This window comes from Neovison vison, chromosome 11 (assembly GCF_020171115.1).
Source record: "Neovison vison isolate M4711 chromosome 11, ASM_NN_V1, whole genome shotgun sequence".
NCBI lineage: Eukaryota > Metazoa > Chordata > Mammalia > Carnivora > Mustelidae > Neogale > Neogale vison.
The window spans coordinates 72,500,385-72,632,384 of record NC_058101.1 but is presented as its reverse complement, the minus strand read 5'-3'; the positions used below and the strand labels follow the sequence as shown (position 1 = coordinate 72,632,384).

General features: G+C 37.9%; 3 protein-coding genes across 4 annotated transcripts in view; 1 reads left to right on the top strand and 2 right to left on the bottom strand.

Annotated features, from left to right (window-relative positions):
• Window positions 1-3,441, bottom strand: part of LOC122890091 (mitochondria localized glutamic acid rich protein) — an 11,284-nt gene extending 7,843 nt beyond the window's left edge. The window contains exon 1 of the mRNA XM_044225788.1: window positions 3,321-3,441. Coding sequence (XP_044081723.1) covers window positions 3,321-3,402 — 82 coding nt within the window. The 5' untranslated portion in view covers window positions 3,403-3,441. The remainder of the gene's footprint in view (window positions 1-3,320) is intronic.
• Window positions 3,442-11,455: 8,014 nt separating this feature from the next.
• On the bottom strand, window positions 11,456-17,001 carry NDUFC1 (NADH:ubiquinone oxidoreductase subunit C1). Its single transcript, XM_044268062.1, has 4 exons — window positions 16,882-17,001; window positions 16,250-16,353; window positions 13,270-13,349; window positions 11,456-11,615 (listed from the first exon to the last, which is right to left on the bottom strand). Exons 1-3 carry the CDS (start codon window positions 16,946-16,948, stop codon window positions 13,290-13,292), a joined length of 231 nt encoding a protein of 76 aa, XP_044123997.1. The 5' UTR covers window positions 16,949-17,001; the 3' UTR covers window positions 11,456-11,615; window positions 13,270-13,289.
• Window positions 17,002-22,622: 5,621 nt separating this feature from the next.
• NAA15 (N-alpha-acetyltransferase 15, NatA auxiliary subunit) lies at window positions 22,623-107,818 on the top strand. Of its 2 annotated transcripts, none has more exons than XM_044268061.1 (20): window positions 22,623-22,970; window positions 57,291-57,375; window positions 59,473-59,577; window positions 63,261-63,418; window positions 64,239-64,373; window positions 65,597-65,750; window positions 69,898-70,017; window positions 71,372-71,467; window positions 71,615-71,721; window positions 73,939-74,011; window positions 76,658-76,827; window positions 78,016-78,168; window positions 78,887-79,015; window positions 80,137-80,350; window positions 89,182-89,375; window positions 94,071-94,179; window positions 96,294-96,392; window positions 102,270-102,413; window positions 103,346-103,443; window positions 105,385-107,818. In XM_044268061.1, the coding sequence occupies exons 1-20, from the start codon at window positions 22,917-22,919 to the stop codon at window positions 105,583-105,585; spliced, it is 2,598 nt and encodes an 865-aa protein (XP_044123996.1). In that variant the 5' UTR covers window positions 22,623-22,916; the 3' UTR covers window positions 105,586-107,818. The 2 variants fall into 2 exon arrangements, with proteins under 2 accessions (XP_044123996.1, XP_044123995.1); XM_044268060.1 differs by having other exon boundaries at window positions 102,267-102,413.
• Window positions 107,819-132,000: the final 24,182 nt, after the last annotated feature.

The window sequence follows — 132,000 nt, the reverse complement described above, 5'->3', positions numbered from 1 at the left end:
TCTTTATTTTCAAGATACAAAAAAAGTAGAAACATTAATTTATTCACTCAACAAAAAAGGGTTGAGCGCCACTATGTGTTTCATCTTGTCAGAATCATTAAGGATAGAACTTTGAACAAGACATACAAGGTCCTGAGCCTCATGTAGCTCACATAGTTGAAGGAGGGAAGAAATGCACAAATAACTGAAATGCAGTGTGACAAATGCTGGAGCAGAAGCAAGCAGAAGTTGCAACAACAGCATGAAAATTCAGTGAAAAACCTCAGCTAGCTGGTTTAAGGAACCTGTCATAATTAAAGAGACATCACCTGGGTTTTGAAGGAAAGTAGAGGAGACTGTCAGATGAATAAGGGAGAGAAAATTGCACCAGAGGCAGAAGGCACAGCACATGCAAGGTCAGGAGAGCTAAAAAAGTGCAAAGTAATTGGATGTGGCCTGACACACAGGGTGTGAATGAGGACTGGGGAGAAGTTTTGATTTGCAGTTGCCCTAATTACAAATCTCTGTATCAGCAATACTGGAAAGACTTCCTGTATGTGTTTTCAGTTTGTATATAAACGATCATCTCTTGGAAAAAATATTTTTTCCGCACCAATGTAGCCAAAGAGGTTATCTTAAGAGGGTATGGCTTTGACCTGTAGTGGGGCTTTTGTTGGTTTAAAAATACATCTGTTACTAAACAGGGAATATGTAGCTTCTGTAGTTGTCAACCAGACATAAATATCAAAAAGATTATTTTAAATAGGAAGCAATAAAGAAAATCATCTGAGATGTAAGTAAAGACTTAAACACAAATACAATTATGACAATTAAAAGAGCAGTGAGGGGCGCCTGGGTGGCTCAGTGGGTTAAAGCCTTTGCCTCCGGCTCAGGTCATGATCCCAGGGTCCTGGGATGGAGCCCCACATCCCGCTCTCTGCTCAGCGGGAAGCCTGCTTCTTCCTTCTCTCTCTGCCTGCCTCTCTGCCTACTTGTGATCTCTGTCAAATTAAAAAAAAAAATCTTAAATAAAAATAAAAGCAATGAAATGGAAATAAATATTTAATAAAGATTAATTAGTTAAATTTGAGCATATCAATGTAATGTGAAATAGATATTAGAAGTTTTGCAGAATATTTGCTTACCTGAGAAAATATTTACAATATAGCAAATGCAAATTTATAGCAAAATAATCTATACAGAGCTATCTCAGTTTGTGAAAGCAATGTGCACAAGAATAAAATGCAAGAGGAAGAAAGTTCTGGAACATTATATATACTAAAATGTAAATGGTGGTATTCTCTGCGTGGCAGGATTACAGGTGACCTCTCTTTTGCCTTTCTGCGTTCCTTCCAATGATCTATTACAAACCCCAATTATTTACTCATCAAAAGTTACATTTTTAAAAAGCAAAAGCCTGAGAACACAATTTGGTGAGGCTCAGCTAAAATTTTACTCTTCAGTTCATCAAAACAGAAAGTACCCACAAAAAGGTCAATTAATCTCCATGACTGAAGCCAGATTCCTGGTCAATAATAGTTCTTAAAATACCTAAACAAATCAATGCTACGAAAAAAAGTAATTAGATGAAAATGAGAGAAAGATCAGGGCTGCTACAGCCAGTATTGCTAACTACCAATTTAAAATGTCTAACCTGCTTTTCTTTTATCCCAAGTTGGGGAAGAAATTATCTGAAACGCGTCGCTACAAAAGAGGTGTGTGTGTTTGACCGTGTTTGTGCCTGAAGTCGGTGGTGCATGCGCAAGATAACGCCAAAGGCCACGGTCAGGGGGCTCATCTTTCTCCCCTCCCCACCCCCAACCACAACGGCCTTGTTATCTTCTGAAGTTTAAAATTAATGGGTTCTACTTCGTCAGTGAAAAAATGCTCTATCTTACTCAGTATAAAGATCAAGGAAAACGAAGATGCCTTATTCTGTTATCGGTGAGGCAACGGCTTCCTACCAGTTTTTTAAGAGAAAAATAAAGCTTTCTGGAAAGACCTTCCTTCCCTCCCACCGCCATCACCACCACAGGCCTAATCAAAGTGGAGGCGGGGGCTGGGGAGGAGGGGAAGGGGACAAGGCCCATGGAATCTTCCGCGGCAGGGTTTCTTTCTCTGTCGGCTCCAACGCACGCTCTGGGCAAAACTACCTCAAAGCCTTAGAAAGTGAGGCCAAGTGCGGGGAGAACTAAGAACTTTCCAAAAGGTTGTCTAAGAGCAGCTGGGTTAAGCAGGACGGCAAAGACTCGGGAGGCGGAGGAGGTCTAGGAAGGAGCCGCTGGGGCAGAACTGCACAGGAGCGCGGAGCCGGCCCGCAGCAGGGAGGGAAAACACGCATGCCCACACTTATTAAGCCCCTACAGTGTTCCCGGCACTATAGTAGGCGCTTTTGTATTTTTCAAGGTTTAGTTAAGAGGCTTCCAGTTTGGGCGCCTGGGTGGCTCCGGTGGTTAAGCGACTGCCTTCCGCTCAGGTCACGATCCCACAGTTGCAGGATCGAGTCCCACATCGGGCTCCCAGCTCCATGGGGAGTCTGCTTCTCCCTTTGATCTTCTCCCCTCTCCGTAATAAACAGAATTAAAAAAAAAAAAAAAAAAAAAGAGCTTCCAGCTTGAACTGCAACTTCCCTCTTTAGGAAATTTCCGAATACTATCCCTCTTCCCATGCATCGCCAAATCTGAAGGTGACAGATACCAGGACGGCTGGGCGGAACAGGTGGATAGCTCCCGGTTTCTGCGCAGCCCCAGCCAAAGTGCTTCGAAGGTTCCTCGAGTTCGGCTGCGGAGCCCCGGACAAGCCGTAAGTTTATTTATTCGGGGGCATTTAGCCAACATTTAGTGGGCCAGCACTCCCTCCCGCGCCCTGCCTGGCTCCTTCGTGCCACCCGTTCCTCTGTTTCCTCATGAAGCTGGAGAGCGCACAGGTCCATATACTAATAAAAGGAATAAGCTACGCGGGCGTTAGCCAGCCATTTTTCTAAGCGCTTTTAACGGCATATTAACTCATTAAAACGCACAACCATTATTGTCCCCAATTTTGAAATGAGGGAACAGGTGAAATTCCTTGCCCAATCAAGATTCGAACCCTCGAAGCCTAGTCCGGATTCCAAAGCCGCTCTAGAAAGGTTGCCTACTATCCAAGGTTTGGAGAACTTCGGGGCGTCCTCCCCGCGACTTTCCTCCATTTCTCCCCTAGCCCCAAGCCCAGGCTTCTGCCCTCGGACCGGGTTTGTCGCCCCCCAACCTCCCGGGTGCCGGCGGGCACGGGGACCCCGGGCAATCTGCGCGCGAGACGCTCGTCCTCTTCGGCTTGAACGCCGGGGCCCGCGCGGTACTCACCGTCCTTCCGGAGCGGCGTGGGGCCGGGGGGCGCCCTCAGGGGCAGAGCCAGCGTCTTGGAGACCGCCCTGCGGAGATACATCGCGCCCGCTGCCCGCAGCGCCGCAGACTCTGCTGCCCGCTCGCGCTGCGAGGCGCGGGGAGCCGGGGCGAGCTCCGCCCCGGGGAGGAGCGCGGACCCTTGCCCAGCCCCGCCCGTGTGCCCCCGGGAGGTGGGGACGGGTTGTTCGCCCGCTTCTTCCTCCCCCAACCTAGTCTCCCGACTCTGTTGCTCTCTCCCGGGTCCGAGAAACGAGCTGTACGCGCCTTCTCAGAAAAGGGATCGGGAGCCGAGAAGTCACCATCACCTGCCAAACTCCGGCGAACAGGCTGGAGATGGTTTAGGGACTTGCATCGTGAATAAGATAGACATGGTTTATCATGTCGGATGTAGTCCGAACCCATTTTAAGTCACACTCCCCGTTAGCTTTCCTAGGAGTGGAAAAGGTAGCCGGAAGTTTCCGGGAGGTGGAATGAGGAGAGGAGTAGCGTCAGCCTTCCGTTAGTGCGCTAGGTGATGTTCAGAATGGTAAGAAAATCCCCAGGAATAGCTGACTTTCTAGGCAATTCACTGTTACAAAAACTTTAAATATAAACTCCTAAATACTGTACATTCCTGTATGGGTTGTGAAATTAGTATTTCCACATGAACTAAAAGTGCTGAATTATTGGTTTCTTCCCCCAGATTTCAATTTCTTGCTTCATGGTGGCGACAGGAATTTGTCATGATTCGAATACGGAAACCAATAATTTATATTTATCACATTGTCTAAATGATTAATTTTGGAAGGCACGCTTTCTCCTATAATAATCCCTCATATGTGTTTGGCACATGATAGTTTATAAAGCATTTGCACATATATTATCTCTTTTAATTCTTTCAACTCTCACAAAGATGGTAATTATTACCTTTAGCAAATGGTTTGGTGGTAGAGAGGAATGTCCAGGAACTGATGGTCATGAATTAAAAAATAAAGGACATGATCATAGTTCTAGTTTCAAGTTCTCTTGGCATGTTACAGGCACATTTGCACATTTGCTATGTGAATAGACACTGCTCAAAAGTCCTACTTCTTCTTCTTCTTTTTTTTTTTTTTTTAAGATTTATTTATTTATTTGTCAGAGAGAGAGAGAGCACCGGCAGGTAGAGTACCAGGCAGAGGCAGAGGGTGAAGCAGGCTCCTTGCGGAGCAAGACCCTAGGATCATGACCCCAGCCGAAGGCAGCCGCTCAACTGACTGAGCCACCTAGGTGTCCCTCCCAGAGGTTCTGCTTCTGTGCCCCAAAAATGTATGTTAATATTTCACATACTCTCACTTGAAGAATACAAAGTCAATGGTCAGAACTGGCTTTTTGAGGGGTGCCTAGGTGGCTCAGTCAGATAAATGTCTGTCTTTGGCTCAGGTCATGGTCTCAGGGTCCTGGGGTCAAGCCGTGAATGGAGCCCTCTGCTGGGTGGGGAGTCTGCTTCTCCCACTCACTCTCCCTCTGTGCTCTTTCTGTCAAATAAATAAATAAAACCTTAAAAAAAAAAAAGAGAGAGAGCTAGTTTTTTTTTTTTTTTAATATTCAGAGTAGCTAGCTATCCTTAGTGATTAAACACTTGAATAAAAACAATTAGGTAATCTGTAGCTAATGAGTGATCAAATTTTGATTTCCAAGCACTTTCCTGAAAGTAGCAAAATGCAGGTTAGTGCACTTACTACCTTCACCAACATTGAGTATACCTCCGCTGGCAACTAGAGATTAGCTATCTCCCTGGGGTGTAGGATGTTTAATGGACTGCTAGCAGCTAGGACCAATGGACAAATCTGTCTTCCACTATGGCTCATTTGTTCCCTGGTGTGCTTGGGGATGAATTTTTACTTGGCTGTCAGGGAGGGAATAGTCAAAGGCAGTAAATGCATTTAAATGAATTAATGCGGGCGCCTGGGTGGCTCAGTGGGTTGAGCTGCTGCCTTCGGCTCAGGTCATGATCTCAGGGTCCTGGGATCGAGTCCCGCATCGGGCTCTCTGCTCAGCAGGAAGCCTGCTTCCTCCTCTCTCTCTCTGCCTGCCTCTCTGCCTACTTGTGATCTCTCTCTGTCAAATAAATAAATAAATAAATCTTTAAAAAAACGAATTAATGCATGTATTATACTGTTATTTAATGTGTTAGAAGCTCCCCTAAGAAGGATTCTTTCTGAGTAAATATTTGTAAATGAGGGTGGCTCTTGGGACACTGTTCTAGGCTCCTTTTAAGAATTCAGTTGTGGGGCGCCTGGGTGGCTCAGTGGTTAAGCCGCTGCCTTCGGCTCGGGTCATGATCTCAGGGTCCTGGGATCGAGCCCCGCATCCGGCTCTCTGCTCAGCGGGGAGCCTGCTTCCTCCTCTCTCTCTCTGCCTGCCTCTCTGCCTACTTGTGATCTCTCTCTGTCAAATAAATAAATAAAATCTTAAAAAAAAAAAAAAGAATTCAGTTGTATTCTCTTCCTGTGTATAGTCTGAGGTCTTCCAGATCACCTCTAGGCTGCATAGTAACCACTCAATCTCAGTCAGTTAAACTGTAAGTATCTTTCAAAATGCTTACAAGATGCTAGGGACCATGCAGGATGTTGGAGATTAGCTTATTATTTATTTCACAAATATTTATCGAGTATCTATTATGTTAGGCACTGTTCCAAGGCATTCTACAACGAACAAGAAAAAATTCTGCTATCTCACAAATATTATAGTGAGACATGGAACCAACGTCTTTTCTCATAGGTAGTTACCAAGTGATCACTAAGAAATCTCTGATCAGATATTAATAATAAATGTAATCTAATGCCTTGGGGTTATAACCGAACTAGTTTTAATAATGCAACTGATTGGTTTAAAGGAAGCAAGAATAAAACACATATACAGGCCTTCAAAAGCTTTTCCCAAAGTATTGTCTCATCTATTTTTGTACTATATCCTCTTAATAATCCCAAAGGATATTGGATAATGCTGATTTATCCCTCCATCACATATGAGAAGAACTGAGGTAGTATAGCACAATAGTTAAGATATGAGTTTGGGAGCCAAATACCTGGTCTATTTTACTGGTCTGAGTAAAAGGTGGACAATTCCTTTATTTATAGGGCTGGTGTGAGCTCTAAAGCACATTAGTATGAAATGTGTTCCCCTAGATCCCCAAGATTCTGACTTCCGGCCCAAGCTGGAGCTCAAGGCTCCTTTTACCATATTCTGTTGCCTTTCAATGCACACACGAAAGATCCATCACATTCCACTTTCTTATCATACAGTAAGGTCTAGTGAGGAGCCTATCACGTCCTCCAGGTTGAATGTGGTCATGCCAGCGGGGAGAGGCAAGAAATGTAAGTTAAATAGCGCCAGTCTCCAGTTCCTACTCATCTTAATTAAAAGCCTCATGCTCCAACGACTGAGCCAGCCAGGCGCCCCAAACTCAATGCCTCTTGGATCAAAGGGAATTTTCTACCCACTCTACAGCTCCTGTAGAATATGTGGTTTTCCATTTCGATGACCAACTCTTCACATCTTGATGAAATGCTTCCCATGAGGACATGCGAGGACACACCTGCGGGTTTTCAAATTCACTCTATGGCAAGCTGTTTCTCCCAAACACAAGAAAATTTTAACATAGGTATTTGCCGTAGAAGCTCAGACAATGATTTCCCAGCTGTCGGTCATATTGTTTCTAATACTGCCCTTCAGCACATCCTTGACATTTTTCTTGGTCTGGTTGGGAAAACAAGAATCAAGGGTCAGGGATAATTTGGCTTACCTAAGATGAACTCCACCTAATTGTGATTGCTGACAAAGAAGATATCAGTCTTGAAAACATATTGTAAGGGTCCTCTACTGGCAATATTCATCTACTTACTCAACGCTTAAGTCTATAAATTAAAAGCAATTTTCAAAGACTGGTTTCCTGCGCTCCACCAAAGTTAGAAAAAGCTTTTCTTTTTTCTTTCTTAAGATTTTATTTATTTGAGAGAGAGGAAAAAAAAACACGAGTTGGGGGAGGAGCAGAGGGAGAGGGAGAAGCACACTCCCCGCTGAGCAGGTCCCAGGACTCTGGGATTCTGACTTGAGCTGAAATCGCAGAGTGAGATGCTTAACCGACTGAGCCATCCACATGCCCCGCAGCTTTGTTTTTCTTAACACTAAATTCTCAGAGTATAATCTGTACAAATTTGGACAGTTTAGGACAACAGAAATAGATTCTCACAGTTTGGGGCACTCAAAGTCTGAAATCAAGATGTCAGCAGGGCCACGCCTGCTCTGAAACTTGTAAGGTAGAATCCTTTCTTGCCTTATCTAGCTTCTGAGTTTGTCGGTAATCCTTGGCTTGTGGATGCATCCCCCCTACCCGTCTCTGCCTCTATCACTACCTGGCAGTCATCTCCCTGTGTGTCTGTGCCTCTTCTCATTGATATACCAATCATATTGGATTAAGGATCCACTCTAGGCCTATATGAGCTCATCTCAACTAATTACATCTGCAACTACCCTATTTCCAAATAAGGTCACATTCTGAGATACTGAGGGTTAGGACTACAACATATCTTTTGTGGGAACACAAACCTATTACTTCCTATACTTGCAACTGAATTTATATAGCCTGTTTTTTCCATGGAAACTTAATAATTTAGGGGCACCTAGTGGACTCAGTCAGAAGAGCAAGCAACTCTTGATCTCAGGTTTACAAGTTTGAGCCCCACACTAGTTGTAGAGCTTACTTAAAAATGAATGAATGAATGAATAACTAAATGACTACCTCATAGTTACTAAATCTGAAAAAAAGGTCTACCTTATTTTTTAAAAAAGATTTTACTTATTTATTTGACAGAGATCACAAGTAGGCAGAGAGGCAGGCAGAGAGAGAGGAGGAAGCAGAGAGCCATCTCTCTGAGCAGAGAGCCCGATGCAGGGCTTGATCCCAGCACCTTAAGATCAGGACCTGAGCTGAAGGCAGAGGCTTAACCCGCTGAGCCACCCAGGCACCCCAGGTCTACCTTATTTTTTTTAAAAAGATTTTACTTGAAAGGGAGAGAAAGTGAAAGAGAGAGCATGAGCAGGGGGAGGGGAGGGGCAGAGGGAGAAGTGGACTCCAGGCTGAGCAGGGCCCAGGGTCATGACCAGTCCTGAAGGCGGACACTTAACCACTGATCTCCCAGGTATCCCTGATTTTGATCTGATGAAAATCTTGATTGTATTTGACAAGGGATTTGTCTGCATCTTCTTTTTTATGTAAACTCTCTCACATTACTAAAGAAACCATAATCTGACCAGAGTTCCTCCAACAGACAGCAGCGCTAAGAGCAAGAGTCTTGGTAACATTTGAGTTCCAGACCCCTTATTACTGGGCCCAGGTGCATTCCTGTTCTCCGTGTCTGTCACTCTGTATCCTTGTAACTTTTTTTTTTTTTTTTTTTTAGCTTCACACATTTTGAATTAGGTTTTAGTATTTATCTTAGAAAGCATTTCTACCAGTGCCACTATATACACAATTCTAGGTTACTCAAAGAATAATCTGTATCTGTGCTATCCAATAAAGCAGCCACCAGTTTCATGTGGATATTCAAATTAATGAAAATGAAATATCCAAAATGCAGTCACATTAATCACAGTCCAGATGCTCAATATCCACATGAGACTAGCGGATAGCAGACAGAACATTTCCATCAATACAGAAAAGCTCTCTTAAGACAGCCCCATCCTCAGGAATGGCTCCCCCTAGAGTCACACGGGCATAGTCAAGATGAAAGTCCACACAGGGTAGCTATGTTTGCAAGGCCTGACATACAGTTGATACTGTTTATAATTTACTTCCTACTGAGGTTATCAGTTTCTGGAATCTCAAGTGTCTGCAAGTTTTCAATTCCCTTTTGGGAGGTGTATTATATTATTATTATTATTAACATATAATGTACTATTTGCCCCAGGGGTACAGGTCTGTGAATCATCAGGCTAACACATTTCACAGCACTCACCATAGCCCATACCCTCCCAATGTCCATAACCCAGGCACCCCATCCTTCCCCACCGCGCCCCCAGCAACCCCGGCAGGTGTATTTTTAAATGTTTCTTTTAGTGGAATGTGCTTTGATTTGGGAGTACCTGACTCCTTGTTTTCTGTTACTGTGTGAAGACATTAGTTCCCTACATTGCTACAACAGTTTTAGAACACGAATTAATTAATTAACTAATTAATTATAAGCACAAAACACAAACTGATTCTCTTTCAGATCTTTTTGGGGGGGTGGGTGAGAAAGCCAACACAGTTCTCACTGGGCTAAAATCAGCACTGTGTTCCTTTCTGGAGACTCCAAGGGAGAATTTAACTTTTCCACTCTTTGGCTCTTGGCTCCCTTCCACCTTCAAAGTTAGCAATGGCCAGCTGGGTCTTTTTCACATCACATCACTGACACACTCTTCTGCCTCTTCCTTCCACTTATAAGGACCCTTGTGATTTTATTGGGCCCAACCAAATAATCCAGGATAATCTCCCCCTTTAAGTGTCAAATTTAGTGATTAGCAAACTTAATTCCATCTGTAATCTTAATTCCCCTTGGCCATTTAATCTAACATATGCACAGATTCCAAAGAGTAGGCAGTAGTCATCCTTGGAAATATCAAGACTCTTGCTCTTAGCGCTGCTGTTTTCTACCACAGGGTTGTTGGGCAAATCACTCTTCAGCTCTGATTTTTGTATTTGTTTAATTAATGAGATTGGTCTGTATAACCCCTCAGATCCTTTCCAGCTCTATCAGCTAGAGCTCCAAACTAACAAAAGTTTATAGTAACTATTATAGCTGGCTTTTCATTGGATTTGCATTAAATAATTACTCTGAAATACTGTTAATTCTGATTTTATGTTCAGAAGTGACTTCCAAAGATATTAGGTCATGAATCTCCCAGAGCAAGTGCTGGCCACAGCCCCCAAGACACAAAACCAATTATAATGCAGTAAGTCTTTCCACTTAACATCAGAATGGAGACATAAATAATGAATTTTCAAATGTGTGGTACACTAAGTGTTTAAATCACAATTGAATAAAGTGGCACATAAATAAATTTTAACTGATGCACAAGAAAGCCCCCCCCATAAGAAAGGCTTTTGATGAAGGATAAATGAAATCTATTTTATTTTGTGTCTATTAATCTCCTCTCCTCTTACCCCTTTTCTTAGGAGTTTGCTAAGTCATATCGCAAAAAGGAACAACAGACTGCTGCCATAACTGGTGAGTACAAAAGTCAACCACATGAGGATTATCCAAATTCAAGGAAATGGAGTCAGAACAAACTCTAGTATGAAAAATAAAGGATTCACCTTTCCTTTCGGACTTACCAGAATGGCTTCTCTAGAAGGAAACAGTATTTGGGTTCTTCAGTATTTTGAGTAATAAAGTAACTCCATAAAAAAAAAAAAAAAAAAAAAAAAGTAGCTATAACACTCTGACAGACTCAAGATTATTTGGAATAGAAATTAAAAGTTGATATAAGGGGGAAAAAGTTGATATAAAGAATCAATCCTTCAGCAGTGATTTTTTAAACTTTTTTTTTTTTTTAAAGATTTTTTGTTTATTTGACAGACAGAGATCACAAGTGGGCAGAGAGGCAGGCAGAGGGAGAGGAGGAAGCAGGCTCCCTGCTGAGCGGGGCTCAGCTGATGTGCTGATGTGCTGATGTGGGGCTCCATCCCAGGACTCTGGGATCATGACCCAAGCCGAAGGCTGAGGCTTTAACCCACTGAGCCACCCAGGCGCCCTCAGCAGTGATTTTTAATCCATATCTTTAACAAGTTTTCTTACCAATGTGTCCTTAATTACCACTGACCCTGTTATCAGATGGTACTTTCTACATCGAAATATTTTTTTTTTTAAGATTTTTATTTATTTATTTGAGAGAGACAAAGAGAGCACAGAGGAAGAAGGAGACTCCTTGCAGAGCAGAGAGCCTGATGTGCAGCTTGATCCCAGGACCCTGGGATCATGACCTGAGCTGAAGGTAGACACTTAACCCACTGAGCCACTCAGGCACCTCTACATCAAAATATTTCTAATAATGCACTTTAGAATTCATTTTCTATTTAGTCACAACATATCTAATCTGAAGAATACAGAAGTATTTTTATTTTTTCATTTAATGATGCAAAACACAAATGCTGATTTGATATACATTCACATACAACTTTTTCTTTCACGTTTACAACTCAAAAGATTGGTGAATCCAAAGGAACTAGTATAATCACTATATGGAACATACCTATAATGAAGAGAAAAAAAAATTAAAACTATAGCATTAACTAGCAGAAATAATATTAAAATTAGACCATTCTGAATAATTCACCTAAAGCATCCAGGAAAGTCTAGAAAACAAATTCACAAAGAGTAACAACCTTTCATTTTATTTAAGTTTTAATAAAAAATATTTTATGTGACCTATAAGAGAGTAGCAAAAACATATCTATTTATGTTTATCTCTTGATTGGCCTGAGTGACAGCAAGGTGATACTAATATGAAAAAAGAAATGAAAAATTTGGATAATCAAACCTTAAAGGGCTGAGTTAGTCAACCTAATCCATGAAAACTGAGATTTGTAAGAGTGATTTTTCATTTTACAAAAGGATTACTATAGAATTTGCTTAAAAGGATTTTTGGAAATTTACTATGTATTTAGATACATATATATTGGCATATAAAATAAATTCATTCCTTTAAATTACAGAGCATGCAGAGTATCGTATCTTGTTCACAACTAGATTTTAGTATGAATTGTCCAATTGGGTGTTAGTTGTAGTGACAATCACAATGAAGTGGTCACACAGTAAAAGATTTACCAATCTATTGCCCTTATACATTCATCCATTCTACAAATATTAAATTATCAGTAGGCCCAAGCACTGGGCAATTTTCTGAGTACAGTATGATCAATAAAACAGACACCTTTTCTGTTCTCATGGAATTTACATTCAGGTGTTGTCTATGACAAACAGATATTAAGAAATACATACACAAATAATGGTAATTTGTCTTTAGTGCTTTGAAGTCACTGTGTAGAGTACCATTAGATTTACAAAAACGGTATGATTCTGGTTTTATTCTTTTTTTTTTAAAAATTTTATTTTTATTTGAGAGAGAGACAGTGAGAGAGAGCATGAAAGGGGAGAAGGTCTGAGGGAGAAGCAGACTCCCCATGGAGCTGCAAGCCCAATGCAGGACTCAGTCCCGGAACTCTGGGATCATGACCTGAGCCAAAGGCAGTTGCTTAGTTAACTGAGCCACCCAGACAACCCCCCCCTTTTTTAAGATTTTATTATTTCTCAGAGAGAAAGAGGAGGGGGGAGAGAAGGATAGTGTGCGCTCACATGCACAAGGAGGGAGAACAACAGGCAGAGGGAGAAGCAGGCTTCACATTCAACAAGGAACCTGATGTTGGAATCGATCCCATGACCTTGGGATCATGACCTGAGCTGAAGGCAGATGCTTAACCAACTGAGCCACCCAGGCATCCCGATTTTGGTTTTATTCTTAAATACAACTTTCTTTGAACAAACTCAAAGCATAATGATTAAAAATGATGCTTAAAAAATGATTATACTGAGAGATGCTTCAACTAAGGTATTAAAATTCATAAATTTGTCAGAGACAGGAGTATCAGTGCTAAAAAAACTCAGTAGGGAAAAAAAAAAAAACAAAAAAAAAAACACCTCAGTAGGGGCGCCTGGCTGGCTCATCTGGAAGAGCATGCAGTGTGATCACTGGTTTTTGGTTTGAGCCTGACGTTGGGTGTAGAGATTACAAAAAAATAAACTTAAAGAAAGTATAAACCCAATAAAAAAACAACAAAAATACATTATTTAAAAAGAGGTCACATTAATTTGCATAATTAATTAATCCTATAAAATTGCATACTTACCATATTAGTATTTCAATAGTTTATTCCAACCCATTTCTTCTTTTATACTCTAAAACATCTTCATTATGTTGTTTGATGAGCTAGAAGTAGGTAACAATTAAAATTAGAAATATAATCTTCCTGGCAACTTAAAGAGGCTAACCAGTGATACTTATATTTGGTATAGAAGAGGTATGTAAGAGGAATAAGCATAGATTAAAAGAACTATGACTATTCTAGGGATGAGGGAGGGCACTCAGCCACTGGGATGTGGATTTGCTTTTTTTTTTTTTTTGTTAAAGACTTTATTTGTCAGAGACAGTGTTAGCAAGCATAAGCAGACAGAACAAGAGGCAGAGGGAGGCAACGGATTCCCTTGCTGAGCAAGGAACCCAATGTGGGGCTCAATCCCAGGACCCTGATATCATGACTTGAACTGAAGGCAGATGCTTAACTGACTGATGGTTAACTGCTTAACCATCCAGATGCCCCTCTTTCCCTTTTTTTTTTTTAAATAAAGAGTATTTTTTTTTTTAAGATTTTATTTGTTTGTCAGAGACAGAGAGAAAAAGAAAGGGGACACAAGAAGGGGGAGCAGCAGGCTGAGGGAGAAGCAGGCTCCCTGCTGAGCAAGGAACCCCATATGGACTCCATCCCAGAACCCTGGAATCATGATTTGAGCTGAAGGCAGATGCTTAACCGACTGAAGCACCCAGGTGCCCTGGATTTGCTTTTCTAAACAATTTTGGAAAAGCAAAAAAAAAAAAAAAAGAATTACTGCTATTCTAGTTAAAAAGAACAGGCGAAGGGATGCAGGTCCAAAAACTATGAATGGTATACACTAATTCATTTCTTTTTTTTAAAATTTTATTTATTTATTTGACAGACAGAGATCACAAGCAGGCAGAGAGGCAGGCACAGAGAGAGGAGGAAGCAGGCTCCCCGTTGAGCAGAGAGCCTGATGCAGGGCTCGATCCCAGGACCCTGAGATCATGACCTGAGCAGAAGGCAGAGGCTTTAACTCACTGAGCCACCCAGGCGCCCCATCTTTTTTTTTTTTTTAAAGATTTTATTTATCGATTTGTCAGAGAGAGAAAGCACAAGCAGAGGGAACAGCAGGCAGAAGGAAAGGCAGGCTCCCCGCTGAGCCAGGAGCCCGATGTGGGACTCCATCCCAGGACCCTGGGATCATGACCTGAGCTGAAGGTAGGCGCCTAACTGACTGGGGCACCCAGGCATCCCTTTACTAGTTCATTTCAGTCTTACATACTAAATTTGAGAAGGCAACCCTTAAAAGTTTGTTTTATTTATGTATATGTGTATGTATTTACTTATAAGATTTTGTTTATTTATTTGACACAGAGAGAGACAGAGGGAACATAAGCAGGGCGAAGGGGGAATAGGAGAGGGAGAAGCAGGCTTCCCACCAAGCAGGGAGCCCAAAGCAGGATGGATCCCAGGACCCTGGGATCATGACCTGTGCCTAAGGCGGATGCTTAACAACTGAGCCACCCAGGTGCCCGTCCCTTAGGAGTTTAAATTCGTGTTCTGCCAAATAAATTATTTCATTCAGTGGTTAATTAATGAAATAGAATAACTTACCATAGAGGAGCTAAATCAGCACCGCCAACCAGAACTGAATTATTAAATGAGGTCTAGACTGGTTGCTGGATGTATTATACTTCTAACCTTGGAAGTTTGATACTGTGAGTGACCAACTCCATCCCCCAACTATATGTGTATTAATTAGATGTCATGGGAGATAGATACCTTCTTATAAAAAGTGTCTGACAGAATATGCAACCAAAACAATGGTTGAGATGGGGTGATATTTGCTGCAATCAAAGATCCAATTTCAGAGTTCTCAACAGCAATCAAGTTTTTTCTAGGAAAATTTTATATTAAAACTTCATCATGACAAATATTATTTCAAAAAGGATTACTGCTGTTGTCATGTTGTAAATGACTTTTAACATCTCTTACTCCTTATCAACATCTCTTACTCTTTATCAACTTTTTTTTCTTGAGATTTTATCTATTTGACAGAGCACAAGCAGGGGGAGCAGCATATCGAGGGAGGAGCAGGCTCCCCGCTGTACAGGAAGCCCAATGTGGGGCTAGATCCCAGGACCCTGGTATGAGAGAAGACAAAGGCAGATGCTTAACGACTAAGCCACCCAGGTGCCCCATTAACAAGTCATTTCAATGAGAAAATCCAAAATAAGAGATATAAGAATTGGAGGTGGGAAGCAGTGGAGAAAACCCCTAACACATTAGGTACAAAACAAAAAATTTTAAATACTAATCGAGCACACAGACTTTAAGTCAACTTCGAGAAAATATATCTACAGAGAGGCAGTATTTCACAATGGTCTATAGTGTAATTCTAAGTCAGGGAGAACTGGGTTTAGCAAAATAATTTCTCCAAGCGTTTTCTTTATCTATAAAAAGTCAACAATAATAGTACCTACTACACAGTGTTTTTGAAAAGATTAAATGAGTTTCTACATGTAAAGCATTTGGCATACTCTAAAGACAAAAAAAAAAAAAAAGGCTGCTACACACTAAGTACAATTTCCAACAATGTATTTACCCAAACACTGATTAAAATCTTATGTTTTTGAAGTCTAGTAGGACTTAATTTGTATAGCTTGTCCAGTGATGATCTGTCCCTATGTCATCTGAAAAAAAAAGTGCCTTCATAAAACCCAACCAGTCAACATCCTCATTACCAAGTAAAGGACAATCAATAGTAAAGTTGCCATTCATCACAAAACCATTCTCATTAACCATGAATGACGTAAGTTTCAGATTCATCATATTTTCTCGATGCTGCTGAAATCTTGAGTATTTCTTTTTAGTCTTTGGGATTTCCCTTATGTAATTAGCAATTACATAAATATCCAATTGAATGGGAGATTTGCTCAGCAACAATCTCACACTGACATTTATGCTCCCCAGTGTGTTGGGGTCACACGACATCAACGGAGTATAAACTCACATAGATCCACAAGAAGACGGAGGTGCCCAAGGTCAGTCCAACTTTCAGCCAGTCAGGTTTGTCATGTGGCGGATCCCGAACGTAGAACTTTGATCGCGCTGAAGCTGAAAGGGGACAGTGTCTGTAAATCAATAACGTATCGGCTGCATTGAAAAACCTAACACTTACGTGTGTATTATTACATTTAATTCTCTCCTCGACCCCCCCCCCCCGCCCCGCGCCAAACAGCTCCCGAAACAGGTTCAGAGAGTCAAGTTAACTCGCCCTGAGCCACCGGCAAGCCAGACCGAGTCGCCCCTGTCCTCCAGGACGCCCTCAAAAGCCAAAACGGGCTTTTGCAGAGACCCAGATGACTCCGAGATGGCGGAAGCGGCACCAAGAGGGTCTGCAGGACCCAACCTGCAGCGGGTTAGGGTGGTGGGAACGACCCAGAGTCCATTCGTAGAGACCAAGAGGGTCGGCGGCGCGTGATGGGGAACCCAGAGTTGGAGCTGGGATTTAGGACGTAGGCCGGCGAAGGTCACACTGCAGGACGGGCCCGGGCCCAGAAGCCCGCTATCCCGCGGGCTGGATTCACCCTGAGAGTGAGCGACGGGAAGGTCGGGTCGGCCTGAAGGAAGAGGGACACTCACAGCCGCTTGGGAGCTTAGCTGGAGCCAGCAGCTTGGAGAACTGGCGCAGCAACGCGGGCAGCGCCATCTTGCTAGGCACGGCTCCGCCTTTCCGCAACCCCGTCTCCCCTGGAGTCGGTGTCCCGCCAAGCGCCCCCTTGCGGAACGAAGCGCGGGATTCGCCAGCTGCGCAGCCGCGCTAAGTAGAGATGTTAACTTGAGAATCCTGGTTATTGCCTGGTACTCTAGCTCTCCTGGTCTCAGCCTTATGTCTGTAAAATGGGGTTTGGGAGGAAATGATCAAAGGGGGAAAGGGGTAGTTAGTTTATTCACTTCGCTGTCCCGTGAGAATTTCAGGCACCTGCCCCAGGGATACTCGGAAGATTTACTAAAATCTTGCTACATGAGACAGAAAACTGAAAATGAGGAGTTGTGTTGAGTAACTGCCAGCACTTTGAATTCTGTTTCAGACACTGTACATTATGCATCCTATGATTTACATGTATCGTCTCATTTCATTTCCAAACGACCGTTTGATATACCTTATTATCCTCAGTTTATAGCTAAAGCTCAAAGAAGGCAACTTACTCATCCAAGGTGACATACCATATATTTGAAGACACTTCCCACAGTTCTCCAAGTCTGTTCACATGCACTATCACAGTAAAACTTCACAATGCTGTGAGGAAAAGAGAATCTTCGTGTTTTGGAAGTGCCCTGACCGGCTCAGGCTCAGGATCCCACAGCTGGAAGAGGTGGGATTCAGACTGAGGTCTATGACCCCAGATCTAGTGATTCTTGCTAGCCCACCCAACAGACTTGGACAATCCCCTGAGGCCATGAGCTGCAGAATAGGATTCAAAGAGTCAAGTTGAAAAAGCTATTCCTGTAAACCATATTTAGCTTTTGACTTTTAGGCAAAGTACTTAATCTCTCTACACCTCAGTTTCACAGCTGTAACATAAAACCTAACCTCTGTGGTCCTTGGGAAGCTTAGAAAGTGTCTGGTAGTTGCAAACAACTTGTTTTTGCCTACCAAAGACATTGTTCTGACAACTGAACTGGATTTGTGCATTCACTTTTCAATTCAATCTGATGTCTAAAGACCATGTAAAAATATGTATTTAAGTAAAAGAAATAGAGAATTTTAATATTTTAATCCTTTAAACTTAAGGCCATTTAGGATCATTTTAAAAGCACAATGAATGTTAGTAAATCATTTTTCCCCCCTCTATATTTTTTCTTTTAAAAAAATTTCTTTTTTAAGTAAGCTCTATGCACAACGTGGGTCTTGAACTCACCACTCCATGATCAAGGGTGGCATGCTGTACTAACTAAGCTAGCCAAGTGTGCACCCCTGTATTTTCCTTAGCAATATTACTGGGGAAAAAAGTTAACCAAAAATTATTGACCAAAGAGTTTCTGGTTCTTTTTTACACGCAACTGATGGCTAACTGGATTGCTAAACTGTGAATCACATTATAGTTTGTAACCTAGTTTGAGCCTTCTGGACTCATGCTCAAGTAAGCAAACCACCCAACTAATATGCTGAATCAGTTGTTGGTTCTCAACTTCTTGTCCACTCAGCAACCTGACAGTTGAATATTCTTTCTATGTCATCCCTTGGAAGCTTGTCCTAACACAGCTTTTGCTAGTATCCAACAAGTTGAAACAGAAGCCATATTTAGTCAGAGCATACAGAACCAGTAAGCAAATTACTAATTTCGGTACTGCTGTGGGAAAAAGGCTGTTTTCTTCTTTTGGTCCCTGTATCCTCTTACTAGTGTATATTTTGGGAAAGTGATGAAATATAAGCACATTCCTTTCAGCATGTTAGAGCTGATGGAACCCTACACTTGGAGTAGGCAGCTGTAGGTGAAACTCCATCTTGAGAAGAATCCTGATGAAGCAATTCCAGCCAGGAGCTAGTAGCTATGGTATTTTGGTAGAAGTTGCTACATGACATTCATTTAAGCATTTCCAGAATTTGAATGCTAAAAATTTCTTTGTGACCCAGGCAAAAGGAGAGAAGATTTGAGTTAGCAGCCAGAAAACCACAGTTCTAGTCCCAGATTTTTCCACTAGGCAACATCTTACTCAACTCACACTTCTCATTCCTAGGGAAGGTTAAGAAGAGCAAAAGTTGAAAACATAAAATATAAGATCACTACATATATGTTTATTGATTTATGATGCATGAAAATATCATACATCAAATCTGGGAGGATCTGGAGAGGGATGCAGTTCCTGATAAAGTTACAAAAATTTTTTAAAAGATTTTATTTATTCATTTGAGAGAGAGAGAATGAGCAGTGGGAAGCGGCAGAAAGAGAGGGAGAAGCAGATTCCCCACTAAGCTGGGAGCCCAACACAGCACTCATGTGGAGCTCGATTCCAGGACTCTGAGATCATGACCCAAGCTGAAGGGAAACGCTTGACTGATTGAGCCACCCAGGCAACCCAAGTATCTGTAATTTTTTTTAAGATTTTATTTATTTATTTGACAGATGGAGATCACGGTAGGCAGAGAGACAGGCAGAGAGAGAGAGGGGGAAGCAGGCTCCTTGCTGAGCAGAGAGTCTGATTCAGGGCTCAATCCCAGGACCCTGGCATCATGACCTGAGCCAAAGGCAGAGATTTTAACCCACTGAGCCACCCAGGTGCCTCAATATCTGTAAATTTTTATTTAAAGAACATTCAGAAGCAATCACAAAATGTTAACATTTGTTAAATCTGGGTGACAAATACATAAACTTCTTTAATGTTTTATTTCTATAAAATTTAAATACTTAATGATTAAGGCATAAAAGTGTCAAGAGAGAACATCTTACATATATGGACATGGAGAATTTTACTCTACATATCCTTCTTATAGAATTAAAGTTCTGAGGTTGTTTATTTATATATTTATTTATGGTTACTTTTTTTGTGAAGAGACATTTTGGCAATAGTGATATGCAAATATTTAGGGTAAGATGAATGAATGAAACATCATCCTCATCATCAATATCATCCTCATGGTCTGTCATCACCCAGCCTTGGATATGTTAACTTCACTCTACATATCCTTCTTATAGAATTAAAGTTCTGAGGTTGTTTATTTATATATTTATTTATGGTTACTTTTTTTGTGAAGAGACATTTTGGCAATAGTGATATGCAAATATTTAGGGTAAGATGAATGAATGAAACATCATCCTCATCATCAATATCATCCTCATGGTCTGTCATCACCCAGCCTTGGATATGTTAACTTCCTACATAGCTGTCATTCACAGCATAGGGGTTAAATAGGATCTGTTTGTCAAACAGTGATCTATGAGAGCAGATATTTTATTATTGAGTTTAGGCTATCAAGGCATGGACTGTATGGTCCACCTGTTATCTATACATGCATTTGAACTAGGAAATGACTCAGATAAATGATGATGCAAAGTAGTAGTCACTGAGTCTTTTTTTTTTTTTAAGATTTTATTTATTTATTTGGCAGATAGAGATCACAAGTAGAGAGAGGCAAGGCAGAGACAGGAAGGGAAGTAGGCTCCCTGGTGAGCAGAGAGCCCAATGCGGGGCTCGATCCCAGGACCCTGGGATCATGACCTGAGCCAAAGGCAGAGGCCTTAACCCACTGAGCCACCCAGGCACTCCAGTATTCACTGAGTCTTAAAAATTTATTTGTTATCAGCCAAAAAGAAGATAACATTTGCCCAACTATATTGGTGGCTTATCTATTCAGGTACTCAGCTTTTGGTGGGCACCACTGTTTGCTTCAAACATCAGAAATTTTCTTCCCTCAAGGGGAAAATAGTATATTATTCAATTGAGAAATTTAGAAAAACTTAGCAAATAATATTTCTGTAGGAACTTTTGGATATGAAGTCAGATACCTGGAAACCAAAGTTAGTAGTGAAGCTAAAATTGTCACTGTAAGTTAGATAACTTTTCTATTTCTTTTTTTAAAACATATTTTATTTATTTATTTGACAGAGATCACAAGTGGGCAGAGAGGCAGGCAGAGAGAGAGGGAGAAGCAGGCTCCCCACTGAGCAGAGAGCCCGATGTGGGGCTCGATCTCGACCCTAGGACCCTAGGATCATGATCTGAGCCCAAAGCATAGGCTTTAATTCACTGAGCCACCCAGGCGCCCCAACTTTTCTACTTCTTAATAACTGAGATGGTTGAAAGAAAGACCTCTTGGGGGCAGTGAAGTTCAAAGACAACCGTTTTTATGAATTCTATGTTTGTTCTTAGTTTTACTTAAAAAAAGTTAACGTTAAAAAACTGGCCATATTTCAAAACTCAAACATGGTTTCCTGTAGATACAACTTTTTTTAGTGAAACTTTTGAACAAAAGTAACAGAATTCGAACAAATTGCAGGATTTGATTCATAAAACCTTACTTATGATCCAGGCAAAACAAGAGAGAGCAGGCATTTGAGATAGCAGCTAGAAAACCCGAGGATTAGTCCCAGAGTTTTACAATGGGAAACATCTCCCTCACCTTACACCTTCTAGGAAGGGTTAAAGAAGAGCAAGAAGAAACAGTAAACTATCTGGGTAAATACATTTAAAAGAGCAAAGTTATTGCACATATAATGCAATGATTCCTGATTCAGAGAATGCTACAGACGGAATCCAGCATCTGGAGAGAGAGCATCAAAAATAATCAGGTGCAAAATGACTCATATGAGGGAAAAATTGTAGATCATCAATGGAATGCCAGCTTTAAAATAGTTGTATTGTCAATTACCAAAAAAAATATCTTTTTTTTAGAAGTAGGCTTCATGCCAACTTGGGGCTTAAATTCACCACCCTGATATCAAGAGTCATATGCTCTACTGACTGAGCCAGCCAGGCGCCCCTTTACTGTCAGTTGTTATTGAAATTACTTATACATATAGGCATATGTGGAAAAGGTCCACTTCGGTATCTAGTTTGATCTTGTCTACTGCAGCGTTCTCTAGTATCCTTCCCTGATACTCTGATGTTCAAGATTTGAGGATTTCTGGTGATGGAGAGTTCAACACTCACAACATTAAGCACTTTAGCCCTCTCCGGGGGAGTCAATGTCCCTGAACTCTACTCCAACATGGCTTAAACAGTCGTGAATCCTTCATTGTATGGACTAAACACTGAAATAAAACACATTTAACTTTCAGATGCTTCTTTGGCAGTGCAAATATGGCACTTAGGATATGGCTCTTTCCCCGCTCATCTTAAGTAATAAACTAAATCACCGATCCTCCAGCCAGCCCATTTAATTGGTCAAACTCTTTCACGGTTTCCAGACTCCACGAACCCTCTCTTTTTCGTACAGGTTTTCAAGTCCCCCCTGGGGTGAAGCCTTCATTTCCCTTTCGCCTCTGCTTTTTAATTCGGTACTTGATCCACGATCAAACGCAGAACTTCTTGAACACCTTCACTTTAGCACTTCAGGCTCAAAGTATGATCATACAGCCTACGAGAATCTACCCAATGAATGAAAGAAAGGCCGCTTTGGCATCAAACAGCAGAAAAGCAATTTGAGAGTGGGAGGCTGCTGGAACAGCAGTTAGGGACCCCCCACCCCACAACTCTTCCCCCAGCGCCTGCAAAACGCTCTGCGACCGAGGGATGGGCGGGGCCTGCCGCGACACTTTTGGCCTCCGCCCACCCTCGGGCCTCCAGGTTTCCCAGCAAGCTCTAGGACAGAGGAGGTGGGGAAAGGAGGTCATCGCGCCTGCGTGCTAGGAGGTGTGACCCGGGTGGGAAAGCCCTCCGCGTCCGCCATTTTGGCTGCCTCTGTCGGTCTGTTCAGTTACCACGTGAACCGCCGACGGAGACCCGTGGGGGGGGGAAGCGGCGGCAGCGTTAAGTGAGAAAGGAAAAAAGACAACGAGGGGAAGGGGGGTGTCGGGGTTGGGTGACGCGGTGACACTCGAGGCCTGGTGGTGGCGGTGGATCGGGGCAATCAAGGCTGAAGCGGCCAGGGGACGACGACGGCGGCGGCGGCGGCGGTCGGACAAACAGACTGACCGAGCCGGGCGGTGGCGGGAGCAGCGGGAGGAGCCGGAACGATGCCGGCCGTGAGCCTCCCGCCCAAGGAGAACGCTCTTTTCAAGCGGATCTTGGTAAGTGTGAGACTCTGGGCAAGAAGTGGGGAGGATTTAGCCGGTACACGGGCCTGTCACCCCTAACCTCGGTCCGGCGGGCACGGGGCCACCTCCGCCAGGAAACCCGCCTTCGTACTCCTAGTCAAGCAGTATGCACCTCCTCGTCCCTTCCCTGTGGTTCCCACTTCGCCCCGCGCGCCCCGAGCCACGGGCTTCCTCCTCGCTTCGGAGGCCGTGGTTCCGGAGTAGGCCCCGTTTTCCTAGCTTCTAGACTGCGGGTTTTCATCCGCCCCGAATGGAGGGAGGACAGGCCCGGCCTTTAGCCGGGAAGTGGGCAGCACGGGCAGGAGTAGCGGCCGGGGTGGTGCAGGAACACTGCCGGTAGGTCGCGGTGGCACCTTGTAAGGAACAGGTGGTGCGGATGCGGCACAGCTCATTCATTGCCCAAGCGCGGCTCTCCCTCCATCGTCCGTCCCTCCCTCTTCCTCTCTTGATATTCACCTGTCCCCGCCCGGGCCCGGGGTCACTGAATGACCTGGACGGAGGGAAGGAAGGGATTTAGTAGAGGAAAAGAAGCTTTCTAAATGACTACCTCCTTGTAATTAGTTTCATACTTGAGTCTGCAGATTATCGGCCTTTTCCCCTCGTTTCTGTATGGAGAAGGGACATTTATTTCTTAGTTTCCGAGCGGGAAACAGCCCCACCCCATACCCTACTCGGGAGGTGGGGCCCACTGCGAGGGGGCGGTCCGGTTGGAAGTGAAAAGTTTATGGAGTTTCTGGTTTAGATGTTCTAGACACGAATTTTCTGAGACTGAAGTGTATTAACACTGATGCAAAAATTTAGCAGCAAAAGGCAACTTAAGAACTTTTGAGATGGATTTTATTGACGCGAGCTCACACTCACTTATTTCTTACATTTCAGATGTGTGCGGTTTGCATTTTTCTTTAATACCATAAAATACAGTGATGTTTGGAGGGACTGTTGACATTGTAAAATATATCTTGTGGCCTTGGCGCTATGATTAATACATCATGGCACATTTTAAGTTTGACATTTAGTTTGTGGGTTGCCCCTTCATGCGAAGATTTCTTTATGAAAGAATTAACTGACAGACTTAAAACTTTTAAAAAACTTGGAGTGTGTGTATGAAAGTGTTAGCTGTTTTCCTTTGCAATTTTAATTTGCTTCAATTATTTATTTGAAAAGTAGACCAATTTTGGGGATCCAGTCTTCTAGAAATAGGAAGGAGTAATCCATGTTGAACTAACTTTGATTTTGCAAAAATATCCATATGCTTTACAGATTTAGTCAATTTATGTTGAAAAACTTAACAGGAAGTCACATCCAATACCAAGTCATTTTTCCTTTGAAATTCTTATTGCCATTTTTTGGTTTTAGGAATAACCAGGGTAGATGGAACTCTCACAGAGTTTTAATAGAAAAATTCATTTGTTTTTCAATCCTTTATTTATTTATTTTAAAAGATTTTACTTACTTAACTGAGGGAGAGAGCGTGAGCATGCCTAAGAGCGGGGGAGTGGGAGACGAAGGTAGAGGGAGAAGCAGGTCACCGCTGAGCAGTCCTAGATCCCAGGACCTGAGCTGAAGGCAGGAGCCCAACCCACTGAGCCACTCAGGCATTCCGACTTTTAAATCTTTTAAAAGACCAACTGGTGTGTCAGTTCGACTGTAACATACTTTCAGGGTAAAAATGTGTCTTAGATTTTACTCCTTAACTTTTTTTGGAAAAAAATTCAAGCAGAAAAGTTGAGAGAAGTGTTCAAGGAGCACTCATGAACTCTTTACCTTAATTTAGTATGTAACATTTTGCCAGATTTGCTTCTTGCTCTTCCAATACACATAAGAGTAAATAGCAGGCATAAGATTTAATCCATATATGCTCCAGGAATAAGGGTATTGTCCTGTCTATCCATAATACTGTTAACAGTCATTCCCTGGTACTGTGGAATATCCAGTTCATATTCAGATTATCCCAATTGTTAGGGTATTAGTTTAAAAAAAAAATCAGACTTTTTATTTTGAGATAACTAGATTCACATGCAGTTTTAAGGAATAATACAGAGATCCCTTGTACCCCCTTTACCTAGTTTCCCAGTGCTAATGCCTTATAAAACTGTAGTTCAATATCAACATTGATATACTCTATCAATCTTATTCAAATTTCTTGAGTTTATTTGTACTAATTTGTGTGTGTATTTAGTTCTGTGCAGTGTTATCGCAATTGTAATTACATAACCTCCACTACATTCGGTATGCAGAATGGTTCCTTAAGCACAGGGATCCTTCTGTTGCCCTTTTAGAACCACACCTTCCTGCCTGCTTTCCATCCCCTTTACCCCCAAACTCGGGCAGTCACTAACTGTTCTGTTTCCTATTTCTATGATTTTGTCATTTCATGAATGTTTACTGAAAAGAATCTTACAGCATATAACTTTTTAGGATAGGCCTTTTTTTTTTTTTTATTTAAGATTTTATTTATTTATTTGACAGACAGAGATCACAAGTAGACAGAGAGGCAGGCAGAGAGAGGGGGAAGCAGGCTTCCTGCTGAGCAGAGAGCCCAATGCAGGGCTTGATCCCAGGACACTGGGATCATGACCTTAGCCAAAGGTAGAGGCTTAACCCACTGAGCCACCCAGGTGCCCCGGATTGGCCTTGTTTTAATGCAATATAAATTTCCTGGGACACATCCCAGTTGTTGGGTGTATTAATACTAGTTTGTTCCTTTTTATTGTTGAGTAGAATTCTGTGATATAGGTGTACCACAGTTTAACCATTCATAGAATAGCATTTTTTCATTAATCATTTTGCTCATTTTTTTTTCTCGTGATAGTGGGGCAGAACTTTTAAGTTTATTGCTAAAATCGAAGTGCTAAAGGATTTATTGTGATACAGTATATGCGGAAGAAATGTGAAAATTACTAAAGAGAAGGGGATAGAGTGTTCTTTTTGTTCAGTTACATTAGGAATGAAGAAAACTTTGCTAACCAAAAGTATAGTTAGTATTTTCTTTTTCAAAATTCCTTCTGATTCCTTAGTTTTTATGGTATGTTAGCCCTTTTGATTTTAAAACCGCCAATTCCGAAAAATTGGGCATACTTTAATGCCTGTAAACCAAGTGTTGCTGGGTTGGTAACTATTAAATCATTCCAGTAGTATTCACTTTTTGAGCTGCTACTTAGTTAGTTGTACCATACTTGTTTGTAGTAAATTCCTTTAGGAAATGAAGTTTGTATTTTTAAAATATTTGAAAACTCAATTTCAAAGTAATAAAATATGTTTTTGCCTTTATTTTTCAAAGGAGACCCAGAAAGTTTCTGTAGTGGATTTTCCTGGCTTGTTCTAGTTTAGTTTTGATATCTAAAATTCAGTTTTGAGGGCGCCTGGGTGGCTCAATCAGTTAAGTGCCTGCCTTTGACTAAGGTCATGATCCCAGAGTCCTGGGATCAAGCCTACCTCAGGCTCCTTGCTTAGCAGGGAGCTTAGTCTCCCTTTCTCTCTGCCTGCTACTCCCCCTACTTGTGCTCTGTCGAATAAATAAAATCTTAAAAAAATTAAAAAATAATAAAATTCAATTTTGTTGCATATTGGGCCCTTTTTTCATATGTTACTTAACTGTTTTCTGACTAAAGAATTGTTATAAATTGGTCAGAATGTCTACAAAATGTGTCTTGTGTGTAATTTGTCTAGAGAAAGGGCAGGGCATGAATTTAATGTAACATATAGGAGTTTAGTTTAAAGAAGAGTTATGTGTGTTTATCAGGAGTGGTTTATTTTTTGTGGGATTTTTGTTGTAATTATACACGATTTTAATGATTTGGAAAATTAAGTCATTAGAAAATTGTGACTTTATCTACTCATGATGCTATTTGTTTATCTAAATAGTTTAAGAACAGTACCAGATCTCCATACCACTTTTTTAGGATCTAGGTTAAGGGTAGGAAAAATGAATTGCTGGAGTGGAATGAAATTCACACCTTTTTAGATTTTAGTCCACTTGGACAAGTTGGGTATACCCTGATGCTTTGCAGTCAAGTGTTGCCAGGTTGGTGACTGTTGCTGCTTCTGCTCTTCTTTTCTCAGGTGTTAATGTGAGTTATAAGGGCAAAAAAACCTATGTTGGGAGCACTTAAAATAGTTTACATCATTAATCTGTTTTGGACTTTTGCCTGAATGATTTATGTTGTTAGTTAAAAGTCTAGAGGACAGAATTTTTCTTTCCTAGAAAAGTGGCAAGAGAAGTTATAGTGTGGCATGGTGATACTTGTGATTTACTGAAAACTTACCATTTGCACTGCGCAATAGAACTTTCTGTGGTGATGGAAATGTCCTGTATCTGCCTTGTCCAATATGGTAGCTGTTAGTCACATGTGACTGTTGTACACCTCAGATAGGGCTAATGTGATTGAGGAATTCAATTATTAAATTTAGTTAAGTTTAAATTCAAATAGCCACATGTGGTGGTGTGTGATTGCCGTTTTGGACAGTGCCCTTTGTGGATCCTTCTTTATTCTTGAAACTTCCCAGGGTGGAGACATTTTTTATTAAGAAAGCAGACTGAGATTAAGGTTAACACTTAGTGTTAGATTCAAGAATCAGGTTTTTTTGGTATTTTTCAGGGCATTTGTACCATACCTGCCTAGTGTTTGTTTGGTGGTGGTGGTGTGGGGTGCTGGGTTTGGTTGTAGGTAGAGGGAGTTAGGTGAAGGTGTTGTAATAATTGTCAGTGACTAGATGTATTGTAGGTACGTACAGATTGTAGGTAAATTATTTCATATGATTTATTGCATTTGGGAGGAAGTGCTCTTTTTACAGTAATACTTAGGTTGGATTTAGTTGCAGATGAAATTAAAATTAGGAATTGTCAAGAAAATTTCCATGTGTACATGGAAGGTCTGTTGATTTAAATTTCTATGTAACAGTTGTAGTTTTGGCAACTGAATGTGGACAGTAACCTTGAAATTGGTTTTAATGTGCTCTGGCCTGCCTTGCATGTGTTCAGAATGTAACAAAGAAAAAAATACAAAAATGGAAACAAAGTTTTACCTACAGTGAAGTCCTTTTTCTTTTTAAAAACTTTTTTTTTTTTTAAAGATTTTATTTATTTATTTGTCAGAGAGAGAGCGAGCCAGAGCGAGCACAGGCAGAGTGGCAGACAGAGCCAGAGGGAGAAGCAGGCTCCCCGCGGAGCAAGGAGCCCGATGTGGGACTCTATCCCAGGACGCTGGGATCATGACCTGAGCCGAAGGCAGCTGCTTAACCAACTGAGCCACTCAGGCGTCCCTAAAAACTTTTTAATTTATTTGAGAGAGAGAAGGTAAAGCAAGTGAAAACATGAGTAGGGGAAGAGGGGCAGAGGGAGAGGGAGAAGCAGGCTGAGCAGGGAGCCGGATGTTGGGCTCAATGCCAGGATTCTGGGATCAGGACCTGAGCTAAGGCAGAAGCTCAACTGACTGAGCCACCCCGGTGCCCCTGAAGTCCTTTTCTTTTGTACACTGTAGGTAATCAAATGTTTAAGCCAGAATAAATTTCTTCCTGGAAGTGTACTAGAAAAGGAAATGCAAATTTGCTATACTGTACTATATTATAAAATACACAAAATGCTCTTTTTAAAAGTCTGTAAAAATCTTAGGAGAAAAAACCTTTCAATAATGTGGTGAATTCATGGTTTTGTTAGTTTGCATTTATACTTATGCCCTAAATCCTTTCTGGAATGGGATGTAGAATGAATGAACAAAGAGATGTTTTTATTTAAATTGACAAAGCATATGTGCTTGTACGTGTGTGTTTTTTGTTTTTGTTTTTAATTTTGGGTGGGGTGGGGTGGGAGAGAATCTTAATTAAGTAGCTCTATGCCTAGCATGGGACATGGGATTGATCTCAAGACCCTGAGATCCTGACCTGAGCTGACATAAGAATCAGTGGCCTGACTCTACCACCTAGGTGCTCCCAAACATATTTTTTAAATGGTTTATTGTGTTAGAAACCTGAAATGTCTCAAATGTCTCTTGGATTGAGAGTAGGTTAAAGTACTTGTTTATGCAGATTATTTGGAGAATACTTGGGCTTAAAAAAAAAGAATTGACCACAGTTTAGTTTTTTTTTTTTTTTTTTTTTAGATTTTATTTATTTGTCAGAGAGAGAGCACATGCAGGGGGAGCTGCAGGCAGAAGGAGAAGCAGGCTCCCACTGAGCAAGGAGCCCATTGTAGGCTTGATCGCAAGACTCTGGGATCATGACCTGAGCTGAATTCAGGCAGACGCTAAACTAACTGAGCCACCCAGGTGCCCCCTGCAGTTTAGTTTTTAATAGTAGGAAATTACACTTTATGTTCAGAAAAGCATACAGAACTTTAACAGGGAATTGAATTTAATGTTTGATTCTGTGGATATTTTAAAGGCTTGCAGTCTTGGGTATTTATTGGGGATTATACAAACTAAGTTATTTGATGATAATAGAATTGCTATCCCAGCTATTACTTTGAAGCACTGGTTAAAAGACTGTTTCCGCAGAGGCAGGCATGGTGCCCTGTATGGTTGGAGGACTGGAGAACTACTGGCCAACCTGCTTTAGCTAAAGGGATTTCTTTGTTTAGTGTGCATTATTTCCTTTAATATTTGTGCCTCTGACAATGCAGTTCTCACAGAGCATTGAATCAAATATATCGTCTTTGTACCTGAAAGTGGTTTTGGAAATAAAAAGCCAGGTTATATAAGGGATCATATGCAAAGGACTATTCAGAATTTTCTCCCCCATCAGATACCTGCGTGGCACATTTCTTCTTTTAGAATTCTGCTCAGATGTTCTCTAAATGTTGTGTAGAGGCCTTCTTTCACCAGAAGTCTTCCTCAGCTCAATCTTATTTTCTTCCTTACTTTATGTCTTTCTATATCATTTTATTACCATATGACATATATGTGTGAGTAATTTACCACATGTTTCTATAATTAAAATGTAGGTTTTATGATGATAGGAACTTTTTTCTGTTAATTACTATACCCCCATTAGTTAGAATAATGTACCATAACAGACACTAAATAAGTACTTGTTGCATAAAATGAGTGTATAAACAGTAACAAGAGAGAAAGCTCTTTGGATTATGTTCTTATATAAAGATTTTTGAGAAAAGGCTGTTACTGGGCCTTGGCATTGAAGAGTACATTGTTACATGAGGTAATGGTAGGATATCAGGCAGAACCTGTATTACCCGGTAAGACCTTAGAAGTTTCATTTACAAATGAATCATAGTATTAAGTTTGTTTACATGGCCTTTCTCCAGTCACAGAAGCATAATAAGAGGAAATTTTATTGTTTCTGTTTTGGTTGTTTTAGCACTGGAGGAAAAAATGGCATCTAGATTAAATGAGGATGTTTGTCGTGAGGAGCCTGTTGAATCAGATAGTAAAGCTCAGTCATCTATAGTTTCAGAAAGCTCTGTAACTGATTCCAACACACATTTGGGGTTGAGAACCAGTGCATGTGATATCATAAAACAGGAAGAGACATCTTTGTAGATTAAAGTTGCTTTGTAAGTGTTTTACAGAAAATGTAAAGATCAAGTTGAATTTTTGGAATTGGAAAGGTATGCTGGGAGGCTGGTGTGGGAGAGCAAGCCGCATAACTAATCATTGAGCCTAGCCAGCCATCAACATTCACGTCTAAATACAACTTTGCTGTCTATTTATAGGCAGTAGCCCTACTGAAGAGAGAAAAACTTAAGATTCTTAGTGAAAAATAGTTTTGAAAAGAATGTCACTTGCCAGTGCTGATGGTGAGAAGCGCATGTGAAGAGGTTTAAAAGAGTGTTGGTTCTTAATATAAATATTGGGGTTTGGTGAGGAGGGAATTTTATGCTGTGATTGTATTCTTGACTTTGGGGAATTTCCCTGGAATATCAGGTGTATACCTACATCTAAGCTGTTTTATAATGCAAACTTGTGTTGAAATTTTAACTTTTGAAAAACTAGCTTAACTTGTTACATATGGTTTTTCCTCCTTAGGTAAGATAGGAATTATATTGTTCCCTGCTAATTTGGAAATAAAATAATTCTTTAAAATTTTAATTTAATAAAGCAGTTTTTTTACTTTTTTTTTTTAAGATTTTATTTATTTATTTGACAGAGAGAGATCACAAGTAGACGGAGAGGCAGGCAGAGAGAGAGAGAGAGAGAGAGAGAGAGAGAGAAGCAGGCTCCCTGCTGAGCAGAGAGACCAATGTGGGACTCGATCCCAGGACCCTGAGATCATGACCTGAGCCGAAGGCAGCAGCCCAACCCACTGAGCCACCCAAGTGCCCCTTTTTTGACTATATAAAAATAAAATAAAAATTGCAGTATAGGGGAGCCTGGGTGGCTCAGTCGTTAAGCGTCTGCCTTTAGCTCAGGTCGTGATCCCAGGGTCCTGGGATTGAGCTCGGCTTTGGGCTCCCTGCTCATCAGGAAGCCTGCTTCTCTTTCTCCCATTCCCTGTGCTTGTGTTCTGTCTCTTGCTTGTCTCTCTCTGTCAAATAAATAAAATCTTTTTTAAAAAATTGCAGTATAGAAATAAATGATGGAAAGATTAATGTTTTTGTTGCCTGATATGCTCTATTCCACTGAAATTTTCTTCAGTTAGTATAATAGGAACACATTTTCAGTTGAGATAATTTGAAAATTTCTGTCAAAGCCTACTGGGGAAATTACAATCTTAGTTCAAGCCAATGATTTTTTTTCTTTTTTTCTTCTTTGAGTAAGCCCTAGGCCCAACATGGGGTTTGTACCACCACTGTAGGATCAGGATTTGCATGCTCTACCCACTGAGCCAGCCAGGCACCTCTAGCCAGTGATATTTTAAAGATTTTATTTATTTATTTGACAGACAGAGATCACAAGTAGGCGGAGAGGCAGGCGGGTTGGGGGGGGCGGGGGAGGAGCAGGCTCCCTGCTGAGCAGAGAGCCTAATGCGGGACTCGTCCCCAGGACCCTGGTATCATTACCTGAGCTGAAGGCAGCGGCTTAACTGACTGAGCCACCCAGGCACCCCTAGCCAGTGATATTTTAAATCTTGAAGATTCCATTATGTAGGAGATTATTTAAATATTCCTGTGTGTTATCTGTTGGAATTATTCTATCTATCTACATGTGTTGGATATAAAAGGAGAAATAAAAGTTTGCTTTTAAAAGTATAGACCTAGAAAAAAACCCTTAAGGTTGGTTGTTTACTTCCACACATGGTTGTTCCAGTGAAAAAAATTTTTTTTCTCTTTACAGTAATGGCTTCCACTTAATATGATACTCTTTATTTTTCAGAGAGATCTCGTTGGAGATTACAAGATCATCTTTGAGTATCAGTGCTTTGAAACTGAATCAGAATCTTTAAGAAGAGGGGAAATGAAGTAAACTGGCATTTATTGAAGACTATTTTGAATCAGATTTTATGTTAGGCTCTTGTTACACATGAGCTGATGTAAATAAATCTTGCATCTCTCCTTTAAGGAAACTGTAATAAGTATAGCTCATACTTACGTTATTGTTAAAAGTAGATTTCTGATTGCTTTATATAGAGTCACTTGTGCTGTATCAGGACAATGGGTTCCTGAAAGTCACTGCACTATGCAAAATCATGCAATAAAAACCACAGGGCTTACGGAAAAAATGGGGTTAGGCACAACACTCAAAAAAATTTTTATTAGTGAGGGGCACCTGGCTCATTTGGTTAAGCGTCTGCCTTTGGCTCAGGTCGTGATCCTGAAGAGTGGGATCGAGCATGGGCTGCCTGTTCAGTAGGGAATTCCCTTCTCCCTCTCAAATAAAAAAATAAAATCTTTTTTTGTTTGTTTGTTTTTTAAGATTTTATTTATTTGACAGAGAGAACCCAAGTAGGCAGAGAGGCAGGCAGAGAAAGACGGGGAAGCAGGCTCCCTGCTGAGCAGGGAGCCCGATGTGGGGGCTTGATCCCAGGACCCTGGGATCACGACCTGAGCTGAAGGCAGAGGCTTAACTCACTGAGCCACCCAGGCGCCCCTAAATAAATAAAATATTAAAATTTTTTTCAGTAGTGAAAAAAGCAAAGGTAAGAACTAAATTAAAATGATAGCACAGTTTTTACTATGTTAAATGGTTAACAAATACATAAATACAATAGAATAAATACTGCATTTTACCATAGAGAGATCCAGAAGTTTGTGGGAGTGTCAGAAGTACTGCAGCTTGTGGATTGTTTTGAAGTCATGGAAGGAAAGTTATGTAAAATCTGAGGGAAAGTTGTAACACTAGATAGGGATGGGTGTGGCTCAGAACACAGCCAGAACTGATGTAGCTAGTAGATGTTTGAGGTGTATGTCTGTACTGTACATGCCTATGTGGTTTGTCTCAGCTGAGAGCAGTTTTCTTTGTTTACCTAGTACTTCTGATGGACAAAATCTCACAGAAACAATCACGAAATTTGAAATTTAGTGTGTTCAGAATATTCCTTACTGTGTCAGTGATGTTGGAACAAACGTGTTTTCCAAACAAGCATTATAGCAGAACGGACTATACATTATCTAACTTTGTGTTATAGTGATCACACAGCCTAGGTTTGGGTAACTCTTCTTCACTCTGGCATGTGATTATTTGGATTACTAAATTAGAACTTCTTGCATTTAAGACCTGATATAGTGTCACATTCTTTGCCATCTTAGTTGCCACTGCCACTGTGAAGACTTAAACTTATTTCAGTGCTTTTCTTGTTAAAGAGAAACTTTGTCCCAGAATATCAAAAGTTTCAGGCCAATTCATCCTAAAGATTTTTTTGTGGGAATATAGTATTTTAAAAACAGGAAACAAACAGTACACATTTCTTACATTTGTGTTTCGAAACAATTTCAGTGTTGAGTAGAGGGAGCCTGGTGTGGAAAGAAAAACATTCTGGAATTGAATCCTAGCTCAGCTTTGTTTTATTCCTTACTATTTTTAAGACTCAGTTTGCCTTATGAGTAAAAACAGATAAAAGAGTACTTTTCTGACACACCTCACAGGTCGTGTAGTGAGATTCATATGAAAGTGCCTGGCAAATAGTTAAGCATGTGAATTAGTACTTGTTTTGTTGTAGCTGTAGTGTATTAAGAACTTTAGTTTTTTTATTGATTTCATTTTTGTTTTATGTTATCCTTTTGTGTCTTATATTCTGTTTGATATTTTTATTTTGTTTTGTATATTTTTTGGTATTTAGGAAGGTTTATATCTACTTAGTTACCTTTATATTTTTACCTTTGAAAAGTTCTCTTAATCCTCCTTTTTTTAATTTAGCTTTTGCTGTTTGATTTGTTAGCTGTAAATTAAATCCACTGATTCTCATTTTCTTACGTATGAGGCAGTGAATGAGCTTATTCTGCTTTACATTTTTTTCCCATGTCTCTTTTCCTTTGACATTTTAAAGTGATTTTTACTTGGTTGAGAGTATGTAATTTTATGTACTGTTCTTTTCACCCTCATCAATACCTTTGTTTTAGATTTAGTTCTATAAGTAAATATAGTTTATATTCACAAGCAGACCGTTAGCTGAAGTTTTCCCAATCATCCCTTGGTTGGATAAAGCTCATTGTACACTAGAGGTTCCTCAGCAGTGCTTATGGAAATCTTTTAAGTTCATACATGGTTAAACTGTTTTTCTGTAGCCTTGATATTTGAAAGACAGTTTGGCTGAATGTAAAACCTTTGATGTATGTCTTAAGTTTTTTTGAGAATATTGCCCTCCTGTTCTCTAGCTTGTATATTGCTGATGCCACTGTGATTTTCTTTGTGGGTGATTTGGTCTTTTTGGAGATCTGAGGAGTTTTCCTTATATCATTTTACTAGGATTATGTCTCTTTGTTAACTGTTCTGGATAAATTTTCTCTGGTATGTGGTTTCAGGTACAATTACAGTTGGTTAGTTCTCTTCTACTTTATTCTCTGATGATCTTTGCCTGTTTGATCTCCTTTTATTTTTTATTTTTCCTTGGATTCTTTTCACATTTGTTTTTCACTTACTTGAGAAGCATTCTTTTTTTCTATCACTTTAGATCATATATCTTGAAGTTTAGTCTTCATTTCTGAGATGCAGTTATGTTTCTCTTGTTTCTTTACTTCAGTCTGTAGTCTGTACCTGTACCTGTTTTATATTTTCCTATTATTATTAAGAAATAACTGACATAGGGGCATCTGGGTGGCTCAGTAGGTTAACTGGTCTGCCTTCAGCTCAGGTCATGATGCAGGGGTCCTGGATCGAGCCTTGCATTGGGCTGCCTGCTCAGTGGAAGCCTGCTTCTCCCTCTCTCACTTCCTCTGCTTGTGTTCCCTGTCTTGCTGTGTTTCTATCAAATAAATAAATAAATAATCTTAAAAAAAAAAAAAGGAAATAATTGACATACCCCGCTGTAAGTCATACAGCATTATTTGATTATTTTAAATTTGTGATGGAGTTGTATTACATACTTCTTTTTTATTGTTAGGCTTTTTGGGTGTGTTTCCATCTGCCACAAGGTTTTTTACTTTTTTTTTATTCCATATAAATAGCTTGGTATAGATGATGGTTTTGTTTTTTGTTTTTTTTTCTTTTTCTGTTCAGGTTGTGATGGATTTTACTAGACTAATGCTTGGACAGTTTTATTTTTTATTTATTTCTAATTTTTTAAAAAAGATTTTATTTATTTGAGAGAGAGAGGAAGAGAAGGATCAGGGGGAGAAGGAGAAGCGGACTCTCCGCTGAGCAGGGAACCCGACTCGGGGCTTGATTCCAGGATCCTGAGACTATGACTGAAGGCAGATGCTTAACCAGCTGAAGCCACTCAGGCGCCCTTGGACAGTTTTATTTTTGGATTGAGGTTTGTGTGGCTTCCTCAGTCTCTTAGTTCAAGAGAGCACCCTCTTTTGTTGCTACAGTGAATCGTTTTTTTAAATAATTATATATCTCCCAATTGTTCTATCATTATTTTAGTAGCGTCTTCATCTTCAGTGGTTTCTTTCTCTATTATGCTTTCAAGTGTCAATTCCTTCTTCTAAGGTGCCTCCTTCTCCCCGAATGCTGTGCCTTGCTAAAACTGTCATCTTTGATCTTTTTTGTTTTTTAAGTTTTTATTTATTTATTTATTTATTTTTAAAAGATTTTATTTATTTATTTGAGAGAGAGACAGTGAGAGAGAGCATGAGCGAGGAGAAGGTCAGAGAGCGAAGCAGACTCCCCATGGAGCTGGGAGCCCGATGTGGGACTCGATCCCGGGACTCCAGGATCACGCCCTGAACCGAAGGCAGTCGTCCAACCAACTGAGCCACCCAGGCGTCCCTAAGTTTTTATTTAAATTCCAGCTAACATACAGTGTAACATTAGTTTCAGGTATACAATATAGCGATTCAACATTTCCATACATCACCTTGCACTCATCACAAGTGTACTCCTTAATCTCCGTCACCTGTTTCACCCATCTTCCACCTACCTTCCCTCTGGTAACCATCAGTTTTCTATAGTTAAGAGTCTGTTTCTTGGTTTGCCTGTGTTTTCCCCCTTTGCTTATTTGTTTTATTTCTTAAATTCCATATGTGATTGAAATCATATGGTATTTGTCTTTCTCTGACTTATTTTACTTAACCTAACATGCTCTACCTCCACCCATGTCATTCCAAGTGGCAAGATTTCATTCTTTTTTATGGCTGAGTAATATCCCATTGTTCCCATTGGTATATATACCACATCTTGTTTATCCATTCATCATTCAGTGGACCTTTGGTCTCTTTCCATAATTTGGTTATTGTTGATAATGCTGCTATAAACATTGGGGTGCATATATCCCTTTGAATTAGTGTTTTTATATTCTTTGGGTGAATGTCTAGTGTGTAACTGCTGGATAACTTTTTAAGATTTTATTTTTAAGGGGCACCAGGGTGGCTCAGTTGGTTAAGCATGAGCCTTCGACTCAGGTCATGATGCAGGGGTCTTGGAATTGAGCCCTGACATTGGGCTCCCTGCTCAGCAGGGAGTCTGCTTCTCCCTCTCCCTCTTTCCTGTCCCCCACCATGCTCTCTTTCTCAAGTGAATATATAAAATCTTTAAAAAAATTATTTTTAAGTCATCTTTTTTTAAAGTAATTTCTCTTTTAGTATATGTGCTGCCGAAGCGAGCACTAAGTAATCTCTCTTTTTAAAGTAATTCCAACACTGGGCGTGAACCCACAACCCTGAGATCAAGAGTTGCAAGCTCTATAACTGAGCCAGTTAGGTGTCCCTATTTTTAATTTTTTTTTTATGGGCTCCCCATGGAGCCAGCATGGGGCTTGAACTCACAACACCGAGATCAAGAGTCAGATGCTTAACCAGTTGAGCCACCCAGGCACCCCTGTTTTTAACCTTGTTTTTTAAAGATTTTATTTATTTGAGAGAAAGAGCACGCATGAGAGAGCACAAGTTAGGTGGGAGTGCATGCAGAGGGAGAAGCAGACTCCCCACTGAGTAGGAAGCCTGATGTGCTCTATCCCAGGACCCTGGCATCATGACCGGAGCTGAAGAAGATGCTCAATCAACCGACTGAGCCATTCAGGTGTTCCTGTTTTTAACTTTTGGTGGAGTCTCCATATTGTTTTCTACAGTAGCTCCCAGTTTACATTCCCACTTTTAAGTGCAAAAGGGTTCCCCTTTCTCCACATCTTCGCCAATACCTGTTGTTTCTCGTGTTCTTGATTTTAGCCATTTGGACAGGTGTGAGGTGGTGATACCTCATTGTAGTTTTAATTTGCTCTTCCCTGATGGTAAGTGATATCTTTTCATGTGTCTGATGGCCATCTGTATGTCTTTGGAGAAGTATCTTTTTGTGTCTTCTGCCCATTTTTAAATTGGATTATTTGTGTTTTGGGTGTTGAGTTTTGCAAATTAATTATGTACTTTGGATACTAACCCTTTATTCATATGTCATTTGCAAATATCTTTTCCCATTCACTAGGTTGCCTTTTTGTTTTGTTGATTGTTTCCATCACTCTGCAGAAGTCTTTTATTTTGATACAGTCTCAATAGTTTATTTTTGCTTTTGTTTCCCCTGCCTCTGGAGACATATCTAGAAGTTGTTAATGCTAATGTCAAAGAAACTACAGCCTGTGTTCTCTTCTAGTATTTTTATGGTTTCATGTCTCACATTTAGGTCTTTCATCCATTTTGAATTTTATGTGTATGGTATAAGAAAGTGTCCAGTTTCAATCCTGTGTATGTTGTTGTCCATTTTTCCCAACATCATTTGTTGAAGAGATGGTCTTCACAGACTTTAAAGCCTTTCTTCTTGATGTCCAGTAGCCATTACTCTTATCCATTGTGTCTCTTAGTACTTTCTTTCAAGATGGGGCCTTCTTCTGAGTGAATCCTAGGTAAGATTACATACATTCAGCCACCACTTTGGCCCTGTATTATTGCTCAGTTCCTATGGGAGCTTCTGATCTTGGGTGGTTATGCATGTATATGCAAGCTGGAATATTTTACTTATCTCATCTTAAGAAGCTGGTTTTGGGTGATTTTGTTTGCTCTCTTTCTTGGCCTGTGGTTTTTGTGAGGATTTGTGGCATGTTTAGAAATTAGTGGGCAGCCTTTATGCTATAAAGAGTTTAGTTTTGGTTTTATGTGCTATGCTTATCAATAATAGTGTCTTTTTTTTTTAATTGCAGTTCAGGTTTTATACATATAAAACTGAGTAATTGATTATACTTCTGTTTCTGTGTTTTCATGGCCACTACATTGTTTCTCTTCAGACTCTCTTGGAAGTATTTAGTATTGAAATAATTACAAGGTTCTATTATATAGTTGACTATCAAATGTGTATGTACCTGTGAGTTTTACTGAATTTTGTCCTATCACTAGCATTAGAGCTCATAGCTAACAGCATTTCTTTAGCAGAGTTCTGTTCATATTACGCAGAATCTGAAATCTTCAACTTTTTTCTCAGGTGATGTAGTTGAACACTGAGAAAAAAAAAAAAAAAGAAGTAAGATAAAACACATTTTACAATGCATTAACAGTGGTGTAGTATCCAGAAAGTAGATGGTGATTGTCACATTGAATTCTGCTGCTAGTAAGACCAAATCAGATTTTAACTTCTGTGTCCAAAATTTAAGAAAGATATAGACCATTGACTCCCTCAGGCTGATATGCCACAAGAATATTGGTGTAAAATTCCTACAGAACTTTCTTTGTTTTATTTTGAGACTGTGTATCTGTTACTTTTAAAATACTGATAAGCCTTTTGTTTTGTGAAATAGTAAATACAATTTAAAAAAATGATTTAGAAAAACAAAATTTACAAACCTCATTTAAATGATTCTTTTTCTTGGGCGCCTGGGTTGCTCAGTGGGTTAAGCCGCTGCGTTCGGCTCAGGTCATGATCTCCGGGTCCTGGGATCGAGTCCCGCATCGGGTTCTCTGCTCAGCAGGGAGCCTGCTTCCCTCTCTCTCCCTCTCTCTGCCTGCCTCTCTGCCTCCTTGTGATCTCTGCCTGTCAAATAAATAAATAAATAAAATCTTTAAATGATTCTTTTTCTTTTTTTAGAAATTTTACTAGTTTTGAAAAATTATAAAAGTATGGAAACAATACTGTATTAACCTCAGAGAGTGGCCCAGGTTGTTAAAGGACTTAAAACTTTCCTAAAAGGAACAGTTAAAGAACAAGGATGGTTAGCCTGAAAGAGAAAACTGAACTCTTTTTTTTTTTTTTTTAAATAAAGATTTTATTTATTTATTTATTTGACGAGAGAGAGAGAGACAGACAGACAGACAGACAGACAACGAGAGAGGAAATACAAGCAAGAGGGAGCAGCAGAGGGAGAGGGAGAAGCAGAAGCAGGCTTCCCACTGAGCAGGGAGCCAGTGCGGGGCTTGATCCCAGGACCTTGGGATCATGACCTGAGCTGAAGGCAGACGCTTAACGACTATGCCACCCAGGTGCCCCAGAAAACTGAACTCGTACAAAGCTAAAATCAGCAAACAGAAGGCAGAGTGAGATTTTGGCTCAGTATATCTGAAAACATTTTAATAGAGTGAGCTGGCAGCACATAGGAGCTATGTGACCACTTGCACCAGGTGATGTTTAGGGTTTCTTTTGACTAGAGACTAGAAAGTAGCCTGGACTTGTTAAGTCTTCTCTCAGTGGATCTTAGTTTTGTTTTTTTATTGTAGAAATAAGAGAAACATTAAAAAAATAGTATAAAACTAGGAGGAAAGTAGTCATCCTTAGGATTTCTTTTCATGGTGCTTGTGGTTTGCCAGAAATTGTATGATATGAGAAGGACAATATATTGTCTGCAAATGGAAGTTGCAACTAAAATAATTTTGGGAAAGAAGATAGAGGTAGAGATCCTATGTTGTTTTTTGTTTTTTAAAGATTTATTTATTTATTTTAGAGAGAGAGAGTGCAGCAGGGAGGGTCAGAAGGGGAAGGAAGGCGAGTCTGAAGCAGACTCTGTGCGGAGCATTGGAGCCCAACTTGGAACTTGATCTCATGAACCCGAGAATACAACCTGAGCCAAAACCAAGAGTTGGATGCCTAACTGACTGTACCATTCGAGTGTCCCTCTGTGTTTTCTTTTTCTCTCTTTTTTTAATTATTTTTTTTAAACAAAAATACTTGATATATAATCCCTCAGGGTGCAAATTGTATAGAAGGGTGAGTTGATTTTTGACCTGATAAGTTCAGTTTAATTACTAGACTTTTAGTGTTGTAAATGGAGATTCTTTTTAGATTTTAGTTATTTATCAGAGAGAGAGAGAGATGCGCACACAAGCAGGCGGAGCAGCAGGCAGAAGGAGAGGCAGGCTCCGTGCTCAGCCACCCAAGTGTCCCTCTGTTTTCTTTTTTTTTTTTTTTAAATTTCAAAAGTCAAAGTATAATTTACAGTAACATGCACGGGTCTTGAGTGTACTATTTTATTAGTTGTCTTGAGGGTACTGTTCTATTCATTTTGACAATTGCATATGTCTGTGTAACCTATATGCCCCTTTCAAGATGTAGAACATTTCCATTATCTCAGACCCTTCTTTCCCCTTGGTTGTATAATTTAATTTAGTTTCTGCTTTCATATTCCTCTGTGCTCAGTCAATCTTGGTTAGGTATAAATATTGTAAGCTGTAACTGATACCTTAGTGCTTTATTTAAACTTAAAATTTTTGTTCGTTTGTTTTTTAAAGTAAACTCTACTCCCAACATGGGGCTGGAACTCAGAGCTTGAGTCATTGCTCCACTGACTGAGCCAGCCACGTGCCCCTATTTAAACACTTTGATTGAGTGCTTATTCAGGTTCTTTTTTTTTTTTTAAATATTTTATTTATTTATTTGACAGACAGAGATCACAAGTAGGCAGAGAGGCAGAGAGAGAGGAGGAAGCAGGCTCCCCGCCGAGCAGAGAGCCCAACGTGGGGCTCGATCCCAGGACCCCGGGATCATGACCTGAGCCGAAGGCAGAGGCTTTAACCCACTGAGCCACCCAGGCACCCCCTTATTCAGGTTCTTTATAAAGTTTGTATTCAGTTCTTACCTAAACCCTGCATGGTAGTTGATCATATAGTTGAGGCTATAGTTGGGCCAGTGATACAAGCTGTATTTTCAGTGGCTGCTAGGATTTGAACTCTAGACCATTGTTGTCCAATAGAATTTTTCATGGTGATGGAAGCGTTCTCCATCTGAATTTCCAGGACATTAGCCACTGTTCACCTGAGATTTGGGTAGTGTGAGAGCTTTACTGAAGAATTTTAATTTTTTTTTTTTTTTTAAAGGGAAAAGGAGGGAGGGGCAGAAGGAGAGAAAGAATCTTAAGCAGTCTCCACACCCAAAGTGAGCTCCACATGGGCTTGATCTCACAACACTGAGATCATGACTTAAGCTGAAATCACAGGTCAGATGTTTAAGTGATTGAACCATCTAGGTGCCCCTTAAGAATCTTAATTTTTATTTAATTATTGATGAACTGAAATGTTAAATGGCTACAGCTCTAATCTCTGACTCCTAAGGCTTTATGTGGTCTTTCACCATATCTTTCTGCTCTGCAGAAGTAGAATCACTAAACTAGCTCCAGTACACTGGCACTAAGTGGCTAGTCAGGCTTCTGGTAAGTGAATAAATGCTTCTTTTTTTAAAAAAAAATTATTTATTTGACAGAGATCACAAGTAGGCAGAGAGAGAGAGAGGAAGAGAAGCAGGCTCCCTGCTGAGCAGAGAGCGGGATGGGTTGTGGGGCTTGATCCAGATGACCTGAGCCGAAAGCAGAGGCTTTAACTTACTGAGCCACCCAGGCACCCCTGAATAAACGCTTCTTGATTTGATTTTGGCATACCTAAGACTTGTTTTCTTTTTAACTTAATTGTGAAAATTTTCAAACATGTGAAAATAAAGAAAATAATATAATGAGCCTATCTCCTAATTTTGATATTTACCAACTGTGGTTCCTTCTTTTTCATCTGTGACCTCTACCCCTTAGACTATTTTGAAGAAATCCCAGGCATCATTTCAACATGGTTGACTTTTAAAGTCAAGTTTGGCTTTTATCATTTAGCTTGATTTGAAGCTATATTCTTTTCAGTTTTAAAGAATGAAATGTTTCTTGGCATTAGCTGAAGGAAAGCAATGGAAGGATATATATAATACTAAAGAAAATCATGTAATCTTAACGCCAAATCTAAATTGTATGTACAGTTTTGGCCTAGTTTCTTTATTTGCCCTGTCATAGTTCCCTCTTCTAGGGAACTGTTTTTTCTGTAACAAGGATTCAGAAAAGGTCGATGAACTTTATTTCTGCAATAGATAACCTTACATAGTTTCAAGATGTAGAACATCTTGTAGATGTAGAACATTTCCATTATCTCAGGCCCTTCTTTCCCCTTGGTTGTATAAAAAAAACCACCTTGGGGCTTTTCATAACTTGTCTAGTTATTCTGTTTTTGTTTTTGTTTTAAATTTTCCCCAAGATTTTATTTATTTATTGAGGCAGTGAGAGAGAGTGAGAGCTCACACAAAGGGAGAGAGAGAGAGACCAGGAGACTCCCTGCCAAGCAGAGAACCCTATTTGGGACTCTATGCCAGGACCCTGAGATCATGACCTGAAGGCATGAGCAGAAGGCAGTGCTGAACTGACTGAGCCACCCAGGCACTCCTTGTCCAACTATTGTATTCTTTTTAACTTATTTACTTCTTAAAGATTTATTTTTGGAGAGTACTTGTGCAAGTGGGGAGAGGGGTAGAGGGAGAGCATCTTCAAGCCGACTTCCCACGGAGCACCATGCCCCATGTGGGGGCTCAGTCCCACAACCCATGAGACCATGATCTGATCCAAAACCAAGCACCAGTCACCCAACTGCCTGAGATACCCAGGCACGGCCAGCTATTCTATTTATATAAACAACCACCTGTTTGGAGATTTCTTAACAGCCTTCATATTCATTTCATTTTATTATATATATATTTGAGAGAGAGCATGCAAGTGGGGAGTGTGCGGAGGGAGGGAGAGAGAAAGAGAGAACTCCTGGCAGGCTCCTCACCCAGCATGGAGCCCGATGCAGGGTTTGATCCCATGACCCTGAGATCACGACCTGAGCCTAAATAGAGAGTCAGACACTTGCCTAAATAGAGAGTCACACACTTAACCAGCTGAGCCACCCATGTGCTCCAGCCTCCTTCATGTTAGTCAAATTAGAGATCATTTTCCTAGGGAAGAATAGTGGAATAATTTTCAGTATTATGACAAAAGTTCTGTTACTTAACATCATGAGTTTGATTTGCGATGACCTCATGGTACCATATAGTGCCTCACCTCAGGCATTGGTGGCTGATGAAATGTGCTGGGCCACCTAGGGGATCCCAGAGGATCCCCTCTTCCAGGATTCCTCTGGCACAAGTGCCTAAGTCTATGTTCATTTTTTTAAAAAGTCTTTTTCTCTGTTCTTCAGATTGGATAAATTTTTCTTATTGATTGACCAGTACACTGATTCTTTCCTGTTATCTCCATTCCAGTATTGAGCCCATATGATGAGTTTTCTTATCTTCCCAAAAAGAGTGTTGGAAAGTGTTCAGTAATTGCTTCTTCTGGTATTTTTATAATAGCTAATTTCAAGTCTTAAATCTCTCTCATCTCCATACTTGCATCCATAAGTTGTCTTTTTTCTTGCAAGTTGAGATTTTTCCTGTGTCTTTGCATGCCATATAATTTTGAATTTTATCCTGGACTTTTTGAATATCAGCTTACCAGAATCTGGGTCTTACTGAGATCCTGTGGAGAATGTTATTTTTGTTTTAGCAAATCTGGTTAGGTTCAGGCTGCAAGTTTCAACTCTTTCTTTTGGCTATGGTTGTAATATCAGTTCACTTTTTAAAATCTTTGTAGTCAGTTTTAAAATCCTGTATGTGCCACCATGTAACTAATATGAGTCTTAGAAAGTGTATCTTTTGGTTCATTTCTCAGTCTTCGGTATCATGAATAGGATCAGGTCCATCCATGTATGTGCCGTTTAGGGTTGAACCGTGGAGTTCATAAATGATTATAGGGTTGCTTTCTCTATTTCCTCCTTTTCTGTGAATTGTTGGTACTTTTCTGTTTCCCTGAGTCTTCTCTTTTCATCCTCTAGCTAGAAAACTGGGGTTCTAGTTAATTCACTGTACTCTGCACTTTTGTGATTATGCCTGTGTCTGGCTAGAGCTTAACAAATTCATTGATCCCAAAGAACTAACTTTTGGTTTCAGTGGTTTCCTCAGTTTTCCTTCTTTTTATTTCATTGATTTTGCTCTTAATCTTTTTTGTTTCCTTTCTGCTTACTTGAAGTTTAATTTGCTCTTATTTTTCTAATTTCTTAAGGTAGAAGCTGAGATAATTGGAGACCTTCTTTTATAATACAGGCTTTTCTTCTGTTACTTTTCAGCAATTGGATTTTGATGTGCCTCTGTTCTCTTCCCATCTTATTTCAGTTTATCTTGCTTGGGGTTTGTTGAGATTCTTGGATCTGCCGATTTAGAGTTTTTATTACACTTGCGTTTTTTTGTTTGTTTGTTTGTTTGTTTTTTAGTATTTATTTATTTGACACAGAGAGAGAGGGAGAGTGAACGTGAACGAGCACACAAGCAGGGGGAGAAAGAGAACCAGGCTCTCCACTGATCAGGAAGCCTGATGAGGGGCTCAGTCCCTGGACCCTGGATCATGACCTGAGCTGAAGGCAGACGCTTAACTGACTCAGCCACCCAGGTGCCCCAAATTTGCAGTTTTTTATATTTATCCCACTTCAGTCTTTATTTTCTTTTGGTGTTCCTGTTACATGTATGTGTTATACTTTTAGACTACTTGTTGTAGTCTATGTAGACTGTGTATGTAGTCTATGTAGACTGTTATTCCACAGGTCATTGAGTGTGTCTGTTTTCTTTCCCTGCTGCCCCCTTCATTTTCCTCTTTCAGCTTCCATTTTGGATCATTTCTGTTGCATGTTTTCACATTCATTGCAGCCACTTTAAGTTCTCTCAGTGGTTTTATGTTCACTGTACTGGCTTCAAAATCTCTGCAGTGTCTAATATTTTGAGCCTATATGATTAACTATTCACTTTTTGGTATTTTTTAGTCTACAATGTCCTTTTTTTTTTTTTTTTAAAGCTTCGATTTTTCTTGTTTTTTAAAAATAAATTTAAAAAATTTTATTTTTAAGTACTCTCTGTACCCAACATGGAGCTTGAACCCACAACCCCAAGATCAAGAGTCACATGTTCCACAGACTGAGCCAGCCAAGAGCCCATCTTTTCTTCTTCTTCTTCTTCTTTTTTTTTTTTTTTAAAGTTAACTATCCTCAATGTTGGGCTTGAACTCCCGACCCTAAGATTGAGTCACATATTCCATTGACTGAGGCCAGCCAGGTGCCTCCCCCCACCACAAAGTTTGCATTTTTCTATTGAGTTTTTCTGTTTTCTGATTGGGTCCATGTTTTTCTTTTAGTCCTTTATTATTACCTAATAGTTCACTGGTTTAAAGTCTCTGCTATTTCCATCATCATTATTTTTGAATTTCTCTTGATTTTTTTTCCCTATAGGTTGTGGGTCACAATTTTTGCTTTTTCACCTTTCTAATAATTTTTTTTCATAATATTAGGTATTAATACACACTAGGACGTTGAACGTCTGGCTTCTGTTGTCTGTCTTAGTAGAATTTTGTTTTGACAGACTGTTAATTTGCTTGTATGTTAGCTTCTCTCCAGGGCTTGTTTTAAGGCTTTAATAAAAGTAGATCTAGATTAGCCTTATTCCTAAAGTGTTGGCTTTCTAGGTCTCTACTGAATCTTGGAGTATTTAATGAAGTCTCTAACTGGTTGTTGGGAACTCAGATGTCTCCTCCCATCCATGTATGAATGAGCACCAGTAGTTACTCTGTTCATGCTAGTTCATAGTTGTTTTTGCCTAGCTTCTGTAGAATCTTTCAGTCAACCCACTTAGCTTAATATTTGACAAAAGATTCATGGGTGCCCGAGTGGCTCAGTCAGTTAGACATCCAGCTCTTGATTTTGTCTTGGGTCGTGATCTCACGGTTGTGAGATTGAGCCCCATGTAGACTCTGCACTCAGTGCAGAGTCACTTGAGAGCCTCTACCTCTGCCCCTTTGTTTGCTGGCTGTCAAATAAATAAAATCTTAAAAAAATATATTTGACTGAAATTTCCTGCACAGATTTCCAAAGCTTCATCTTTGTATAGTTCTCTCCGGTACCCTGCCCCATAAATACTAAGTATTGGAGCTCTTTCTAACTCACATTATCTGCTGAGATCAGTGAGATTGCCATGTTGTTTGCTCCCCACCCCAACCGTATTCTCCCTCCCCTCCCAATTCTACAGTCTGGAAAATGCGTCTAGGCAGAGAAAAGGATTTTCTTGGAGTTTACCTTGATTCCCTTCTGAGATGACAACCTTGTGTTGGCTCTCATACAACATCTGAAAACAATTATTTCATATTTACTTGTTTTATGCTTAGCAGAAGTTTCATCTTTTTTCTTTTTCTTTTTTTTCCAGAAGTAGTATTTGTGCCAGTTTTTCCTATGCATTTGGAAGCAGGAGTCTCAGAGTATATGGTATCATCATTTAGCACATTTTTTTCTTTTATTTTAATCTATTAGGTCCATTTATTCTTTTTTTTTTTTTAAGATTTTATTTACTTATTTGACAGAGAGAGACAGTGAGAGAAGGAACACAAGCAAGGGGACTGGGAGAGGCAGAAGCAGCCAGGAGGGAGCCTGATGTGGGGCTCAGTCCCAGGACACTGGGATCATGACCTGAGCTAATGGCAAACACTTAACAACTGAGCCACCCAGGCGCTGTGACTGTTTACTCTATTTTAATTATATCCTATTTTGCTTTAACTTTTTTTTTTTTTTTAAAGATCTATTTACTTATTTTTAGAGAGAGAGCGAGCACAAGTTGGAGGGGCAGAAGGAGGAGAGAGAATATCAAGCTGACTCCACACTCAGCGTGGAGCCCAGCATGGGGCTCTATCCCACGACCGGGGGACCACCATCTGTGTCAAAACAAGTCAGAGGCTTAATCAACTGTGCCACCCCGTTGCCTTGTGGTTTACCCTTTCTAGAGCATAGTGTTAGTATTAAAGTTTAATTCCTAATGGAAGGTATTAGTCTACAATGTTCTACTGTTTTTGAAACTATTATGTCTAATTTTGAATTACCATATACCTGTGTTATAGGTAAGAGAACAAATAGAGCACTGTGGTATTCATTCCATACCAGGGGAAATCCTTATAGTTCTGGAATTTCAAGAACTCCCAAATACAAGAGTTTTAGAGATAGGGTTGTAGACTACTTCTATTTTTTTTTTTCTTAAAGCAGTCTCCACACTGGGCTTGAACTCACAACACTTGAGATCAAGACCTGAGCTGAGATTAGGAGTCAGATGCTTAACTGACTGAGCCACCTAGGCACCCCTGTAGACTTGTACTTTTACTTAATTAGATGATTCCACTGTGGAGAACTTCTATGTCTGTCTACCATGTTGTTTTTTAAAATCTATTTTAAATGAATTAAATATGAAACTTTTCTTCAAAGTATACTGTATGTGGTATTTTGCGTCTTTCTTTTCCTAAGTAAAAGTTCCTTAGAAACTTACATTCAGCCTGTGGGATTGGTCAAGGCATTAAGAATCTTGTCATGTGGCGCGCCTGGGTGGCTCAGTCGGTTAAGTGGCTGCCTTCGGCTCAGGTCATGATCCCAGCATCCTGGGATCGAGTCCCACATTGGGCTTACTCTGCAGGGAGCCTGCTTCTCCCTCTGCCTCTGCCTGCCTGTCTGCCTGCCTGTACTCTCTCTAGCTCTCTGACAAATAAATAAATAAAATCATTAAAAAACAAAAAAAAATCTTGTCATGATGCCTGCCTTTTATATAGTTTTGTAGAATTAATTTAGTGATAGTGTTACATAGAATTTTGAAAAATAAGCAGATTTTTTTCATTTTGTACATCTCCTCTTTTTGAATGGTTCAATAAAGGACTTTTTATATATTTTATATTTGCTATTGTTTTTTCTATTAAACTAGGAATACTACTTTCATTTGTAAAAAGTGACCTGTTGTAGAAGTAGTGCTTTTAAGAGAAAAAGAGACTGGGATCCATATCTCTTAAATACACACTGATTCTTAAGTATAGAGAGATGAATGCTTAGCAGTTTTTTGGAGGAGTATGCCATTTTGAATTATTTTTACAGGTCACAATCATTGGTTTAATGGCATTGAGTATAATTTTAAAATGGAAGACTGCCAGATTTCATTAATTGAGAACATAATTATTAGGAATTGAAACTTTATTATTGGTTTGAAATGTGATAAAATAAAAAGCTAGCTAGTATAATATTACCACATTTAAAGAAAGTGGAGTTTGTTTTTTATTTTTCATTCGGTAAACTGAATTATTCGGAGGAATTATCCAGTTAATTTATGTGTGTTCATTTTTCGCACCTTACTTTGGCACTTCTGTTGCCCTTTTATTTGGCAATAATAATAAGAAAAGAAAAGAAACAAGGTGAGGGGCTCTTGGGTGGCTTAGTCAGTTAAACCTCTGACTGTTGGTTTCAGCTAAGATCTCAGGGTCCTGAGATCATGTCCTGAGTTGGACTCTCCACTCAAAGGAGATAAGGAGATTCTGCTTGAGATTATCTCTCTTCCTGCATGCGCCTCTCTGTCTAAAATAAATCTTAAAAAAAAAAAAAAGAGGTAATGTTTGGATTTGATTAGAAGGTCTATTAAAAGATTATACGCTTTTTAAAAAATTTTTAAGATTTTATTTATTTGACAGAGAGCACAAGCAGGGGGAGCAGGAGAGGCAGGGGAGAAGCAGACACCTCTGCTAAGCTGGGAGCCTGACTTGGGGTTCTGTCCCAGGACTCTGGGATTATGACCTGAGCCGAAGGCAGACACTTAATGATTAAGCTATCCAGACACCCCAGCTTTTAAAATTTTTTATTTATTTTTTAAGTAGGCTCCATTCCCAATGTGGCACTTGAACTCATGACCCTGAGATTGAGTGAGTCACATGCTCTACTGATAGAGCCAGCAGGCACCTCGAAACTATAGGCTTTTTTTTTTTTTTTTTTTTTTTAAAGAGAGGTAATGCAAGTAGGGGTCAGGGGTCGGGGAGAGAGGAAGAGAGAGAATCTTAAGCAGGCTTCACACCCAGTGTAGAGTCCAATGTGGGGCTAGATCTCAGGACCTTGAGATCATGACCTGAATCAAAATCAAGAGTCAGCCATTTAACCATTTGAGGTACCCAAGTTTCCCCCCCCTCAAAAAAAACGATAGCCTTTAATAACATTTTATGTTAATAAAATTTAATAAAATTTCTACATATGATGGAAAGTGCTTTCATCTGGGCCTCAGAGGGCCTAGGATGTAGTCTAAATTTTGCCACCATCTAGGTAAATTGCTTGTTTTCTAAATCTTACTTATACAATAAGGATTAACCCTTTCATTCCTAGTTTACAGGAGTATCACGAAGAGTAAATGAGAAGTTAGTGTGCAGTCCCCTTGAAAAATGTGGTGCTGTAAACAGTATAAGGTATTTTCAGTAAGACCAAGAAAAAAAAGCAACTGGAATCCCGAGTATTTCAAGTTCAGCTATACAAAACAAAGTCACATTTTGCATATCAAGTAAGAATATAAATATCTAGGGGTACCTGAGTGGCTCAGTGGTTTAGGCCTCTGCCTTTGGCTCAGGTCATGAATTCAGGGTCCTGGGGTTGAGCCCCACATCAGCTCTCTGCCCAGCAGGGAGCCTGCTCCCCCCGCCCCACCTACTTGTGATTTCTCTGTCAAATAAATAAAAATCTTTTTAAAAAGGGAATATAAATGTCTATAATTTTTATATGCTTGTTATCAATTATATTTATACAGGTTCACATTTATACTGTGGGACAGTGGGCTGTTCTATAGTTTTTGAACTAAAACCTTATTAAAAAATCAGAATGTTGGGACGCCTGGGTGGCTCAGTTGGTTAAGCAGCTGCCTTCGGCTCAGGTCATGATCCCAGCGTCCTGGGATTGAGTCCCACATTGGGCTCCTTGCTCGGCGGGGAGCCTGCTTCTCCCTCTGCCTCTGCCTGCCTCTCTGTCTGCCTGTGCTCGCTCTCTCTCCCTCTCTCTCTGACAAATAAATAAATAAAATCTTTAAAAAAAAAATCACAATGTTAATAGCAGTTCTCTCTGTAATGCGATATAGCTAACTAGCTTGCTTGCTTTCTTGCCTGTCTGCTTTCTACATGGCGGTTTGAATTAAGAGGTTTTCTTTAAGAACCTTTTCTCTTTTTTCTTGGGTTTTGTTTGTTTGTTTGTTTGTTTTTTAAAAGATTTTATTCATTTGACAGACAGAGATCACAAGCAGGCAGAGAGAGAGAGGAGGAAGCAGGCTCCCTGCCGAGCAGAGAGCCCGATGCGGGGCTCGATCCCAGGACCCCGGGATCATGATCTGAGCCGAAGGCAGAGGCCTTAACCCACTGAGCCACCCAGGCACCCCTGTTTGTTTGTTTTTGTTTTGGTCTGTGCTACACTACTCAACTGTAGTAGAAAGGCACTTATAATGGCTAGGCGTAATGGCTCTGAATCCAGATTGTCTGGTTTAAATCTTTTTTTTCAATCATTTTGTAGCTGTGTGACCTTGGCCAAATGATATAATCTCCCTGGACCTCAGATGTCTCATCTAAAATGAGGATAACAAGAATACTTACTTCATAACATTGTGAGAGTAAATGAGTTTTCCCTGTAAGGCATTTAGCACAGTACATGGCATTCAGTAAATGTGCAGCAAGTATTAGCTGTTAGTACTGTTTTACATGTTTTTTCCTGGCAAGTTTTCTCCAGGATTTAAGGATTCTTTCTGATACTCAGCAAAGTACTTAAGACTATGTAACTAGTTTATTATCTGAAGTCACTGTTAAAGCCAGAGCTATTTGATTCCATAGGTACCTCTTTACTGTTTGACTAATTCCTTGAAGTAAATTTTTCTATTCATAATGTTACTAGTCTGTAAAAATTACCTACAAATTTAATTCTAGGATTATGACATAGTGGCCACACTTTATATGATTTGTTTACTTTACCAGAGAAGACCTTTAGTACCATATTTATTGTATTGGCTTTGGTAAATTTAAGCCTTAGGCATAAAGACAATTTTTTTTTTTTTAAGATTTTATTTTTTTATTTGACAGAGATCACAAGTAGGCAGAGAGGCAGGCAGAGGGTGGGGGAAAGCAGGCTCCCCGCCAACCAGAGAGCCTGATTCGGGACTCCATTATTTTAAGATTTTATTTATTTATTTGACAACAAAGGTCACAAGTAGGCAGAGAGGGAGGCCTACCCCTGAGCGTACCTCAGGCTACCCGCTGAGCAGAGAGCCGGATGTGGAGCTCCATCCCAGGACCCTGGGATCATGACCTGAGCCAAAGGCAGAGACTTTAACCCACTGAACCACCCAGGCGCCCCACATAAAAGCAATTCTTAATCCAAAGTAAATTTAAAAATACAGTAAGTTTTTGCTGAGTTATTACTATTATACAGGTAGGTTATTAGGTATTTTTTGTTGCTTTCACGTATTTTTTTTTTTTAAGATTTTATTTATTTTTTTTGACAGAGAGACCGCGAAAGAGGGAACAGAAGCAGGGGGAGTGCGAGGGGGAGAAGCAGGCTTCCTCCCTGAGCCGGGAGCCTGATGCAGGGCTTGATCCCAGGACCCTGGGATCATGACCCAAGCTGAAGGCAGACATTTAACCACTGAGCCACCCAGGTGCCCTGCTTTCACGTATTTTTTTTTGTAAACTCAGCTGTTAATAAATGTTCACATTTTCCCTGTCTTTTGGTGAATGCATGTTTTTGTTTATTTTGATGTAATTAAGCACCTCTTATGCGCTTATGGGCTGTTAGTATAACCTCTTTTGGGTGCATTTTTTCAAAACTCTTCCCCGATTTTTTTAATTTTTTAGAAAAGATTTTATTTATTTATTTGTAGAATGAGAGAGAGAGTGCACGGAGGGAGGGGGAGAAGCAGACTCCCTGCTGAGTGGAGAGCCCAGTGCATGGCTTGATCCCAGGACCCTGAGATCATTATCTGAGCAGAAGGCAGACACTTAACTGACTGAGCCACGCGGGCCCTCTTCCTTGACCAATTTTTTATTTTTTATTATTTTTTTAAGATTTTATTTATTTATTTGACAGAGGTCACAAGCAGGCAGAGAGGCAGGCTGGGGTGGGGTGGGAAGCAGGCTCCCCACTGAGCAGGGAGCTAGATGCAGATGGGGGGCTCGATCCCAGGGCCCTGGGATCATGACCTGAGCTGAAGGCAGAGGCTTAACCCACTGAGCCACCCAGTCGCCCCCTTGACCAATTTTTAATGAGCTATCTTTTTGATACTAACTTAAAGGAGTTCTTTATATATTCTAGATACAGGATCTTTGTTGGGCATTGCTTATGTCTTCTCTGGTTTGCCTTTTTTTTTTTTTAAAAAGATTTTATTTATCTATTGTGAGAGAGGGAGAGCATGAGCAGGTGGTGAGACAGATGGAGAGGGAGAGGCAAACTTCCTCCACTGAGCAGGGAGCCCAGTGTGGGGCTTGATTCCAGGACCTGGGATCATGACTCAAGCTGAAGTCAGATGCTTAACTGACTGAGCCACCCAGGTGTCCCTGGCTTGCATTTTATTAATACTATGTTAAATTGCATTTTATTAATACTATGTTAAACATTTAAACTTACCTGTTTAAGGGATAAAGGAGCCTGTCAACCGAACCTATAGTGAAGATATTTTAAAATGGTTTTGAGGCATCTGGGTGGCTCAGTGTGTTAAGCCTCTGCTTTCAGCTTGGGTTGTGATCTCGGGGTCCTGGGATTGAGCCCCACATTGAGCGCTCTGCTCAGCGGGGAGCCTGTTTCCCCCTCTTTCTCTGCCTGCTTCTCTGCCTACTTGAGATCTCTCTCTCTCAAATAAATAAAATCTTAAAAAAATAAAATTTTTTTTATGGAAGCTTTATTGTTACACCTTTTTCATTTAGATTTATGGTGCTTTTAGGATTTTTCTTTTGTAAAGAAGGATTGTTTGGCTTCATGAAGTTTTACCCTACATATTTAAGACTTGGTACTCAACAGTTTTTAGCAACAGATGCATGGGGACTCTGCTCATCTACTTTTTCTATTTTTTTTTTTTTTTTCTATATTTCAGTTTGGGTAGTTTCTATTGCTGTGTCTTCTTTTTCACTCATTTTTTCTTTTACAATGTCAGTACCTCTAATCTGATGACATTTTCATTGTATAATATTATATTTTGCACCTCTAGAAGCACTGTTTGGTTGTTTTTTATATGTTCTGTTTCCCTTTTCTCATGTTTATGTTCTTAAACTCTTGAGCATCTACTTGTCTTGATATTTTTACCTCATTATTTCATCATTTTTCTTATTTCTCCTGGTTATGGATCATGTTTTCTTGCTTCTTAGCTTATCCAATAATATTTTGTTGAATATTGGGTATTTGTGAATTCTGCATTGTTTTCTGTGACTTAACTGTCTTTAAAGAGTGTTGAACTTTGTTAATAGCAGACAGTGAGGATACTTGTATATCAGCCTAGGACTCTGCATAGAGTGGGTCTAGAGCACACTTATTCTAGGGTTAGTTTTTGTCTTCTGCTGAGTAGACATTTTTGCAGTATTTACTGAATTCTGCAGGTCTTCACTGAAGTTGCCATTCTGGCTATTTGGAATTCTCAGTACCAGGTGAACCCTGAAAATTCTTGAACTTACTGCTTTCTGGTCACTCTTTATTTATTTATTTGACAGAGAGAGCACAAGCAGGGGGAGCAGAAGGGGAGTGAGAAGCAGACTCTCTGCTGAGCAGGAAGCCCAACTCGGGACTCGATCCCAGGACCCTAGGATCATGACTGGAGCTGAAGGCAGATGCTTGACCATCTGAGCCACCCAGGTGCCGAAGTGTCCCACTCTTGATCAGCTCTTGATCTAAAGTCCCATGTTGGGCTCCACACCGGCCATGAAGCCTGCTTAGATAAAATTAAAAATATAGGGGCGCCCAGGGGCATCTGGGTGGCTCAGTGGGTTAAGCCTCTGCCTTTAGCTCAGGTCATGATCTGGAGTCTTGGGATCAAGCCCCGCATCGGGCTCTCTGCTCAAGCAGGGAGCCTGCTTCCTCCTCTCTCTCTGCCTGCCTCTCTGCCTACTTGTGATCTCTCTCTGTCAAATGAATAAATAAAAATCTTTAAAAAGAAAAAATATAAGGGCGCCTGGGTGGCTCAGTGGGTTGGAGCCTCTGCCTTTGGCTCAGGTCATGATCCCAGGGTTCTAGGATCTAGCCCCACATCTGGCTCTCTGCTCAGCAGGGAGCCTGCTTCCTCCTCTCCCTCTGCCTGCCCCTCTGCCTACTTGTGATCTCTATCTGTCAAATAAATAAATAAATTCTTTAAAAAATTTCTAAAAAATATATACATTCATATATATATATAAAGAAATAAATTTTCAGAAAGGTAATTGAAGATTTTAAGAACAATGCACTTAAAAGGTCTTTGTACGTATATAGTTCCTGGAAAATACTGACACATCAAGAGTGTCCCTTTTAACTAGTGTTTACATTAATTATTATTATAAATTATAGCTGGTTATAAATAATTACTATAAGAAGAATATGCTTATACTGTAATTGGGCTTTCTACTTAGTAAGTAGGAACACAAAATTTAATTAGTTATGTTTCTTTGACTACATATGGTTGATGATAGCCCTCAGTTACTGCTTCTACTTTCCCTTCTCTCATCCTCAGATAACTCCTGCCAAGTGTATAGTTGATGGTAGGGAGAGGGGGTAGGGAATTAGAAAGCTCTTATAGAGGACTAATGGTACTAGAGGATGGAAGTATGAGTGAAAGAAAGCTAAACAGGGTTTTGGGTTTTTTTTTTCCCCCCCTTCATATCTGGTTGGGTAAGTTAAGGGCAGAGCATCTACTGAGATTAAGAAGACTTGGTGCAGAAGAGATTCTGGGAGGAAAATTCAGTTGTGTTTTGGATATATTAAGTTTGAGGTGAGAAATAGCAAAGTAGAGATGATGAGTACACACTTGTTATGGAACTATTCTGTAGTTAGCCCTAGCATTGAGCTTAAGCAGTTGATTTCTTTCTACACATTTTTTTTTCTTTCTACACATTTTTTTCTGCTTTGATTTTTGTCATCATTTGCATTAAGTCTCCCTCCCAGATTTTGAAGATCCTGTTTTAAAAGTTGTGAGTAAAATTTGCTTAAATTTATGATGGTGAGTTCTGGCATAGATCATTATATCTTTAAGATGCAGGCTTTTCTCTGTAACAAGTAGAATGGTTTGAAAAATAATTATTGGGGCACCTGGATGGCTCATGCAGTTAAGCACCTGACTCTTGTTTTTGGCTCAAGTCTTGGTTTAAGTGCAGTGAGTATAGGTTCTGCACTGGGGTCCACGTTGGGCATGGAGCCTACTTAAAAAAACCACAAACATTAAAAAATAGTAATTATTAGTGAAACCACACATTGATACCTGAAAGTCAAATAGCACTAAAACATTTATGATGAAAAAGTATGTCCCCCTCTTCCATTTTACACTAAGACCATATTTTTCTTTCTTATACAAGCCTTTATTTCTCCTAGAGTTAATACTTGTCTCATTTAGTTGCCTGGTTTTCTGTAGACCTATTGCTCATTTTCCCCAAATAGTGTCTGAATTTCTGTCATTTGCTTATGAATAATGATTTCCATATTATGAAATCTATGAGTTCCATTTTGACCTTACTGGAAATCTGTGTCATGGTGGCCTTTGGCTTCCTTTTTTATTTTGGAGTAGTTGTTCTCTATTCTTTTTTCTGTATTAAATTTATTTACCAAGTGCCATGTTGTCTTTTTTTGTTTGTTTTCTTTTAATAGCTTCATAAAAAAGAATGCATAGAGGTAAAATTTTAACTTTTTGAGAAGCCTGTGTCATTTTCACATACTTGATAATTTGGCTGGCTTTAGAATTCTAGGTCAAAACTTGATTTCACTCTGAATTTTGAAGGTTTTCTAGTTGTTAGCAGAATTGCATTGTGACTTTGGAATAAAAGTTCAGTGACATTCTAATTACAGATCCTTCTTATGTGCCTTTTTTCCCCTCTCTGGAAGTTTTTAAGGACCTTTTCTTTATTTCCAAGGCTTTGAAATTTCACTATGATCTGCCATGGTATAGATCTTTTTCTTTTTCTTTTTTTTTTCTAAGATTTTATTTATTTATTTGACAGAGAGAAATCACAAGTAGAGGGAGAGGCAGGCAGGGAGAGAGAGAGGGAAGCAGGCTCCCTGCTGAGCAGAGAGCCCGATGTGGGGGCTCGATCCCAGGACCCTGAGATCATGACCTGAGCTGAAGGCAGCGGCTTAACCCACTGAGCCACCCAGGCGCCCCTATAGATCTTTTTCTAATTCTGCATTATTTTGCATGTACTTGTTTGTTCCTGTGGTTTGAGAGATTTCTTTCCTTCGGTAAGAAGAAAATAATACTTTATAATACAATTTCCATACATTTTTTTTCTTGCAGATTTCATTTTCTATAACATTTGCTGGACATTTTGGAGTGAGCTAATGATTTCTTATTTTACATACTCTGTATTCTGTCTCTCTGTCTTGCTTTTACTTTCTATATTTGAATCTTCTGTATTTTTATTTTCTTACTGGAATTTTAGTGGGATTTAGGAGAATATGGAAATAACATTTGATCATTCTGTTGTATTTAGCAATCAAAATTTTAGGATCGAATTTAAAATTGTTTGCATTTCTTGCTGAACCCAATTTTTTCTTTTTTGTTTTGACAGAGATGTTATGAACATAAACAGTATCGAAATGGGTTGAAATTCTGTAAACAAATCCTTTCTAATCCCAAATTTGCAGAGCATGGAGGTAAGTATAAATACCATATACTAGTAAGTGTAAGTAAATAAAGCTTTGCTAACATGTCTGGCTTCACTTACTTGGGTAATGAATCCCTAACTATCTCAGCTGCCCTAACTATTTTTCAGACAGAATGGACCTTCTCCAACTCTTTTGTGAAGATGTTTTAATACTGTAGTTTGAATTTAATGTCAAGAAAACTGTGACACATTCTACTTGATTTCTGGTTTATTCCCGTTTTGAAGATTAGTGCTGTAGGAAAGGCAGAGGAAATTAACAGGGACAGATATGTTTAAATTTAATAAATATGCTCATTTAAGATATTAGACAATTTTGGTTTAGAACTTACGTTGAGCTGGAAAAATTTGATGTCTTACATTAAGCTTACTCAGAAAGTGTCCATTTTGTCCTTAGCTTATGAGCTAGCATCTTTTTATTCAGCATTGTATCTTGGGTTTTCAAGACAGTCATGTTTAAGACTTATTTGTGTATAGTAATGTTCTGAAAATTTACATACACCTTTTGCCTAGGTGAAGGGAAGATTGGACAGTGAGATGTTGGTAGGGTAAGAATGTGTAGCTGAACTTGTGAAGACATATAGGAAAGCTAAGCTTTCACAAGTCTGATTTGTACAGTTAAGGAAACATGGCTCTTCAGTAATTAGATAATCTTTTAGTATTAAAGAAGAGGGAGAGAGCAATAGTTCTTATCGGCTCTCTTTACTCCTGTCTGTTTTTGCTGTAATAATAAAATTGGAGGTGGAAAGCAGGGGGAATAAAACCATCTAAATTGGGGCACCTGGGTGGCTCAGTCAGTTAAGCCTTGACCTTCGGCTCAGGTCATGATCCCAGGGTCTGGGATTGAGCCCCATGTTGGGTTCCCTGCTCCACAGGGAGCCTGCTTCTCCCTCTTCCCTGCTTGCCTCTCCCCCATTCATGTGTTCTCTCTTTTTCTGTCAAATAAATAAATAAAATCTTCAAAAAAATTTTTTTCTGTTAGAGTGATGGTATGTTATATGAAGTGCCATAATTTAATTGAAAGTATTTTAATAGTATGTAAAATGATGGTTTGTCTTAGACTCACTAGCAGTACAGGGTTTCATTAAGGCACTTTTAAGATGTTTTGTAAAACTTGTATGAATAGATTTTACATATTTGACAACAAAGACTATTTTATACTGTTCGCTACCTTGCTAGTTTGGCTACTTGCCAAATATATTTTGTTTGCTTCCTTTTCCTTTAAAGTTTTATATGACTTATAATGATTTGTACTTGATTTTCCCCTCTTTTCTATTTCCTTAAGTGTATTTTTCTAATAAATGTTGATTTTTCCTCAGGGTAATACCTTTCTTTTAATCCTTTTTATTCTTAATTAATTCTTCTATAAATTATAAATTTTAGCCCTAAAATTTAAGTAAATCATAACGAGTATTTTTTATTCCTATATGCTTCATAACATGCATGTTATAAAATTAGGAATCTTTTTTTCTTTTTCTTTTTTTGAGAACTTAGTATTTCCCTGAACTCTGTTAATCTTTTGATTGTGAATGACGGGTGCCTGACATTTTCTTTGTTGTGTGTTTGGTGTAGTAATCCCAAAGAATCATTTAAAAATTGATGAAAAGTCAGAACTGTTAGGTAATTTATGTGAATTGTTTAACCATTGAACTGTGAATTTAATTTTAATGTAACTTAGGTTCACAGAAATAAAGTCTGTTTTAAGGTAAAGTTTTCCATACTTTAAGGTAGTGATTAATTACATGAGGTGACCCATGGAATTCCTTTGAAGAACAAGAATAGAGTCATTGTATCTTGTTAGCATAGGAATTACCAGATATCCATGCATTTTTGTATCTTTTTATTTAGAAAAGATTTCTGGGGATGCCTAGACTATAGAAATGTGTTTCTTCTTGGTTTGTCAAATTTTAAAATGTTTTAATTCTGTAGAAGTCTGAAATTTTTCCAAGTAACCCTCTTGAAAGTTTAAATTCTTAGGATAATGTAACATTTGTTTTTCAGATTATGATTACTTTTTTGTTAATTATTGTTAATGTTTAATTACTTTCTTTTTTCTTCATTTTCTTTCTTTTTCTTTTTTTAAAAATAGAAACCCTGGCTATGAAAGGATTAACATTGAACTGTTTGGGGAAAAAGGAAGAAGCATACGAATTGGTTCGTAGAGGTTTGAGAAATGACTTGAAGAGTCATGTGTGTATCCTTTTGGAGATGTTTAAGGATTGGTTTGGGATGTCTTAAGCTAAGACAGCAATTTGGGAGTCAGAAGTCTTAGATTCCTCTTACTGTGTAATTGCAGAGTTTTAAATTGAGTAACAGCTGTCACCGTGGAACATTTTTGTGTACCTCCCCTGTTTTCACATTACTTCTATTCGGATACATTGGACTGACCTTGTAAAATACCATAGTCCCACCTTATCCGCAGTTTCACTTTCTGCAGTTTCAGTTACCCGAGCTCACCTGCCGTTTGGAAGCACATGATCCTTCTGATGCACTGTCAGGTCAGTAGTGGTATTACCACCCGACATCACAATGCCTGCGTCATTCACTTCACTTCATCTCATCATGTAGGCATTTTATCACCTCACATCACAAGGAAAAGGGTGAGTACAGTATAATAAAATATTTAAAAGAGAGGCCACATTCACACAACTTTTATTACAGTGTATTGTTATAGTTCTATTTTGCTATTAGTTATTGTTAATCTCTTACCATGCCTAATTTGTAAATTAAGTTTTATCATAGGTGTGTGTAAAGGAGAAAACATAGCTGTATATAGGTTTCAGTATTATTGATTGTTTCAGGCCGTTTTTGAGAGTCTTGAAACCTATCTCCCACAGATGGAGGTACCATATTTGCAAAAGCTCTTCCCACAATTACAAACAGAGTAACACCCTGGAGATTTCATCATCATTATAAATTTAGAAAAAAAATATACAATAAGAATAATAAAGGGGCAGATAGTATACTGATGAAGAGCACAGGCTTTGGAGTAAGCTTCCCTTAGGTTTGAATTTCACCTCATCATCTTTTTGTGATCTTAAGACTTCATTTCCTAGTGTATGAAATGAGGATAACCCTATGTATCTCATTGTGGTGTTTTGAGGATTTAATGATGAGGTAGATGTTTAACATAGTTTTTGATAATTCCAAGGTATTATACAAGGTAAATTTTAAGAGAAGTGTGAAGTTAGGAGCAAGTACAAATGTCTGAAGGAAGATAGAGAAAAAATTGTGGGTTGCTTTTTTTTTTCCTGCATAAAATTAATATTTTTGTTTTTTTAAAAATTATTTGTATTAAAATTAAGTTACTTTTTTTTTACAAACCATTTTAAACAATTTTTTTTTTTTTTTAAAGATTTTATTTATTTATTTGACGGAGAGAGATCACAGAGAGGCAGGCAGAGAGAGAGAGAGAGAGAGAGGAGGAAGCAGGCTCCCTGCTGAGCAGAGAGCCCGATGTGGGACTCGATCCCAGGACCCTGAGATCATGACCTGAGCCGAAGGCAGCGGCTTAATCCACTGAGCCACCCAGGCGCCCCTAAACAATATTTCTTTACTTATTTTGTGAGCTGGCACAATTTTTAGTGCTGAGACTTTGAATTTCAGGTGTTTACCAGACCTCTGGTAAACTACAAATGAAGAAAAGTTAGGGATTTTGCTGTTGAGGGATTTATAGTCTGGTGAAAGAAGGTACTTAACTGGAAGCATACATAGGAACATGTTTGAGTATTACATAAAACGTTACAGCTTGTTCAAAAATTATAACTAATCCAATAAATCAGAAATGAGTTGGGAGTAAGTGGAAACTCTAAGGTTATCAAAGGACTAATTAGTAAGACTTTTGTAGATACTTTTTCATCCTTTTTAATGATTACATAGTGTTCTGTATGTATTTATTTGTGTTCCTCTTGTTGGACGTATGTTTCTTTAAATTTTTAGCAATGTTAAACTCCTTAAGTATAAATTTATAGGAGTTTAGAAGCAGTTAAAAGATAGTTGCAGTGCTTGAGAGGTGATCAAGTCCTGAAATAAAGGTGATGGGGGCCAGATTATGGAGGGTAGTGCCTTAGGCTTTTAAAAACATGTACTAGCCAAATGAGAAGATTGTGTTAAGCTTTACTTTGTCATTTATATTGTGAAAGAAAAGATTTTTCAAATAAAATTTATGGTATTAAATATGTTTTTCAGTTAAATTGCCATCCTGGGCACTATGTATGTATGTATGTATTTATTTATTTATTTATTTGACAGAGAGAAATCACAAGTAGATGGAGAGGCAGGCAGGCAGAGAGAGAGGGGGAAGCAGGCTCCCTGCTGAGCAGAGAGCCTGATGCGGGACTCGATCCCAGGACCCTGAGATCATGACCTGAGCCGAAGGCAGCGGCTTAACCCACTGAGCCACCCAGGCGCCCGGGCACTATGTATTTAACTGACTCTGTTGAGGATCCCTGGCATAAAAGTTGGTAGATTGAAAGGTTTAAATCTAAGAGAGAAACACTACAAGTTTCTAGAAAGTGAATTATTTTCTTTTGATTTTATGTGTGTTTTCTTTTCTTTTTTTTTTTTTTTTTAAAGAAAGGTTACTCTGGAGAGAATAAAAGTAGAGAGACTGAAGGCAGGAGGATAGGTGACTGCAATAATCAAGATCTGAAGAGAAAAGGACCTATTAGGGGAGTGGAATTAATTTACATATTTTTCCCCCTTTATAGCATTTTTTACAACCAGCTATAGTTTACTTACCTGTGCCCTTACTAGCCTTCAAATTTTTTGAATGCAGGAAATAATCCATTTCGGTCACCTACACCCTGATTATTAAGATTTTTTTTTTTTTTAAGATTTTATTTATTTATTTGACAGATATCACCAGCAGGCAGAGAAGCAGGCGGAGAGAGAGGAGGAAGCAGGCTCCCTGCTGAGCAGAGAGCCCGATGCAGGACTCCATCCCAAGACCCTGGGATCATGACCTGAGCCGAAGGCAGAGGCTTTAACCCACTGAGCCACCGAGGCGCCCCTATTAAGATATTTTAATTATTTGCTAAATGAATTTTTATCTTACATGTGGTTTTTATCTTCTGTGTATTGACTTTCAGGAACTTTGAACTGCACTAAACATTCTATACTAAGGATATTGTTAGCTGAAGAAAATGTACATGATGTAGAGTAATTATATGTCATGTATATACCGATTCCCTCTTTTTTTCTTTTAAAAGTAAGGATGATTCCAGGGGCACCTGGGTGGCTCAGTTGGTTATGCATCTGACTCTTTTTTTCTTTTTTTTTTTGTAAATTAAATTTTATTTTATTTTATATTTCAGTGTTCCAAAATTATTGTTTATGCACCACACCCGGTGTGTCTGACTCTTGATTTTGGCTCAGGTCATGATCTCAGGGTCCTGAGATTCAGACCAGTGGTGTAGAGCCAGCTTGGGATTCTCCCTGTCCCTCTGCGCACCATGCACATCCCATTCCCCCCACCCCCCAAACTTATGTGCGCATGTGCACTCGCTCTCTCTTGCTCTCAATAAATAGATAGATAATTCATAACATTTATTGAGCATTTATTTTGTACCAGTCTTTTTCATTTAATTATGAAACTATGCTGTGTAAACTTTCTGTTTACATTTTATAATTGAGGAAACAAAGCAAGACTAAGTAACTTACCAAGGTCACAGCTAATAAGACAGGTGAGTCCTTTTTTCTCTGGCTCAAAAAGCTGTGTTGTTTTCTAGAGTGTTAAACTTCTATGTTTATATTCTCTCCTTTTTTTTTTTAAAGCTTATAATTTTATAAATAGCTGTAGTTTTCTGAGTTTCTTGAGAAATATTACTGGAAATTATTTCTTGACTTGTAGGTTGTGTCCTTAACTAAATCCTTTAGGTTGGCATGTTTATGGCCTTCTCCAGAGGTCAGACAAGAAATATGATGAAGCCATTAAATGTTATAGGAATGCGTTAAAATGGGATAAAGACAATCTTCAAATCTTAAGGGACCTTTCTTTACTACAGATTCAAATGAGAGATCTTGAGGGTTACAGGGTAAGTAAAATAGCCTTTTTTTTTTTTTTTTAATTCTAAGGGGAAAGTAGTATTAAAATATTTAAAACTTTTGTGAGTACTTACTGAAAACAAAATTTTCTGTTTTTAAACAGAATTGGATTGACTTTCATTCATCTCCTTCTAGTAGTGATTGTGTGTATGTTATGACTAGACTAACCAGATTTTTTAAATAAATTATTTTACTGAGACAGAATTGGATTATTGTGTAGAATGGAGTTAATTCAGTGAAAATTAACAGTGATGTTCCTCAAATAGGCAATGCCTTTGTCTGCTATTAACATGTAAATACAACCTTTAATTCTCACATTTTTCTGAAAAGCATATTTGTTTCTTCTTTTTACCTCCACTGAGACTATTCTGTCTTTGTGCCTATATTTTAACCCTTAAATCAGTCTATTAATTCAAATCTATAAAGTCCATGTAGTACCTGCCAGTTGTTTTCTATAGATCTTAACTCAGTAGTTGGGCCCTGTATTTTTAAAAAACATTTTTCTTATGTACTGTTTTTCATGCTGTCTCTCTCTTTTTTAAAGTAGTTCAGGAATTAATAAAGCCTATTTAGTCCTAAGTTCTAAAACAGCTACAAGATTATCTTGGAAGTTCATTGTACTTCTTACCAAATATTGTTTTGCTCCTATAAAGCAATACAGTATGGGTGTCTGTAGCTATTTTCTGTTACTATTCCCAGTGTTGTGTTGCAAATTACTCAGCATTGTTGGATAAATTAATATAATCTTTGTTAAGAGCATTTGCTTTCACTGTAAACCTAAGAAAAAGTGGTTTTTTTCCCCCCTTAAAGGAAACGAGGTATCAGTTACTTCAGCTTCGCCCTGCACAGAGAGCATCATGGATTGGTTATGCTATTGCTTACCATTTATTAGAAGATTATGAAATGGCAGCAAAGATTTTAGAAGAATTTAGGAAAACACAACAGGTAACAACCAGAAGACAGACCTAGTAAACTGGGTCTAAGTATAATCATAAAAAAGAAGTGCATATAGACTTGCAAATTTTTTATTTTGAAATAGTTTCAAACTTCAAGAAAAGTTGCAAGACCAGTACAAAGAACTCCATATATGAGTTCAGTCACATTAATGATAATACTTGGCACATTTACTTTATAATTTTTATTATTTACTTATCTTTTAAAATTTTTTTCCTGAAACATTTGAGAGTAATGCAGACACCCTGATCTTTACTCCTAAATCTGTTATGTTAGTGTGATATTTTCTGAGAATAATTCTTATTGTTATTAACTCTATACATAGTATAATATAGATTATCAAAAATTAGGAAATTTAACATTGATAGCCTGTTATTATCTAATCCACAGCTCATATTAAAAATATATTAATTGCTCTATTTATATCCTTTCTAAGATTCCCCCCCATTAATGGAATCATACTTTGCATTTAGTTATCATTTCTTTGCAGTCTGATTTAATCTGAAAATTTCGAAGACTTTATCTGTATTTCATGACATTGAAATTTTTAACGAGTACAGCAGGTGCTTGTGGAATGTCCATCAATTTGGATTTCTTTGATGTTTCTTTATTATTAGAGATAGTTAAGAATTTGGGGGAGGAAACTACAGGAGTTATATTTACCCCTTCTCTGTTCATCACATTGAGAAGTGCAGAAGGTTTTTTTGCTCTGTTTAATTACTTGGTTAGGGTGGTGCCTGCCGGGTTTCTATACTAAAAAATTGTTATTTTTTTCCTCTCTGTAATTAGTAAACAGTTTGAGATTTTATGAGTAGCCTGTTCTTCATCAAACTTACCACTGGTTTTAACATTCATCGATTGTGATTCTTGCCTGAATCAACTGTTCTATGATAGTTAAAAAGTGGTGATTCTTTAACTCTCTTACTTTTTCTAGATTTATTATTTGACATTCTACTCTTAAGTAAGAGCTTTCCTTTCTCCCCTGTTTACTTATTTTATGTAAGGACTTAGGGATTCTAACTTTATTCATTTAGTAAGTTAATATTGTCATTTTTTTACTTAGTTGCTCTCTAGACAAATGTTTAAGAATTTTTAGAAAATAAATTTTGTCAGTTATTATCCTTTGATTTCTTAAATGTATTTTGAGTGTTTAAACGGTTTTTTAATATGAAAACAAAATTCTTACTGTTAGTATTCCTTATATCCATATATAGACATCCCCTGATAAAGTGGATTATGAATATAGTGAACTCCTTTTATATCAGAACCAAGTTCTTCGGGAAGCAGGTCTCTATAGAGAAGCCCTGGAACATCTTTGTACCTATGAAAAGCAAATCTGTGATAAACTTGCTGTAGAAGAAACCAAAGGTATTTAAAAATTTTTTTATTTTTATTTACTTATTTATTTTAAAGATTTTATTTATTTGAGAGAGAGAGCCTGTGCGTGCACAAGTGTGGGCGTGGGGGCAGAGGGAGAAGCCAACTTCTGCTGAGCAGGGAGCCTAATGTGGGGTTCTATACCAGGACCTTGGGATCATGACCTGAGCCCAAACCAAGAGTTGAACATTTAACTGACTGAGCCACCCAGGTGCCCCAAAGGTATTTTTCTTTAAAGGATATAATTTATGCTAGTATTTAGTTATGACAATGAGCAAGACTAAAAAACTAGTTGCTGCTGATAACTGAATATAATTCAGCTCTTTGGTGATAGAAAATCTGTTTCTTGCTCATACACGCTGAATAATTTGTAATGTTGGAAAATACACATTTAAACTATCAGTGTTTATGTAGGAAAGAATAATTGCAAAAAATAAGATCATTAAATGAAGGGACTCAAGAATTTCTCTTCAAAATGTTTTTGGCTTGAAATTATTAATAGGGTTTGATCAAAATATATATATATATAGGAGGTAATTGCTTAATTTTATAAGGCAAGAATTAATTTCTTAGGAACAGCTTATTAGCAAAACTATTGCTATATTGACAGTAATATTTGTTGATAATCAGTCTTTACTGAAGTAAATATGGGGCAATAATGAGGTCTTTCTAGTTTATTTGGATGTCTTTCTGGACACAGAATATTAATTGAAACCAGAGATTTGGCTTTATGTGTTTGGATTCTGATAAGAGGGATAGATCCCTCAATAAAGCTCTCTAATGCTGCCATTTATTAGAAGGCTGAAAAAAGGAGTCTCAGTTTTAAAACTTGAGGACCTTATTATGGAAAATGAAAGAAGAATAACCAGTAACTGAAAATAGAAGTACTTTTCTAAGAATTACCATCTGAAATGTCTCTTTGCCTGGGTTAGTCAGGGAACTGATGTTTGCTGGTTTCAGATTCCTTTGGCTCCTGTTGAAGTTGAACACTAAAAAAGTACGGTACTTGGTTAGGTTTGAGGTTGGTGTTGAGGAACATAACTACCATGACTTCCAGTGCTTTGATGAAACCTCTGATGCGAGGCCTTCTGGCCAAGCATCTGTGATTTTATGTTGTTGGAGCCTTTGTTGTGTGTCCCTGGGGGTTGCAGCTTTCTCTAAGTTTGCTGTGGCCAAACCAAGAAAGAAAGCATATGCAGATTTCTACAGAAATTATGGTTCCATGAAAGATTTTGAGATGAAGAAGACTGGTATCTTTCAGAATGCAAAGGGATTTTGCAATGTACAGAATTGCTTTGGGTTGAGTTCAGTTGAAGTCTGTCACTGACCTGTGTTCCTGAACTATGAAGTACAGATATTAGGTTATGGAATTGTTTGTCTTGATAAACAACTAACAAATACTTTGGACAGTTTAAAAAAAAAAGTATGGTACTTGCTTACATTATTTGCCAGATGAGCTTTCAGCAGAGGATACTGCTATTGGCAAGAAAAAAATTGGAAATCTGTACCTCTGCTGGAGCTCATTTGTGAGCTATAGATCCAGAAGAGCCGACTTTTCCTTTGAATTGATCATTCTGTAACAATCTATTAGTTATAAAGGAAGGGTATTTCTGTCTTCATGGAAAGATCACAAGATTGGAAAAAAATTGCTTGGATTTCTTTATTGGCTACTATAACTAGCTGTATGACCAGTCACAAGGCTTGGACCTTTGTTTCTTTATCAAAATACATGCTAGTTTCCAAAATACTCTTAAGTACCTCATTTCATTTGATCACTTTGATAATTATATTAGCAAGAAAGAATGACAGATCAAGTTAGGTGAGGATTCACAATTGGTCAGTGGTTTTTAGGAATTTGGAAGTCATTGGTGACCTTAACAAAAGCATTTTCTGAACATTTGGAAGGAGGGTGGAAAAAGTTAAGTCAAGTAGAATTAAATGACATTGGAAGTCAAGAAATTAAAGATAGCATGCGTGGATGACTCCTAAAAGTTTTGTTATCTAGGGAAACAGATAAGTGGGATTGTGCTAGATGAAATGGAATACAGAATCAAAAGGTTTTTTTACAGTATCTGTTTATGTTCACTGGATAATGATCCAGTAGAGACAGAATATTTGATAGAATAATGTGATCCAGTGGATAACTTGAAAGATTAGCTTTAGATAACAACATGAATAGTTCACAGTAGCAAGAGAGGGTAGAATATATAGGCAAGCAGATATATAGATGTAGTGGGTATTTGGGAGTTCTCTTCTCATTGCTCCCATGTTTTCAGTGAAATAGGAAACAGCCATCATTTCATTTCAAAAAGTATATATTGATAATTACAGTGAGTCAAGTGACAGGAGGTATATAAAGAGAATAGAAAGGAACCGAGAGTAGTAGAACATTAATCTTTGGAAATTCCAGTAATAAAGGCATTGTTAGTGGTCTGAATAATTTGCAAACTTCTGGAGTGGGTGAGAGGGCATAATTAGCAGAAAGTTTCATTGTGGATTCTTAAACTCCCCTGTTCCTTCTACAAAGAAGAGGTGGGAGAAAATTAAGGAAATGTTGGGTGGGTATAGTATAGGGGAGAAAAGTTACAGGATTTTTTTTGTTCTCGGTGAGGTTGGCTTTTGATTAGTAGAAAGCAGGTTTGTCAACCTTGGCACTGTTTTGGGACTGAGATGTTGGGGTGGAAGTTTCCTATATGTTGTAGAACGTTTAACAACATCCCTAGCTTCTACTTACCAGAATACCAGCAGCACGACCCTGTCCCTTACTGTGATAACCAAAAAATATCTCCAGATACTGACAAAAGTGCCCTTGGCTGAGAGCCACTGATGTTAAGAATATGGGCTTTTTAAGCCAATTTACTTGGATTCAAATCCTGATTCCAACAATTAACTATCTGAAAGTCCCTCAGCAAGTCTGCTTATGTTCTCTCTGCTTTAAAATGATGAAAAATAATGTGTTTGTTTTAAAGGTTTTATTTATTTATTTGACAGAGATCACAAGTAGGCAGAGAGAGAAAGAGGAAGAAGTAGGCTCCCAGCTGAGCAGAGAGCCAATGTGGGGCTTGATCCCAGGACCCTGGGATCATGACCCGAGCTGAAGGCAGAGGCCTTAACCCACTGAGCCACCCAGGCGCCCTGAAAATAATAGTGTTTTCAGAATTGAATTACTTAATGCATGTGAAACCATTGAAAGTTACTGGCACACAGTGTATACACTGTGTTTGTCTTTATTGTCTGATGAGAGCAGAGCATGCAAGGGTGAAGTTGTGGTTTGAAAATAATGCCTTTGGTGGATGGAAACCCATTAAAGATAAGGAAGTGTGTACCTGAGCAGTGTTTGAAGCTCATTTGACTTTGGAACTCATAGATTTCTAGTGAAACTGGTGTCTCTGTCCAGTCTTCTAATGACGTTTTGTGAGAAGGTGTGTAGCAAGCAAACATTTGGGATGATCCAGGCCTTGAAATTGGTAAATAAGGGAGCCTTGTGTTTTGAGACTGATTTTGATATTTGGGTCTCTTAATGTCATTTGGGGATGAGGTTTGTTGTGCAGCTCAGAGAAAACCAGCAATGAATCTGTGACTTACTGAAGGGTCTGAAGGAAAGGGAATGGTTTTTCTCTAAGATTGAAGGCTAGGATTAATGAGACAAGAATAAGCTAGACAAGACAGTGAAGCTTAAAGCAAGATAGGTGCCTTATTTGGTAGTTGGAAGAGCTAGAAAAAGCAGGTTTTGAATGTGGCCATGGCTGTGGGCTGCTATAGCTGAATCCTTTTATAATTTACTTGGAGATCATAAGGTTAGAGTGTTGGATTTGGTCAATAATTCAGATATGAAATTGTGTTATGTCAGGTGTAATTAAGTAGTAGGTGGGTGGCTTGGTAACTGTGTTTAGTGAATTTGGGAATAGCCTATAGTTAGACAAATACCTTAATCAATTGAGGATGTGGAAAGGATGACATTTCTACATAAGAACTTCAAAAAGAGACAATAATATGGTAGTCTTGTTGAAGGGTATTGGGAATTTAGGATGATACTGAATCCAATTCCCAACATTGGAGAGGCTTTAAGAGAAAGTTTAAGGAAAAGTTAAAGTTATAATCAGAAGATATCTAGTTAATTTAATTTGTTTTTCATCAGGGGAACTTCTGTTGCAGTTAGGTCGTTTGGAAGATGCAGCCGATGTTTATAGAGGATTACAAGAGAGAAATCCTGAAAATTGGGCCTATTACAAAGGTCTGGAAAAGGCACTCAAACCAGGTAGTATTAAAACTTTATAAAGTTTTAATTGAACCTTTTGTTGATAAATATTTTATTAACTCATTGGAAAGCCATAACTTAGAAAAATAGTCGTTAAGAATTGGTTTCAGGAAGAAAAAAAGAATTGGTTTCAGAATCTGAGTACAAAAGTACAGTAGCAAACTTCCATTTAATATGGGAGAGTGAGCATTTTCTGAAACCTCCCTTCCACACATTTATAGAAATAGTTGAGAAAAGAATTCAGAAACAACTTGCAGAAATTCACAAATGGCATGGCAGCTACAAAAATTGAAAGGGAAATTCCTACAGATAGAAATGTTGCCTTACAGAGATATCTCTGTGAAGGAAAGAAACAAGCATAACTTCTGTGGCCACAGCAGCATGGCCTCCCAAGGGCATATGAATGTAACCAAGCTGAAAGAGCAGTACTGTTTCCTATGTGGGAAGAGGGACTGAATTTACATCACTCAAAAGAACTTGGGTCCAGAGAGTCTCCCCACAACTTCCCTTCACCCTCTCCCATAAACGGGACCTACTTGGGAGGACAGACCCAGAAACATGTCATCTACAAATAGGGTCCTTAGCCACGATGATCTGATTTGAGGCTGTCTCCTTCAAGACTGGAAGTGAGCCATTACTGATACATTGATAAATACAAGAGAAACCTTATAACAAAGAATATTTTACTACTCTGGAACACTATCATGGGAATGGTTATCATTAGTACAGCAAAAGGGAGTAAATGGAGGAATCTAAGATGAAAAAAGGGAATTGCAGCCATGAAGTATGAAGTTTTGAGAAAGTACTAATTAGGAATTTAAGAAATGAGAAGCCTACTTCTTGACATAAAAATCTTAACAGATTGAATGGAAGAGAGTCCACAAGTGAGGAGAAATTAGTGAACTGGAAGACTGAACCAAGGAGAGCTCTCAGCTAAGAGTTAAAGAAAATATAAAAGAAATAAGGAAAAATGAAAGATGAGGGGATAGATCCAAAAGTTCTGTAATAAAGGATAGGCTGAAGAGAGTAGTAGAGAAGCTATGGAAACATAATAACCAAGCCTTTCTTAGAATTAAAGTAAACTCTGAGTCCTTAGATTCTGAAAGGTACCTAAAGCAGAATGGATTTAAAAAATTACGTATTTTAGGTGATTATAGGTATTTAAAATATGAAAATATTAGGAAAAAATACTCTGAAATGATTGGTGTATTTGGGTGGTTATTTGAAATTTTCTTTTCACCTTCAACTTTCCTGCTTAATAAGAATTTATATATACTTGGAGAAATTTATAATTTGTTAGAAAAAACATACAAGTTATAATTATATATAAAAATAATTTTTTCTTTGTTTGCAGCTAATATGTTAGAACGACTAAAAATTTATGAGGAAGCCTGGACTAAATATCCCAGGGGACTGGTGCCAAGAAGACTACCGTTGAACTTTTTATCTGGTGAGAGTAATTGCAAAGGAATGAAAATCATGTTAGGATTTAGTTTGTTTTCTTGTTTTTAGATACATGAATATGCATATTAATATTAAAGTATGCATTTTAGAGTTGTCTGGGTAAATGCAAATCAACAGAATTTTTTTTTCCAAGGTGAGAAGTTTAAAGAATGTTTGGATAAGTTTCTAAGGATGAATTTCAGCAAAGGTTGTCCACCAGTCTTCAATACTTTGAGGTCATTATACAAAGATAAAGAAAAGGTAAAGCAAAATACAGTTTTTCCCCCCACTATCATTTCTTTGCTCAGTCTTTGGAATTGTTGATCCCTGATTATCTGTGTACATACTACACATTTGGTGAATCTGGTATCTGTTTTCCTATCTTGCAGTTTAAATGCTTCTGTACCTCTTTATGTTCCTATTTTCTCTTTTATTTCTGCTATTTACTTTGAGTCTGTGTAGGTATGGAAAGTTCGTAAGGTAGTGATTTATTCAGTACTTTTCTCTAATCCTTGTTCCTGGTGAAAGTCAGATGTGATTTTTAAACTAAGGTTTTAGTTTTGTTTAGTAATCATTCTCCTTTTTTATTTGGTGGAAAGAAAATTCTGTCAGCAGTTGGTTTGCTGTCCCAGTAAGTTAACTTACTCTTTGAGCGATGTATAAAAATGCTCAAATTGCTTATTCAGAGGCCATTTTAATTTTAATTTAGATTATTTTGCTTGCAAGTACAGTGACATCAGACATGTTGGTTGACTAAATAGAAATCAGTTACAGTGAAGAATCAGAAAGGTGGGACAAATTGAACATGCTGAACACTTTAACCTAAAGCACAGAAGGTGTGCTTATTTTCCAGTCTTTTGTTAAGAGGCCCAAGGTATGGGCTTTATGATGGCTTTCACTCTTTTTTAAATTGCATAAATCACATTCATAAAATGTGATCTCTTGTTTCCAGTACCAATATTATGGGAACTGGATGCTTACAAAGCAGTCTTGATTATAGAAGCCTCTTTATTAATGATTTTCCGCTTTGTGGTTGTATCATTGAAACCTTAATTTGTTAGAAGTATCTAATTTATCCTTGAGTCTTCCCATGGTATTCAACGTAAAACAGTTTTTTCTTTCATTCTCATTTACTCAGTTTGCATAATATTGAATTCTGTAATGATGATAATAAATGGAACTGATTCAAACAGGTTTGGGAAAACAAAACTCTTAGTAAGCAGGTAGCTCACCTTGTGGGAGCAGAAGAACATGGGCACACCAGAATAACCTAGCTGTGACCATTCAGTCCTCACAATTTTTTGAGGTAATGGAGAGTGCTGGTGTTAATCTGTTGAGTTGGTTAAGGTGAGGTCATTTAGGAGAGCTTCTATAGTAACAAATCCATTATAGATGGATTAAGTGAGGAAGGGAATTAATAAATTAAAAGTGCTCACAGATCTCTTACAAAGCCAGGAGCAAGTGGTATAGTCATGACTCAGAAGAAACAAGAACCTGGACATCCACTCACTATCCTGGATTTCAGAAACCCACCTGCTGTTCTGTTTTTACTAATGCTTTTCCTTGGATTTTAAAATCAAGAGTTGATGGTATTTTGTACTTTCGGAATTCTCTTTTTACATAGTTTTTAATTCTTGATTCTTGGAGGGCAGATGTTAACTGTGGGTGTTATTTATGTGAATTGAGATAAAAATGAACCGAGATAAGAGTCATCTGTAGTGTTACCTATAGTATTATTTCTTTTTAGCCAACCTTTTCCTGATTTTTAGCTTGATGCAAATTCCCTCCTTCCTAGCAGGGAAAGAAGTTGCCAGTAAGTTTCTAGAAAGTTACATCTTTTTTTTTTTTTTTTGGAAGACTTTATTTATTTATTTGAGAGAGGGGGAGAGGGCATGAGCAGGGGGAGGGGCAGAGGGAGAAGGATAAGCAGACTTGCCAATGAGTGCAGAGTCTGATGTGGGGCTCAGTCCCAGAACCCTGAGATCATAACCTGAACCAAAATCAGGAGTTGGGCACTTAACTGACTGATCCACCCAGGCACCCTGAAAGTTACATCTTAATACCTTTAAAAATGTATGGCTTACTTGCCTTTTTATTTTTTTTTTTAAGATTTTTATTTATTTATTTATTTGACAGACAGAAATCACAAGTAGGGAGAGAGGCAGGCTCCCTGCTGAGCAGAGAGCCCGAAGCGGGGCTCGATCCCAGGACCCTGGGATCATGACCTGAGCCAAAGGCAGAGGCTTTAACCCACGGAGCCACCCAGGCGCCCCTGCTTTTAAGTTTTTATCCTTAGGTTAATAGGTTTATAAAAGGGTGTGTACATGAGTGTGTGTGTGTATGTGCGCGCGCACACACACACACCAGTTTTTGGAATGTTGATGTAGCTCTTTAAAATAATAAATACCATTTTGTACAAGAATGGTAGCTGCATGTATATATATTTTATTAAAGTGTGCTTGTTTGTTTGTACTCTAGGTGGCAATCATAGAAGAATTAGTAGTAGGTTATGAAACCTCTTTAAAAAGCTGCCGGTTATTTAACCCTAATGGTAAGTGCTCAAGTTTTATGTTTTAAAACATCTTGAAATTTTTAATATATTATGAAATTCTTAATCAGAAGGTTAGTATATTCATTATTTAGACAGTAAGCTTAGTATATTTAAACTTTTTTTCTTTTTAAGATGGAGATGCATTAATTTGCACACTGTGAAAATATTGGGCTAAGAAGAGAATCCTATTTTACTGGAAAAAAATATAAAATTTAGAACATCTATAAAACTAGACTTAATCATACAATGATCTTCCATCATTTACTCATCATCCAGTTTTAATAATTTTTAACTCATGGGAAAACGTATTTCATGTATATTTTTACCTGCTTCCCTCTTTTCCCATGGTATTCTGAAGTAAATCTCAAACCCAGTCACATCATTTTATCCATGACTATTTCACTAGTCTAAGATTATAACCATAATATTATCATTACACTGAATGTTAATACTTTGTTACGATCAAAGAAAAAAGTCCATGCTTAACGTTTCCAGTTGTCTTAGAAATGTCATCACCCCCCACACCCCTTGTCTTTAAAGTTTGTTTGAATGAGGATCCATATGAAATCTCTGCTTTGAGTTTAATATGTCTCAACTCTTATAAAAAATCCATAGGTTTTCTATTTGCTCTTTTCCCTGCAATTTGTTTGTTTAAAAAATTAGGATTTTTTTTCTAAAGTTTTTCCATAGTCCATATTTTCTTGAATGGATTCTTACGGTGTTGCTTAACACGTTATTCCTCTGTCCTCTGAATTTGTTATAAATTGGTAGTTGGACGTAGAGCTGTGCTGTTTAGTATAATAACTATCAGGCTCTTGTGACTATTAAAATTTTTAAAATTAAATAAAATAGAAACTTTCCTTAGTTGCAGTAGCCACATTTCAGGTGCTGCTCAGTAACTGTGTAAAGCCATTTCCTACTACCATATTGGCCAGGGCAAACACAGAACATTTCCAAACTTGTTTAAGCTTCTCATAGACAGGTCTGAGTAGAGGATTAATAAGATCTACTTTTTTTTTTGTTTTCCCCTTTTAAATATAGGGGGGTGAACAAGGTTATTTCTTGGCGGCGGGGGTGATAGTATATTCTTCCATCAGGAGGCATTTAGTGTTTTGTATGTTAGCAACTGTCAGGAATTACAAACTGGTGATAGTCTATCATTCATCTTCTATTATCTTACAAGAGAAATTTCCCTTCATCTGTTACCTGTTTATCCAGTATTTTGGTTTGTATAGGAAAAGCAAGGTAAATGCTGCTTCTTTCCCCTTTATCTCCTCCTACTTTATGTTTTCTTTACTAGTTTTCAGAATAATGAATTCATTTAGTAGCATCCTTCAAAGATGCCAGTACACATTTTAAAGGTATTATGAATTCATGGGTTTAAACATACTTGATGTTTTAAATCATTGCAGTTTCGAATGGTTCCAGCCTTCACATACCATGGTGTAGTAGTTGATAGCTTTTTTGCAGTTTGGTATGACAAGATATTCCAGTTTATCTGGTCCACTGCCCATAGCAGACCTGGAATCCATTGTTATTCCAAAGGAGCCCTGGTTCTTACAGTGGGAAAGCCCAGTATGGGACCTGGAATGCTCATTGCTATTGGGTTGATCATTGTTTCTAGGTCTCAGATTAATTTTAATAATACTTTTTAGAAGGCGTTACCATGGTTTCATTGGTTAATCATCATGATGTTCCTTTGATTATCAGCATTTTCCTACATATTTTACAAATGTGGAAGAGGTTCAATGACATGCCCAAGAATATGCAGCACTTTAGTTGCAGATCTATCAGATCGGGAGTTGGTGAGTTCCACTCCTATTGTTTGTCCACTGAGCCATCCTGCTTTTACTAGGATAAAAATAAGCAATCTATTGCTTTCTTTGAAAGCAAATTAACAGTTCTTAGATTTTAGATATTGGTATTTAAAAAAGTATTTTATAGTGTGTGGGTTGTATATTTAACTTACACATTTTCTTGTGAGTGTATAAAATTATGAAATAAAATGTAGAGTAAGCATTTTTACTTAACTCAATTTTGGGGTATAGTTTTTATTCAACCTAAATTATGCATCATTGCATATCAGCATAATAATAGAATATATTAGTGTAATCACCCAAAACTCAACCACATCACAAGTATATTTATGTACAGTTTAGTACATTAGCTAGATACCCAATTAAGCAGTCAGGCGTTTTTGTTTTTTTTTTTTTAACCTCACATTAATGGAAAATCAAAGTTTCTTCTGATACTTATTTCACCCCTCATAAATAACATCCTGATCTTTATAGTTTCATAGTACTAGCACAGTTTGTCTCTCCCCCTCCCATTCCTTTCAGTTTCTTTTTTAGGTAGTTTTTTTATATCTTTGATCTCATTTATCTGCCATATTTATTATATAAAGTCTTTACTAAATTCAAAGTTTTGTGTTAGGGGCTATAATGATACAGAACAGACAACATGGTCCCTTCCAAAGATCTTATAAATTTAAGGATGGTTTTATAGCTAGATACATAAATAAATGGTTCAAACTACTTTTCCGTTTTAATAAAGATAAAGCCATTTGGAGGTGGGTACTCTCTTAATATATGTAATGACTAATCTTGGTTTATTTCCTCTCCCACCCACCTCCCCCACTTTTTAAAGATGATGGAAAAGAGGAACCACCAACCACATTACTTTGGGTCCAGTACTACTTGGCACAACATTATGACAAAATTGGTCAGCCATCGATTGCTCTGGAATACATAAATACTGCTATTGAAAGTACACCTACATTGATAGAACTCTTTCTTGTGAAAGCTAAAATCTATAAGGTAAAAATCCCCCCCCTTTTTATAAGGTAATGAGTCTTATAAAAACTTCTTTCTATAATTTGTAGATTCTGAAAGCGATAATTAAAATGATACATTTGATGGCTCGTAAAACCTGGAATAAGTATAGAACATTTCTCAGTCGGATTACTTTTAGATTTGTCATGGTCATAATTTACTCATTTTTATCTGTATACACGCAGATGTACATACATGCATGTGGTTATTCAGATATGTGGTTATTCATATTACATATTCTTATATACACACACATCTGGTTATTTTCTTGGGTGTAAGTAGTAATAGTATAGTTACTTGAAAGTAATTTGCTGCGACATGTTTGTTTCTGTTAACATTGGAGTATGATCATGATCAGTATCTGGTAATATCAGTGAAATGAAACTGAAGATTTTACTATTTTACTTATCTTCTTAACTTCTTGGTCTTACTTGACAATCTCCAGTCATATGTTTTAGCATCATCATAATGTTGGCTCTTCTTTTTTTTAATACAAATACAAAGTAGTAATAATAGGTCTTAGGGAAGAGATTGTAAACTTAAAATTTATTTACCAAAAACTAATGAAATTAAGAATTATTTTGAAAGCACTTTTCAAAGCCAGGTTATGCTCATTAGTTTTTTGGCTTTGACAGGTGGACTAGTAATGTAAATTAAAGCACGTTGTGGAATGTCCGGTAATAGGCAGTAATGTTTCCATGATTGCTTTAGGGTGGAAATTTGGCCAGATCTTTGCCTTTTTTTTTTTTTTTTTAACTTTTCAATATTGATCAGTAGTTTTTAAAAAAATAAGCATTGTTGTATGTTAATAGCATTTCCCTGATACTTAACCATGAACCCTTTTATGAACTATATGCTGTTCCGACTTAAAGATTTTAATTATTATTTATTCTTAAATTCAACCATAACTTTTGAGTATTCGTTATGTGCCAGACACTGATACAGGCAGTGAGATATAACCGTAAACAAAAACAAGTCTTTACTGTCAGAGAGCCTGTATTCTGTATGGCCAGAAAAGTATCAAAATGTATGCATCTACATTGATTAGGGTCTTAAGATCAGTCAGAAGAATACCTTTTTTTCTCATTTGTGTTTTAGTTATTTATCAGTAGGTAACTAATTACTGCATGGTAAAATTAGCATACTGACTGGTTTATTTTGCTTTTCTATAAGCATGCTGGAAATATTAGAGAAGCTGCGAGGTGGATGGATGAGGCCCAGGCCTTGGACACAGCAGACAGATTTATCAATTCCAAGTGTGCAAAGTACATGCTAAAAGCCAATCTGATAAAAGAGGCTGAAGAAATGTGCTCAAAGTTTACAAGGGTTTGTACATCTAATGTTCTCATGAATAGTTTATACTTGTATATTTTTCAAAATTTGTTTTTAGTATTTTTAGTATGAAAATAGGATTTTAACTGAATTGCCATAGGAGAAGGAAATTGAAGTCAATATTAGTATAAAACATAAATAAAATTTTCTTTTTAGTTGGTTGTGGGTTTTTAAACTCTGATTTATATTGATGTATATTCAGATGAATTTTTTTTAGGGATGAAAGGAACTAATGTTAAGACTGCTTGCTGTGTGCTAGTGTTCTCTTATGTTACTCTCCAACTCCAGTTATGTAGATCTTTTGATTATTTACAAAGATATATTTTTTTCAGTGATTAGAAATATAATTCCAGGGCGCCTGGGTGGCTCAGTGGATTAAGCCGCTGCCTTCGGCTCAGGTCATGATCTCAGGGTCCTGGGATCGAGTCCCACATCGGGCTCTGCTCAGCGGGGAGCCTGCTTCCCTCTCTCTCTCTCTGCCTGCCTCTCTGCCTACTTGTGATCTCTGTCTGTCAAATAAATAAATAAAATCTTAAAAAAAATATATATAATTCCACTTCCTTACACATAACTGTTCCCTCTAATTCTGAAAATGGTTAGAAAGATAGAAAGTGATTTTGAAAGAATTTGTTTATCAGTTGACCATATTTTCCTTCTTAAATTCTATGAAGTGCTGTATTTGGTAAGAAATGTTCTTACAATTTTTATATAGGAAGGAACATCAGCAGTAGAGAATTTGAATGAAATGCAGTGCATGTGGTTCCAGACAGAATGTGCCCAGGCTTATAAGGCAATGAATAAATTTGGTGAAGCACTTAAGAAGTGTCATGAGATTGAGAGAGTAAGTACTATATATATATATGAGTTCCTTATTTTTTTGTTATATTTTGAAGGTTTTGAGAAAGAAAAACTATAGTTTTCCTTCTTTATAATTCATAACAAGTGATTTCTAAATATCAGTGCCCACATTTCTACGGTTTTTTAACAGAAATGTGAAATGTTTTGACTACATTTTCAGCAGACTTGCCCATTATCTACTATTCTGGCAAGAATTCATGTGAAAAACTTGATAGAAAGTTTGTAGCTTGGCTGTTTTTACTGATTTTTTAATATTTCACATTGGTGCTCCATCTTCAGTAATACTAAGCTCATTAAGTTATCCTAGAAAGCTTTTGTTTCAGGGGTTGATTGGTGATGCAATATATCTTTGATAGTCATAAAGTATAAGCTTTGAATCCTTTTTACAGTATTTCTGTAGCCTGTATAATTCCTTATTTTCTGATACATGCATTGTTTTCTTAGTCCTCTTCTGATTTATTTCTATCATGAATGGTTTGTTTTCTTTTTTTCTGTTTTTCACAGATAAAAATAATTTATATAATTTCATGCTGTTCTCTTACTAAGCCCAGAACCCCAGAGCTAGTTGAATGTGTTAGGTTCTGGTTACTCGACTTAAATGCTAATTGATTTCTCTCCCACATACCAGCACAACATTATGTAGGATTCAAATTTGTATTATTAGAAAAATTGCCAAATACTGCACATAGTCTTTGCAGGTTATTCTAAATATAAAAACTGAATGTTTAATGTGCAAATGTACTACATCATTATGTATATAATTATTTAAATTAGTTGATTAATTATGTTAATTGATTGATTTGTAATGCTAGCTTTACGTATGATTAAGGAAGGAATAAATACATATATTTCAAATCATGTGTTTACTTTTCATTCAACAAATAATTCAGTGCTTGGTGTATGCCATATGTTGTGCTAGGGGATGGCCAGTTGTATTTGCTTATTTGATATGCAAAGTATTTATATTGGATGATTATAATTTTTAATATATTTTTATTTTACTAATTTTTTCATGTGTAGGAAACAAGTAATTTGGAGTTTGATTTCTATAGTTTTCTTTGACATTGTTTTATTTCAGTATAATAAAAAAGATAATTTTGTTAGCATTTTATAGAAATCACTGACGACCAGTTTGACTTTCATACATACTGTATGAGGAAGATTACCCTTAGATCATACGTGGACTTACTAAAACTAGAAGATGTACTTCGACAGCATCCATTTTACTTTAAAGCAGCAAGAATTGCTATAGAGATTTATTTGAAGCTTCATGACAACCCCCTTACAGATGAGAATAAAGAACATGAAGCTGATACAGGTATAATACTCAAAGATATCTTATTATTTGCTGTGGTATGTATATGCGTCTTTGTTTTTGTTTTTTGGGGTTTTTTTTTAAGATTTTATTTATTTATTTGTCATAGAGAGAGAACCAAGAGCAAGCACAGGCAGACAGAGTGGCAGGCAGAGGCAGAGGGAGAAGCAGGCTCCCCGCCAAGCAAGGAGCCCGATGTGGGACTCGATCCCAGGACACTGGGATCATGACCTGAGCCGAACGCAGCCGCATAACCAACTGAGCCACCCAGGCGTCCTGCGTCTTTGTATTTTTGTGTAGCATAAATTTTTCTTGAGATTTTTAGTAGGCACCTTGTGGGAAGATGTTACACATGCTTAGAAAATGATCAACATTTTGTGGATTTCCCTAAGCAATAAAAGAAAAATACTGTTTATACTTTAAAAAGTTAAGCAAGAGGGTGCCTGGGTGGCTCAGTGGGTTAAGCCGCTGCCTTCGGCTCAGGTCATGATCTCGGGGTCCCGGGATCGAGTCCCACATCGGGCTCTCTGTTCAGCAGGGAGCCTGCTTCCTCCTCTCTCTCTCTCTGCCTACTTGTGATCTCTGTCTGTCAAATAAATAAATAAAATCTTTAAAAAAAAAAAAAGTTAAGCAAGAATTTAATTTGTAACTGATTATTAGCTCTTAAGAAGTTGAATTTTATGAGTTTAACATTTAAAATCTAGTTTATCCTGTACTATAAATTGCTAAATATCATTAGTGTCAGCACTCTACATTAGTGTGGCTGTCAGTATATCTAGTTAGTCTTCTTTGTAATATTTATAATTAACCTACTGAAAGTTGAATATTGCTTAAACATTAAAAGCCAGCTTGGAATCAAACTAGTGAAATTGCCTAATGATTTATCATTTGGCCAATTTTTAAAGTGCTGTTTTTATGCTATGATGCCAGAATATATCGTCTTCCTTAGATAATTATTTGGGAAGGGATCTCAGAATAAAAATGATACAGGCATGTAGAAGGTAAATGTGTGTCAGATTTTATTATTCATTCTTGAGCTTATTTTTCTTCTGAAGTTACTGTTGGTTGTTTTCTGTTTCCTTCTTCCTGTTAAAGACCTTTGGATTCCTTTTGTTAATTTTTATTAAAATTTAAAATCATAAATTGAAACCCTTGTATAGATTTCACTTGACCCTCTACCTGTTGTTGTTTCTTTAACTAGAAAGCAAATGCCAGTAAGAATCTACAGAACAATTTACAGTTGAAGCTGAGAGCTGTGATCCTGTGGCTTCTTTTGTTACCTCTCTGTTCGCTCCTCTTGCCTTTCTCCTCTTCTTCAAATTATACAAATGATAACCCAATTAATTCTAGTTAGACAAAGTTAAAACAGTTCAGAAATACAACTAGCAAGTGTGAAAATCCCCTTTTACTGTTCTTCGTACCCATAGATAATCTTTCAAAAGTTATCCCTATAAAAGGTTCAGTTGCTTTTGTACAAATTTACATATTTGTTTTATGTGTATGTAAACTCCAAACACATATTTCAGGGCAGTTCTTTGAGTTTTGGGTTTTCATTGTTTTTTTTATTTTAATCCCATAAATGAGTGATGTTCTCTCCAGTATTTTACAACTTAGACTTGTTTTTTCATAGTGTTGCTCCATATCTGCACATAACCTATTACAGTCATCAGTCATTTTATTTATTTTTTTAAAAATCTTTTTTTTTTTTTTTAATTTTTATGATTATTTGACAGAGAGCACAGGTAGGCAGAGAGACAGGCAGAGAGGGTGGGGGAAGCAAGCTCCCTGCCGAAGCAGAGAGCCCGATGCATGACTCGATCCTAGGATCCTGGGATAACGACCTGAGCCAAAGGCAGCAGCCTAACCCACTGAGCTACCCAGTCGCCCCATTTTAAAGGCTATGTAGGAACCTATGTGGGGTTTTTTCCCCCTCACCATTACAGTGCTATAGTAAATGTCCTTGTACATCATTTTGTACTTGTTTATTTAGCATGGATTGTTAGAAGTAAAAATTACTGGGTTAGAGTATGAGAATTTGAAATAGTGTCAAATTGCCTTCTGTAAAAGATTCATCAGTTTTATTATCACAGACACTATGTTGAGCTTATCTTTTACTTTTTTGCTAACACAAAAAATTATCCATCCTTTACATTTTCACTATTTGGGGGAAAATATTTGATTCATAATTCCTAGATTATTTAAAGATTTATTTATTTATTTTTAGAAAGAGGACGCATGTGGGCACGCTCCTCTGGGGGGTGGGGCAGAGGGAGAGAAAGTCCTAAGCAGACTCTGTGCTGAGTGTGGAGCCTGACACAGGCTCAATCTCACAACCCCAAAATCATGACCCAAGCTGAAATCAAGAATCAGACACTCAACTGGCTGTGCCAGTTAATTCCTAGATTTTTAAGAATGGAACATCTGTGTATATTTTCATGTGGCCTTTGGCTTTCTTGTGTAAATTGCCTGTTCATTCCTTTTTCACATTTTATTTTTCAACTTGGTTTGTAGAAGTTCTGTGCATGTTCGGGACTTTGATCCTTGTTTATGTATTGTAGAAATTTTCTTCCTGTTTTACTTCAGTCTTAACTTTATGGTGGGTATCTTTTATTATGGAAAAGTTTTTTTATGAGACAAAATTTCTTTAGTCTTTTGTGACTTCTAAGTCTTGCATAGAAAGAATTTAAAATATATTTTAGAAGATATTTATCTTCTGTGTTTCCTTACAGTATTCTGTTATGTTTACAATCATCTGTAGTTAGTATTTTAAAAAATTTATTTATTTATTTTGAGAGGGTGGGGGAGGGGTAGAGAGAGAGGGAGAGAGAGAATCCCTAGCAGACATGGGACTCCATCCCGTGACCCTGAGATCATAAACCCAGCCAAAACCAAGAGTTGGATGCTCATCTGACTGTACCACCCAGATACCCCTCATCTGGAGTTAATTGTTAACATAATGATGTGAAGTAGAAGGTGGCTTGTTACCCCCAAATAGACTGCTGGCTCCTCAGCAGTATTTATTGGTACGTTATAATATTCCCCACTGATTTAAAAAGGGGCACCTGCCTGGCTCAGTCTGTGGAGCATGCAACTCTTAATCTCTGGGTTTTGAGTTTGAGCCCCACATTGGATATAGAGATTATTTAAAAATTTTAAAAATAACAAAATAAAATGCCACCTTTATCGTGAACTAAACTGTGAAACACAACGTAGTGGGTTATAGGTGTCTGGTTCTAACATACATCAGAGCTGCTTGTAAAGATATTAAACTGTGGTGTTGACATCAGTATACAAGATTCTATTATGATCTCTTTGTCTCTTCTTAAAAAAATCTAATACTATGTCTTCAGAATTTTCTTGCTTTTATATCAACTTTCTTTTATTTTATTTTATTTTTTTTTTCAACTTTCTTTTACATTTGAGCTATAGAATTAGCTTGTCAGAAAGTTTCTTTTGGAGTTTTTAATTTGAATTGCATTTAAGATACAGATTACCATTTGGGGTAGGGATATCTTAAATAATATCGCATCTTTGCATACTAGAATGCATTGTATCTCCTATTTGTGTTTTAGTGTAATTGTCATATAACTTTGGTGAATTTACTGTTAGCATTATCTCTACATGTCTTTTTTTTTTCCATTACAGTATTCTAAATGAATATTGTTGTAGTTTTTCTTGGTATACTTATTGAACTCTGATATTAAGCTTAATAGTTTTTTCAGTTGATTTTTAAATAATTTTTTATGTAAGCTGTTAATCTGTAAACACTGGTAGTTTTCTTTCAGTATTTATACCTCTCTTTTTCATGCCTTATCTCATTGGTGAAGGTTGCTAAAAGTGCTAATTAATGGAAGCAGTAGTATGCTTGCTGCTTTTTTTAACTTTAGACTTAATATTTCTATGGTCTGCCATAATGCCTGCTATTTGTAGTAAATATCTGGTAGTTACCCTTTATTTGGTTGAGAAGTTGTGGTGTTTTTATCTATTTTCATTAAACTTAGAATCTTAGTCATGTGGCCAGATTTCTTTTATTTTGCCTTATGTGAATGTTGATTTGGCTGTATAGAGTAGTTTAGATTTGGGTGTTATTTGCTATGTATACACTTATGTATGCATACACATACACATAATTTTTTTTTCAAAATAGTGCAATATTCCAGCATAGTAGAATTCTCTTCTCGCTCCTCCTAAGTGAAAATTCTGAGCCTTTATTTTGTACACACAAGTAGTAGGTAATTCATGTAAAGTTGAGACACCGTGCTTATCCAGATAACTAGTGCTACATTAAGTGAAACAGGATTTGAACTCTTAGTTTCTGTATTAATTTCTGATGTGGTTATTCCTTTCTCTGTTTTTGTGTGGCAACTCTGTTATTATGAGTTAGGTGAGTCCTTTCAAAGCAGTGGTTGATAATACAGAATAAGATCACAGAATAGCCAGTGGGCCAGATCTATACTGCAGTTTGATGTGATAAATAAAAGTTTTATTGGGACTTAACTTATGTTTATGTATTATTTATGGCTAATTTTGTGCTACAACAACTGTGTTTAGTTGCACCAGAGACCCGTGGCTTACAGAGCTGAAAATATTTAGTATCTGGCCCATTACAGAAAAAGATTATTGACTCCTGGTATAGCATAGTGGAAAGAAAGAACCCAGACTTTGGAGTCAGAGTGAAGTGGATTTAAATCCTTGTTCTACCTTTTATTATTAATCTTGAGTTAATATTTTTCCTCTGATACCTCAGTTTTCTCATTCATAAAATAATATTATACTATAATCCTTGAGATTATTGAGGATATTAAGTTAAATGTATGCATGGTATCTGGTATATAGTAAGGATGCAAGTGGTAGCAGTTATTTTACAAGTCATTAAAAGGTCAGAATTCTTGTGGTTATTCATTTATAAATGTCTTGTATTTCCAGAATGTAATTTTTGGTCCTTGTTTGAAATTTTCTTTTTTAGTAGTAAGGGCTTCTTTACTAGGAAAAAGAGAAACAGGTATGTATTTATTTTTGATGGTTGTTGTCTATTGACACATAATAAATTTCCCTAAATTTAGCAGCTTAGAACAACTATTTTCATAGTTCAGAAATTTAAAAGTATCTGGGTTGTTCCAGCTCAGGGTCTCTTATAAAGCTGTAGTTAAGTTGTTGATGGGGCGGTGTAGGGGTACACCTGGGTGGCTTAGTTGGGTAAGTGTCTCTGCCCCTTTGGGTCAGGTCATAATACCACATCCTGGGATTGAGCCCCACATTGGGCTCCCTGCTTAGCCGGAAGCCTGCTTCTCCCTTTCTCTCTCCCACTCCCCCTGCTGTGGGCTCTCTTTCCTTCTCTCTCTTTCAGATAAATAAATAAATAAAATATTTAAAAAGAAAAAGGTTAACTGGGGCTAGAAGATCCATTTCCCAGATGGCTTTCTCAAGGGCTTTTGGCAGGTGACCTTAATATTGTTAGTCTCTCTAGAGGGTTTCTTCAGTTCCACGATACATAGTAGCTAGCCATGAAGGCAAGGAAGGAGCCACAACACTTTTAACGTTCTGTTCTCTTGACATAACACCCCATCACTTCCTACGTGTTCTGTTTGGTGGAAGTGAGTCACCAAGTATAACCTATATTTCAGTGGGAGAAGAATCAGACAATTTGTAGACATATTTTTAACTGCCATGTTTTACATTCTGGACACAAATTATTTACATTATTCTTTTTTCCTTTTTTTTTTTTTTTTTAAAGATTTTATTTGTTGGAGAGAGAGAGAGAGCAAGAGCAGGAGCAGGGAGTCCAATGCGATACTTGATCCAGGATTCTGGGCTCATGATCTGAGCCGAACGCAGACACTTAACTGACTGAGCCACCCAGGCGCCCTATTTATATTATTACATGCAGATTACACTTGCCCCTTCTGAGGCCTTCAAAAGTCTCATTCCATTACAGCATTAACTTGAAGTCTAGTTAGTTATGTATGTATATGAGGTACTGGTGCTGATGTGATTTCTTGAATATGGTTCTTTAGTATAGCTGGTCTAGCTCTTTAAGTGTAGTTCTTGATATGAAATCCTGTACCGGGGCTCCTTGCTCATTCTCTTAAATAAGTAAATAAAATCTTAAAAAATCCTGTGCCAAGTACATGTCCAGTATAAATTGATTGCAAAGGAATATTATTGGTCAAAAGTGGGTGGTGAAGGGGAAATGGAGGGTACACAGGAGTTACTGGTTCTGTCAGTTAAGTCCAGTTGAAGATAGCAGTTCTTTGATGAGGGCTCACGATGTAGGACTAATTCTCTAATGGTTTCTCGTTCTAGGCTCTGGTTTTTTGGTTCCACCTTCTGCATTTTCTTTCCTGTTCTTAAAAGTTAGCATTTGTGGGGTCCCCTGGCCAGCTCACTTGGAAGAGCTTGCAACTCTTGATCCTGGTGTGGGGGTTCAAGTCCCATGTTGGGTATAGTGTGATTACTAAAATTAATTTTTTTAAAAAAGTTAGCATTTGTTTGCAACTGAGTAGTTTTTCAGTCTGTTTCCAAAATTTGGGGGTCTTTTATACTATCTCTATTCCTGTTAGTCCAGATTTGCTGTTTCTGCCCATAGAATTCTCTTAAGAATTTTATAGTTTTTTTGTGAATTTTATTGGAAGCCACATGCACAAATATCATTGTCCACCTTGAGTTTTTGCTGAGAGGACAGCACCCTTGAGTGTCTTAGAAGCTCTGTTGTTTGAAAGGATCAGTGAATCATACCCTTAAAGTTTTTAAGAGAAAAGAGCCTTTTGGGTGACCGGTAGCTGAGGCATCATCTTTTGAGTTTCAAAGGATTTTAAAGCCAAACTCTGCTTTCCTCATTGACATATTTTCTTGGCAGTTCTCTGAATTTGACCTTTGCTTAGGAGCCGTTTTTAAAGAGGCTGAGAAATATGAACACTGTCAAGTCTTTCCATTTGTTTCTTTCTCTTGCTTTTTTTTTTTTTTCTCTTGCATTTTAATTACAAGCTGCAAGAGGAATCAGGTGCTGCCTGAACAACCTTTTTTTTTTTTTCTTTTCTTTTTTTTTTTTTTTCCAGTTTGGAAATCCCTCTAGCTAGATCACTCAGTTCATTTGATACATTTTATGATGTTACTAAATACATGTTATTAAACTTTCTGCCTCTGTGTGAGTATGACATGTTTCACTTACAGCCTCTTCAAAATCCAGACTTTTGAGCTTCATTAATTCTTTTTTCCATGTCTTTCCACCTTTTGCCATGCTCTAGAACCACAGTCAGTCCTACATTTTAGGTTTTTATTGCAGCAGCACCCCATTTCCAGGTATCAAAATCTGCCTTGGTTATCTATTGCTGCCTAACAGATTGCTTACACAGAGCTTTAAATAGCAAACATTTATTATCTCAGAGTTACTGTGGGCCAGGAATTCAGAAGTCACTTAGCTGTAGGATTTTGAAAGATGTGGGTTCTCTCAGGAGATTGAAGCCAAGATGGCAGCCAAAGACTTCTGAAGGGTCGATTTTAGTAGGAAAATCTGCTTTCTTCTTTTTTATTTTTTATTTTTTTATTTTTTTTAGATTTTTTATTTATTTATTTGACAGAGAGAAATCACAAGTAGATGGAGAGGCAGGCAGAGAGAGAGAGAGGGAAGCAGGCTCCCTGCTGAGCAGAGAGCCCGATGCGGGACTCGATCCCAGGACCCTGAGATCATGACCTGAGCCGAAGGCAGCGGCTTAACCCACTGAGCCACCCAGGCGCCCCGGAAAATCTGCTTTCAAGATGGCTTACTTTAATGGCTGGAGGCCTTTTTTGGCCACACGTGTCCTTCCATAAGGTTGTCTGTGTATCTTCACAACATGGCAGTTGGGTTTCTTCTGAGTGGTCCAAGAGAAAGCAAGGAGGAATCCACTGTGCTTTTATGTTCTGATCTTGGATGTTATACAGTTTGATTTCTAGCATATTCCATTTGTTGGAAGTGAGTTAAGTATAGCCTACAATTAAGGGAAGGGGAAATAGGTTCCACCTTTTGAAGGAAAGAGTTTATGGGCATATTTGAAAATCACCACCGTGATGGTATACTCTAGAATGACCTTATTCATTTCTCACTAAGTATTACCCAAATAAATACCAGTTGTACACATAACTTTCATATTTATTGCTTGAAGACTATAGATTTTTTTTACTTTATTATCTGGTATTTGTGATTTTCAGTCTTTCTTTTGAGACATTCCATAGTTTGTACCACAAGAGCTATTGTTAATTTTCAGTGTCAGGCTTTTGATTTACCATATAGTTATTTATTATTCCATGAACAAATATTTGAATATTTTCTGTATATTCTGCTAGTATTCTGGTAGGCCCTGAGAATACAAAATTTATGAGTAAGACAGGGTCTCTTCACCAATTCACAGTCTAAAAGAGAAGCACATGTATAAATGAAGTATTGTGACAAGCAAATACATATGTCATAGTAGCAGCAGTTGAGTATAGAGAATGAGTAACTCACAAGGTTAGAGAGGCATGACTAAAAAAAGTGTAGTCTAAGGCCATAGAAATATGAAACAGCTTGTTAGATTTCTAGAACTGCAAGAATAAGATTGCTGGGGGAACTTGTATGCTTTTATGTTTTGCTATGATTGCGACACCAGGTCTCCACCTGGTTTCAGAATGTTTTTTTGAAGGGATCACAGTGTTCTCTAGCCATTGTGGAACCATTAAATGGCAAGGTACACATAGGCACATGAACTTGTATAACATGTCATATTTTGTCTGGGAGTTTTAATGAGAATGTTAAATTAGTGAATGATCATTACTAACCTGATTAATATGCTTTTCATTAATTAACATATTGCCTATAGCAAACATGTCTGACAAAGAACTAAAGAAGCTACGGAATAAACAAAGAAGAGCTCAAAAGAAAGCCCAGATAGAAGAAGAGAAAAAAAATGCAGAAAAAGAAAAGCAGCAGAGAAATCAGAAAAAGAAAAAGGATGATGATGATGAGGAAATTGGAGGTCCAAAAGAAGAGCTTATCCCTGAGAAACTAGCCAAGGTACTTAATAATAGTGTTGAGCACAATTGAGTGAAATCTTGTGACCAGCTATTGTCATTTTATACTGTCTTATTTAACTAATTTGATTATAGATTTTAGAGTGAAAAATCATTTTAATTTTTTGTCTATTTTCTTTCTCTTTCTCTTTTTCTTTCTTAATCTTTCTTTCTTTCCCTCTCCCTCTGTCTCTCCTTCCCCTCCTTCCCCTCCCTCCCTTCCTTCCTTCCTTCCTTTGTCTTTCTGTCTGTTTGTCTTTCTGTCTTCCTATCTGTCTTTTTTTCTTTCTTGGAATAATGATCCTGATCCAGAGTAATCTAGTATGGTATAGTGGAAGGTTTGGGTTTTTGAGTCATTCTGATCTGGGTCCACATATCAGCACTTGTACTTCACTGTGTGTCTTGGACACTTTGTCTGACCTCTCTGATGATATTCTCTTGTATAAAATGGGACTAGGAAAAAATCCCTACTAGGCAGGGATGTTAGGATTTTTTTTTTTTTTTTAAGATTTTATTTATTTATTTGACAGAGAGAGATCACAAGTAGGCAGAGAGGCAGGCAGAGAGAGAGAGGAGGAAGCAGGCTCCCTGCTGAGCAGAGAGCCCGATGTGGGACTCGATCCCAGGACCCTGAGATCATGACCTGAGCCGAAGGCAGCGGCTTAACCCACTGAGCCACCCAGGCGCCCGGGATGTTAGGATTAAAGGAACTTTATGTGCAAAGAATGAAGCATCTTTTAAAAGCGGTAACATGCAACTTTTTATATCTGGACCAAATTGAACTTATCTCTCACCAGTGTGTCAGTTCACGGTATTTCTTTATTGGACTTTGTGTTTTGAACCTAATCTCTCTAAAAGCCCCTAAATATCTTCCCCCACGCCAAAAGTCATATCTGCCGTTATTTACTGTTAAGCTGAAACCAAGGTATTCATTGTCAGATAAGCCATTTTGATTAGTAACATATCCATGCAGTTTTCTTCTGGTCCTTGGTGTTGGGCTACTCCATGTGAAAATAATTGCATAGTTTATTATGTTAAAGCAGTAAATACAGTACGCACATTGCACTAGGGTTCAGTATTAGCCTCATTAGTAATTAAAAAGTCAAAATCAACTGCCTTATAACTAAGAAAAATTATAATACCTAATAAGTAGAGTTGAAAAATAGTTTTAGGATCAAATCAGAGCAGATGGACGATAATATCTCAAAGCAGTATTGCTAAGAACCATAGAGAAATCTAGCTTGGATTTCAAAGGATATATTGACATCTTTTCACAAGTAAATGTATAACTTCTAGGAGCAAAAGTACTACCTTTTTATTGTTGAGAGTTTATTGGAAGAATATACAAAATAGTGAGGAAACACAGAAAATTGACCTTTTAGGCCTCATGGAGAATTATAGTTATTCAGGGGTAATATCAGCTTTAAGAGCTTTCCATCTTTATGCTTCAGCTTTCTTTATTACTACCACTTTTACCATTGTCACTGACTTTGTGCCACCACCATTTTTTCTACATGCTTTCTCTATAGCCCATAATTTTTCCTAATGACTTTTCTTTGTAACACTTCATATCTTCCATTATACTTCTTAAAGAGAGGATCTATTTGGATTGCTTAGTCACTGTCTGATAAAGATTACTTACCCCCACAGAGCAGAATTTTTATACCAAGCCTCCTTATAGACTATTGACCTTGTGTCCACTGTATCACAGCTGCTTTTGGGCCAGATACCAAGTTATAGTCTAATTATTTATAGCTAGAGATTTTATAGTCTCAGAAGAAAATAATCCCTATAGAAATTGCTTTATTTGGAAAGAGCCCAGTGAAAGGTACCAAGTTTCATAGGCTGCCATTTAATATATTCTATTCTTGCCTGTTAGGCATATGGCACACTTTTCTTCCTAGGATAACTACCTCCAGGATGCCCCCTTAGCATCCACACTTACTTATATCCCCAGTGTGGTGGCAGTGCTAGATTACACCAAGCCATCATAGTAAGGTTTGGCATTGTAAGCTGTTTAAAAAGCTGCTTGCCAAATCTAGATTTACAGTGTCTAGATTCCGATTTTTTGTGATCCTATATTTTATCATTATTAATGTTATATCATTCTTAGTGTTATTAATGGTATATTTAGTGTCACCAGTTCAGGATTTTATATATGTAATATAAAATAAAAGCATTATTAAGTTAGCATTAATTCCACTTAAAGAAAAAAAGAAAATAGGAAGAGGTTTAGTGAGTTTTAATATTCAGTTAGCTGAGTATAAACCTGAAATCTTTGTTTCTCCAACTTACCATCAGGCAGTAATTGGTATTTATGAATTCCCTCATGTACCACCAATGCTATGTTCCTCCTTGCCTTCAGGTAGTATTCATCTCAGCTGGATTATTTTTTTCCTTCTGTGCAGACATGACGTTTCTCTTCATCAGTGTATTCTTATTATTCTGTCTGTATGGGGTTTAACAGTTTTAAACTTTCTGTTGCTACTCTGGGAGTATAGGGAGATGTATTCCTATACAACATATTGTAATACAGATTAGACTTCACATCAGTTTATAAATTTAAAAATCGCATATGATCAAAACTGCCTTTGCAAATATCTTACATTGCCCATCAACACAATGCAGTTCCAGTCTGTATCTCTTCCAACTTAAGTAAATTCAGATCTTCATGACTATCTAAGCTTGAGAGACAAAAATGAGTATGCGTAATTCTGGAAATTTTCATCCAGTACTCCACTCAGTGAACACAGGAGCCCTAGCTGAGTTTGAGACCAAGGAATTATGACTACCATTTGTTTAGTCCATGTCCGTTCCTGTGTGCCTCTCCCGGTGTGAACATTTTGCTATATTGAGTCTCATTTTGGTACTTCATAGGGTTGTCATGCACAGAATGCAAAGTTGTGAGAGAGGGAGAGAGAGATTTATTTCTATGCATCTTGTCTTTACACCTTTAGGGACTTGATGGTACTTTTTTCTTTCTTTTTTTAATCTTAAACACTGATTGTAGAACTCAACCCTGTTGATAGGCTTTTGTATATATAACTTCATATTTCATTATGTATATGTGAATATAGAATGTACGTAGCTTTATTATGGTTATGTACATAACCATATGTGCATGGTTTTGTCAGACAAAATGATAAAAATCTTACCTATATGAGGCACACAGAAACATGGGGACAATAGGTCCAGATTTTTTTGTGGTGGCATATGTTCTTCTTTATTAGGATTGCAGGCAGAATTTCTCTTTTCTTTTTCTAAGCTTAAATACTTAGATTTCAGTAAGTAAAATGCTCATATTGACTTAGCTTCCTTATGTTCCTTGTTTCGTTTCCATTTTGTGACAGCAGCCATATCTCCCTGGTAGTAAATTACCCTGATCATTATAGTGATCCTCATTTCAGTCTGTGCTCTGGAAGTCTTAAAAAACTTGATACAGCTCCATTACAATTTCAGTTTTCAGTTCTTTACCTTTCCACCTTTCTCCTCTGTATACCACAAATCCCAAATCAGTAGAACATAAAATTGTGGAAATAAGAAGCAAAATATCTACAAATGTATGAGAAAGGCACACTTAGGAGGTCTCCTCACTCCCTGCTTTCTCTTGGTATCCACGGCTAGTAGACTGACAGTGCCATATAGTGATTTCTTGTTTAGAGCATGTGTCCTTCAGAATAATGCCAGCTGCCTACATGCTAGTATAAGGTAAAACTCCTAGACATCACTTTCTTGCCTGCGGTGTTTTTTATTTCTTTGTTTGTTTTTAATGCTGTGAAATAATTTCCTTAGCCAGAATCTGTGTTGGTAAAACCACAATTACCATATTGGTAGAGGCATGTGGGATTGTTATGGCAAATACAAATTCCACCAAGGATAAATCTTACTACCTTTGTGATGAGACGAGGCAAATACAGGCATGGATATTCAGTGCCTTTCTGATAAATATGGTATTCTTCTCCAGCCCCATCCCAGTCTACAGAGATGAATTTTGTCTTAGATACTCACTCAGTCTAGGAGTGTAACAGTAACACAATTATGTAGTAAGTATTTCCTGTCCAGGAATTATTACAAGTATATAATTAATATGACATCTACATAATTAATAAAGGATGACAGAGACAGTTCAATAAATATAAATCTTCTTTTAAATGCTATCTCACCATTAGTATGGCATTGGAATAAATATGGATTCTATAGAATTTGTATGAGAACAAAGCAAGATAGAATGGTTATTTTACTGCCTTTAATAGCTTGATCATACTTCACTTTGAATTTAAAAAGAATGTTGACTCATTCTGTAATATTCTCTATCTCTCTCTCAACCCCTCTGCATCCTATTTAATATTTCTCCTCTGTCCTCCCCCCATCCTACCCCGTGGCTACCTTACCTGTTCATCTCACTGTCTTTCTTTGCCTGGTTCTGTTTTATCTTTCTTTTTACTTGTTGGATAGTTTCTATCCAGACATAATGTAATATATATGGTTAAAAACCTGTGAAGAGTTGTAGAGTTCAAATTCCCCTTCCTTTAGATTATGGGAAGTTAAAATATGACAGTATTTCTGGGTAATGGGTAAGTGATTTTTACCAAAAAGAAAAAACCCAGAAAGTGAAGTGTTTTTAATAGAATAAAGTCACATCCTTTTCCCCCTCTCCCCATCTTGCTTCCATTTGTATAATATCTTTTATTTTTGTTAGGTTGAAACTCCATTGGAAGAAGCTATTAAATTTTTAACACCGTTGAAGAACTTGGTGAAGAACAAGATAGAAACGCATCTTTTTGCCTTTGAGATTTACTTTAGGAAAGGTAGGCAATTAGGGTATAGTGGCCCTGACAAAATTGATCACTGTATTTCTTAGATATAGTCACCCAAATCCAGTGTTCTCACCACCATAGGGTTTTTCCCAGTGTAGCTTCTCACAGAAATGCCTGTTACATGTGTACGATATTGTGAGTCTCCTAGGACATTAAAATCAATAATAGATATACATACATAACTAAGATTAAGGTCAGATACAGTAGTTGTTATGTATAGATGTGGATAAAATTAGTTAATGATACTGAGCTTTGATTAGTGCTTGATACAGAGGGAGCACTGAATAAATGTTGGTTATTATTAACTGTTGTTAGAAGATGTGGTGCTTGAGGTGTATCTTAAAAAATGGATATTTCTAAAAGAAGATGCATTAAGAAAACACAAATATGCTTAAATAATGTTGAGGTTGTCTATTGTCCGAGTCAGGTAAAAGATAATGGAACCTCTTGGTTGTCTTGCTTAGAATGCCTAGACTATATATAGATACTAAGACTTTGTGGTATTGAATTGCTATAATCCAGGTAGTTCATTAAAAAAAAAAAGAAAAAGTATATCATTAAGGTGACACATCCTGAAGGGAAGAGAAATTGATTAGTAAGATCTGACAGAAGGTTTTTGCTCCAAGCAGTGTAACTGTTCTAAAAGAGATTGAATAAAATGGTACCTCTATAGAGTATCCATTAAAAAATCAAGTTTATCCAAAGTAATTAATAGTAATGTTGGGTAAAGGTTGCTGTATAGCATTGCTTGGAAATAGGACACAAAACTATAGTTTGGTTTTAATTTTTATTAAGATATTTACATGGGGATGTAAGATAGAGAATGGGCCAGGAAGAAATAGATTAAAAAAAAAACAAAACAGGTGGTCTTTTGATGGATTTGAGTGATTACAGTGGTTTCCATTATATTTCTGTTTTCCAAAATGATTGTGTTGTAATTTGGAAAAGAAATTTAATAAATAGTCCAGTAATTTAGAAACTTCTAAAGAAAAGTTAACACAACTCCCCTTTTTCTTTTTCTTTCTTTTCTTTATTTAGAGAGTGCATGGGAGCTATATGGGGGTTGGGGGGAGAGGGGGAGAGAGAATCTTAAGAAAGCTCCATGCATGGAGGAACCCAGTGCAGGGCTTGATCTCATGATTCTGAGATCATGACCTGAGCCAAAATCAAGAGTCAGACCTGTAACCTACTGAGCCACCCATGTGCTGCAATACAATAAATGTTCTTAAACAGAATCCTGAAGTATAAAAAAGCTGTTCTCCTTAAAGTGGGGAAGGGCAATCTGAATTCCTTACAATTGGCTTCTTGATTGTGTTTTAACCTCTGAAGGGCTCTTCAGCATTTGGAATTCACTGTAGTTGTGTGATAGGCAGTATTTTTAGCTTTCTGAGTGTTGGAGTAAGGGAAAAAGAAATGTCAGAGGAGCCTGGAGTTTTGAATTTTGTTATTTGGAGAATGGTACCAAATCGGAAAGTCTTAACAAAGAAGTGGTTTTTAGATGGGACTTGGAAGTGCAGTAGTAAGTAATCAGGTGAAATTTCCATTCAACAGATGGAAACACTACTGAAGCTTGGGAAACATGGGAGTGTGTAGGGATAGTGTAGAAAAATATGAGAAATCACTGAAAACATAACCTTGGTGAATATTGTACCTTTTGAGGAGGAAGCAAAACCAGGGATTGATTAGGAGAGGACACCAAATTAGGAGGGAAACCATTTCATATGAATGTCACAAAACCCAAGAAAAGAGCTAGTCTGAAGTATCAGTAATGAAGTTTTATAAGTAGTGCAGAAAATCCATTTACTTCTATTAAATTAGGAGGTTAAGAAATGGCTTAAGTTTTGTTTATATGGCATTAGTTCAAATATTATTGAATGCTATCTAAATTTTTTGTACTTCATAAAACATTTTTTTCTTAATATTGTGTGGTAAATATTAGCTAATGTTCTAATCTGAGGAAATCATTTGCTTCAGTCATGTTGCAGTTCACATATGATTGACTGTAAATTAGTTTCTCTATTTGTAATTCTCTAAATTAATCCTCCAAAGGAGGGCAGCTTATTTTATCAAATGATCAAAATATATCTTACTTTTTCTTTTTATAGAAAAGTTTCTTTTGATGCTACAATCAGTAAAGAGGGCATTTGCTATTGATTCTAGTCATCCCTGGCTTCATGAGTGTATGATTCGACTCTTTAGTACTGGTATGTTTTTGTTTTACATTATTTAAGTATTTGATTACAGTAGTGGATAGTGACTGTATAAGTGATCTATTTAACTTAATCATTTTAAAGCTGATGGATTTTAAATTAGCTAAGGGGAAAAGCAGGATTCTTTTCTTTGTGATGAAGGTCTTTATTTTAAGGCTAGAAATGTTACATGATTTTGGTATAGAATTGTTCAGTCCAAATATTTGAGAATAACCTTTGTTCCTGTTTCTAAAAAGTTACATGTAAGTTGAAACTTTGAATCATACTCATTGTGTAAAGCTTTTTAATAAATCGTTCTAAAATTGAAAAATCTTGTTGAAATCGACTAGCCACCTCCTTGCATATCTGTCTTCAGAATTCCTGGAGTCATAAAATTTTTGTTACTAAATATAGATTTAAAAGAACTTTAAGGCAGTCACTGCTTTTCAAATATTTTCATAGTAAGATCCATTACTTTTAATGTGAAGTAGAAATAAAGAATTTGAGAATGTAAAAGGTAGAATTTTATGCTAATTATTTTTCATTTTTTTTTTTAAGATTTTATTTATTTATTTGACAGACAGAGATCACAAGGAGGCAGAGAGACAGGCAGAGAGAGAGGCAGAGAGAGAGGAGGAAGCAGGCTCCCTGCTGAGCAGAGAGCCTGACGTGGGGCTCGATCCCAGGACCCTGGGATCATGACCTGAGCCGAAGGCAGAGGCTTTAACCCACTAGCCACCCAGGCGCCCCTATTTTTCATTTTATAGTTGAGAAATCTAGGCCCTTAAAAGATTAAATGACTTATTCAAGGTAACACAAATAATTAGTAATGAAGCAGGAATGAGAGCTCAGGTCTTCATATTATTCTTTATACTAAAGAGCTATACATTTAAAGTAAAGTATTTCTGTAGTCAAGTGATGGTGGTAGTTTTAATTTTTAAGTGACTGAATCTTTTAATAGAACAATCTGCAAATACTGTTAAATTACCTATCTCATTGCTGAATACTCAGCCATATATGAATCCTTACATATTTAAATAATGAGAGTAAATCAGGCTTCCCAATCAGTCTTTTGAGAAATGCTAAATTATCCTGATTAAGAACATTCTTTTGACTTCTGAGAAAAAATAAAACCTTACTTAAATTATATTTATGCTTGTCAAAAAAATTGATTCCTGTTGTAGACACTGAATCATAGAATGATTCTCAGATTCTTAAATTATGAAATTAATAAATAACATAACCGCCTTATGGAAAATAGAAGAAAGAATAGCTATATTTATTTATTTTGTTTTTAAGATTTTATTTATTTATTTGACAGAGAGAGATCACAAGTAGTCAGAGAGGCAGGCAGAGAGATAAGGGGAAGCAGGCTCCCTGCTGAGCAGAGAGCCTGATGTGGGTCCTGATCCCTGGACCTTGGGATCATGACCTGAGCCGAAGGCAGAGGCTTAACCGAGCCACCCAGGCAGCCCAGAATTGCTGTATTTAGAGAAAATAAAATTTCTAGTATCTTTTTTTGTATTAAACTTTTTGAAATGAGTTAGAAGATGAAGGCCAAGAGTAATGGTCTTAAATCCATTCCTGGTTAGGATGGAGTGCACTTAAGCTGTTTTGAGAATTAATATAAACACTGTATTCTGTATAATCAGCTCTTTCTTAAAACGTAGTAAAATAATACATAAAAGTCTATGGATTTGGAGACTAACCTTAGAAATAGGAATTAAAAGTGGCGTATCTGAATATATTTACTTACAGTATGTGTGTGGATTGATGAACATACGACTGTTTCTTTGGAACAGTTCTTTCAAGAATTAAAATGCTCTTGGATTTCAGAAGAACAAAGGCAGGATGGTCCTGATGTAAGAGTAGAATTATTTTGTGTCCCTGTTAGCTATACCCATTACTCCAGGTGTTTAGATGACAGCATTGTCAGGAAGAGAGTTACAAAGTAATTCTGATTTTGACTAAATTTAGACAGTTAAATGATAATTTGGAGTGATAAAGATGCACTGTCTCTTTAAAAAGCCTTCAAGAATTGGGTAGACTGCCCTGTTAAAAACAGGTGTATACTGTATAAAAATATCTGTGAAACTACAAAGGCACAGAGTAGGGGCATCTTTGATATACCCCACAGGGTTCCTTTAACTAATATATTTGGTACTTAAAAAAACAACACTAACTTTGAAGTAATTTTTCAAGAACACGTTTGTTATGTCAAGTTATATTATACTAACTCCTTCTTCACAAAGAAATTCTCACAGTAACACCTTTCTGGGAAGTATGGGGATAAAAAGGTACATCAACACCTGTTTTGTTATAGAAACTTCTCCAAGTAAATATACTCATTTTAGGCTGGTTATGAGTACCCTCAAAATCCTCCGAATGTTGTTATACTACCAATGTAATTAGTATCTGCTACATAGTAATTTACCATACAGGTCATCTTCCTTTCCCCTTTTTAATTATGAAGATGATTTTCAAGTTTTTTTTTTTTTTAAGTTATAGGACTTAGAGCAACTTAAACTACTACATTCCTGCTCGTGCTAAGTAAAAGATAGGAGCTTAGGTATTCAGTTGTTTCATTATTCATTTACATGCTTTTAAAATCACTGGTCATCTTGTTCTACAATGAATCTTTTGTCTTTTCCTCTGTCATTTGTACAAAATCCTTTTTTCTTTTATTTGCAGATTATTTTTCTTCTGTACTAATGTATTTCTCTCCTAAAAACTTCATTAATACTCTCATTTACCTACTTTACTGTTTTGAGTGGTAATCACTTTTAGGTTGTCCTTTAACTAATAGTGAGTAGTCTTTAGCTTACACAAAATATGAGCTTTTTTTTAAAAAAAGATTTTATTTATTTATTTGCCAGAGAGAGAGAGCACGCACAAGCAGGCAGAGTAGCAGGCAGAGGCCGAGAGAGAAGCAAACTCCCTGCCAAGCAAGGAGCCTGATAGGGGACTAGATCCCAGTTGGGATCATGACCTGAGCCAAAGGCATCGGCTTAACCGACTGAGCCACCCAGGTGTCCCAAAAATATGAGCATTTTCTACCCAAATTATAAATGAAAATGCCAGCTAGCCTGGGAATCCAGAGAAATTCTTTTTTTTTTCTTTAAGATTTTATTTATTTATTTGACAGGGATCACAAGTAGGCAGAGAGGCAGGCGGTGGGGGGGGGGAAGCAGGCTCCCCGCTGAGCACAGGGAACCCGATGTGGGGCTCGATCCCAGGACCCTGAGATCATGACCCGAGCTGAAGGCAGAGGCTTAACCCACTGAGCCACCCAGGTGCCCCAGAGAAATTCTTTTTGCTGAGAATCAGCCCCCTTTTCAGTGCGACTGTTAACCATTGATGATTACTAACTTAATCTGCTTTAGGATGAACCAACCATTATTTTAATTTTAAGATGTTGAAAGACTCCATTAAAAAGCCTCTTAGAGAAGGTTTTATTACCCTTTCCTCAATCAAGTATTGCTTTTCCGTGATTTACAAGACATTGTTCTATCAGAAGATAGCAAGGAAGATAAGTAGTCTGGGATTTTTTATTTTCCTGAGACCTCAATATTTTTTGTTAGTTTTAATCACTTTCAAAGGATTTTTAGATTGATCCAGCAGCCCTCTAGTCTTTAGCAATAAAAGCCTATCTAATAGATTGTGACATTTGCGGTTGCTCCTTTCCTTAAAGATACAGGTAAAATTGCATTCTATAGAATTCCATACAACATTCTAAGTTGTACTGCAGCAGAGTTTTGTTGTTGTTGTAATTAGTATCTTCCTGGAAATTATAGTTCCAATCTACATAACACAAGGGAGTAAACAGAGTCTGCCTCAAACATTTTGTGATTTAGTGACAAATATTTTTGGAAATAGCTATTAATGGAAGTTGTGAGTTACATAAATATTTCCTCTTTATATATCCCAAATATATATATTTTTTAATTGTGTGGGCTTTTTTTTTTTTTTTAAAGCAGTTTTGATTTTTCTGGGAAGATTGTTTTAATCTGAGGAAAACAGATTTAATGAAGATCATAAAAACATGAAAAGCTTAGCTTCCACCTGTAACCAACTGTAATCTAACTATACGATTACTTTCCCATCTTCATACAGTGTCCGGAAAGCACTTAATGCAAAACAACAAAGCCCATGGAAGTACCACATTTTATAGAAAATCCGTGGTTTTGACATAATGTTCATTGTAATTGGCTATAATCTATTTTATCAACTTTTCTTTGAGTTCTCTCTGTACTCCTGCTTCCCCTGAAAAACAAATACTGATAAATTGCAAAAGTTGAAAGTACAGCCATGATGGAGTTTAAGCTATATTCTTTAGTAACTCATTTAATTGGGGAGAAAAGCCCTCATTTAATTGAACCACTCAATTCTATAGAATGAGAGAAGAAATATTATTTAACCAACAAAAGTCTTATAATTAATTATTCAGGTACATAATAATAATATGTGAAATATTTCATGTAGATGTTTACTACCCAAGATTTCATGTTTAATTTTAAACTTAGGATAGTGATCCATTAGGGAGATAATGAAAGCAGTTTAGTAAGTCATTACTACCATTTGAAAATCTAAAATAGAAATAGAGTAGAAAATACCAGAATGCATAACACAAAGTTAGGGTTAGTGTTCTGTGCAACTTTTGCTTCACATAATGAGTTAAATACATGGGATACATATTCATCAGTAGGATATTTGAAAAGTGACCACCGTGGTTCCTAACCATAAGGAAGATATATTTTCAATCTATGATAAAAGTAATAATAATTTGTCAAATTATATATTTAGCTATTATATATTAGCTCTCTTATATGTAACCTTTCTTTACTGTGATCATTTTAGGTTAGGTGTTTCCTCAATTTTATAGATTAAGAAATAAGTTCAGAGAGGTTGTGACTGGTCCAAGCCTAGATCCAAACCCAGGTCTGTCTGGCTCAAAGCTTCAGACTCTCTCTCTCTATACCAAAATAATGATGGGGGAAAAAAACCACCAAAATTCAGTCAGCGTTTGGGGCAGGGAGGGTCAGCTTTTCCATCTCTAAATCCCAAGCCCTGGAAATAAGATTATTACTAGCACATAGTCATTACAGGAAAATACTTTGTTGATCCTTTAGAATTTATTATATAGTGATAACTCCATTTATTTATTTATTTATTTTAATATTTTATTTATTTATTTGACAGACAGAGATCACAAGTAGGCAGAGAGGCAGGCAGACAGAGAGGAGGAAGCAGGCTCCCTGCTGAGCAGAGAGCCCAATGCGGGGCTCGATCCCAGGACCCCGGGATCATGACCTGAGCTGAAGGCAGAGGCCTTAACCCACTGAGCCACCCAGGCGCCCTGATAACTCCGTTTAAATAGCCCCTGCAAATAAAGGTCAATGAAGTCAGTCATATTGTCTTTTAAAATTGCTAAATTTTATAATGCTTTACTTGGGTATAGAAGATGGAGGTGAGGAAAATTCTGTTGTCTTCAGTACTACATAATTACTGTGACAGTATTTATCAGGTGGGTGTCATCAAAGCCCCCTACTTTACAGACTTGATTTGAAGTTGAGGGGGGCAGGCCTTTGGGCTTGGAAGGCTACAGAATTACATCTTTCATTATCTGTCTTGCTTTCTGTTTTTTTCTGAAAGTGAATCATTTATCAGTGAAATGTCTTTGGATGCTATTAGAAAATCATTAGATTATTCTGCTAACACGCACTTTACATTTATTTAATAAGCTCTTTAAATGTTGAATTATAAGTAGATTCATCTAGTTTTTATGTATAATTGCTGTATTTCATCAGACTCTTCCACATAATTTTTTAACTTCTGCAAACTGTATTAGAGTATCTAACTACTAATCGAGTTTGTTTTTAATTTGTTCAGCAGTGTGTGAAAGTAAAGATTTACCTGATACAGTTAGAACAGTATTAAAACAAGAAATGAATCGTCTTTTTGGAGCAACGAATCCAAAGAATTTTAATGAAACTTTTCTGAAAAGGAATTCTGATTCATTGCCACACAGATTATCAGGTAATCACATTATTTTCTTTTTATCTTAACCTTCTAAAACAATTTCAGTTTTTATCGTAATGGATCAGTGACAGGGTTACATATTTCTCGTGGAAGAGGTATTGCAATTATCTCACATTTTAATCTTATGAAAATAGGCAGCTGAAATATGCTTCCTATAAACTTAAATCTTTTAGACAAAATTATTACTGTGCAACAAGGTCAGTAGTTTTTCCTGGTTCAGCATTGTCTTTACAACAAAGCAAGTATACTGCATTTAGCTATATATTATATATAGTGAAGGTGGGAGGAGAGTTCTGTTTTTTTTCCTTTCTCCCTTCAGTGTGTTCTTAAAATTCACTTGGATGTGACCATCATCTTTTACTTCTCATGCTTATATAAGATATTAAACTAAACAATGCAGAACACTTGAAACCTTTTCACAGGCAGGGGTCCATGCTGGCAGTCCAGAGTCTGGACTTGATGGGACCGTGTGGGTAGTGCATTAGTAGGATGCTTTTAGAATACCTGGCTAAGAACGCCAGCAGCTTTGTATGCCTTTGTGGAATTCTGAGTTCAGCTTTTTGGCCCATACCATCAAGGTTGGATGTCTCCCTCCCACATCCCCAGCCCCATCACATTTTGTGGAGTATTCCCCTCAGCCCCAAATTATGTTCATTTAAAAAAGAAAACTATCCATGGTTCTGCTGCACAAACACAACTATTATTAGAATATTTTATTTCTTCATAGTTTTTTTATTTTAATCCTAGTTAAGCTATTTTTGGTCTATCAGGGTTTTTTTAAACAGTGTTTCAAATGACTGTTCCTATTTTTCTAATAAAGTGCCTCACTGAGTACACATTTATGTTACATTTTATATTTGAATGGATAGAGGATAAGATGCTGATTTTACTTTGAAATAAAACAGATTTCCTTTTTACTTGTCCCTTAGCTGCCAAAATGGTATATTATTTAGATCCTTCTAGTCAGAAGCGAGCTGTCGAGTTGGCAACAACGCTTGATGAATCCCTCACTAACAGAAACCTCCAGGTAAAGAGTTTCTCATAATCTCTATTAAGAGTACCTGATTACTTCTCTGTTTTTCTTTTAACGAGAATTTCTCTTTTCACAAAGAGAATAATTTTTACCCAGGTAACTGTTTTTTTGTTATTTATGCATACTTTACCAAACCATTATGAATACATATCAGAAACTAACCTTATCTTAAATTTATGTAGGATTGTCTCTTTGTGTACACACACATAGCAGGCTATCTGGCATTCAAGAGCTAGTTCCACATCTGTTACTTTTTTTTCTAGATATGTGTTTTAGTAAAATCATATATATATATTCCATAGTTAATTTTAGATTTCTCTTCATTCATATCTGTGCATTTTTTAAAAGATTTATTTATTTTAGAGAGAGTGTGTATGTAAGTTGGGGAGAGGGGCAGAGAGGGAGGGAGAATCCCAAGCAGGCCAGCTCAGTCTTACCACCCCAAGATCATGGACCAAGCCCAAATCAAGAGTCGGATGCACATCCGACTGAGCCACCTAGGCACCGCCCTGTCTGCATTTTTGAGCAAGCAGTGGTCTCTGTGAGGCTCTTTTTTAACAATTTATTTACTGAGAGAGTGCACATGCATGCACACAGGAGTTGGGAGGGACAAAGGAAAAAGACAATCTTTTTTTTTAATATTTTATTTATTTGTTTGACAGACAGAGATCACACGTAGGCAGAGAGGCAGGCATAGAGAGAGGAGGAAGCAGGCTCCCTGCAGAGCAGAGAGCCCGATGCGGGGCTCGATCCCAGAACCCTGGGATCATGACCTGAGCCGAAGGCAGAGGCTTTAACCCACTGAGCCACCCAGGCGTCCCGGAAGAAGACAATCTTAAGTAGACTCTGAATGATCCCCATGCAGGGCTGGATAGTACCACCCAAGATCACTACCTGAGCAGAAACCAAGAGTCATTCGCTTAACTGACTGAACCACCCAGGCGCCCCCTCGGTGAAGATTCTGACATACTGAAGATGCATATGCCAGGGGTCAAATTAAAACACTCATTTCATAACTTGTAATGTGACATAAAATTAAATAGAGTAAAAGATACATGGATGTCTTGCAAAATACAGATTCTAGTTCAGACTAAAAACAAAGGACATAGTGTTACTTCCTGTGATAATTAACCAGACAAAATAAGCATTTGAAGTATTGCTTTAATGGCATATGAAGTAAATACCTTCAAGAAACATTTGACTTAAAAAAAAAAAAAAGAAACATTTGACTTGTTGATTGCTAATATTTTAATACATCATTTAGATTAGAACATTTCTAGAGTGGCGAAGTTGTTGGATACTATATATCTGCAAACAACATAATGTTTTTTCAGGTGAAAAGATAAAACATAGGAAATGCAAGTCATCATATAAGATATTTTAAAATAGAAGAAGATACACTAAGGGGTTTGGTTGAAACGGTTGTCAGTTTATGTGAACAAATTTTTCTTGTGTATGTGCCCTTTGGTTTGAGACTTCCTTTCCTGCTTTGTTAATGGGGAAACCTACAATTTAAATACAAGGGTGAAAAACAGTGTTTGATATTGTCAACTATCTCTAAGCCTCTTAAAAAACAAAACAAAACTGTGAAAGGTGTAAGTAACTGACGTTAGCATAGAAATTTTTGCATTATATATAGGGCCAGCCTGGGCTGAGGCAGGGTTTCCACCTGGGTTTGAGCACTTGGTCAGAATGAGTGGGTCTTTAAATGCAGCACCCTACACACTTTGCTTGCCCAACAAAATTCATCCTTTTGTATAAACCCTGCAGTTCCAAAGAAACTAATTCTTACGGGATATATATGTGCAAGTGAAATGCTTTTGTGTATCTTAAATATGTGTGTTTTTGAAAATCTGGATAATGAAATGTCTAATGAATTCACAGCACAAACTTCTTCTTTGACAAGTTATAACATGACCTTTTCTCTTTCTTTAGACTTGTATGGAGGTATTAGAAGCCTTGTGTGATGGTAGCCTAGGAGACTGTAAAGAAGCTGCTGAAGTTTATAGAGCAAATTGTCATAAGCTTTTCCCCTATGCTTTGGCTTTCATGCCTCCTGGATATGAAGAGGATATGAAGATCACAGTTAATGGAGATAGTTCTGCAGAAACTGAAGAACTGGCCAATGAAATTTGAACATCATTAAACAAGCAATTGGAATGACTTTGGACCATATCTAGTGTATAATATTTTTGTCACGCACCTGCTGCATTGCTCTAACTTACACAGAATGAGAAGAGTAAATGTTCTTGCCTTCAAATAGTGTTTTACGTTTTTTTTATCCTGCTGAAAAAGTATATATAAAATATCTAACATATTACAGGATATAGGTTCAGTTTCTTAAAAAATTAAAAGCTGCTAAAATTGAGGGATTAAAAGAAGATACCTTATTCTATTCCTACCTACCCACCCATGTTTTTTAACTAATTTATATAAAATCTGGAGGCTGTTACAGCTAACAAAGCAGGTGTGTGGCAGAAATATTACTTTAAAATTTGTCTTGTGAGATTTTACTATATCTCAGACAGCAAAAACGCTGTTTTAGCACTGGATTCTTTCACTGAGCACAAAGAGTTGTTGGGGCTTTAGCATCTGACTGATTTTGTTACGGGGTTGATTCTGACCATAGGAAGTATGCAATGTGAATCACTATTTACAGAGAAACCTACAACAGATGCTTGATGTTGTAGAAGCTGGGACATAAAGATACCAAGCAGAACTATAAGAAACCTAGAGGGTGTTCAATACGCTTGTTGTGTTTCCAAAATTCACTGTACATGATCAGTTTGGTGTTCTTGTACCACAGTTTTTAACTGAAGGAACCAGTTGGAACAATCTCAATTTTAACTAAAACTTGAAGAACTAAAATAGCAATGCAAACCTTTCAGCATTGTTTTGGCCAAACTTGTTAAAACTGTAATGCAAGAACCAAATGCACTGTGATGTGGCACCAACTAATTAGCACGCATGAATTTTTTCACCCAAGAGTGAAAAAAGAAAATCTACCGTGGCTTGAAGTTAAAGAGCAGAACTCCTGACTACCATTCTATGACTGATCAAGAGACTAATAGTTTAAAACCTCAGCAGGCCTTGTTCACGATATGCAGAAAAAAAGTGCTGCAGTTTAGATACCTCTGGAATTTTTCCACAGTGTCACAGGTTTGTAATACTTGAAGCCCTACATTTCTAAGAATATATTTCTTGCTCAGTCGTTTCAGGCAAGCCCAAGACTTTGTAATTTTTAAAGGGCCCAAGATTTTTTTTTTCAATAACAGACCAGCTTCTTTTTCCTGCAGTTACAGATGTAATTTCCTTTTTGTTGTCAAACATAAGGTACCAAATATGATGCAATAAATTGTTTTGAAAAACAGTTGTGTGAATATTTCAACTAATCTGTGTTGGGCTTCTGTGAAAATACACAGGTGGAAACAGAGGTGCAAGCCAGAGGCAATGTAACGTGCTGTACAACTAGTGCTGATGGGAGCGTTTAGGATGGGCCAAGTGCCGGTGTCAGGGCAACTCTGTAATGCAGGTGTAGTGCCTCTCCTGCATTAAGATTTCATCGAGGGCTAGGATGGTGGCAGGTACTATGAATGTAATTCCTAACTCGTCATTTGAGAGGAAAACTGAATACTGCAATTTTGATGGAGAAAACGAGCCTTAAAATGTTGAACCTATATACTGAGAACCGGCCTCAGGCTCAATATTCTCATTGCGTTTGCAAGATCCGAGCAAATTAAGTGACTCAATTGTATATATAATTGACCTTTTTGTGGTACTTTAAGTTTATAAGACGTATATTCTAAAGGGAATTTTCAGGAGACCTTCTGCTCCTACTGACTGAACAGTTGTGCTAAACTCAACCTTTCATAGTACGTGACCTGCATTCCGCGTCCCAGTCTAACGAATTAGTGATGTAAAGAGAAGTACAAACTGAACTCCAGTGCTTTGTTATGTTTTCTTAACTGGCCCTGTCTCAGGAACATCTTAACAGATGGCAAAAAACAAACAAACAAACAAACTTTTTTTCAACTTCTCCTATGAGTGGCAACTGAAGTTCTTATTGTTGGGAAAGAACACTAGTGCTACCTCTGCCACTATTGAGGTGTTGGGAGGAGGCACCAGCCATATAATAGGGGGTATATGTGTGAATTATGTTTAAACTCTACTGTATATTGAAATGAAATCCATATATTTGTCTTGATAATGTTCAAATGATGTAGATTGTCTTAGAATGAAAATTCATAAATACTCAGAACTCTTGATGCAGATGCCACCCGTGAGGAGCTAAATTCCTAACATGTATATTGTACTCCAACCCAATTTTACTGGAACTATTGAATAAATATTTTATTTTCTTTCAGGTTTACTTGATAGTGGATACATTGTCTGGTGTCAGAAGATCTTGACAGGGTTCATTTTATGTCCAGACAGCAACCCTAAAGCATTGTACTGTACTGTCTTGCTCTGAGTAGTATTAACTGGATCATCTCACATTTGCCTCATTCACTCTATTAATTCCAAATGATACTGTGGGGGAAAACAGGGTTAGAAAAACAAGTGGGGGGGGAATGCAGTGATGTTGTATTCTAAACAAGTGCCTTATGTTTATTGCTGAGAACTGGTGTTATCAACCCTTTTCAGAAGAAAGGGTCCCTTGACCTGTATTAACATAGGAAAGTAAAGTTATTTTTGTTTTTCTTTATATTTACTACTCTTGTCATTTCTCATTTAAAAATTAAATTCTGACTAGGTTAGTTTACTCAGCTTTAATTAGATGGTTGAGTCCTACATTTTCAACATTTTTCTATATTTATTATACACAAAGTGTGATCTATAATAGTATGGCTAAAAGTAGTCCCAATATTAGGGAATAGCTTTTCTGTGGGTTTTATCAGGCCCTTGTTTTCCAGTGATGTTTGTACTCCATGGTGTGTTGCTGTTAGAGCTGTGAAATTAAAGCTGTGATTGTAAGAGGAGGCCAGAAATTGTGGTCTAGTTTCAGGTAGGTGGTGATAAATTCAGGGAAGTCTCTCTCCTGCACAATTTCTAGGAATATTCCAGTTGCCATGTGTAGAGTCTGTTTGGGAAAAGGTAAAAAGTGAAGTGTTAAATTTTCTTACCAGATAACGTGTATACTTAGTAACTATGAGCCTTAAATTTTGAAATAACTCTAAGAAATGAGTTCTAAGAAAGACTGACCTGTCAGATGGAAGCTAGTCTTCATGTTCTAGTTCATGCTCCACTTGAAGTTATAGGCAAGCTTTCTTGATGCCATCCAGCTACCATCTAAACTTTGTTGAATCTACTGCCAAAACTAAATTAAAAACAAAGTCACATGAAATGGCTGTATTGCCCCATAACAAAACCTTAGGTTTTGTTCCAATTTTGATGATTAAGAAATCTCACTACTTATAGCAATAAAACGTTTTTGAAAAAGGCCATTGTTCTTTATTGAATTGCACTTTCACCTTTTTTAGTATGCAGCCTACAGGGTGGATGTTAAAAATCTTGGTAGTGTGTAGAGGGTTTGGGAGAAAATGCTCATTTCAATAAAGCAGAAGAGTATCTTATATACTGTAGGTTATACAGCTTAGTTAACACTGCTACTACCTCCATCAAGTTCTACTCCTTTTATGATGACATAAAGGTGGGCAGGAAGAAAGGGAGCAGTATGTGGTAGAAAGTGGGTCTTCACGGTTTGTAGCCTCAGTTTATCCAATTGCCTTTGAAATGACACCATCTTGGGACTGTAGCCAGAAGAAAAAATTGGTACTGTTTATATCAGAATTTTTACTAAATTGTCAGTGATAGTCAAGCTTGCAATACTAATGTTCAGTGCTCTTCCTAGAGTGCTAGATGCCAAAAACAATATGGACTGTTTTAAGGTGGCTTGTAAAACAAAAGTAAAGTTGGTACTTGGCAGTCTAACAAAGACTGTAATGTAGTTCTTGTATTTTTTATATTAGGCCTTGTGTCTTTTTTAACAGTCTGTGTTATTTCACACAGGTGGTACAATTCTTAACTAAAAAATAGTGATCTTGAGCCTGAGTATGTGATGAAAATTTTCCTGTGATGTATATTCTGTTGCTAAATCAGCTTGGTCTCAGTAAGTTCAAATTATCCTCTCCTTTAGAAACAACATAGGAGCAAAGAGATTTGGGGAATATGATTTGGGTCCCCTGGCTTGCTTTCAGCTAATAATTACATTTGCCTTCTATATCTAGTTGTACATTGTCTTAACAAACAAGAAGCCTTTCTCCACACCATTCTGTGTTATCTTTCCAGTCTACTATAGTTTCCTAAAGGGCTTTTATGAACTAGCCACTTGTTTAATCTGCAAGTTTACCAGGTCCATTGCTTAATGCTTGATGCTTCATCACAACGGAGATAGGTGCTGGGTTTTCTAAAGTGTTTTTCCAGAACTCTGGTGTTTCTTCATTAATAATGAGTAATTAAATTAGCTACCACTTTTTTTCTTTCTTTCAAACTACTTACTTGCCTGCTAGTAGTCAGACTACTGTTTGATATCTTTAAAAATGAAAAAGGAGCCATTTAAAGAAGTAAAAAAAAAAACATCTCCCATATCTTATATTTGAAGTTCTGAACTATGGATATACAAACTGCTAATTCTTCCCTTCATTCACTTCTAATAAAATTTACTATACATTAATAACAGTAGTAGAAGTATTCAGAAACATATTCAGCTGGCATTTTTTACTGTTAAGCATAATTTGCTTAGATCTGATTTAGGGTATTCCCATTCATCTTGTGCTTCTCTCTTGGTCTTTGGGAATTTCCTCAAAATACCACAGATCATTATATTTTACTTATTCTAAGTACATTTCTCACATCTAATTTTTGTTTCTTTCCTGTAGTTTGTCAATGGAATGGTTGTGACTGGCCTTGTAGGAAGCAGATGACTGGAGGACCATCCTCTAACTTTTTCAGTTGCCTGTTCATTGTCGCATAAGTTAGCAGCGAATCTACTCATCCTTCATGTCTTTAGCAACCAGCCACCCAGGTAACATCTCATCCCGTGGAATTAAGTCACTACAGAGATTGTCATTCAGTGGTTGCTTTTCATCTTTCCAACATTTTAAAGGGATTGGTAACACACACACCAACTACCTATCTAGAGAGCTCTGTTGTCTATAGCCTACTGTCTCTACTTTTAGTCATTATAAGTAAGGAGACACTGGGGTAGGGTCTTCAATGGTTAGCTGTAGTCACATGACCTACAGCCAGTGTTCATCACAAGGAGAAGTTGTGGTCCACAGTTGATCTTAAGCTAGGCAGTTAAATCCTTTTATGTCATAAATTTAACCCTGTTTATTAAAGTCTCAGGGGCACTATTTAAAAAAGACAACCCTCAATACCTGGGCCTACCTGCAGAGATTCCGATTTGAATGATCTGGAGTCAGGCCTGGGCATGGGTCATTGTCTCCTTTCCCTCATACCCCACAGTGATTTTAAGGTGTAGCCAACGTTGAGGACCACTGTCTTTGAAATTTAAAATATTTTATAGTACTGAGTTTTTTCCTTAGCTTGAAGAAGGAAGCAACTATGTAAGTGCAAAAAGATGAACTTTCCCCCATCTTAGCATTAAGGGGAAGAACTTAGTTTTGAATTTTCTGTCAAGACCTTTGTCAAGCTTCTGTCAAGACTCTTCAAAGTCTATGACAGACTTCCCTACTTAAATCATGCTGCCACTGTACTACCAGAGATGCTGGTATTCAAAGAAAAAAAAAAATCACTTAATAGTTTTATTGGATGTCACGGTAACTTGTCTTCATTGAAGCAAGTTTTGAAACATAATTGCCGTGGATAGATACTTGAATTTTTGAGTGGATGAGTACCAAAGCAGAGCATGGACTTTTAAATAAGAATGGGTGCTAGATAGTACTCCCTGGAAATCCATGCATACCTAATCCCCAATCAAATACATGTGTTTCTTCTCCCTAAAGGACATTTTCTATAAACGAGTGGATTACTGTTACAGATCAGATGTGAAAGGAACCATGATTCTTAGACAGAATTCAAAGCTAAGTGTTGGCCTGTTAGTGTAGAACCTGGAAAGGAGATTTATGTAACATGCAGTCCTATATCAAACTAAAACCTGCTTTGTGAGATCTGTTGAAAAAACATTCTGGGTAGGTAACCCAAAACTATCCAATCTAGTGTGTTTTTTTTTTTTTTTTTTTTAGTAAAATAGGAATTGTTTTATAGACAAGCCTCAATTCTGTCTAGCTTGTTCTTGGCTGGTTAAAGGATTTGATAAACGAGTCTGGTTTTAATACTGTTTGTCACCATTCTTGAGTTCCTAGAGGTGGATGATCTTCCCTCACCTTTGCAAACTAGAAAATCTAAATTGTTTTAGTCTTTTTACATAGAAGCCTGGCTTTATGTGTTAGTTACTTTTCTCTGATCCTTGTGACTAAATGCCCACTTTGTGGCTTGGTACAATAGTGTGATATAGTTGAGAACATAAGCTTTTAGGTGAGACAGAACTAGGTTTAACTCCTGGTTCAGTTCCCTTAGGCAAGATAAAAAGAATTTCTAGTTCATAGTTGTTGGAAGGATTAAGTAACATATATACTGTATAGAAAATGATTAGCACAAGGCCTGACCTGACACACAGTAAGCATTCATTATAAATACTATTGTTTGCAAAACGGTGTTCTTTTCTGTATTTGACTTGGTTATCCTTATTTGTTGACCAGCATATTCAGGAAATAGTTTATAATCTTTATCTGGATACTGACAGCTCAGTTTTTTATTTTACTTCATAGTAAAATGAAGTATTTTACTTCACATAGTATTTTACTTCACATGAGAACTTTACATTGTTTTGTCTTTTCTCACAGTAGAAAAACCCACCTGTAATACCTACATCCTTCAGTGATCATTTTGACATTCTTGGAAACGTTTACTGGTGTTAGCGAACTTGACAGATTTCTGCAGTTTAAAGTTATTTAGAAGGTGTGGAATTAGGCCAGTTCCAGTGTCCTTCCAGTGTCTATCCAGTAGTTAATGAATGCCTACTACCCCCAGGTATTGTGCTTCATATTGGAAATAGATGATCTAGTCCTTGCTCTCACATTTTTTACAGGCTAGTAAAGGAGACAGACAAATCAATAAATGAGTACAGCAGCAATTTATAAGCCCCTGGAATCAGTACTCATTTCTTTTTGAATGGGCTAGGAAAAGCTTGACATAATATTCCCTAGAACTTGGAAAGATAAAGACCAGTTTCCTAGATATATAGTAGGTAGCATATACCTAAAGGCACAGATACATGAAACATGTATTCAGGGACTATGTAAACTAGTGAGAATAGAATCTAGGAAATGAGGCTGGGGCTCAGATTAAAGTGTGTTAGATGATTTATTAGAAGGCTTGATTTGGCTTTGTGTAAACAGAGGAAAGTTACTGAAGAAAGAGGGAAGGGTAAATGAGTGAATTCTGCTCGCATTGTGATTATGAGGGCGGGGAGAAAGATTGGAGACGCCAAAGCTAATCACAACACTCAAGTTGAGCTAATGAAGAATAGCTATCACTGAGTTCTTACTGTGTGCTGAGCAATGTAGGGAGCACTTTGCATTTGTTAGCTCATTTAATCCTTGAAGAGAACACATGATGTAGATATTGTTCCTATTTAACAGAAAGCTTGATTATAATTTGCTCATGGTCACACAGTTTGTAAGTGATAAAAATCTGCATTTAAGCCCAGGTGTTTCTAACTCCAAAGTGCTTGTTTTCTGATCAGTATAACCTCTGGCAAAAAGTGGTAAGGACAACAACAGTTAAGTATGGGGAGGAGAGCAAGATACAAGAGATGTTAAAAAGGTGGGACTTACAGGTCACCTGGGTGATTCAGTTGGTTAAACATCTGCCATTGGCTCAGGTCTTGATCCCAGAGTCCGGCTCCCTGCTCTGCAGTAAGTCTGCCCCTCCTCCCATTCGTTCTCCCAGTCTCTCTCCTCTGTCTTCAAATAAATAAAATCTTAAAAAAAAAAAAAAATCAGTCGACTTGTTGGAGGGGAGAGGGCAGTGGATGGAGAAGTAAAAGTTAATGATGTCCAGTGTTTGGACATGAAACACTTTGTCTTTGAGAGTATCATTAAGCAGTAAGAGTTGGGAAGAAGAAATTGAGGGGGAACGAGAGGTCTTTTCAGAATGAGTTTTACTTGTTTATACATGTAAGTCCCATAAGATTAGTAGGCAGCTAGGCATATGGGTCTGAAGTTTAGAAGAGAGGTGACTTGTAGATTTGAGGAATTAGCTGTGAGTAGTGTAAGCTGGACAAGACTGCTCAAAAGAGAATAAACAAAGATGATGACCTGCAATGCCAAGAGAAGTGGGTAGAGGAAAAGAAACTAACAAAAGAGACCAAGAAATAATAGAAAGTTAGGAGTAGAAGATAATAATGTTGGGAAATCAAAGTTCTGCAACAATTAGGATCAATGGGGTCAAAATCAAGTTATTAAAATTTGTGTTAGTCAAGATGGTAATATTTTAGAGGTCTGAATATCAGATGTTGGCGGGGATGTTGAAAAACAACATAGAACTCTCAGGTACTGTCTTCGGTAGTATAAATTGATAGTCATTATGAGGGCAATTTGGCAATATTCATTTACTAAAATTAAATGTGTGCATATGAACCAGCAATTCCACTAGGATATACATACACGCATATATATGCCCTGTAAATATTCCTACATATTTGCCAGAGAGACATGGAAGAATGTTCATCACAGTATTGTTTATAATAATGAAATTTGGAAATAAAGTGTCTGTAACATAAGAATGAGTAAGTTGTGCTATATTTTCATTTAATGGAATGCTGTCCAGTTAAAATGAGTAAGCCAGCATTAAGTGAATCAGTTACCCTCCAAAACAGTGGTGATTTAAAAAAAAAAAAAAGAGCAAGTTAATGGCGTATTATATTTCTTGTATGTATATTTATTAATGTAAGACAATACTGTGTGATTTATGGATATATTCATTTAAAGTAAAGTTTTAAAGGGGTGCCTGGCAGCCTCATTCAGTGGGACATGTAACTCTTGATCTTGGGGTTGTGAGTTTGAGCCTCACACTGGTTCTAGAAATTACTTAAAGATAAAATTTTTTTTAAAGATTTTATTTATTTATTTGACAGAGATCACAAGTAGGCAGAGAGGCAGGCAGAGGGCGGCGGGGAATGGGGGGAGCAGGCTCCCTGTTGAGCAGAGAGCCTTTTGACGGGCTCTATCCCAGGACCCTGAGATCATGACCTGAGCCGAAGACAGAGGCTTTAACCCACTGAGCCACCCAGGCGCCCCTAAAGATAAAATCTTTTAAAAAAATAAATAAGTAAAACTTTAAAAACAGGTTTGGGAATTATAAACCCAAAATTCAGGACCAAGGTTCTCTTTATAGGAGGCAAAGGCACATAGGTAGCCTAAACTTTCTCTTAAAAAATATTCTTCAATGTGGCAAAACATTAAGTCTATATAAGATACTTTCTTGAAGTTAAATAAATTTTATTGATTTTTTAAAAAATAATTTTATTTGTTATACTCCACTAAAAAAATAGATAAAAATGCCCCTACAGGCGCCTGGGTGGCTCAGTGGGTTAAAGCCTCTGCCTTCAGCTCAGGTCATGATCCCAGGGTCCTGGGATCGAGCCCCGAATCGGGCTCTCTGCTCAGCAGGGAGCCTGCTTCCTCCTCTCTCTCTCTCTGCCTGCCTCTCTGCCTATTTGTAATCTCTGTCTGTCAAATAAATAAATAAAATCTTTAAAAAAAAAAAATGCCCCTACAATTGAAACAAAATTTCCTCTTTTTAGGGGGGAGGGGCAAAAGGAAAGGGGAATAGAATTTTAAGCAGGCTCCATGCCCAGCACAGAGTCTGGGGCTTGATCTCACAACCCCAAGATCATGACCTGAGCTGAAATCAACAGATGGTTAGCTGACTAAGCCACCCAGGTGCCCCAAATTTTGCTTTGATATTTTTATTGATGTACCAAGAATGAGAAAATGAAGGGAAGATCATTAGGATATGTGACACAATTTTTCAGGAGGAAAATTGGCTCCCATAATAACTAAATTTATTACCCTTTGTAATTACTCATATGTAGGTATAATCATTACAGAACATCTCAGAGATGTTAAATGATTTGCTAAGGGAACCCAGCTAATAGTAGTATGAGTGGTGCATTAGGTATTCAGGTTGCAGACCTGTAGATGTTAGAACAGGAACTTGAATCCAGGTTTTTTGTTTCAAGGCAAACAAACTGTATGGTGTGTTCCTGGATCCTGCTGTTTTGCCCATAGAGCTATTAGTGAAGTTAAATGTCTTGTGCTATTGAGAAGTCCCTTAGAAGAAAGAATTATTGAAATGAGATATGGATATTTTCTTAAGTATGCATTTTTGTACAGTATCTGTTTATCCTCCCTCCCGCCCCCCGCTTTTTAAAGATTTTATTTATTTATTTGACAGAGAGAAATCAGTAGGCAGAGAGGCAGGCAGAGAGAGGGGGGGAAGTAGACTCTCTATTGAGCAGAGAGCCTGATGCAGGGGTCGATCCCAGGACCCTGAGATTATGACCTGAGCCAAAGGCAGACACCTAACCCACTGAGCCACCCAGGCACCCCTATTTATCCCTTTTGATACATACCACATACTTAATGCTGATAGTGCTTTATGTTTCAGACTTCTCTTTTTTTCCTCCCATAAGCCCCTGTTATGCTGGCATTTGGATTTCCTTTGCAGTGATCACCATCTTTAAGATGGTGACGATAAATGTTTAAGTTCATTTACCAATTCCATAAATTAGAACTACCATCCCTTTATGCCTCAAGTGAAACACGGTGTCCTGCAAAAGAAACTACACTAGTGTGTAGGATACCAGCAGTAACGTGGTCAAGAGCTATAGGTTATAGATGTATTAATCAGACATTGCCAGGCTTTCTTGTCTTTGTACCTGGATCATGTTAGCCCTTCAAATCTCAATTTTTAAAATCATTTTCTAGGAGATTTCAGCATTCAAGTGGATGATCTGTCCAATACCCAAATACCACAGTTCCCAGGCCACGTCAACCCATTCCCTAGGCCATATTCCCTACTTCGTTATAGAATAGTTCTGAGTGATTTCATTACCCTTCTCCCATCCATATTATCCCCAGTATGCCTGATCAGAATCTCATCAAGAGCTCTGTTCCTCTAATACTGCCTTACAATTTATTCTTGGTCGCACTTCTTCCATATCTGGCCTTGATTTCTTAATTGGTCACATGACCTGCTCTATCACCACTGCTTTCCATCCCCTTCCATATTTTTCCTTTCCTGGTATCTTTTTCCCAAAGCACATTTCTAGAACAGTGCTATATTATGCCTGGCATCAATACCCTCGATTCCCTTCCTCCTTGTCTTTCTCCTCGATCTGTCATCCAACTCACAATTCTGGATCGGTCCTGTAATATCTGGCCCTATAAGCCATTCAGCTAAGATACTAGAAACATTCATAAAACCACTATACTTTTATGATTCATTTTGGTAGTTAACACCACCATTAATGCCTTTGTCTTCTATTTCAGAATGTCTCCATTCTCTTTAAACCCCCTTTTCACTCCTTTATACTTAACAATAACATCAACTATTACTTCCTACTTCACAAAAAATAATAAGGCCATATAGTAAAAAACCTTTCCTTTCACAGCTATAAATTTATTTGTAACCGTTCCCCTGTTCCCTCGATTTCTGAGAAAAGGTATTTTTTTCAAGGGCCATCTTTTTGGTCTCCTTTGGGACCTGGCTCCAGTTTTCTTTCCCCTTCTCTACAAGCTGCTTTTCATTCAAATTGTCATCATGCTCAGATCTCTCAAATATCATGACTCCTCTCTCTCTCTTTTTTTTTTTTAAAGGAATTTTTTTTTTAAGATTTTATTTATTTGACAGAAATCACAAGTAGGCAGAGAGGCAGGCAGAGAGAGAGGAGGAAGCAGGCTCCCTGCTGAGCAGAGAGCTCGATGTGGGGCTCGATCCCAGGACCCTGAGATCGTGACCTGAGCCAAAGGCAGAGGCTTGCCTTGACCCACTGAGCCACCCAGGCGCCCCATGACCCCTCTCTTTTTAATACTTATTTCTTTCTGGTTTCTGCCCTCTATCTCTCCTTTCCATCTTACCTCCAAAACATTTTGAAAGAGTGGTTCTCTTGAAGTCTATGTCCTCATCTCCCATTTCTTCAGCTTGTTCCTTGGCTTCAATTCCCACCATTTTGTGGAAACTGATTTTGCTAAGAGATGACGTCTAATAGCAAAATCTAACATTAGAATTTGTGTTTATAATAGTTTTCAGTAATGGTAATGTTTTCCCTAATTTTACCCGGGAGGAGTTACTCTTCAACCTGAAGTACAATATTTTAATTGGGGTATAAGGTAAGTACAGATAGATCGTATATTCTTGATTTCTAATTGTAATACTTTAGCAAGAAAGAAAGACTGGCAGTTCCCATTCCTTTCCAAAGCTCAGAAACGTATTTTTCACTTTCTTTTTGAAGCATCCCTCACCATTTTAAGCCACAGTGATGCCCCCTTCCTGGAAATTCAACTACTGTCTTACTACTCACATGAAAGCATCTGATTGTAACAGCTCAAGTTTGTATTTAGTTCTCGATTTACTTGGCATTTTTATTTATTGAGATCTTTGCTACCAAACTGGGTTTTGTACCTGGCACCTTGTATTTTTCTTATATACTTTACTATCCTGACTGTAAGTCCTTGCACAAAGGAAATGCTCAGTGAATATTTATTAAGTGAATGACTTTTATCTCACCTGGAAATGTATTATAAACTTCATGTGTGCCCTTAATTTGATTAGCAGAAGGTAGATAATTTCTATCATCAAATCAGCCTGTAAGATATCAAAAAGAATTGTATTTCCATATTACTTGACATTGTTACGATTTTGTGTATGACCAGCTAATGGATTGCTTCCAGTAATAGTATGTTAGACAAAAGGGTTGGGCCTGATACGTGGCTAAAGCACAGGTTCAGGAACTCTGTTTTACAAGTTTACCTACTGGTATTAAAGCTTGGTGAGACTAGTTCACACAAACATCTGAATAAATTAGACTGCCAGCTTAAATATATTAACTTACCATAAGAAAGGTCATCATACAGGGTGACTAATCCACTTTAAACAAGTCATAGTTCAGAAGATGGCTCAGTGAGCCAACATAAGCAACCAGAAAGTGCTCAGAAAAGATCACCAGTCAGGACGCCTGGGTGGCTCAGTCAGTTAAGCTGATGCCTTTGGCTCGGGTCATGATCCCAGGGTCCTGGGATCAAGTCCCGCATCGGACTCCTTGCTCGGCAGGGAGCCTGCTTCTCTCTCCACCTCTGCCTGCTTGTGTGCTCTCTTTCTCTCTGACAAATAAATAAAATCTTAAAAAAAAAAAAAAAAAAAAGATCACCAGTCATTTCAATCTGTATTTTGGACTATAGGAACTTTCCTCCTGGAGCTTAATAGCTGGAAAGTCTTAACTGTTCATGTAAGGTTAGAAATTAGGTTAAGTCATAAAAGAAAATGCTAATGCTTTTTAGAATTTGCCACAAAGTCAAGCATATCATGGGCCATTAGAAATTAAATCAGTATATGAGTACTGTTCTAGGTCAGATATTTAACTGATAAGACTCCATCCCTACTTGTAGTAGCTGTATGTCATGGGCCCAGGATCCTACCACCTGCAGGAAACCTCGTGTTTGCTAAGGAGCAGTATCAGCAGCATACTTGGTGTTTCCATGTCTCCAAGGTACAGGTGCCACTTGTTTTGTTTTCATTTTGAATTTGGGCGTTGTGAGAGAAATTCAGAGGCTGAATTTCAGAGGTTAGGTTCAGTGAAATTTTGAAACAATTCATGGTTGTAGGATCTCTCCAGAATATCTTTACTGCTGTTGTCAAGTCCTTATAGACAACTCTAATTCTTCTATTATATAATAGCCAATACTTGGAAATGGTCAGAACTAAATTGAAACCTCAAGGACCGGATGAATTCTGTCCCAGGGTTCTGAAAGAATAATCAATCCAGTAGGACACCAAGGTGGAAGTAGAAAAGGTAGTCTTCTCAAGGGAAAGCAATTTTCCATTAAAGCCAAGAGATAGAAAGAGTATTTTGTTGCACGGATGAGAAAATAGGTGAGTTTGTTTTGAATCCACAGGATTTCCAGAGGACACGGGGATAAAGAGCAAGAAGAGCTAGGGCATAGGAGGATTGTAGGGCAAAATGGGAGAGGATGGCCACTTGGAGAGCCTTGTACTGAGGAATTGCTGAGTATGATAGGGAAGTGAGGATTAATGGACCTTACAGGTCTCAGGCCATACTTGGAAATGATATTTGAGAACTGGCCCAAGCCAAAGGCCTAGGAGGCATCAATTCTGAAGATGGGAACAGTTGGCAACCAAGTCTGGGAATACATCTCTTTCTATCCTAGCTGGTGTTAGAGACATAATGCTACTAGCAACCTTTATTCAAGTTTCTTTTGCTTATTCAACATACATTGATTGAGCATCTCTTATGTCCCAGGCATGATGCTTGATTCTGAGGTGAGGTTACAATCCTATGTGATAGGTACAGCCTCAGTCCACAGGAAGCATAAAACTGTGTGAGATATAGGCCAGTTGCAATGGTCTGAATGTGTTCCACCCACATTCATATGTTGCAATCCTAATCCCCAAGGGGACAGAATTTGGAAGAGAGGCTTTTGGGAGGTTGTTACTCATGAGAGTAGAGCCCTCATGAATGGGATTAATGCTCTTACAAAATGGGCCCTTGAGAGAGCTTGCTTACCTTTTCTACCACATGAGATTAACAATGAGAAGTCTGCAACCCCAAAGAGGGTCCTCACTCACCACTGGCACCCTGACATTAGACTTCCAACCAGAACTGTTAGAAATAAATGTCTGTTGTTTACAACTCAGCCAGGTGTGATGTTTTGTTATAGTAGCCCAGATGGACTAAAAAAATATAAATGTAAGATAATTATATTTTTATATTATGATAGGGGAAGCTCAGAGTGTAATAAGAATATGAGTAATTGGGGTGGGACACATAACCCAATTTAGGAAGATCTAGGAATGCTTCATGGAGGGAATGCTGTGTAAGCTGAGACCTAAAGTTCAAGTGTGAAGTAGCCAGATGAGAGGGGGTTAAAGAACAGGTGAAGAGGAAGCAGGATTATTTTAGGCAGAGGACAGCATATGTAAAGTCCCAGAGCAAGATAAAAAAAGGCTGAGACATTGAAAGAAGTTTGTTCCTGTCTTATAGGGTTGCCGTGAGGCTTAGCTGTGTCTGAAGAGAGTAAATGTCCCATATATATCAGAAATTACTACTGTGTCTAGAGCATAAAACTGAGGGTAAGTGTGAAAGGAGGTGAAAAATAAGGCTACGTGAATAAGCAGAAACCAAAGTAGAAGTCCTGTAAACCATGATACCAGGCATTTAGTCTTAATCCAGGAGTCATTGGTAAACCACTCACAAATGGTGAATAGGATGGTAAATTTCATGCATTTTAGGAAAATGGGCCGAGACTAGCAGCAGGGAGACAAGACGGAGGATTGTTTAACTGTGGTCTGAGTTAGGGGCAGTAATGATGGAGAAACATGGATGGATTTCAAAAGATTCTTAGAAGATAGATACATTAGGGGCGCCTGGGTCGCTCAGTGGGTTAAAGCCTCTGCCTTCGGCTTAGATCATGATCCCAGGGTCCTGGGATTGAGCCCCACGTCGGGTCTCTGCTCAGCAGGGAGCCTGCTTCCCCACCCCCCCTGCCTGCTTCTCTGCCTACTTGTGATCTCTCTCTGTCAAATAAATAAATAAAATCTTAAAAAAAAGAAAGATAGATACATTAGTTTTCCTAGGACTGTATAACAAATGACCACAAACTTGGTGATAAGAATAGAAATTTGTTCTTTCACAATTTTGGAGGCCAAAAGTCTGAAATCAAGGTGTTGATTGGACTGGGCCGGCAGTCCTTAGTGCTCTTTGGCCTTTGGCAACATGACTTCCATAGCTCCTTACATCTTCTCAGGGGCCTGAATAGGGCCTTCTCTCCTGCTTTTGGGTCTCAGTTCTCCCTCTCCTTCCTCCTCTTCTTTCTTATATAAGGATACCAGTCATATGATCTCTTCTTCAGATCCTTAACTTAATCACATCTGTAAAGATCCTATCTGCAAAGAAGGTCACATTCACAGGTACCAGCAAAGAAGGTCACATTCACAGGTACCAGGGGGTCAGAACTTGGACATCTTTGTTGGGGGGCACAGTTTGATCCAATATAAAACTAATGGAACCTAATGATTGGCTGGACTGGGAGTGTGGGAAGTTGAAGGAGAAGGAGAAACCAAGAATAGAATCCATGAATGCCTGGTTGAGAGCAATGGTACCATTCACTAAAATAAGTTAACAATGGAGGAAAAATAAGTTTGGAGAAGGAAGATGACATCTTTATTTTAAGGCACTTGTGGAAACCTAAGTGAGGATCAAGTAAGCACTAGGTCATGTAAATTGAGAGCCCAACAGAGGGAGGTGTGGGCTGGGTAGGCAGATTCGGGTGCTAATTGGAGCTATGGACATGGGAAAGATTGCCAAGGGAGAATGTGTAGAATAAGAAAAACCCAAATCAGAACCTGAGATACACAGAATTTAAGGGTGGGACAAGAAGAGTAGCAGGGAAGTGGGAGAAAAACAGTAAGAGAAGTATGTCTTAGAAAAGCTCAGGGAAGAAAATTAAAGCAGGAATGAGCTATTTCTAAGGACTTTTGGAGAAACTAGTATGAATGAAAGATAGGCAATGCAAAGAGAGTAAAGAAATATTTCAGAAAGTTTGACTTTGAAAAGCAAGGGAGATTGGCAGCTGACCAGAGATGAATACAGAGGATTTTTTTCTTCTGAGTTTTATTTAAAATGGGAGAGACTTGTGGCTGCTAGGAAAAATGTATGCACTTAGAAATTTGAATGTAAAGGCTAAGTCAAGATCATTAAGGAGGCCGAATATACAGGAGACAAATTCAGAGAGGAAAAAAAAATCATCTACTTAAAGGGAGGAAGAGGGGGAAGAAGGGCTCTAGAAGTGCTAATTTGATGGCAGGAAGTCAAAAGTTTTTTTCATGGATTCATTCAAAAAATATTTTTGAATGCCTGGTATATGCCAATCATTGTTCTAGATGTAAGCAATATATATTTAAAAAAAAAAAGTCCTCATCTTCTTAGACCTTACATTTCAGGTGGCAAGATACAGAAAATATATATGTATGTGTGTGTTTTATAATGCCAAGGTATGGTAAATGCTAGGAGGAAAAATGAGTATAAAGAGAGTTTTGGAAGGGTATCTGTTTAAACAGAGTGCCTAGGTTTCAGCCTCTCTGAGGTGAGGAATGAGAAAGCGAGGCATGATGTATCTAGGTAGAAGGAGCATTCCAGGCAGAGCGAACAACAGATGAAAAGGCCCTGAGGAAGGAGTGTGCTTGGCAGGAGCAAAAAACAGCAACGGTATGAAAGGGGAGGAGAGAGGTACAAGAATGGTAGGCAGGAACCAGACCATGGAAGTCTCATAGCTTTTGGTATGGACTTCAGATTCTTCGTCTAAGGGTGATGAGGATCTCTTGTAAGATTTTGAGCAAAGAAGTGACATGATATAATTTTTGAAAGAATACCGTCTGCGTGCATAGAGTAGATGGTGGGTGGGGAGAAGAATGGAAGAAGGAAGTATAGTCAGGAAGTTGCTGCACCAGTCAGATGAGAGATGAGGATGGCTTGGACCAAGGGGGTCGTTATGGAGGGATAAGAAATAGTTGACTTTGGGATCTGTTCTGAAAGTGAAGCCCACAGCACTCGCTGATAGATTGAAAAAGAGATATCATATAAAAAAGAGTCTCCAACACCTCAAATAGAACACTGGCTAAGATGTAAATGATTCTTTCAAGTAAATCCTAGCCCAAGTGTGCAAAGAACATCTGGATGAGTGCATAATGCAGGGAGAAGGGAAGAAAATGTCTTATCTGCTAGATCCCCGTATGTCCTAGTTTTTTATGTCATCTCTTAATCCTCTACCACCTTTGGTGATGCTAGGATTCTTAATTTTAGAGATAAGAATTTTAAATTAAAAAATTTAATAATTTACTTAAATCATAGTTAATGTGTGACAGTTAATATGTGAATTTTAACTTGAGACTAACACCTAAGGTCTTTTCACACACTGTCCTCTAAAAATAAAAAGCAGGAAAAAAAAATAAAGCACTTTTATAATCCTTGTACTAATTTTAAATTTTAATTTATTTTCAAGTAAGATGGTACTTGAGGAAAAGCAGCTTTAGATGGTAATTCAAAGTATAATCATTTTGGGAGCAATTCTGAAAGATTTTTTTGGGTTTTCTTAGGGCTTCAGAGGGTAATGGCCCTAGTTATTTCAGACTTTCAATTTCACTTCTTAAAGATTTATCACTGAGTACAATTTTTGCACTTATTAGCACTTATGCCATTTGGTTTTGAGCACAAAGATAGATGCAGAGCTGGAGACTGTTTTCCCTGAGAATTTGGGCAAGAGCTAAAGAGAGAGGGGAAGAGTTCATGAACAAGTGTACCTAGTGATGTTAACTCTAAGCTCTGGTCATCAAAAATTTAAATAGGGAGCATAGCATGGATAAAACTGGCACAGGAGAACCCAAAAAAAGCCTATCCATAGTCCTAAATCTCTGACAGAATATTCTTTGTTTCCTCATATTCCTCTCAGTAAATGTTTATACTTTCTTTTCAACCGTTAGGAACGTGACATTGGGGCTATGCTGAGAGCTGTCACCAAAAGCTCAGAAGGAAGAGGCACTGGGGTAGAGCAGCTGCAGGTGAACCTCAGCATGGCTGGCTCTGCCCCCCTGTGCGACTCACTCACTTTCTCTGAGCCTCAGGATCCTCACATGTTAAATGGGGATAAATGAGAGTAAAAACAGGACCTACCTCATGAATTCCTATGAGAATACGATGAGATAATCCATGTAAAGTACTTAGAAAACTGGTTCAACAAATGTTTGTTACTAATAATAAGTTTCATCAGCAGCATGGCTTCAGACAAGTGGCTTCAAATTTTTGCTTTATTTCCTCAGTTCTAAAATGATGGATAGAACTAGATGATACTGCAGGTTTCTTTACTACTTAGAGTTATGATGTTGTGTGCACTGTTTCTTCAAAGTGACAGAAAAAGAAGTAAGAAACCTCTCTGCAGTAGCCACCAGGTGGCAACAGTGAAGAGTTTAACTGCCCTCCCATTTTGGAGAAAAATTCATTAATTTTTCAGGATACAAATTCAAAAAACAAAAAGAATTGTTTAATCATCCCTAATTCTTATTTCAAGGGAAACACTATTAACATTTTGATGTATAACCTTCCATCCAGGTTCCTTCTTCACCTATGTATGTAAATTATTCTTTTTAAATTTTATATAAATGAGGATACCATTGTATATCCTGTTTTATAATCAGCCTCTTTAACAAAGGGAATATGCAAACACCTTCCATAGTAATTAATGTAATTCTACCTTACATAATTCTGAAAGGCTCCGTGATATTCTCCAGGTATTTAAGCCATGATTTGTCTGATCCATCCTCTACTTGGGGAACATGAATTGTTCCTGTTGTTTTGGCATTACAGACATTGCTCTGATAAACAGCTTTGCCATATTATATAACTGTAAGGGCCTATTTAGCCAGAGCGATTCCATCCGGCTAAACAGTGATTTTGTTTATGCAGTAAAACAAACTGACCCTGCCCCCTCCCCCCCAGGGGAACTTACTTAAAAGCAAGTCTGGGAAACCAGTAAAATTTGGTCGACCAGTCCCTGATAACAGAGCCCAAATACAAGGGCAGGTCAGGTCAGGTGGAGGTAATAGAGCCCCAATGCAGGGATGAGTTGGGCCAGGTGGAGACATCCAATCAGTGGGGCACGCATACTGTCTCCCTAGCTAGCAAGGAGTGTGGGCCCTGCCTTTTGGGTGCCAATTCTGAGCGAGGTAATAGGCTAGTTCAAATAGTACTACGGGGTGAATTGTAATTCAATTCGCCACCCTTGTGTGACCTAGCATGACTGTGCAGCTTTCTCTGTGTATTGCAATCTCATTGGTCACCTGTGTGTGGCCAGGCTCAGCCACATGACCTTTGCTCTATAAAAGTTAGTCTGTGAGGCTGGGAGGGGTCACCCTCTCTGTGAGAGGTGGCCCCGAACGGTCGGTTTGATTCTCGATGCTTGGCGCAAAATAAAGCTTTGCTTGACTTTCGCTTTGTATCAGTCTCGCTCCTTTGATCACGGACCTATCATTGGGGGACCTTTCAATAACTATTTCTTGGGAGAGATTTCTACAAGTGGAATGTCCGGGTTAAAGGATACACTTTTTTTCTTTTAAGCTTTCAATACAATTTGTCTTTTCCCGTGTTTTCTCGTCTGGGAGAGCAAGGTCCCTGATTAGTACCTTTCCTCAGAATTTAATTTACTGTTCTACAACACTTACTCTTTCTGATGAAATTTAAAATCTTTTGGCAACTTTTGCCTTTCCCTTTTTCCTAAAATTGTTAGTTGGGATTTTGACTGATACTGTGTTAAATTTATAGATTAACTTGGAGGGAATTTGCATCCTTAAAATATGCTTTTTCATTCAGCAACATGGTATGCTTCTTTATGTATTCAATTCTTCTGTCAGTAAAATTTGAATGTTACTTAGTTTCCCTATCTCATATGCCTATTTGCCTCTTTTTACAGGTCAAGTCCATATACAGATTCTTTTTTTTTTTTTTTTAAGATTTTTATTTATCTGTTTGACAGATACAGATCACAAGTATGCAAAGAGGCAGGCAGAGAGAGAGAGGAGGAAGCAGGCTCCCTGCTGAGCAGAGCCTACGTGGAGCTCGATCCCAGGACCCCGAGATCATGACCTGAGCTGAAGGCAGAGGCTTTAACCCACTGAGCCACCCAGGCGCCCATATGCAGATTCTTAACCCCAAAATGCCTTGCTTTAATCTAGCCTAACTTCCCATTTCTTTTAATCTACTTGATTCTTCTGTTGTGCTGAGATCAAATGTATCTTTTTTTTTTTTTAAGATTTTATTTATTTATTTGACAGACAGAGATCACAAATAGGCAGAGAGGCAGGCAGAGAGAGAGGGAAGCAGGCTCCCTACCGAGCAGAGAGCCCAATGCGGGGCTCGATCCCAGGACCCTGAGATCATGACCTGAGCCGAAAGGCAGAGTCTTAACCCACCGAGCCACCCAGGCGCCCCAAATGCCCTGTATCTTTAACAGTTTTTCTAAACATTCCCTTTATCTTCTTATTCTAACTAAAAACCTGGCCATTTCCGGAAAACATGGCTTCCTCTGCAATACTTTTATTAATTTATTTTTTAAAGATTTTATTTATTTATTTTACACAGAGAGAGAGAGAACACAAACAGGAGGAGCAGCAGAGGGAGAGATAGCGAGCCCCATGTGGGGCTCAATCCCCGGACCCTGGGATCATGACCTGAGCTGAAGGCAGAAGATTAACAATTGAGCCACCCAGGTGCCTCTCTGCAGTACTCTTGAGTTGTGGTCTTTTGTTTTTGTTTTTATCCCTCACTCCACTAAACAAAAGGCCTAAAGATGAGGTATGTGGCTTGCTTGCTCCCTATTGCCAATTCCACACCTTTCCTCTTCCTTCCAAAATCCTCTTCCCTTAGGTGCATACTGTTATGCTACATTATCCATTCTCCCTTCTTGTGACAGTCTGGTCACTGTCACTGGTCTGGCAGTCCCTTTGCTCTTATCACAGAAGAGTTCAGCATGTGATATGCTGCCTTTCTCTCCACTGCTAGTCCTGTCATTATTCTTGACATCAGTAACCCATCCAGTACCTGATCTGTGGCTCCATATGATCTGGCCTTTGCCTACTTCAACTTCTACATCCTGCCATTGTTAAGACAGAAACAGAGGTGTCTGAGAGTGTATCCTCCTTGTGAGCTGGCAGGGTGGCCTGCCACAGTTTCATACACATATACTGAGAGACGACACCAAACTCCTGGGCCAGGGACATAGAGGATTGGTTACTCATAGCAAATAACGTTTACAGCAGTATTTTATGTCAGTTCCTCATGTCTCAGATCCCACAGGTGGCAGGATGAGGGCCAGATGTATGTGCAGTGGGCTGCGTCACAGGAGAATAATCTGAATTTAGGAGTCTAAGCTTTTTTTTTTTTTTCCCGATTTATTTATTTTCAGAAAAACAGTATTCATTATTTTTTCACCACACCCAGTGCTCCATGCAAGCTGTGCCCTCTATAATACCCACCACCTGGTACCCCAACCTCCCACCCCCCTGCCACTTCAAACCCCTCAGACTGTTTTTCAGAGTCCATAGTCTCTCATGGTTCACCTCCCCTTCCAATTTACCCAAATTCCCTACTCCTCTCTAACGCCCCTTGTCCTCCATGCTATTGGTTATGCTCCACAAATGAGTGAAACCATATGATAATTGACTCTCTCTGCTTGACTTATTTCACTCAGCATAATCTCTTCCAGTCCCGTCCATGTTGCTACAAAAGTTGGATATGCATCCTTTCTGATGGAGGCATAATACTCCATAGTGTATATGGACCACATCTTCCTTATCCATTCATCCGTTGAAGGGCATCTTGGTTCTTTCCATAGTTTGGCGACTGTGGCCATTGCTGCTATAAACATTGGGGTACAGATGGCCCTTCTTTTCACGACATCTGTATCTTTGGGGTAAATACCCAGGAGTGCATTTGCAGGGTCGTAGGGAAGCTCTATTTTTAATTTCTTGAGGACTCTCCACACTGTTCTCCAAAGAGGCTGCACCAACTTGCATTCCCACCAACAGTGTAAGAGGGTTCACCTTTCTCCACATCCTCTCCAACACATGTTGTTTCCTGTTTTGTTAATTTTGGCCATTCTAACTGGTGTAAGGTGATATCTCAATGTGGTTTTAATTTGAATCTCCCTGAGGGCTAATAATGATGAGCATTTTTTCATGTGTCTGATAGCCATTTGTATTTCTTGATTGGAGAAGTGTCTGTTCATATCTTCTGCCCATTTTTTGATGTGTTTGTCTGTTTCGTGTGGGTTGAGTTTGAGGAGTTCATTATAGATCCTGGATATCAACCTTTTGTCTGTACTGTCATTTGCAAATATCTTCTCCCATTCCGTGGGTTGCCTCTTTGTTTTTTTGACTGTTTCCTTTGCTGTGCAGAAGCTTTTGATTTTGATGAAGTCCCAGAAGTTTATTTTCGCTTTTGTTTCCTTTGCCTTTGGAGACGTATCTTGAAAGAAGTTGCTGTGGCTGATATCAAAGAGATTACTGCCTATGTTCTCCTCTAAGATTCTGATAGATTCCTGTCTCACGTTGAGGTCTTTTATCCATTTTGAGTTGATCTTTGTGTACGGTGTAAGAGAATGGTCGAGTTTCATTCTTCTACATACAGCTGTCCAGTTTTCCCAGCACCATTTATTGAAGAGACTGTCTTTTTTCCACTGTATATTTTTTCCTGTTTTGTCGAAGATTAATTGACCATAGAGTTGAGGGTCCATATCAGGGCTCTCTACTCTGTTCCACTGGTCTATGTGTCTGTTTTTATGCCAGTACCATGCTGTCTTGGTGATCACAGCTTTGTAATAAAGCTTGAAATCAGGTAAGGTGATGCCGCCAGCTTTATTTTTGTTTTTCAACATTTCCTTAGCGATTCGGGGTCTCTTCTGATTCCATACAAATTTTAGGATTATTTGCTCCAGCTCTTTGAAGAATGCCGGTGGAATTTTGATTGGAATGGCATTAAAAGTATAGATTGCTCTAGGCAGTATAGACATTTTAACAATGTTTATTCTTCCGATCCAAGAGCATGGAATGGTCTTCCATCTTTTTGTGTCTTCTTCAATTTATTTCATGAGTGTTCTATAGTTCCTCAAGTATAGATCCTTTACCTCTTTAGTTAGGTTTATTCCCAGGTATCTTATGGTTCTTGGTGCTATAGTAAATGGAATCGATTCTCTAATTTCCCTTTCTGTATTTTCATTGTTAGTGTATAAGAAAGCCACTGATTTCTGCACATTGACTTTGTATCCTGCCACGCTGCTGAATTGCTGTATGAGTTCTAGTAGTTTGGGGGTGGAGTCTTTTGGGTTTTCCATATAAAGAATCATGTCATCTGCGAAGAGAGAGAGTTTGACTTCTTCATTACCAATTTGGATACCTTTTATTTCTCTCTGTTGTCTGATTGCTGTTGCTAGGACTTCTAATACTATGTTGAACAAGAGTGGTGAAAGTGGGCATCCTTGTCTTGTTCCTGATCTCAATGGGAAGGCTGCAAGCTTTTTCCCATTGAGGATGATATTTGCTGTGGGTCTTTCATAGATAGATTTGATGAGGTTCAGGAATGTTCCCTCTATCCCTATACTTTGAAGCGTTTTAATCAGAAACGGATGTTGGATTTTGTCAAATGCTTTTTCTGCATCAATTGAGAGGACCATGTGGTTCTTCTCCTTCTCATATTAATTTGTTGTATCACATTGATTGATTTGCGAATGTTGAACCATCCTTGTAGCCCAGGGATGAATCCCACCTGGTCATGGTGGATAATCTTTTTAATGTGCTGTTGGATCCTGTTGGCTAGGATCTTGTTGAGAATCTTAGCATCCATATTCATCAGTGATATTGGTCTGAAATTCTCCTTTTTGGTGTGGTCCTTGCCTGGTTTGGGGATCAGGGTAATGCTGGCTTCATAGAAAGAGTCTGGAAGTTTTCCTTCTGCTTCAATTTTTTGAAACAGCTTCAGGAGAATAGGTGTTATTTCTTCTTTGAAGGTTTGGTAGAATTCCCCAGGGAATCTGTCAGGTCCTGGGCTCTTGTTTTTTGGGAGGTTTTTGATCACTGCTTCAATCTCGTTATTAGATATCGGTCTATTCAGGTTGTCGATTTCTTCCTGGTTCAATTTTGGTAGTTTATATTTTTCCAGGAATGCATCCATTTCATCTAGGTTGCTAAGCTTATTGGCATATAACTGTTCATAATAACTTCTGATGATTGTTTCTACTTCCTTGGCGTTAGTTGTGATCTCTCCCTTTTCATTCATAATTTTATGAATTTGGGATTTCTCTCTTTTCTTTCGGATTAGTGTAGCCAGTGGCTTATCGATCTTATTGATTCTTTCAAAAAACCAGCTTCTAGTTTCATTGATATGTTCTACTGTATCTCTGGTTTCTCCCTCATTGATCTCAGCTCTAATCTTGATGATTTCCCTTCTTATGTGTGGAGTTGGTTTGATTTGTTGTTGATCCTCCAGTTCTTTAAGGTGTAGAGACAGCTGGTGTGTTCTGGATTTTTCAATTTTTTTGAGCAAGGCTTGGATGGCTATATATTTTCCCCTTAGGACCGCCTTTGCTGTATCCCATAGGTTTTGGACCGAAGTGTCTTCATTCTCGTTGGTTTCCATGAATTGTTTCAGTTCTTCTTTGATCTCCTGGTTGATCCAAGCATTCTTAAGCAAGGTGGTCTTTAGCTTCCAGGTGTTTGAGTTCCTTCGGAACTTTTCCTTGTGATTGAGCTCCAGTTTCAAAGCATTGTGATCTGAGAATATGCAGGGAATAATCTCAGTCTTTTGGTATCGGCTGAGTCCTGATTTGTGACCCAGTATGTGGTCTATTCTGGAGAAGGTTTCGTGTGCACTTGAGAAGAATGAGTATTCTGCTGTTTTAGGGTGGAATGTTCTGTATATATCTATGAGGTCCATCTGGTCCAATGTGTCATTCAATGCTCTTGTTTCTTTATTGATTTTCTGCTTCGATGATCTGTCTAATTCTGAAAGAGGCGTGTTAAGATCTCCTACGATTAGTGTATTCATATCAATATGACTCTTTATCTTGATTAACAGTTTTCTTAAGTAATTGGCTGCTCCCATATTGGGAGCATAGATATTTACAATTGTTAGATCATCTTGGTGGATAGTCCCTTTAAGGATTATGTAGTGTCCTTCTGTATCTCTGACTACAGTCTTTAGTTTGAAGTCTAATTTATCTGATATGAGAATCGCTACCCCAGCCTTCTTTTGAGTCCCATTGGCATGAAAGATGCTTCTCCACCCCTTCACTTTCAGTCTGCGTGTATCTTTAGGTTCAAATGGGTCTCTTGTAGACAGCATATGGATGGGTCCTGTCGTTTTATCCAGTCTGCAACCCTGTGCCATTTTATGGGTACATTTAGGCCATTCACATTGAGAGTGATTATTGATAGATACGTTTTTATTGACATCGAGTTACCTTTGAAGTCTTTCTTTCTGTAGACTGTCTCTATATTTCTGTTCAATGCTATTCTTGGGATTTTTCCTCTTTTATAGAACCCCCCTTAATATTTCCTGCAGTGTCGGCTTGGTGGTTGCATAGTCTTTTAAGCCTTGCCCGTCTTGGAAACTCTTTATCTCTCCATCCATTTTGAATGTCAGTCTTGCTGGATAAAGTATTCTTGGCTGCATGTTCTTCTCATTTA

What these genes read in the sequence shown, in the direction of transcription:
- NAA15 (XM_044268060.1), top strand. Translation starts at nt 22,917, where the DNA reads ATGCCGGCCGTGAGCCTCCCGCCCAAGGAGAACGCTCTTTTCAAGCGG. An exon ending in CTCTTTTCAAGCGGATCTTG is followed by an intron (nt 22,971 to 57,290) that starts GTAAGTGTGAGA and finishes TTGTTTTGACAG; the next exon opens with AGATGTTATGAACATAAACA. An exon ending in GATTCGACTCTTTAGTACTG is followed by an intron (nt 96,393 to 102,266) that starts GTATGTTTTTGT and finishes TAATTTGTTCAG; the next exon opens with CAGTGTGTGAAAGTAAAGAT.
- NDUFC1 (XM_044268062.1), bottom strand. Translation starts at nt 16,948, where the DNA reads ATGGCGCTGCCCGCGTTGCTGCGCCAGTTCTCCAAGCTGCTGGCTCCA. An exon ending in AGCTAAGCTCCCAAGCGGCT is followed by an intron (nt 16,354 to 16,881) that starts GTGAGTGTCCCT and finishes GTCCCCTTTCAG; the next exon opens with CTTCAGCGCGATCAAAGTTC. An exon ending in CCGTCTTCTTGTGGATCTAT is followed by an intron (nt 13,350 to 16,249) that starts GTGAGTTTATAC and finishes ACCTACTTCTAG; the next exon opens with CTCATCAAACAACATAATGA.